The sequence below is a fragment of the Onychomys torridus genome, chromosome 17, assembly GCF_903995425.1.
Source record: "Onychomys torridus chromosome 17, mOncTor1.1, whole genome shotgun sequence".
NCBI classification, from domain to species: domain Eukaryota; kingdom Metazoa; phylum Chordata; class Mammalia; order Rodentia; family Cricetidae; genus Onychomys; species Onychomys torridus.
Genome location: NC_050459.1, coordinates 19,771,872 through 19,914,801, shown reverse-complemented (window position 1 = coordinate 19,914,801; position 142,930 = coordinate 19,771,872). Strand labels below are relative to the sequence as shown.

General features: G+C 47.1%; 1 protein-coding gene and 1 pseudogene across 6 annotated transcripts; one reads left to right on the top strand and one right to left on the bottom strand.

The window, feature by feature from the left end:
- Positions 1–41,573: 41,573 nt before the first annotated feature.
- On the top strand, positions 41,574–138,915 carry Tacc1 (transforming acidic coiled-coil containing protein 1). 6 transcript variants are annotated; one of them, XM_036209258.1, is made up of 14 exons: positions 41,574–41,680; positions 81,512–81,627; positions 105,320–106,385; positions 108,927–108,962; positions 110,260–110,320; positions 113,179–113,299; positions 116,609–116,661; positions 125,249–125,374; positions 126,048–126,124; positions 129,093–129,136; positions 131,323–131,483; positions 132,071–132,177; positions 134,539–134,659; positions 135,981–138,915. In XM_036209258.1, the coding sequence occupies exons 1-14, from the start codon at positions 41,607–41,609 to the stop codon at positions 136,047–136,049; spliced, it is 2,232 nt and encodes a 743-aa protein (XP_036065151.1). In that variant the 5' UTR covers positions 41,574–41,606; the 3' UTR covers positions 136,050–138,915. The 6 variants fall into 6 exon arrangements, with proteins under 6 accessions (XP_036065151.1, XP_036065154.1, XP_036065149.1 ...); XM_036209256.1 differs by lacking the exon at positions 41,574–41,680 and adding an exon at positions 80,111–80,479; XM_036209259.1 differs by lacking the exon at positions 41,574–41,680 and adding an exon at positions 80,493–80,849.
- Positions 126,182–127,144, bottom strand: LOC118569126 (annotated as a pseudogene).
- Positions 138,916–142,930: the final 4,015 nt, after the last annotated feature.

Sequence of the window (142,930 nt, the reverse complement as noted above, 5' to 3'; positions counted from 1 at the left end):
GAAAGGGAGCATAGTGAGGAAATAATGGACAAAAGCAAGACCAAAATCTAACAGCACAAACTCCAAATCCTGTAGCTCCATGTCTGATGTCAAAGGACTCTTCAGATCTCCACTCCTTCCAGCTTTATTGACTTCATTCTCTCTCTCTCTCTCTCTCTCTCTCTCTCCCTCCGTGTGTGTGTGTGTGTGTGTGTGTGTGTGTGTGTGTGTGTGTGTGTGTGTATGTGTGTGTGTCGGGCTGGTTCCACTCCCATCTGGCATCTCCAACTCTCCAACATCTTGGGGTCTCCAATGTCATCCAGGCTTCAACTTCACAGCTTCATGAAATGGCCTCTCCAGGCCTCCATACAGGGACGCCTCTGCCACATGCCTGGCTGGCATCATTGGCATTCCTTAACCTTGGAGAAAGATTCCACAACCTAGCCGGGCAGTGGTGGCACACGCCTTTAATCCCAGCACTCGGGAGGCAGAGGCAGGTGGATCTCTGTGAGTTCAAGGCCAGCCTGGGCTACAGAGTGAGTTCCAGGAAAAGTGCAAAGCTACACAGAGAAACCCTGTCTCACAAAAACAAAACAAAAAAGAGATTCCACAACCCCTTACTCCTTTGTCCTTCTTGACTGTCAAGCTGGAACTACATGGTGGATGTAACCAAGTACTTCTGCTTGCTTCTGCTGAAACCTGGCCCCCTCCCTGAATTACATTTGCATAAATTTTGATGTGTGGATGGTTTCTTTTTTGCAGGTTTCAGGATTACCTGGGGGATGGGGGTCACCCTGGGGTGGGGAGTTTGGCCTGAGGGTACAACTCAGGTCTTTCTTTATACTCCTGAAGCTGAGGACTTGGCTCCAACATTACATTCCCTCCTTTTCTCCTCAAACTGTCCACTGTGTGTTTCTCTTTGCCCTGCTTGCTCCTCTTCATTGTAGGTTTGTGTAAGAGCGACCACTAGCAACCACATGACACGGTCTATACTAGATTGCCTTGAAGTCTCTGCTGGGACATCCAAGTTTGACTCATAAAAATGGGGATTAATTTTTTTCCACTTGTACATCTTCTCTTTTTAAATTATAACCAGAAAATCATGCTTTGGGTTTTTTGTTTTGTTTTGTTTTGTTTTTGGTTATTGCTTTTTGAAGAGCATGGGGTTAAGAGTTAATTCATTTGAATATCACTGTAGCCTAGGAAAATTTAAACATATTAGTCCTAACTTACTCTACAATAGAGCTGTGATAGTTTGAATGGGAATGACCCCATAGGCTCATATGTTTGAAAACTTGGTCCCAGTTGGTAGAAGTGTTTGGGAAGGATTGAGAGGTGTAGTCTTGTTGGGGAAGCTGTGTCACTGGGGGTGGGATTTGAGGTGTCCAGAGACTCATGCTATTCCCAGAGTGCTCTCTGCCTCCTCTTTGTGGTTTGGGATATGAACTCTCAGCTATTTCTAACACCATGTCTTTGCTCTGCCATTGTTGACTCTAACCCTGCAGAATCATAAACTCATTTAAATGATTTCTTTTATAGGTTGCCTTGGTCATGGTGTCTCTTCCGAGCCATAGAAAAGTAACATTCATATATTGTTATCAGAAGTGGGCTACTGCTGTGATAGGCCTGAAAATGCTGGCTTTTTTTTTTTTTTTTTGGCTTTATTTTTTTATTTTGAGGAATGTGGGAAGACCTCAGGACTCTGAGGTAGAAAAGTGATTGAATGCTCTAAGCAGGACTTAATGGGCCATCCTAATAGAAGCCTAGAAAACAATGCAGAGTGTATGCAGAGTTTTTCTGTGTCCCACAAGCTGCTCCAAAATAACCACACTACAACTTATTAATTATATATAATCAGCCAATAGCTCAGGCTTGTTACTAGCTTACTCTTACATTTTTAAATTAACTCATATTTCTTATCTACACTCTGCCACATGGCTTGGTACCTTTTCTCAGTACGGCCAGTTCTCCTCCTTCTCTCCACGCCTCATCACAATTCTCTGACGCCTCCCCTTCTTCTTGCTTCCTCTTTGTCTGCAAGTCCCACCTAACCTTATCCTGTCCAGCTACTGGCCAGTCAGCTTCTTTATTAACCCAATCATGGTGACATATATTCACACAGTATAAAGGAATATCCCACAGCAGAGAGTGATGTAAACTGTCAAGGTTTCAGCTCAGGAGGTTTCAGAGGGGAATAATAATCGCAGCCGGGCTAGAGACCATTCTTGTGATATTTTGGCAAAGAACACGACTGCTTTCTGCCTTTGTCCTAAGAATTTGCCTGAGACTAAATTTAAAGTAATGGACTAGTTTCTTTGGTGGAGAAGATTTCAAGACAGCCTAATAATGGTGACCCTGTCAAGTGGTGATTAGTAATCACTTTTATTCAGGTCTGTAAGGAAAAAGAGCAAATAGGGCAAAAGGTAATATGAAATGTACAATTTATAGGGGGAAGACACTAGCAAGGCTAATTTTATAGCCAAATATGCCCAAGATTGTGTTGGAAAGGAGTTTGTAACGGGTAAGGAGAATAGTGTTTTTAAGGAGGGGGCCAAATCTACACTGGAATAAAGGGAAGGGAGCATTCACAATAAGACCTCACCCAGCATATAGGAGGGTTTAGAGGAAGGAAAGAAAAGGGAGAAATGTAATTAAATTACAGTCTCTAAATAAATAAGCAAGCAAGCAACAGTGGAAGAAAGCTGCTGTAAATGTGATTCCAGGAGCATTCCCAAGAGGGCAGCAGAACTTGACAGTGTCATCTGCATGGTTCTGGCTCTCAAGTGTCTTAACCCATGTTCTATTGCTGTGAGCAGACACCATGGTCAAGGCAATTCTTACAAAATGAAGCATGTAACTGGGGGCTGGCTTACAGCTTCAGAGGTCTAGTCCTTTATCATCATGGTGGAAAGCATGGCCGCAGGCATGGCAGGCATGGTGCTGGAGAAGTCGTCAGGGCAGAGGGAGACCCTGGGCTTTTCGAAGCCCACCCCAGGGCATACCTCCTAATCCTTTCAAGTAGGGGCACTCCCTGGTGACTAAGCATTCAAACCACCACAGGAAGGATGTGTGAGTAAAGGGGGTTGTGGAATCTTCCTCTACAGTTAAGGAGAGCTGCTGAGGCCAGGCCATGTGTGACGGGGCAGTCTCTCCATGCAGGTCCCTGGAGGGCAAGAGGCCCTGAGAGACCATTGTGTGAAACTATGAAAGTGAAGCCTGATGTAGATGTAACCGTCTTGTTAAATAAGAAACACAGATCCAATTGCAGAGTTAAAAGCCACAAGATCAGAGCAAGAGCTGAAAACCTTACCCTTCACTGCTTCTGCTGTCTTTCCTCTCTGCAAGAGAGTTACTTCTGTGTGTCTTTTCTTTTTATAGACTTTCTGTTCTGCTTTCTCATTGGTTGTAAACCCAGCCACATGACCTCCTCGTCACTGTCTGTCTGTACAGACCTCCAGGTCTTCTATGGTTGGTATTGAGATTAAAGGTATATGTCACCATGCTGGCTGTATCCTTGAACTCACAAGACATCTGCCTAGCTCTGCCTCCCAAGTGCTAGGATTAAAGGCATGCACCACCACCACCACCACTGCCCAGCTTCTGCTATGGCTTTCTCTGACCCCAAGGCAACTTTATTAATATACAAATAAAATCACATTTTACAAATATAGTACCACCACAGCCTGAAATTATCTTGGAGACTCCAAGATGATGGACATGCTTTGCTGTAGGACATCTTTCTGTATGCTGTGAATATGTGTTGCTATGATTGGTTGATAAATAAAACACTGATTGGCCAGTAGCCAGACAGAAAGTATAGGCAGGGCAAGCAGATGAGGAGAATTTTCTGGGAAGAGGAAGGCTGAGTCAGGAGTCACCAGCCAGATACAGAAGAAGCAAGAGGACAAGGCAGAACTGAGAAAAGATACCAAGCCACATGGCTAAACATAAATCAGAATTAAGGGTTAATTTAAGTGCAAGAGCTAGTCAGTCATAGGCCTGAGCTAATGGCCAAGCAGTTATAATTAATATAAGCCTCTGAGTGATTATTTTATAAGCGTGTCATGGAACTGCAGGGAGCCTGGTGGAACTGGAGAAAACTTCTGACTACAATGCTAGAGCCATGGGATGTCTGCAAAGGAGAGCTGAAAACAAAGAGTAGAACCAAGAGAGTTCAGAAATATGTTGTAGGCAGTAAAGCTGGAAACATTTAAGCCCTTTGACATTAGACATGGAGTTTGGAGTTTGCTCTGCCTGGTTTTGGTCTTACTTTGGTCCAGTGTTTCCTCACTGTGCCTGATTCTTCCCTTTTGGAAAGGTAAGGCATATTCTGTGCATTGTATGTTGGAAGGATGTCATTTGATTTTTTGTTTCATAGCAGGTTATAGTAAAAAGATTGCCTTGAGTCTCAAAAGAGGCTTTGAACTTTGGTCTGTTAAACTGTGTTGAGACTGAAAGACTAGGGAGACTTTTGAAGTCAGACTAAATGCATTTTATATAATGATGTGGTCACAAGCCTATGGGGGCCAGGGAGTGGAGTGTGGTGGTGTGAATGAGAACGGCCCATACTGGTTTGTATGTTTGAATACTTGACGTCCAGTTGGTGGAACTGTTTGGGAAGGATTAGGAGGTGTGGCCTTGTTGGAGGAGGTGTGCCATTGGGAGTGGGCTTTGACATTTCAAAAGAGTCATGCCATTTCCAATGTGCTCTCTTCTTCTTACAGGTCTGGTTTGAGATGTGAGCTCTCAGCTGTTGCTGCCATCATGCCTACCTCCACCGTCACGGACTCTAACCTTCCAGATGGTAAGCCCAATTAAATGCTTTCTTTCATAATTTGTCTTGGTCATGGTTTTTTATTATAGCAATATATGAGTAACTGATAAAATATCCATATTTCAGATTAATAAATAAAACCTCATATTATCATTTTTAACAAATTACATGTTGTTATAATGGGAGGGCATCATATTTTACTTCTATAACTTATCATTGACCATTCAGCCTGGATTCCAGTTTGGGGTTATAAGAATCATTCTTATTACGTACATCTTTATATATGTAATTATTTCCTTCAGATACATTCCTTAGAGCAGAATGGTTGGTTATAGACATGGAATATGAATCAGCATTGCCAAGCTTCTCCCCAGAAGTTTGCACAATTCATAATTTCTCTAACCATCTATTTCCCAGCACCCTCAACAACATTACTTTTGCCAATTCTATAAAAAGTTTGTGCTGCACATATACATCTGATATGCATTTTGTGTGTTAAAACTTACCCTTTGATTTTTGGCCTTTTGCCTCGTCTTATTTATTTTTGTAAGTGGCCCCTTTTATGTGGGAAAGAATAAAGCATTCTGCAAATAAGCAATTTTGGAGAGGTATTTCTTAATTCTGGGAGAGAGAAAAGTGGCAGTTTTATTAGCCATTAACTTCTTTCATTTTCAAGTATAAACACAACAGCAATTGTTTTGACAAAAATAAAATAAAATAAGAGGCAGATTTATATTGGGCCACTGAAGAACTTTAGGCACAGTTAGACTCCATGGGTTAAATAATAACTTCAGAATTCAACTCCATCTCCCAGCTCTGTTTTCCTCTATTTACCTTCAGTCACAGGAAGACACCTGCAAGGATCCAGGGAAAGAGAGAACATCTTTCCTAGACCTATATCAAAAAGCCCGGAAAAACTATGATTGGTATCTTAAATTATTGGTGAAATTATTAAGGCCACTCCACATAGTTAAAAAGGAGGTTTATTTTGTGGGGTAACTTACAAATTAAGGGATAGGTTGCAGAGTCTGGGAAAGGTATGGCACAGTCCAGCAGTGTTCTCTGGAGAGCTCTGCTCAGTCTACCTCCAGCATCCAGGGTCCAGGAACCAAGAGAGACAAGACCTCTCCTCTCAATCCGGGGTCTTCAGCTTCCTCCCTCAGCCCCGCCTTGTAGGCGTGAACATTACCGATGCCTCAATGGGGGTTGGAACTTCCAGGTCAAGGCTGGAATGGCTACCCACTACATTAAGTCATGTGCCCAAATGTGAACCAATCACTACGGCCAAGATAATGGAATGCTCTGATTGGCTAGACCTGGGGTCCTTCCCTTCAGTTAGGAACACAATGGGTTTCACCACAGCCAAACTAAAGAAGCCCTACATTACTGAAAATTGTAGAATTATGGGATCAAGTCTGGATGATCCTCAAGGAAATGTTACTGGATAGAATTTATAGATAGTCTAAAGTAGATTTGATAGGTTTTCACCAACCCTCTGGGACTTTTTTGTTTGTTTATTTTATTTGGTTTTTCGAGACAGGGTTTCTCTGTGTAGCCCTGGCTGTCCTGGATCTCACTTTGTAGCCCAGGCTGGCCTCGAACTCAGAGATCCAACTGCCTCTGCCTCCTAAGTGCTGGGATTAAAGGTATACACCACTATGTCCAGCAACCCTCTGGGTTTTTTTTTTTTTTAAGGTTTATTTATTTATTATGTATACAGTGTTCTGCCTGCATGTGTCCTTGCAGGCCAGAAGAGGGCGCCAGATCTCACTGCAAGTGGTTGTGAGCCACCATGTGGTTGCTGGTAATCAAACTCAGGACCTCTGGAAAAGCAGTCAGTGCTCTTAACCACTGAGCCATTTCTCCAGCCCCTCTCTGAGTTTTTAATGAAAGGTATTTGATGCAGTAGAAACAGACTCGAGAACTCTGTTACTTCAGTGCCTCTCTATATTTCAGTGAACCATCAAAGAGTCTACTTCCTCCAGACAGTGGTGGCGCACTCCTTTAATCCCAGCACTCAGGAGGCAGAGGCAGGCAGATCTCTGTGAGTTCGAGGCCAGCCTGGGCTACAGAGCGAGATCCAGGACAGGCACTAAAACTACATGGAGAAACCCTGTCTCAAAAAACAAAACAAACAAACATCAAACAAAGAGTCTACTTCAAATAATTCTGGTAAGCTACCAACACAATTACACAAAAGACTTTCCTAAACCAAAGAATCACAAAAATCTACACTGCATACATAATAAAACTCCATGGATGTCCAGTTGTCATATTGCATGAGCTCTTCCCCGAAAGGTGAACTAGAAGAAAATCAACGAATGTGGCTGTCAGTCCTGACCACCTCCACTGCACCCCAAACCAGTTCAATCTGCTGTGCTCAAATCATCCTGGACCACTGTCCTCAGGAAACAGGCAAGAAGAGCATCATATCGTGCTAGTTTCTTTCTAGGGACATGAGTAGCCTTTCTGTCTTTGCCTTCTGGATAATTAACAAGCTTATGATCTTCCTTAACTAGAGAGTGACGCACCATCCAGTGTGAACCAGCACACTTATGGGCAACCACAGAATTGCAACCCTGGTGAACCCAGTTCAGGGGTGGGCAAAGAAAAGAAACAGCTATTGGGGACTCTCTGAGCTCTTCTGGTTGGGAAATTTGTTTGGAAATAGCCACATGTAGGCAGGGATCAAGCACAGAGTCTGTTTTTATCCAGTTACCCAAGGAAAGCATGAATTAATTGTTCTTAGGCAATAACACAGAAAATTACACGCTCTGTACTGAATGGGAAAGCAAGGCTCTTGCCCAGGTGCCTGCTCACACCTGCAGGGATATGGCAGGGGATGAGAGGCCTGGAAGGCAAGTTTCAGCAGCTAGCCTCAAAGCAGGAGCAGCTTATGTGTCTGAAGAATGAGGATTTGGGAGGTACCGACTCCCCAAATACCGCGCCCCTACCACACAGATACACACCTGCCTGGCAGGCTGCTGCCTCCAACTCTCATCTGGGACACGATTCCTTTTGGAGCATTATTTTCAGAAAGCTCTGCCAGCCTGCAAAGACAGGGAGAGAGCAGGGCAGTGGTGGGAGAAGGCTAGCAGAACCATTAAATCATTATCTCCTACTGGATAGTTACCCCATTTGTTGGAGGCGTGATGGGAATGGAGCGTCTTAGAAGATAAATTCTGCCTGTCAGGTCCCGGAGAAGAGCCTTTCTCTGTGAAAACCTACTGAAGATGCATCACCACAGCTTTCCATGTACTTGGTCACGTCTGACCTTAGCCTCCTGTTTGAAATAAAGAGGAGGACAACATATTTCCCTGTCACTCACTGATGGCAGATCTTTCAGGTTGTTTATTTATCGGTGCCCTATTGGCGCCTTCTGACATTCAAGGCTGCCTGTCTGGAACTTGTTTTCCCTACCAATTTGTTAAAAAACAAAATCTTGAGTTTTCTTGACATCCAGATGGTGTTTGTTAATGGTAACAGTGTTGCTTCGGGACCATGTGCAAACTTATGTTCCCTCTGAAACAAAGAAGTTTCCCTGCGGGAGGAGGGCAGCTTCCTCCGGTTCAGGCTGCCCCGATTCTTAGCTGTCCCGACTGACTGTCTTTTGTTCTTTTTTGGGAATTGGTGACTGGGATAGCATTTGCTACAGAGTCACTGCTTCCATTAGCCATGGCACCTCCATCCACAGAACAGTATTGCCTCATGACATATGGCACTGTGCATGCTTTTGAAGGCAAGGAACCCAAAAGTTTCTCTTTGGCACTGTCCCTCTGCCCACCCACTCCCCCTCACTCTGGCAGTTTCCACACGCAACAGTTTCCGTTCTGTTTGAGCTCAGTTTGGAGAGTTTCAAACATTAGACCTCTCAAACAGTCATCTCTATCAGACGCCAAAACAACTGGTCGCTTCTAACCATCTCGCTGGCACGTCAGAATACTAAGGGGTTCTGGGGCTCGTGTCTTATTTTGTGGGCAGCCTCTACACTAGACTTTTTCCCAGTTAGAGGATGCAGTGATGGGATGGCCGGCTTCGTCAAGATCAGGGCTTCTGTGGCTAGAGGAGGAGGAGGAGGAGGAGGAGGAGGAGGAGGAGGAGGAGGAAGAGGAGGGTTACCCTCAGCTGTGGAGTGGAGTCTGCCCTGGGACCTCACCTCAGGCAGGCAGAGAAGGCACTGCAATGGCAACTCAGCTCCTTTGGGAGTGTGCTGAGGTCTGGCCAAGCCAAGGGAGTTTGGGTCACACATGAAACAGCATCCCCCTCATCCGAGAATGGCCATTAGGTCACCAGACAGACCCAGGAAAGCGCACCTGAGGCTGTCTCCAGTGTGGACCACACTCACCCTTCTCCTAGGTCCCTTCCTCAGTCTCTGGAGAGGTGAGGTGTAGGGTCTTAGGGTGAGAACCAGGAGGCTGGGAGGTGGAGCGCTGTTACCCATCGGAGACTGAACTCTACCAAAGCTGTTGAACCATGGAAGCTGCTGGGTATGGTGGCAGCTTCCGTGGTTCATAATCCTAGTATTCAGGAAGCTTAGTGAGGCAGGAGGATCACCTTGAACTTGAGGCTGTCCTGGCTCCATAAGTAAAATCCTATTCCAAAAATAAATAGGGGCTAGAGAGATGGCTCAGGGGATAAGAGCGCTTTCTAGTCTCATGGAGGATCAGAGTTCAGTTCCCAGCACCCACGTCAAATAGCTCACTACCATTTATAACTCTAGTTCTAGGAGATCACACTCCCTGTTCTGGCTTTCATGGGTACCCACACACACTTGGCATATACATGTGTGGGTACATACACATAAATAAAATCATAAAATAAGTCTTTAGAAATAAATGTCTTGGGCCAAGCAGTGGTGGCGCACACCTTTAATCCCAGCACTCGGAAGGCAGAGGCAGGCGGATCTCTGTGAGTTCGAGGCCAGCCTAGGCTACCAAGAGAGTTCCAGGAAAGGCGCAAAGCTACACAGAGAAACCCTGTCTTGAAAAACCAAAAAAAGAAAGAAAGAAAGAAAGAAAGAAAGAAAGAAAGAAAGAAAGAAAGAAAGAAAGGTCTTTAAGGTAGATTAGACAGTTGGCCATTTTCCCCTTCTGACCAGTGAATGGATGAATCATCAACAATGCCCAGTCTAAGCAAACTGCAGCTTCCACACATACCCCCAATAGTAGTTGGGGATGAGGGGGCCATTCGGGCTCCTTGCTACAGGTATCCCGGAACCTACCCCTGCTTCTTGGCTGACATTTTCCCCAGTTCTTGTCAGAACTGGGAAGTGACTGGAACTCTCTAGGGACAGGCTTTCGTTCCTGCCCAGATCCTCTGCTGATGGATTTCACTCACAGTACACTCCTGCACACTCAGGCTGCTTGGCTCCTCCACCATGCTCGCCCCGGCTGCCACTGACTTCTGCACTTGGTGTTTTCTTGTGTCTGCTTGCTCTTCCCCAATCTTGAACCCCTGGGGATTCTCCTGTGTTGTTTCCTGTGTTTGTGGCTGGAGGAGGAACCTGAAACTCAGACTGACTCAAATCCATGAAGAGACCCGCACAACAAAACCCCGTGAGAAGAGTCTCCCAGACATGCAGATGAGCCGCAGGCCCTGGTAGTGCATCTCCTGCAAAAGCAAAAAGCCCCGATCTAGAATCCAGTCCAGGAAAGATGAAATGGCCTAATGCACTTCTCGTTCCCTACCGACCCCAGGCCCTGGCTTCTCTCTTCCCGCTCTCCCTGAACCCACTCATAGATGTATGCTTTGGATATTTGCTTTTGTTTGTGTGTTTTGTCCCTAAGAACTATCAATTCATCCGATAACAATACAGATACTAGCCAGCCCTTACTGAGAACTTACTATGTGCCAGGCTCTGTGTTCAGTTCATAGTCTGTGAAGGCACATAACAGCCTCTGAAGCTTTAAAAAAAAAAAAAAGATTTGGGATTTAAAAAAATAAGCTGAGGAGATGTGGTCAGGGATGTGGAGAGGCAGAGAGAAGCTGCTGGGTTGGACACTGAACAAATGTCCTGTTCGTCTCCTTGGGAGCATCTCTTCCATTTGCTACCAAAAATCCTCTGTGTTGTGGGCACTCCATGCCTCCCTCTCCCGAATCCTAAACCACTGACTTCCATCCCCATAATTCTGTCAAAATGGCTCTCCGCTAGGTCACCATGACAATCTTCTGGCCAGAGACATGTTTTTTTTTCCCTTCCATCCTTATCTTCTCTGACCTCACGGCTGTATTGGACTTTGTTCGTTCGCCAGCCCCAGTTTTCCATTTGCCAAGCTCTCCACGGTGCATTCTGAACACAAGTGCTCTGCAGCGCACTGTCAAAAACACAGCCCCCTCTGCAGGAGGCAGGCCTGTCCATGCCGAACCTACCTGTACTACCCACCTCTGCCTCCTCATCCCTGTGCTTTATAAATATCCCACAGGCTGAGGTCCCAAACGAAGGCGTCTCATTCCTCCAATTAGTTTGTTCTTCCAAGACATCATCTTCCAAGTGTCTCTAAAAGGAATGGGCACCCAGGAGACTGCTCAGTTGGTTTTGCCACTTGCCTTGCATGCAGGAGGATTGGTTTAATGCCTAGCACCCACAATAAGAAGGCAAAAAAGCCAAGGATGCTCACATGCATTTGTAATCCCAGTGTAGAGGAGCCAGAGCCAGGTAGATCCCTGGGTCTTTGCTGGTCAGCTACACACACACACACACACACACACACACACACACACAGAGAGAGAGAGAGAGAGAGAGAGAGAGAGAGAGAGAGAGAGAGAGAAACAGGGAATATGGAAGGAGAAAGAAGACAAAGAGTCAGCTATGGGACCAACAAGATGGCTTAGCAGGTAAAGGTGCCTGCTTCCCAACAAGTCAAGCCTGACAATTAGAGTTCGAACCCAGGAACTACCTAAAGGTGGAGGAGAGAACCCACTCCACAAAGTTGTCCTCTGCCACCCAGACACTAAAACAATAAACAACAATTATTAAAAAGATTTTTTAAAGCCAGCCGGAAAGGTGAAGGAATGCCTCTCTTAACCTGTTCTCTTCCTGGCTCACGACAAGCCAGCATCTCCCCGCTCCCCCCCCCCCCCCCCCAGTTCTATTACAATTTTCCTCCCAGTGGTATTTGCGTGAGTCAGGAGAAACTGTGACAGCTTTGAAACGGAAGAGGGGATGGGAGCTTGTCTGGACTAGCTGCCCCGCCCTGCCTTCCTGGTCATTTAGTTCCTCTGAGCTGATTGTCAACCCTGTGAATTGCTGGTACCCGAGAGCGGCACAGATGGTTGTTTTCCGACCGCCAGTTCTGTCTAGTGGAGGGACACCCAGTCTTCCGACACCTGATGGGGCATCTATTGATAGAGATTCAATTCTTGACGGGCCTCGGGAGGTGTGCTCCTTTCAATTCTCCCCAGTCAGCCATCACTTCATACTGTTCTTCCCCTAAATTGATACATTAAATAAAACCTCTGGCAGATGTTGCCCACACATCTGTATGAGAATCATGAGTTACCTTTTTTAAAAAAAATATCCTGCGGGCTTAGGGTGTGTCCTGGTGACAGAATACTTCATTAGCATCAAGGAGGAGTTAGGTTCCACCCCTAACACTGAGACAAACCGACAGACAGACAGACGGGCCCTTTAACACATACCTGCATATTGTACTCTTTCTCTTCACCCATCTAACCCTGGTCATTCTTTAGGGCTCAGCTCTGACGTCACCCCCTTAGAGGCCATCTCAAATCTACAAGACCTTCATGATTCCCCCCTTACGGATCGATGCCTCCACAGCAAGTAGTAGACAGATTATAATGTATATTCTGCGTGCTTCTGGGAGTCAAACTGCCTGCTATCTGAGTTTCCTTCTTTGTATTTTTCTTCCTTCCTTCCTCTGTAGATGTTTGAAGACAGGGTCTTGGGCAGCCCAAGCTGGCTTCACATTCATGCTACGCCTGCCTCTCATTGGTGCTGCTGGCACGACAGGCCCCCTCCACCCTACTCTGAGTATAACAGTCTTTATTTTATACATTTTCTACAAGGAATATGTGTACTTTCAAAATGTTGAAGATGGTATCCTCAATCATTACTGCCGAAAGGAATAAGTGCAGCATTCTCATTGCGAACTAACTGCATCTTGCGTCTCCATGGAAGAAGCCCCCTCCCCCAGGACTCTAGCCCACCCGGATTGCTCCCGACAAACTCTGGAAATTGCAGTTATAGTCACATCTATGCAATCATCCTTACTGCGGCATTCAGTAACAGGGTAGTGTGTGTGTGTGTGTGTGTGTGTGTGTGTGTGTGTGTGTGTGTGACCATTCCTACTCAAAAAGAGTTTATGGTCTAGTGTGTAATAGATGAAGAAAAGGCAGAAGCAATGGGTGAAGCTCAGTGGTAGAAACTGTGGTTAGAATATATAAGGCTGGGGCTGGAGAGATGGCTCAGTGGTTAAGAGCACCGGCTGCTCTTCCAGAGGTCCTGAGTTCAATTCCCAGCAACCACACGGTGACTCACAACCATCTGTAATGAGATCTGGCGCCCTCTTCTGGCCTGCAGGTGTACATGCAGGCAGAATACATAGCAACTTGAGATACTATCAAACTGAGCGCCATAACTTTATACATAGAGTCTCAGGTTTGAGCTCCTGAGGAGCGGGATGGCTTTGTGCCCTCTGTTGTGACATTAGCCTTGCCTATTTGTACATCTTGTGAATCACACTGCAACAGGGTAACTACGTGATGCACTATGTCAATCGCAGCTGAGATAGATGTAAAAGTTCCCAGGGATGGGGGTCACTGACCACCCAGGTCAATGGACCGGGTCTGCTGGGAAGGACTTCGTTTATCTGGGACAGGGAGTTTGCCTGGGATGTTCTCCCACCTCGGCAGAATGTGTCCACTCCTGCTGTGTAAGTGTGCACACGGTCTAAAGCTTGGGTTTGAACTTCCGGGATGGCTTGTGGGAGAGGAAGGAACTACTTCAGAGGCTGAATAGAGGATGCCTGTGTCTAATCGAGAGCTCTTTTGCCACTGGAGAAGAGCAGTGAGTGAGTGGCTCCTTCCTGCAAGTTGTGTTGTTATGGGAACCCAGAGCACAGGCTGCAGGAGTGGGTCTTGGCTTAACTAGAAGCCTGAGGCCAGTTTCCTAGCCGGGGACACCACTGACTCCTTGTTCTGGTCACAAGAACGCCACCTGTTGGAAAACTTGGCATCTGCAGCATCTCTAGCTAAGGGCCAGTAGGTCAAGATGCCATTCATTCCTCTGTGGTGTTCTGCTCACGGGCACCGGTGCCCTCTCCCACACCTTCCTGAGGATGCTGCCGTTGTGCACAGTTGGGTACTTCTGCTGTGGAGACCTTTCTCGGCTGTCTCTATGTATAGGTTTGCGTGACAGTCTCACCAGTTACAAAATCAAGTGGACCAGAGGAATCTGGCTGGGAGAGGGAGTCAAGATGGATCACACTATTCTGTGGGTTACATTCCCAGGTGGCCTCAGGAACTGTTCTGAAAATGTCTTTCTGTCCTTCAGACTTGAAACTATTTGACTAGCATCCTGCATCCTTTTGTTTTTTGATTGTTTGAAAACTCCTGCCCAGTCTGAGTTTTTCTCGGGCACACCTTTCTCGGTCCTCTCCTAAGATGTCAAAGAACCATCTTACAGCCCCCACCCCCATTTCTTTCTCTATTTTCTCCCTACCTTCCTCTTTACTTTTTTTGTGCTGGGGGTAGAAACCAAGACCAGAGCATGCTAAGCATGTACCCTAACACCGAGCTGCACCCCCAAGCTCCTGCCCCCCTAGTTTTCTGTAATGCTGACTCCAGAAAGATTCCTGGGCAGGATGGGTCAGGGTCTAAACCCATGCAACTCCTCTTGGGGAGGAACCGTGCTGAGCCAGGTCCATACCCCCGGCTGGCAACGAAGGATATACAGTTTCCCAGACACTGGTATGGAGACCTAGTGGGAATCTCAGTACCACACTGTGAATGTCACAGCCCTGAATACAACAGGAGCAGCCAAGTGTAGGGCTGGAATGCCAGGCAACTGAGCTGCCTGCTCCCAGTGAGGCCTCTCAGCCCACTCTAGGACAATGTAAAAGATTGTCACGTGTTCTTTGCAACTTGGCTGCGATGGTTTTCACGCAGGCCTGGGGGCCATATTGTTCTTTCCTTCCTGGCAGATCTTTGGCACCCATTCGCTGGCTGCCCTCAGGCCTCCCTGCAGCTCTACCTTGGCCTGATTTATACAGTCCAGCATTCCCCAAGGGGCCTGGGAAGTGGGGGTTAAGTCATGCTAGAAGCCTAATTTGACTGATCACTTATTTATTTATTTATTTATTTATTTATTTATTTATTTATTTATTTGCGGTAGACTTCCTGTTTACTGTTCCATTCTATACAAAGCCAAGCAGACACATGATGTTTTAAGATTTTCTTCATTCAAGGATAGCCAAGAGACAAAACTGGAGTCTGCTCAGAAGACAAAAGAAACCCTGGCTCCAGAGCATCCCGGCTCTGGGAACCGGCTGGGTTCCCTTTGCGGGGGTGGCTGCCACCTCTATGCTCTATGTGATGGCTGCCAGTTATTAAGCCTGTCTGGCTGAGGGGAAGCCAACGAAGAAAACAACAATAAAAGGGAAATAAATGGCTCCCGAGGAATCAGAACTGTGCAGACCAGGGAAATTTAAAAAAAATAAAAATAATAATAAAAAAAAAAAACCTGCATTTTGGTTAGAGTTCAGAGCCGGGAGAATAAACACCACTTAATTCACAAACGATTACCATTTGGAGATGATTAAATAAATAAATATCCCTGGAAGAAAAGTTTGCAGGACAGAAAGCGTGAGATCCTGTGCAGAACATTCACGAATTCTGTCTTGGGTCTGGGGTGTGCTCAGAAATGGCCTCCTGGCTTGGCTGCAGAGATTGGGGGAGGCTACGGGGGTCTCATCCTTACAGCTCGGGGGCCCTGATTCCCCACACACCCCAGCACTAAAGAGGGGGCTGAGTCCCGGCACAGCCTCATAGGTGTCAGGGGCGAGCGAGGTTGTGGTGAGGAGACAGCACGCCCTCTTCATCTTTCGGGTCCCAAACGCCCACCGCGCGGAGGCTGAAAAGGTCTCCGCGTCTCCTCGGCGCTACAACTTCCTCAAAGAAGGCAAGCAAAAGGTTCCCGACTTTCCAGAAACATGGAGCTCATGGGATCTATGGAACTGGGATATTCCGATCTTGGTGTGGCTGGAATGTCACACCCAGTGCTCCTGAAGCCTGCTCTTGGGCACGGGGGTCAGGCGCATCTCCCCTGGAGGGAATTGCCAAACGCCCAGACGCAGGCAGCCGGCGCCCTCTAGAGGAAGAAATGCGTGCCTGCCCCGAGCTGGGGCGGTCCCCGGGTTCTCTGGGCCTCTTCCGCACCCCAGTGTGGCTAGGGAAAAACACAGGCTTTCCTTTATTAAGAGTCTGGTTTCAGGTCCAGCTGGTCCACCGGCTCCCAGTGACTAATGAGGCCCCTCTCACATCAGTGCTGCGCAGGAGTTCTCAGGGGAGTAGGCAGTGAGCAAGCACAATGGCATGGGTCAGTTGCAGCCCTGACATTTTACCGACCCAAGTGTCGGATTATGGCCAAATAGTCAGACGAATACGCGTGGTGAGGAAAGAGTGAGAGACAGCACATGACATATGTCATTTCTTCGGTAGCTCCTGCCTATGGTCTCAGCACTGGAGAGGTTGAGCCAGGAGGGTCCCTGGTTTGAGAGCTTGTAAACAAACCCCAAATGAGATACAATGTCATTTCAGGTAGGGTTAGCAGCTTTTAAAACAGAAAGCGACAGGATACAGATAATTGGAGAACGGGAGATGGGTATCACTTTCAGATGGTTAGAGCGGACAAGGAAGGTCTTGCTATGAAGTCCTAAATGAGGGCGTGGTGGTGAAGGCCTTTAAGCCCAGCAGTTGGGAGGGAGGCAGAGGCCGGAGGATTTCTATGAGTTCAAGGCCCGCTTAGCCTATAGAGTGAGTTCTAGGACAACCACAGTTGCACAAAGAAACACTGTCTCGCCGAGCGTTGGTGGCGCACACCTGTAACCCCAGCACTCGGGAGGCAGAGCCAGGTGGATCTCTGTGAGTTCGAGGCCAGCCTGGTCTCCAAATCGAGTTCCAGGGAAGGCGCAAAACTACACAGAAAAACCCTGTCTTGAAAAAACAAAAACAAAAACAAAAATGAAAGAGAGAGAGAGAGAGAGAGAGAGAGAGAGAGAGAAAAGAAAGAAAGAAAGAAAGAAAGAAAGAAAGAAAGAAAGAAAGAAAAAAAGAAGAAAGGAAGGAAGGAAGGAAGGAAGGAAGGAAGAAAAGAAACTCTGTCTCAAAGGGAATAAAAAAAGTCCTAAGTGAGAAAAGAGGCGTGACCTTACGAACGGAGCTACCTTTGGCCTCAGCAATAGAGGGCACACCCTGCGCCCTGGGATTTAGAGGCTCCCAGGCATCCGTGTTTACTCATCCTGTTCAGACTCCAGGCAGATGCTTCTCTACCACATCATCCACATGCGTCAGTGTCAGGGGTTGTGGTCTGCCAGAGCTGAGACAAACACAGGGTCACATGGCTGAAGAGCTTAGGTTACAGGATAATGAACTAATGATGCACTAACCGCTGCTTCTCAGACAACATCTGTGCAGTGGGCTGGACAAAGGATCGTGTCCTGGAGTTCTGCACACCCTCCCCTCGGCTTCCTGCTCTGTTGATGCTCACGGGTCCCAGCAATATCTGCACATAGAAAGAGGAATGTTTTGTAGTGTTAACGAAAAACAATTTGATAACTGCAAGACACTTGAAACGTGCCAATTCTTAACAGTCAGGTGGCTATTGGACACTAAGACTGAGACTATCTGAGGAACCGAGAATGTAGCTTAATGTAGAATGAGGCTCAGGTTCAATTCCTAGCAAAAAAATCAAACCAAACCAAACCAAAACAAATAAAAGGACTGTTTTATATAATTGAGTTGAATTCTCAAATAGTCTTTTCAATAATTACTTAATTATTGTAAAATTTCATACAACTCATTTAATATGCTTGTAATTATAAATAATTTTGAATACTTGAGAAAAGTAACTTTTTTGAAAGCATACATAAAAACATTTTAACTTCAAATTTATGTTTGTTTATATTTTAAGTGATACTATACTTAAATTCTGTACACATTGAGATAATAACATTCTTAAAACTTCTTTATAACTTACCTTAATAAACATAAATGATTTGATGGTGGTGGCTGGATTAGCGATTTCCCTTAAATGAAAGTACCTCTGCACAATAAACTTATTACTATGTTATAAATAATGCATGCCACCATTTTATTATTCAAGTTTCACTAACAAAAACCCAGAGCGCTCAGACATGCACAGTATAATTGAATTCAGTTGTTCTATTTACTAACATACATTTAGCACAGACTTTTCTGTTTTGTCATTAGGAAGAATTTGCCATGGTAGGAACAGAGAACATATCTTACGGAACAGTTTTTAGTGGGTTGTTTGTTTGTTTGTGTGTGTTAGTTCTTGGAGATATGGTATACATGACGGATTTGTAGCCTCGGTCAAGGTGGAGAGCTGAGAGAAGCAACAATATATATTTCGAGACAAGGTTTCTCTGTGTAACAGCCCTAGCTTTCCTGGAACTCGCTCTGTAGCCCAGGCTGGCCTCGAACTCACAGAGATCCGCCTGCCTCTGCCTCCGGAGTGCTGGGATTAAAGGCGTGCGCCACCACCGCCCGGTGCAATAATATATTTGAAGACACAGAAGTAGCAAGGGACTGGGTATGTTTGAGGGTCAGAAAGGGACCTGACGGGTGAGGCTGAAGGAGCTGGGCAGGTCAAGCCATCATGGGGAGTTTGGTTGATCCCACCCTAACACCGGGAAGCCATTTGGGGCTTAAACTGCAAGAAGGTGGTTCCGGCTACTGTGTGGAGGGAACATAGGAATCTCTTGTTGGGCGCTGACCAAATACAGGCACAGTGAGCTTCCTTTGAGTTTCATCAGTGGAGGGGATGAGGCGTGCGCAGGCTGGGACTACAGCTGAGGGCAGAGCTGACGGGACCCACCGATGGATTGAGTGTTCGTGATGGGGAGAGGGGAGACCCGCAGCGTCTGTGTTGTTGGTTCGGGCGTGGCTGAGTTTCCAGCATCTGCGGTATTGTTTCCAGGACTGGCCCCCTCCTCCTCCTCCCCAGACGCTCCAACTGCAGATGCCCAAACCAGGTTGGCATTGAGCTTGTGCTTATCCTCCCAATGTGCTTGGAACCATATCCACTTCAGATCCCTAACACAGTGCAAATGCTGGGTCTAATTGTTCCCCTGCGTTGTTTAGGAAGCGATGGCACACCCAGACTGCACAGGATCCATAGAGACGGAAGATGGTCTGTTCCGGACCTGTATACATGGAACCCAGAGATACGAGGGCCAGCTCTATGTGGAAATAGAAATTCTGCTTTGGAGAAGTGGCCGAGTTTCCGATAATGGTCGGGGAAGAAATTAACAGAGCAGGGGTGATTTTCCTATAATACCTGCTCCTTTCTAGCAGTTAGCAGTTAAGGGGTGTCTCACAAAATAGCTCTGCTCTGATGAGCTCCTGTTTGGCCTTGAAATCCCAGTCAATGGGTAACAATGGGACTCTGAGGTTCTAAATTTTCAAAATGAATCCCTCCCTCCCTCCCTCCCTCCTCCCCTTCCAAGCTGGAATTATGGGCATGCGTCAGCACACACTCGGTGCTGGGCATCCAACTCAAGAATTCTTTACCAACTGAGCTACGTGCCTAGCTGGCCCAATAGGGCTTCCTGGAGACTGAGCAAGAATCAGGCAGTAGACATGTTCTTCCTGACTGTCTTCCAGCTGCCCCAGATCACATGGCTGGTGTTATTATGTCATTACTCACAGAGTCCGTGTCTCTGCACAGGTCCTGTGTTAGGACTGAGCAAGGTTTTGTGGATGTCTCTGTGTGTTCAGTAGACCCCATAGCTCTGTACTCAAATGCATTTGATATCAGAACAAGGAGCCTCAGGGCTGGGGCTATGGCTTAGGGGTAGAGCCTTTACCCAGCACACACAAGGTCTGCAAGTTCCATCCCTAGTACTGTAAAAAGAAAAGGGGGGGGGGAGCATGTGAGTCCATCTGCTCGGCTTCTTTGTTGCCATAATGACTTTATTGTGACATGGGATGGCCACACAGCTGGCTGGTGACAGACAGGAGCTGGCTCCCAGGCTGGGACTTCAAGTGTGCTTCCTGTAAGTACAGCCTCTGCCCCAGGGTAAAGGGACCGGTCAGTTGCGCGAGCACGTGACAGTGAGTAGGTTTAAGTGTCTTCCTGGGGCAGTGGCAGACTTAGGTCATTGCCTAATGGGTAGAGTCTCACGGAGCCTCCCAGATCTGCTCTCCCCCAATCACCCAGCCCATGAACATTTGTTGAGAAACTTGTAGTGGCCTGGGGAGCTAAGGCTGTGAGGGGTGGGGGGCCTCGTGATCCTGTGGTGTGTGGGGGGGGGGGGGCGGTGGAAAAACTGACGTGACATATTCACAGGGTCACCTGGGATGAGTCAATGGAAACATCAGGAGAGGACAGGCATCTGATGCAAATCAGCCCCGGGCTATACAGAGGGACTGACAGGGACTAAACATGCCAGAGGCAATGGCAGTTCCAAGAACAGCTGGTCTTAAACAGTACGTATCCAAGGCTGGCCTTAAACCCTGGATCCTCTGTCTTTGTCCCTCAAATGCTGGGGTTACAGGTCTGATCCACTAAACCTAGCAGAATCAGGGTGTTCAGAACTGGTGGAGTCCCCTGTTTTTGGACCCCCATAGGTGAGGGGTCTGGAGAGATGGAATCTAAATTGTTTTGTTTATGGGAGATGCCTGGGTTATCACATGGCTATGTCAGAAGTTCATGCTTTGACCGCAAAATTCTGGCCTACGTGCCTGGAACCTGATGTAGACAGAAGACACAGTTGATGGTTGTGGTCCTCGGGTGAAGCACAGTAAAACTGGAAATTTCTTCCGAAACGGCAATGCCGCCATCTACTGGACACCTTGTGAATGACATGTCTACCGAGAAACAAGAATTCACTGTCCTAGAGAAGGGCTCTGAAGGGCAGCTGAATTGTCTTTCCTTTCATTACGATTGAAATTTCAGGGCCCAGGATGGAGCTACTGACTCACTCCTATAGAATCTGTGCTGCGAGGTGTTAGCAACAGTTGTATCACGTAAAACTTCAACACTGATAATGAGACCGCTGGCCACACACTCTATAAAGTGCATTTCCCCGTTTCCCAGTTAGCCAAGCTGACGAAGAGGAGTTGGGGGAGAGGAAAGGAGAAGACACAGATAACAAAATCAGAGGTCAAAGGGTGTCATTACAACTGACTCCAATGAAATACAGAACACCATTAGAAATTACCATGAAAACCTGTACTCTGAAAAGCTAGATAAATAAAAGGATTTCTGAATGTGCATCACTCACCAAAATAAAACCCATATTCATTATGATGCACTGATTTTTTTCAAGATTTATTTATTTATTATGTATACAGTGCTCTGTCTGCATGTGTCCCTGCAGGCCAGAAGAGAGCACCAGATCTCATTACAGATGGTTGTGAGCCACCTTGTGGTTGCTGGGAATTGAACTCAGGACTTCTGGAAGAGCAGTCGGTGCTCTTAACCACTGAGCCATCTCTCCAGCCTGATTTTTTAAAAAAATATTTATAATGTATATGTACGCCTTTATACAAGAAGAGGGCATCAGATCCCACTATAGATGGTCCTATAGATGGTCTGGGTGGGAATTGAACTCAGGTCCTCTGGAAGAGCAGCCAATGCTCTTACCCACGGAGCCATCTCTCCAGCCCACAGTGCAACAAATCTTAAGCAGATTTATTATGAGCAAAGTGTTGGGCTTTGCAACCAAAAGCCTCCTTCAAAGAAAAGCCCAGAGCCATTGGATTTGTCGCTTAATCCTGCCATGCCTTCACAGAAGACCTGAGACCAGTTCTTCCTAACCTATTCCACAGACTAGAAAGTGAAGGAACCTTACCGCAGTAGTAGTATTATTATGATAGCCAAACTGTGTTAAGACACAGAAAAAAAAAAGAGAAAACTATAGAGCAATTTGTTAGATGAACATAGTTGCAAAAATTCTCAACAAAATGCTTGCGAACTGAAGTCAGGGACACAGTAAGATCACACACACACTACGATGGAGCAGGCTTCATCCCAGAAAAGCAAGGGTGGTGTACCATATGTAAATCAGTAAATTCACCATATAAATAAATTTAAAGACAGAAACCACACAACCATTTCAATTGATGCTGTGAAAGGGGATTTGACAAAGTTCAACATGCCTTCATGATAAAAGTTCTGGAGACTTTAGGAATAGATGCAACACCCCTCAAAATAATAAAGGATCTATATGACAAATCCATAGCCTACATTGTATTAAATGGGGGCAGACAACGTTTTCTCTAAAAGTCAAGAATGAGACATGGATGCCCACTACCACCTCTCTGGCTTTATGTAGTGCTTGAAGTCTTAGCAATTATCAACTAGACAAGAGAAAGACACAGATTCATAACAATAAGAAGGGATGAAAACTACCCCTATATGCAGATGATTGATTCTTTCCTTAAAAGACACTATACCGTCTACTAGAAAACTCTTGAACCTAAGAAACACTTACAATAAAATCATAGAATACAAAATCAATATATTGGAAAAGTAGTCTTTCCCATTTCCCGATGTGCCGGCTAATTTTATGTCCACTCGACACAGGCTAGAGCCGTTGGAGAGGAGGAAGCCCCAAATGAGAAAGTGCCTCCATAAAAGCAGGCTGTGGGCAAGCCTGTAGGGCAGGAGGGCCCAGCTGATTGTGGGTGGGACCACACCTGGGCTGGTGGTCCTGGGTTCTAAAGAAAAGAGGCTGAGCAAGCCAGGAGGAGGAGCAAGCATGTAAGCAGCACCCCTCCATGACCTCTGCATCAGCTCCCGCCTCCAGGTTCCTACCCTGCTTGAGTTCCTGCCCTCACTGCTTTTGATGAACTGTTCTATAGATCTGTGAGTGAAATAAACCCTTTCCTCCCCAAGTGTGTGCATGTGTGTGCGTGAGCACATGTGTGCATCTGCTGTAGTACACATGTGGAGGTCAGAGGGTAATCTGTAGGCGTCAGCTCTCTCCTTCACCAGGTGAGTCCTGGGTGCCAGGTAGGCTCCGGGGATTAAACTCGGATTTGGCAGCAAGCACCTTTATCCTCTGAGCCATCTGACTGACCCCAGAATATAATAATTTATGGAGAGATGGCTCGGAGTTAAAGAGCATTGAAGGCTCTCTTCCAGACAACATAACGTTTGGTTTCCAAAACCCAGCTCCAGGGGATCTGATGCCCTCTTCCGGCCTCCACAGGCATGCACACATATGGAGTGTATTCATACCAACCCATGTATATCAGTAAATAAAATTTAAGTCTTTCAAAACACATGCTTTTTCTTGAAATGGTTTGACATTGAGTGGCCCCTGCATACCCCAGAGGCCCCTGTTCTCTGGCTGGCACATCTCGGTCTGCTTAGCTTTCCTGCTCTGTTTCACCTGCATATGCTAATGGAAAATTCTGCATCGCCTATGTCCCTGTTCACAAGCTGGCTCCTCTGCCGGTCTTAGCTCCTAAACCTCGCAGGGATCCTGGAATAAAGCAAGAGCTTGCTCGTGTCTAAGCAATAAAAATTAGAGTGGGTTTATTTGATTTGTTTAAGGCAACAAAACTTTGCCCCTTCCTTAAATACTAATCCAGTGATAATCAGGCTTCTAAGTCTCTGAGATTTTACTTTAAAATCCTTCAAAATGTATTATTAATTTATTTGCTTGTTTACTTATTTATACGATAGGTTCTCCTGTAGCCTAGGCTGGTCTGGAACTTACTCTATAGCCCAGGCTGGCCTTGAACTTTGATCTTCCTGGGTGCTGGGATCGCAGTGTGCGCCACCACACCTGGCTTGTGTGTATCTTTTAGTAGAGCAGAATGAAGTGAGCTTGGGAACCTCATTTCCTCAGAGAAGAAAGCTCTTCAGGGCATGTGAGCCCCCAGCCTGAGGAAGAGTCATTCCAAGAGCTGCTTCTTCCCATGAATCTCCTGTTTTCTCAGACAATGTCTCAAGTTTCTCAAAATAGACCTCAGAATGAGTCGGCTAAGAAAATAAGAAATTACACATGAAGACCCCGGAAGCTGGAGTAAGTCACAGGATGAACAGGTACGGTTCTGGTTTCAGGTATGGAGGGAGGTGTGGTTGGTTCATTTGTTTCTTTGTTTGAGACAGGATCTTGCTATACAGCCCAGGCTAGCCTCAAACACTCCATCTTCCTGCCTCAGCCTCCCAAATCCTGGGTTACAGGTGAAAACCATCATGCCTAACCCAATTTTTAAAAAAAATAGCTTTCCTTTTATGTAGTTCACAGAACATAAAGGCACCCATTATGATTATACAGTTTAATGGTTATTAGTATATTCAGACAGTTGTGCCATAAAAAGAAATAAAGTAGCCAGGAATGGTGGTGTGTGCCTTTAATGCCAGCACTCGGGAGGTAGAGGCGGGCTGGATGGCTGAGTTTGAGGCCAGCCTGGTCTACAGATTGAGTTCCAGGATAGCCAGGGCTACAACAGAAATGAAGTATTGATATACTGATATATGCTTAATCATAGATGAGCAACTGAGCTTGTAACGCTAAATGAAGAAAGCCAGCCATAAAAGAACACATGTAATTTTGTTAATATGAAATGTCCACGCCGGGCGGTGGTGGCAAACGCCTTTAATCCCAGCACTCGGGAGGCAGAGCCGGGTGGATCTCTGTGAGTTCGAGGCCAGCCTGGGCTACCAAGTGAGTTCCAGGAGAGGCGCAAAGCTACACAGAGAAACCCTGTCTCGAAAAACAAAACAAAACAAACAAACGAAAAGCAAACCTGTATAGAGACAGAAATTATATTAGTGGTTGCTGGCTCTCTCTCTCTCTCTCTCTCTCTCTCTCTCTCTCTCTCTCTCTCTCTCTGTGTGTGTGTGTGTGTGTGTGTGTGTGTGTGTGTGTGTTGAAGAGAAAAGTGTTTCAAAATTGATTGTGATACTGATGGCTGACAATTGGTTTCTCAGGTGTGTACAGCCAGGGGTGGAGCAGTTGGCTGAATGATACAAGTGTGTTTATTTCTCTGCCTACTAGATTACAAACATCTCTTGGGCATTCCTTCATCCCCTGGCCCAGTGCTATCTGCCCTGATATTCATAAATATTTATTAACTGGAATGAATGGATGGATGATATTTGCAATTCTAACACTGAACATCAGAGAGAGTTGCTGGACTAAACAGGTAGCATGAATAACATGAATTTAAAAAAAGAAATGCCTTAGCCAGATACAACAGGACTGATGCACATATGCATTCACAGAGACTGGCAGCACGCACAGGCTCAGGCCTGTCCAGGGGGCGTCCCAGCGCTGAGAAGGGGGAGTGGACATAGGCTCCCACCCCCAACCAAAAAACTATCTGCACTTGAAACCGGCCGATGAAGGGGAAGTTAGTCTTTCCCAGTGGAATCTCACTGGGTATATTAGCCACACTTTGGGGTAAACCACATGCCCAGGAGTAGTTAGCCAACACAAAACCATCTCAATGGTATTTCTGTAGACATTTTGTCTCATTTTGCTTTGTCTGGATGTCTTAATTAGGGTTTTTTGTTTGTTTGTTGTGTTTTTTTATTGCTGTGAAGAGACACCAAGACCATGGCAACTCTTATAAAGGAAAACATTTCATTGAGGTGGTGGCTTATAGTTTCAGAGGTTCAGTCCATTATCATCATGGCAGGGAGCATGGCAGCATGCAGGCAGACGTGGTGCTGGGGGAGTTGAGAGTCCTATGTCTTGCAGGCAACAGGAAGTCGACAGAGACACTGGGTGGTATCCTGAGCATAGGGAACTTCAAAGCCCACTCCCACAGTGACACACTTCCTCCAACAAGGCCACACCACTCCAACAAAGCCACACCTCCTAATAGTGCCACCCCCTATGGGATTATGGGGGCCAATTACATTCAAACCACCACACTGGGTATTTTTGTCTTATTGGTCTTTTGCTTGCATATTTTAGTTTTTGTTTTTGTGGGGGGAGGTGTAGCAGAAGTGTTAGAAGGTCTTATTAATAAAATCAAACCCAGAGCCAGGTATGGGGTTAAAGCTGGAAGATCAAGAAGCAGAACAAGCCACAGCTTCTTCACCTCGTCAGTTCCTCAGCTGATCCTGTGTCCTCAGACTGGAAGCCTCTGAGTCCTCATCCAAACAGATCTCAGCTGAACTGCCATTCAAAAGCCTAAAAGCTTAACCAGGCTCTAGTTCCTGGTCCTCACGCCTTATATACCTTTCTGCATTCCTGCCATGACTTCCTGGGATTAAAGGTGTGCGTCACCATGCTTAGCTGTTTCCAGTGTGGCTTTAAACTCACAGAGATCTAGATGATCTCTGCTTCCCAAGTGATAGAATTAAAGGTGTGTGTGACACCATTTTCTGTCCTCTGTATCTAGTGGCTGTTCTGTTCTCTGACCCCAGATAAGTTTATTAGGATGCACAATATTTGGGGGAACACAATACCACCATAGGGAGGCTTTGTGTGTGTTTCTTGTTTTTTGTTTGTTTATTTTTGTTTGGTTTTTAAAGAGACAGAAAAAGAATATGGAGCCAGGTGGGTGAGGAATGTGGGGAGGTGCTGGGGGAAAGGAAAAGCATGATCGTAATACATCGGTTGATTTTTTTTTTCAAAGGCCCAACAATCTTAACACCAAGTATCATTGCAAAATGTACTCAGCCACAGCTCATTTTCTGTAGACTGAGAGCACTCTGCTTGGAGCCGGAGAGATGGCTCCATGATTTGTAAGTGTGTCCTGCTCATGTGAAGGACCAGAGTTCAGTTTCCAGCACCTCAGGGAGCTCAGAAATGTCTGTAATGTCAGCCCCAGGGGCTCTGATACATTCTTCTGGCTTCTGAAGGCATTTGTACACAAATGCACATACCACCCCCCCAACAAATACACATATATGCATAATTAAAATAAAACTATACCTTAAAAAAACCAAAAAGTGGTCTGCTGGGTGGTGGTGGTGCACGCCTTTAATCCCAGCACTTGGGAGGCAGAGCCAGATGGATCTCTGTGAGTTCAAGGCCAGCCTGGTCTATAGAGCGAGATCCAGGAAAGGTGCAAAGCTACACAGAGAAACCCTGTCTCAAAAAACCAAAAACCAAAACAAACAAACAAACAAAACCCCAAAAAGTAGTAATACTTGATACAATTGTGGTGTTGAAATTGTTTTCTGACAAATTTTCAAACAGACCTGGCACACATAGTAGGTACTCAGTCAAGGCTGAGTCATGGGCCAGAAAAGGGTGTTGAATCCCCTGAAACTGGAAGTACAGACAGTTGTGAGCATCCTGATATAGGCGAGAGACAAATTCCAGTCCTCAACAAGAACAGCAGGTACTCCTAACTTCTGAGTAATCTCTCCAGCCCCATCGTTTTGTTTGTTTGTTTGGTTGGTTGGTTTTTCACGACAGGGTTTCTCTGTGTAACAGCCCTGGCTGTCCTGGAACTGGCTTTGTAAACCAGGCTGGCCTCGAACTCACAGAGATCTACCTGCTTCTACCTCCTGAGTGCTGGGATTGAAGGTGTGTGCCACCACCACCCGACTGAGTCTCATTGTTTTGACACTTACTGTATACTCCAGGTTGGCCTCAAACTTGAGAATCTGCTGTCTTTAGTTTTCTGGATTCCATTAACATGATGACCTCCAGTTCCATCCATTTTCCTGCAAATGACATAATTTCATTCTTTTTTTAATCACCGAATAAAGTTCTGTTGATGTATATATGGTTCTTTTGTTTGTTTGCTTTTTTGTTTTTTGTTTTTTTCCAGAGCTGAGGACCAAACCCAGGGCCTTGCGCTCTACCACTGAGCTAAATCCCCAACCCTATATATGTTACTATATATGTATGTTTTATATATATTGTATATATCTCACATATTCTGTATTCATTATGCTAGGCGTTTACGCTCTTCTGTGTGTTGCCTGTTGTGAATAACGCAGGAATAAACATGAATGCTGAAGTATCTCTGTGGTGTGCCGACTCCAGTTCCTGTGAGCATACACCCACAGAGTTGGGTCGGGTTGCGGCTTTAACCTCGGCTCTTTGCAGGACTCTAATCTGCACAGTGGCTGCACCAGTTTACAATCCTGCCGCCGCTGTAAGAGATGAGGGTCCTCCCTGCACCCTCCATTCTCATCGGTACTGGTTTTCTTTTCTAAAGGGTTCAGTTTTTCTTAAGTGTGTGTGTGTGTGTGTGTGTGTGTGTGTGTGTGTGTGTGTGTGTGCTTGTTTGCTTGCACACTTCCATGCAATTGCCTGAAATACCAGCACTGAGGGAGGCAGAGTGCCCAGAATGCCTACGGCTTGCTGGCCGGCCAGTCCAGCTGACTCAGTAGGGTTCAAGGAGAGACCCCCATCCCATAAAACAAGCTGGAGAGACCCGATAGACACCTGGGACAAACCTCTGGTCTGCGAATTCACATGCAGGCTTGTTGCGTGCACACACACACACACACACACACACACACACACACACACACACCTAGTTTAACAACTGAACAGAAGTGGCCAGTCTAGCAATTCTTGCCCTCAGAATGGGAACTGGAAATACCAACCACTCTAATTTGGCTTGCCATAGCCCCGTACCCTAACTCTAAAGGCTATAACCCACTGAGCTGCATATTTCTTTTATTCAACTCTTTTAAAAATTTGCTTCACATGCACTGGTGTTCTGCCTGCGTGTATGTATGAGGGTGTCAGGTCCCCTAGAACCAGAGTTACAGACAATTGTGATCTGCCATGTGGGTGCTGGGAATTGGACCTGGGACCTCTGGGAAACAACCCAGTACTCTTAACAGCTGAGCCAGCTCTCCAGTCCCAAGAGCTACATACTTTTAAGTCTATAGAATTAGGATTTTGCCCTCAAATTGGGGGCAGAAGCCATCTTCTTGTTTATTTATTTGTGTGTATGTGCTGGGAATTGGACTCGGGGTTGTGGATGTGCCAAGTTTATACCCTATCAGAGCTATACTTGGAAACTTAAAACTTGTCTTGTCTGGTATCAGATATCCACTAGTCTCTGTCTACTGCTCTTCAGAGTGTGGTTTTGAGATCATTTGAGGAAAAAAAAAAATAACATGAGCAAGTGTTCTGTGTTTATTTCAGTGCTGTGGTTCAATATATTAGAATATAGATTAGGTGCCTAATTCCTTAATTTTTCAAAGATTTACTTATTTACTTACTTATTTTTGTATGGATGTTTTGCCTGCATGTGTGTGCAGTGCCCGCAGAGGCCAGAAGAGGGCATTATATCCTCTAGAACTGGAGTTGCAGATAGATGGAAGCAAGCCATCATGTGGATGCTGGGAGCTAAACCAGAGCCCTCTGGAAGAGCAGCAGTGTTCTAAACTACTGAGCCATCTCTCCAGCTCCTAATTAAATAGTTTTAATAAGGGGTTAAATTTCATTACCACATACTACAATTTTTTTTTTTTTTTTTGAGCTGAGGATTGAACCCAGGGCCAAGTGCTCTACCACTGAGCTAAATCCCCAACCCCTCATACTACAATTTTATGGCTTTATGTGTCCGCTAAAATACATTTAACAAAATTTTCTCCTAAAGAAAATCTCTGACACTGGGGCTGGCCAGGAATGGTGGGATGTGCATGGTGGTGCCAGTTACTCTATAGAAGGAAGGTCACTTGAACCCAGGAGTTTGAGAACAGCCATAAGCAGACATCAGAAATGGTAGTGACCTTGCCTGGCATATTCAAGCTCTAAGTTTGATCTCTAACTCTTTGAGGGAAAACAAACAAACAAACAAACAACAATCAACAAGGACTTGAAGCTTAAAAAAAAAGATACCTAACTTCATTTCTCCCCCTTGAGAAGCCCACTGATGTCTTGGGATTGTGTATTCTCCTTTCCTATACATCTCTCTCTCTCTAAAACATGACTTCAGCTTGAAAAGTGGGCACTTATCACAATAAACGTGCTAACTTGCCTTATAAAAATAAATCTCGGGGCTGGAGAGATGGCTCAGAGGTTAAGAGCACTGACTGCTCTTCCAGAGGACCTGAGTTCAATTCCCAGCACCCACATGGTGGCTCACAACCATCTGTAATGAGATCTGGTGCCCCCTACTGGCCTGCAGGCAACATGCAAGCAGAATAGTGTATACATAATAAATCTTTAAAAAAAAAAAAGATGCTCCATTTCCTGACTGCAAGTGCACCTGTAGCCAGCGCTGTGGGAATTGCAGGTTTCCCTGCATAATCAAGTGTTCTAAATGTTTCCAGTTTGTGGCTGCACGTGACCATTCACAGAAAGGCTAAAGGTGTTTCCACCACCCGGATCTTCTGATGGGCTCCCGGTGCACCCCTGGCCCCATCCCTGGGGGCCAGAGGAAGGGTACCCAGTCCTGTCCCTAAAGACCCCCTCCCCCGAGGCACCCCACCTCTTTCCGCACTCCACACAGGTACAGGGTGGTCACACCAACAGGAGGAGGCTCAGCTGGAGGCCCAGAGTCAAAGCTGTCCGCTACCAGCTGTGGTTTTTTTCCACGGGAAAGAAGACTGGGACCAGTGAGAGGGATGTGGGCGTGCCTTTTCTTGGAATCCAAAGGGTCAGGGGGTAAAAAATCTATCAAAAAATGTTCCCAGTACAAAGTTCAGAGGCGGAAAAAAAAAAAAAGCTCTGGATTTTTTTTTTTTTTTTAAACTAAATTTTGTAACATGAGAAAGTCTCTCACAAGGAGAGTGTTCTGGAGCCAAGTTTACCCAGAGGAAAAATGTTTTCAGTACATGACAGAGGAGAGAGGGGCAGAGGGAAAGGAGGGGGGAGGGAGGGGAGAGGGATGGGGAGGGGGGAGGGAGGGGAGGGAAGAGGGAGAAGGGGAGGGAGAGGGAAATAAGCAAATTTCCGAAGCGCTTCTAGGAAGACAGATTACTCCTTGAGCTCCGTGTCCCAGAGGACATTTCCTGTTCGGCCTCTGGAAGCGCCAGCCAAAAGTTACAAAACATCCTCTTCCCTGGGCCCAAGTGCTGGTGGAGGAGGGCGACCCCGCCAGCCGCCAGTCCTCTCCGCAGGTGGGACAGCGGACAGGTAGGATGGTGGGCATTTCAGCCCTCCTCTGCCAAACCTGGCGTGGGTCCTTCGGGGATGTTGCCGTGAAGAGGGTGGCTGGGTGACCCGCCAAAGTCTAGGGAATTAGTTGTGTGAGCTGAGATTTTCTCCTCTGATTCCCGCCCCCACCCCCACCCACCCCCACACCCCTCACACCCCTACTCCCCAGCTTGGCCAAGAGCATCCATAAACAGGGTCAGCTACGGGGAGATTCAGAGAAGTGACTGGCTAGAAAGAGCCCTAATGAACCAGGGCCTGACTGTTCCCCCAGGGCCTGAGCCTTGGATGTTTCTGGCTCATTTTCCTCCCTCTCGTGGTCCTGGGTCAGCGTGCCACCCCCCCACCCCACCCCACCCCCGTGGCCCTTCCAGGTGTGGGGGTGTGGCACCAGGGCTGTGTTTGTGGATAGGTGCTATGTGAAGTCTCTATGGTTCAATCAGATGCCTGTGTAGCCTTGGCCTTGGTAGTGACAGTCAGCAGGCTGTGGCTGTCTATATACCTAGTCTTGGCCATAGCTGCTGATGCTGAACTGGCCCCCGAGAACTCAGGGTGTCTTCCCCCAAAGCTAATGAGGAAGGCAGGAAGTAGATGTGATGAGCCTTTCCAATGCCCTTCTCTGGAGTCCTGTGGCCTTTTATGATACGTTTGCCTTTTAGCTACATTTCAGCTGCCTTGTTCTCCCACAGGCTAACAAAAATGAGGAAGGGAACCAAACTAGACAGTCAGAACTTACCCATTGGTTGTCAAGAAGTACCAACTCGCTCTTGTTGGGCATTTGCCGTATGCCAGGAGATAGACTAAAGCTGGTAGACGCTGTTATCACCATTTCCGTTTGACAGATGACGATCAGGCTCCTGCATGGCTCAGTAAATGACAGAGGAAGGATGCGAGCCCCCCCCCCCCCATCTCATGCCCATGCTCCTGAGTTCAGAGGCTGGGGTTTGAATCCAGGTTCCAACCAGGTTTTACTATCAACAGGTGAACAAGGCAAATGTGTAGTGTGCAGGGTTACTGTGGAGGGGGTCCAGCCATCACTCCCAGTGCAGAAGCCTGAATTCCGTAGGAAGTGTCCCAAGCTCACTGACCCCAGTTCACTTACCAGCAGTGTAGGAATAGAGCTAGGCAATTTAATAGAGCCTCTGGGACAGGCTTCCTACCTCATACGAAGTTGCGTCTCTTAGAAAATGTCCTCCATTCTGATGCAAGGACACTGTTCTTTGGGATGATGGGGTCCCCTTTGGGGAGTGGTTCAACATGGAGACCCAGGCATCTAGTGCCCCAGTAACCTCCTCTTTTAAGTCCCAGCCCAGAAGTTGCACCTTGATGTGGCTTGAAGGTAAGGTTCTCAGTTGGAAGGCAGTTTTAACCCTTTGCAGTACTGTTGACCCCAGGCGCAGGGTGCTCTGCCTGGGCTGCAAAAGACTGCAGAGTTGCAATCACACAGTCAGTTTGGGCAGCTCTCACTGAAGCCCCCCGAGAGGCACATGCTGCCTCTGCTGGTGAGGAGCCTACAGGAACGGTAGACGTTATCTAACTGGTCCAAGCGCACTCAGCCTGTTTCTGGAACCGGAGCCCCATCCTGCTGAGTCTGAGCCTCAAAAGCATTCAAGGCCTGTTTGACAAGGGTAGGAAGGAGACTACAGTAGCCCCTGGCCCTTTGTGTTTTTGTAAAGGGTGGTTCTGAGAAGTGGCGGGGCTGAGCAGGGGCGGGCAAGACAGAATGTTCTGTGAAAGGAAGTGTGCTCTGTGCATGTGTGGGGTTGGGGGTTTGTTTTGGTTTTGTTTGTTTCTTTTTTAGTTGTGATCCTGTATGGTAGTCTTTGGAGTGCCAGGATTGTAGGGGCTAGCTGAATGCTGCATCCTGGTAAATATTTATCTACAAATGGTACAGAGGGCTCTCCCCCTCCTCCCCACCCATGTGCGTGTGCGTGTGTGTGTGTGTGTGTGTGTGTGTGTGTGTGTGTGTGTGTGTGTGTGTAGGATGGAACACAGGGCCTCACCCATGCTCAGTAAGTACTTAACCACTGAGCTCCAGGCCCAGCCCTAGACATTATTAACGCTAGCAGGCTGAGTCTTGCAGGGGGGTTGCTGGTTCACATTTCAGCTCCCACACAGCACAGCATATAACGGAATAATGTGGGGTTTATTGTTGTTTTGTTCTGTGTGTGTTTGCGTATTTGTTTTCTTTCCTTCTTTCCCCCCATTAGCAAAACCATTTGTATTTCTGGAAGAATGACTTTAGGATGTCAAGCTGAGATACAAAAATTCAAGAGCTCTATTTTATTTTAAAATAGCTTATTTTAAAGAAATGAGGCAGCTCATGGTTTGAAAAAGAATTTTGTTTTTGTTTTTCTCCCCCAAACCCAAATTGATCAGCATCTCCTACTTCGGAATTAAGTTTAGAATGATCTTGCAACTAGTAGTTCTCAATTTACCAACTTCCCCAGAAATATAAGTCAATGAAGAAGAAATCTACAACCAGCGTTTGCTAAGTACTTTGTGTAAGCCAAGCCTGTGTGAGGTGCTTCTGTGCACAGTCCCAGGGGACAGGTCGGGGGTGGGAGGGTGTATATTTCCTCAGATGAGGACAGCAAGGTTCTGAGAAAGAAATGAGGTACACGAAGACACATAGCATGTAGGTGCTGAAGTTGGGGTTTGAACTCCGTGCTAGTGTGTGGTTGCTTTTGTTAGACGGCAGAGTTCTGCTAAGTTCCATATCATCACTGTCTTGAACCCATTTATTTCCATCCATCTGAGGCATATTGGACATGAAGGCTGAGGGAGAAAGTGCCAGGGGCTAGAGGGTGCCAAGGGCACCTCACAGGAGACTCATGGGGTCATTGTACCTGAACAAGAAAACTACCAGGAGCGCTGGTCTGGGTGTAACTGTGAGGTGCGTGGCCGAGGCTACTTCTTCTTCTTCTTCTTCTTCTTCTTCTTCTTCTTCTTCTTCTTCTTCTTCTTCTTCTTCTCCTTCCTCTTCCTCTTCTTCCTCTTCTTCCTCTTCTTCCTCTTCTCCCTCCCCCTCCTCCTCCTGTTTTTCAAGACAAGGCTTCTCTGGATAGCCTTGGCTATCCTGGAACTAGCTCTGTAGACCAGGCTGGCCTCAAACTCATAGAGATTCACCTGCCTCTGCCTCCGCCTCCTGAGTGCTGACATTAAAGGTGTGCACCACCACCACATGTGGCCTTCTTAATGGTGTCTGTGAATTCCCAGGGGTTCTATATCTCCATGGCCTCTCCCTCCTTTTTCCCTCCAGGGATCCTGGTTCCTATATGTGGTGGTTTGAGTGTCCCTCATCGGCTCAGGCATTTGAAGGGCTGGTCTCCAGTTGGTGGCGTTTGGAGAGGCCATGGGGAGACAGCCTTGCTGGAGAAAGTTTGTCACTAAGGGTTGACCTTTAGGGTTTAAAGGCTTGCTGCACTTCTGGTTTGCTTGCTCTCTGCTTCATGCCTGCTGTGGAAGATGTCATCTCCCAGCTTCCCACACCCGTCACCATGGCTGCTGCCTGCTGCCATGCCTCCCACCATGACGGGCTTTTGTCCTTCTGGAAACAGAAGCTCAAACAAACACTTTCTTCTACAGGCTGCCTCGGTGGTTGTGTTTTGTCACAGCAACAGAAAAGTAACTAATGTCCTATGTCACAAACTAGCCAGGTGGCGGCGGCACCGAACGCCTTTAATCCCAGCACTTGGGAGGCAGAGGCAGGCGGATCTCTTGAGTTCGAGGCCAGCCTGGTCTACAGAGTGAGTTCCAGGAAAGGCACAAAGCTACACAGAGAAACCCTGTCTCGAAAAACGAAAAAAAGAAAGAAAGAAAGAAAGAAAGAAAGAGGTTCCAGCTGAGCCCTGCCCTATATCTTGCACCCTCAGAATCCCAAATCTCAAATTAGTCCTCTTTCAGAACCCTCCTTTGAGTCTGGAGAGATGGTTCAGTGGTTAAGAGCACTGGCTGCTCTTCCAGAGGTCCTGAGTTCAATTCCCAGCACCCACATGGTGGCTCACAACCATCTGTAGTGAGATCTGGCGCCCTCTTCTGGTGGGCAGAGACACATGCAGCCAGAACACTGCATATGTAATAAATAAATAATCTTAAAAAAAAAAAAGAAAAAGAACTCTCCCTTTTCTTTCCTTCCTTCCCTCCCATGCCAGGGGGTGTTTATAGCAAGAACTTTGTTGTTGTTGTTGTTGCTAGAAATATCATGCCAATAGAATTGAGGAATCAGCAATACAGGAAGTGTTGTTGTTTGTTTTTAATCATTGTATTTTGCTGTTGTCATCATTTTACAAATGTTTTTATTTGTTTGTTTTTATATGTATGGATGATTTGCCTGCACGTAATCCGTGCACCACGGTCAAGAGTGCCGGATCCCCTGGAGCTGGAGTTACAGATGGTTGTGAGCCTCCATGTGGGTGCTGGAACAGCCCATGCTCTTATCACTGAGCCACCTCTCCAGCCTGGGAAGAGTTTTTAAGGATTTGGGGAATATAACTCTCTTCGGCTTCCCTCCCTCTTCTAAATCACACACGATAAAGGAGTGCACATTTGGGACTCATCAGTAATTAGGGGAGGGCCTGGTTTGAGGACTGAGTGTGGGTGGATGGACGAGAGGAATTCTATTGTTTATTCCAGTCTACTAGAGACACACAAGATGGGAACTGGGGGAAACACCACCTTTATGTTTCTTCATCCTCAGCCCTGAAAACACCAAGGAAGAGACTTTCTTCCTTAGCCTGGTCCTCTAGTCTTGGAGGCCCCAGAGAAACATAAGCAGACAGAAACCGTTAAAACCAATACCAAAGAGAATGGAAGATTCAGTATGTTGTTTGCTGTCAGCAGAGGGCGCCTGGAATTTTCCATAGTTTGACTTTCTGGCTAACCATTACCCGTCTTCATAATTGCTGGCAGCTGACCCTTTGCTGAGCTGCTGGGCTTGCCAGCCACCTGCCCCCCAGCCTGAGGACTGTACCAGCTGTTGCCAGATGCTGAGGCCTTCTCAGTCATCTTTAGGGAGAAGTAAGCATGCTGGTTGTCTGCCTGCCCAGCTGCCAGATGAATGATCGCCTCATTCTGTTTCCTGGGCCTTTAGAATGAGCTCTCCAGAGCCTGCATAACTCACATGAGCACAGCCTGCTCATGGCCTAGAATGGCTCAAGAGCTAGCTAGCCACTACTGCCCTGCTAGGGCAGACACCAGACGTCACAGGAAGGAAGGCCTGGGTATATTTAGCAAGCAAGCAGCTGTCATCTCTCAAGGCTCACAGCAGCCTAGTCTGGGAAGGCCTTTCGTGGCTTCTGGAGTCACAAGCACCAGAGCTAAAAGGGGTCTGAAGGGATTCTCCACTTCTCATGAGAGCTGGGAACTGAGCAGGAGGTCTGGTTAAGACCACAGAGTAAGGTCCAGAGCTCCTCTGTGTCTACAAGCCAAGCGGATATACATGAACTATCTTGAGAAGAGCTTGACCCTACATCCTTCATCTTCCCCACTGTCCAGCCTCCCCCACTGTGCTCTGAACTCAGGATGCTGGCCTCCATGGCTGCCTTGCATCTACTATGCACTCAGACTTAGCTGACGAAGTAGCTATAGGAAGTCAGAAAGAGAAAAGGGTAGTAGAGGGAACATATTCCCTTGGCTCTTCTGCTGAGATGCCATGGGATGGTCATGTCCCCTAGCTGACAGTTGAGTTATGTTATGGTTACTGTTGCTGTGACAAAAAACCATAACTATGGAAACTCTTTTTCTGGTTTTTTGAGACAGGGTTTCTCTGTGTAACAGCCCCGGCTGTCCTGGAACTCACTCTGTAGACCAGGCTGGCCTCAAACTCACTGAGATCCACCTGCCTCTGCCTCCCAAGTGCTGGGAGTAAAGGAGTGTGCCACCAATGCCCAGCAACCATGGAAACTCTTATAAAGGAAAGCATTTAGCTAGGGTTTGCTTACAGTTTCACAGATTAGTCCATTACCATCATGGTGGGAGCATGGCAGCATGCAGGCAGACATGGTGCTGGAGAAGGAACTGGGAGTTCTACATCCAGATCTGCAGGCAGCAGGAAGAAAGAGCCACTGGGCCTGGCTTGGGCTTTTGAAACCTCAAAACCCACCCTCAGCGACATACTTCCTCTAACAAGGCCACACCTCCTGATCCTTCTCAAGTGGCTCTACTCCCTAATGACCAAGCATTCAACCATCAAACATCTCAACCAATGGGGGCCATTCCTATTCAAACCACCATATCCTCTGTGGTGGTTTCAAAGAAAATGGCCCCCAAGGGGAGAGGCACTATTAGGAGGTGTGGCCTTGTTGGAGTAGGTGTGATCTTGCTGGAGGACGTGTGTCACTGTGGAGGTGGGCTTGGAGGTCTCCTATGTGCTCAAAGTCCATCTGCAGGTGAGTCACCCTGCAGTCTGGAAATGTGTAGACACCGGCGGGGTTGGTGTGTGGGTTGCCTCAGCAGATGCTTCCACGGGTGTTATCAGTCAAGTCACCTTTGAGTGTCTCAGCCCACCTGAGACTTTTGGGTCATTAACTGTTTCACGGTATCACTTTTATCATCATCTCAGTGAGTTTGTGACCAAAATACCTGATGCAAACAGCTTAACGCCCAGAGTTTCAGAAGAAGTGGTTCGCATCAGGGCAAGGAGGATGCCGAGAGCAGGGTGGGAAGCGGGTGAGGATAAGCCCCCAAGAACCTGGCTTTGGGTGAACTTCCTCCAGCTAAGCCCGCCTTCTGGTTTCACAATCTAGCCTCTCACAGTACAGTCACTGGATGGGAGACAGTATTCAAAACACACACCTGTGGGGAACCCTGATGGCTTGGGAGGTTTATAGAGAGTTTCAGCTGGAGCTGGTGTCAAAGGTCCACAGCCCTTTATCTATGGAGCAGGGTAGGGTGGTTGCTGGCCGGGCTGTAAGGTAATAGTTATTCAAGGTCCTGGGTTTTTTGGCTGTATAATAATGGAACTCTTGTCACCAAATGAACGATCAATATCTTGAATGACTTGCCCAAATCTTACAGACATGCAAAATGACAATGGCTAAATGATACATATATTTCTTTTTCTGTGCACATAGAGGAAATCTGTTAGTGGGCAAGCTAGGGGTTTCGTGGTATCAGAGATTCTGGTTGCTTCCCCTCAGCGCATGCTTCTACCTCCAGATTAAACATGGATGCTTGCATTCAGCTATTCCATTCCAAGCAGCAGGGGGAAGAAGAGGAAAACACGACACTCTCATCTCCCCATCTTCATTGTGAGACAGACGGGAAATTGAACTTGATACTTTCATCCTACTTGATATTTTCATCCTACAGACTAAGGTAAATGATGCTATCAAGCCTGCGGAATACAACACACACACACACACACACACACACACACACACACACACACACACACACAATCCATTGTATCTTGCTAGCGACTATCACTTTTAGAATCTAAAATGATAAAAGAACTCCATCTCTAATGGAACAAAATACTTCGGAGAAATCTTCCAAATGATGTGCAAGACCTGGAGAGAGGAGTTAAGAGTGTCTGCTGCTCTTCCAGAGGCCCAGAGTGTGGTTTCCAGTGCCCACATCAGGTGGCTCACAACCACCTATCCCTCCAGTTCCAGGAGATCCAGCACCCTCTTTTTGGCATCCGTGGGTACTCATATGCACATTTGCAGACAGACACACAGATACACAAGCACACACAAATAAAATAAATCCCATAGGCTGAAAAATTTAAAGCATGACAGTGTGACAGGACATTACAGAAGGCAGACAAAATGGATAGTCGTGCACTGTGTTCCCACCTCGGTGTTTGCCACTGTCAGCTCTTGGGATAATCAACGGTTTAAAGCACTTGACAAGCTTATTTTAAATCTCATATGGGAAGAGCAAGCAACTTCAATAGACCAATTGTTTTGAGTGGAGGATGACGATATTGGAGCACTCACACTGCTTGATTTCAAGAATAATCCGTGGATCTAAAAATATGAAGCTGTTTTATCTTTCACAAATTGACATGTGAGGGGCTGGAGCCACAGCTCAGCAGTTAAGAGCACTGGCTGCTCTTCTAGAGGACCTGGGCTAGATTCCCAGCACCTGCATGGTGGCTCACAGCCACGTGTAACTTCAATTCCAGGGATGCCCTCTTAGGGCCTCCTCTGGTACCAGGCATGAATATGATGCACAGCATACACACAGGCGAAATATTCATACACATAAAATAATAAAAATTTGAATATATGTTTAAAAAAAGCAACATGGAAATTATATCCAAACCAGGTGAAATGGTGCCTCTCTGAGATCACCTTGTACTTCTCAGGGTGACTTCCTCTGAAAGCAGATACTCACTTGGTGTAATTTCTGGGGGCAGGAGGGGTGTCCTGTTGAAGGTAAGCTTTGTTAGAGAGACAGGGTTGGGCTTGCACACTGTGTCTGCATTGGGGGTGCTGATGTTTCTTAGTTTCGTTTTTAACTGGAGCATAAAAAGCAGAGGACTTTGAACAAAGGCCCATTAAACAGAGAGGTTGCAGATAATTCCACAGTGTGTTTCTGATCTGAAAATCCGTATCTATGTCAAACAGAAAAAACCATGAGAACACAAATTGCATATCTTGGGGGTTGAGGGGCATTGGGGATCTCAATCTGCCGTGGGCATGCTTCCTGAGGAGCTCACAGATAAGTGTCCTTCCCAAGGACAAGATGTCCCTTCACTATTGTCACGGCCATGACTCTGGAGATCTACCCACAAGCCTTTCCTGGAACTGCCAGGGCAGCCAGACACACAACAGCAAGGCACCACCATGGACGCCCAGCATCCGGGTGGGCCTCAGTCTTCCACTTTGTTTTGTAGAGTCGGTTCCCCCAGCTGGCTGTCTCAATGTCTCTGCAACACAGCAGATTCCCTCTTGCTATTTGTCTGTCATCATCCTGCTCCGCCTCCCCCTCCTCCTCCTCCCTCCCCCTCCTCCCTCCCCCTCCTCCTCTTCCTCCCCCTCCCGCAGTCAAGGTCAGCTTCACACACACTAGTCAAGTCTTCTAATACTGAGCTCCACTTTCAGGGCCATCTTTTCCTTTCAAACCATTTCAGTGACACTATCCCGTGCCTTTCAGCGCTGACAGAAACGAGAAACGTCCCACAGTCCCCCGTCTTATCTACCCAGGGAAGGAAGCTTTCTGGTGCCTGCTCTCCGCCTGTTCTAGCCCTCCTATTTCCCTGGGAAGACCTTCCCAGGAGGAGGAGGGGCTGAGCCCTCCTCCCTAAGGACCCAGACTCTGAGTAGGGCTTGTGTTATTAGTGGTGGTCCAGCTCCACCCCACTGCTCCAGACAACCCGGGAAGAATCGGAACTTTTTTTTTGTTGTTTGTTTGTTTGTTTCGAGACAGGGTTTCTCTGTAGCTTTGGAGGCTGTCCTGGACTACCTCTGTAGACCAGGCTGGTCTGGAACTCGCAGAGATCCACCTGCCTCTGCCTCCCGAGTGCTGGAATTAAAGATGTGCGCCGCCACCATCTGACGAATCAGAACTTCTTATAAGAGGGGCTTCTGCCTGCAGAGTCCGCTTCTCTAGCTATTTGAAGTCCTTCCTACAGAAATCCCAGTTCCAGCGTCATTATGCTTTCCTTAATTAATCTTTATCTTCCCGCTCCACGTCCTTAGGTCTTCAGTGTGTCAGCACTGTGGACCTTAGGGACTCTGCCTGAGCAGTGACTCTAATCAACAGGTCGTCAGAACTTGGACACACAGGAGTGACCTTGTAAATGTTAGGATCGGGGCCATCTTATTCTTTGTAGAAAAATAAAAGCGTAGCCACACACATCTTTATTTTCTTATAGCTTCCAGTCAAGGGAAAGTTAATGTTGGGCCCAGGTCTGTGCGTCCAGCAACTAACTCTTTTGTTCAACTAGTGCGTATTCATCGCTGGTAAACCAGGAAACAAACACTAAGCTGGGAGACTGGGATGTGAGAATCTTCTAGTCATTATGAAAGTTACATTCTAAACGTAGCGAGGGCTACTGAAAATCTGAAGCCACAGTTCCAGGGCAGCCTTTGCAATCTTTGCAAAACTTTTTTCTGAGAGAGAGAGAGAGAGAGAGAGAGAGAGAGAGAGAGAGAGAGAGAGAGAGACCTATAAAATATCTGCACTTGGAGAAGGAAGATTAGGAATTCAAGATCATTCCGAGCCTGCAGGCACTATAAGAAACAAACAGGGTCTCAGTATGTAGCCTTGGCTGTCCTGGAACTCACAGAGATGCACCTGCCTCTGTCTCCTGAGCTCTGGGATTTAAAGGGGTGTGCCACTACGCCCTTCTGTCTACTTTTTTTTTTTTTTCCCTTATGAGTTTGGAAAAGATTTCATTCTTCGGTCGGCAGAGGCAACGTGCACCTTTAGCGGTGAACACACTCCCTTATCTCTAAGCAAGACTCAGAAAGGGTGCACTACCCCGTCCCGAGTCACCCAGCTAGTTGGGGGTGAACGTGGTGGCAGGAGTTGAGTTCGCCCAGCTTCGCTTGCAGCCGGGGCGGGCGGGCGGGAGGTGGCTGCGGCCCCGCCCCGCGGGTGTCAGGCCCTTCCTCCCGGCGCCTGCCGCCGAGGTCACCCGTGGGCTGGCTGGGATGGGCGGCTCGCACTCCCAGGGTCGCGGCCCGGGGCCCGCGTGGGAGACGCCCCCGACAGCCGCGGACGCCGCGTGAGTCAGCGCAGGGCGCGGGGCGCGGGGCGCGGGGCGGGGGGACCCGGGGCAGGGCCGGACACCGGGCAGGCAGGGCCGGGGGGTGCTCGACGAGACCCGCGCCGGCCTGCGGGGTCCAGGGGTTGGGGATGTGGCGCTTGTGGCTCCCAAGAATTCCCTCTTGTTTGCGGCGCTGTTCACGATGACCTCATTGTAGCTGCAGGAAGCGAGCTTTGTTCCGGGACAGCGACAGCTGGGGACGCCAAGCACCGTCCGAGGGAACTCGGTGCGGGACGTGGTGAAAGTTGGGGAGAATGTGGGGAGAGGGGGAGTGCCGAGGAAGACTTGAGAGACTGGTCGGAGCCGTCCCAACTGTGTTAGGGAGTTAGTTGTGTGTGTGCTGGAGGTGACTCTTCAGGGGGATGGACGCTGTGGCATGGCAAGGCTTTTTTTTTCTTTCCTTTTTAAAATAATCTTTTCAATGCAAAACAGCCTCCTGATATCCAAATACTAAATACGTTAATTTTTTTTTTACCTCCTATTACTTAAAAAACTTTATTATTATTATTGCTTGTTTGCTGTTTATTTGTGTCAGGGCACACGTGTGGAGGCCAGCTCTCTTTCCTCTACCTGGGTCCCAGGAGTGGAACTCAAGGTCGTCATGTTTGGTAACAAATTTACCTGTTGAACCACCTGTCACCAGCTCTGTACCTCCATTTACATATGCGTACAAAGCTAAACGTATCTTGAGCAACTTGTGAATAAAAAGGATAGCTGAGATTTACCGAGCGTGTGGGATTTGGTTAAAAACCAATTTAATAATTGCTTTGTGCAATTTAATCTCCAAGAACACTGAATTGGTTTCTTGTACTGCCATTCTACGTAAATAAACCAAAGCACAGAGAAATCGAGTTAGTTGTCTAAGGTCACCTAGCTACAACGTATCGGACCCCAGGGTCTCTAACTTGAGAGTTCAAACCGCAGCTGCCTCTCACCTAAGAAAAGTGGGAAGAAACAGTCAGATTTTGAGTTCACTTAACAGAACACACACACCCCTTTTCATTTTCCTCGAATAAGGGAATCTGAATTGGCATTGCTTAATACAAAAGTATAAAATGTAAAGTTGACGTAACTTTTAAGAAACAAACATTCGGGGCTGTGGAGGTGGCTTAGCAGTTTAGAGCACTTGCTCTTACCAAGGACCTGAGTTCAGTTCCCAACACCACATGGTGGCTCAGACCATCCCACAACTCCAGTTCCGGGGGATCTGGCATCCTCTTCCGACTTCTCTGGGCACCAGGCACAAATGTGGCGCACATACATGCATACTGACAAAACAATCCTACACATAGAATAAAAATAATTAGCTGGGTGGTGGCGCACGCCTTTAATCCCAGCACTCGGGAGGCAGAGGCAGGTGGATCTCTGTGAGTTCAATGCCAGCCTGGTCCACAGAGGGAGTTCCAGGACAGCCAGGGTTACACAGAGAAACTCTGTCTTGAAAAAACAAATAAAAATAAAATAATTAAGTCAGGGCTGGGGAGGCTAGGGGTCTTTTTGTTATTTCTTAACTTTTCTATATCTCTTATCGTTTTTTAACCAAATGGTAGGAACAGCTTCATGGGCTATTCTGAGGTCGATAGAAGGTTGTCTGTATGTGAATCACAACCATTTTATCTGTGAACACACATCATTGATTCTTTCAGCCAAGGATGAAAACGAACTGATCTTTGTGGGTTGTGATTGATTGTAAAGGTTTACTGCATAGTTTGAAGGTAGAGGGTAGATTATTCACTGGCAGCATTTGGAAAAGTTAAGGTGCATGTGAGTTCAATTGCTGGGGTATTAAGTCATCAATTGTTCAATTGTCTAGTGTTTTGATTATCTATTTATCATATATATATAATCTCCTCCCCTGGAGGTTCTTCACTCTGTTTGGCAAAGCTTGCCTAAAATCAACCAATACAGACATCCTTGGTCTTTGCTTAGGTAGCACATGGGTTGTCATTCAGTGGTGGAATGCCTGCCTAGGCTCTGGGCTTCGTTCTCAGGACTGCGATTTTGATCTCATCAGGCTGTGCTCAGTGAGGCAGCCTCAGTGGATACACGGGATGCCAGTTAAAGACCTTAAGAAGCAGGGTGTGGTGGTACATGCCTTTAGTATCAGAGCTCAGAGGGAGGCAGATCTCTGAGTTGGAGGCCAGCCTGGTCTACAGAGCAAGTTCCAGGATAGCCAGGGCTACTCAGAAAAACCGTGTGTGTGTGTGTGTGTGTGTGTGTGTGTGTGTGTGTGTGTGTGTGTGTCTGTGTCTGTGTCTCTGTGTCTGTGTCTGTGTCTGTGTGTCTGTGTGTGTCTGTGTGTATGTAACGACTTTAGAAAGATGAAATTCCATTCCTGTAAAAGCAAAAAAATTTTTGCTTTTTACCCAAGCGCTACTAATCGGAGGCACATACCACAAGTCACTCCAGGGTCTAAGAGAGCGAGGACTCATTGTTCACATGGGTCCCTGCAGACTTCCTGCTGGGACATGTGGCTGCCCTGGATAACGTTGGCCTCAAGGAAGTGCCCCCTTGGACAGTGGCATTTTTGAAGTCTATTGTTCCTTTGGAAAAAAAAAATATATATATATATATGAAAGTCACATGGCTAATGCACTCACGGGCATTTTCTTTTGAGGGAGACATTGTCTTTGAGAATGTTCACAGTCTATTTCAGGAGAACTTAACTAGATACTCAAAGGAGCCGGAGAAAGCTTTTACAAGAACTCTGCTGAGGAATACAAAGCGGCGTCCAAGTGCATGGAAATAAATGTGTGATTTAAGTCCAACTCATCGGTGTTTAAAGGTTTAACCTTCTCTGAGCCCGGGGAAACAAATGGTTGACTTAAGTAAAAGTAGTTTCTTTCATTCATTCATTCATTCATTCATTCATTCATTCATTCCAGGAGGCTTTGAGGATTAAGAAAGCACAGCTGTGGGGCAGGCAGACTTGTGTTAGAATTACTCTTATGCTGCCCCCCACCCCATCCTCACCAGTGCTGGCATTACAGATGTTCACTGCCATGTCTGGTTTCACACAGTGCTGGAGATTGAACACGGAGCCTTGCGTTTGCGGCTCAGGCACTCTGTCAACTGAGCTGTATCACCAGTCCAGCAACCTCTTCACTTGTTCTTCAGCTCATTTCCAAGTTTTTCAGGAAGCAACGCTACCAAGAAGACAGGCCCACCTTGGGTATGTGGTAGTTCGGTGCACTGTTTGAAATCACTGTTTTCCTGGTCGATTGCTTTTGGTAATACAACTGACACCACCCCCACCCCCACCCCCCGACCGACCTACAGTTTCTAGGAACGTGGGTGATTTGGGGGAGTTTCAGAGAATGAGATAAAGCAGAGCCCATGATTTATAAATAATCACCTCGTTCTTATTTAGCTTGTCTGTCTGAAATATATGATACGCACAGGTTAAATTTCTGGACCAACCTTTGCATTCTGGATTTAGTGAATAATGGACTGGGTTAGCGGCCAATTGTGTGTGTGTGTGTGTGTGTGTGTGTGTCTGTGTGTGTGTGTGTGTGTGTGTGTAGACAGTGCTCAGAGGTCTTGAGTGATTTTGCCTATATCTTTCTGATCATATCAGCAAGATGCAGTACGTTTAATATTCTCTTGACTGTAAAGTCTCCAACAGTTAAGCTGAAGGGCGACCTCCTCCCGCCCTTCTCATCCTCCTCTTTTTTTTGTGGTGGTTCCGGGAATTAAATTTAGAGCCCTGTGCATGACAGGCAATCACTCTGACTGAGCCTCATCCCCAGTCCCCCTTTCTCTCCCTCCATTTCTCTCTCTCTCCCTCCATTTCTCTCTCTCTCCCTCCATTTCTCTCTCTCTCCCTCCCTCCATATTTCTCTCTCTCTCTCTCTCTCTCTCTCTCTCTCTCTCTCTCTCTCTCTCTCCACTTTGACACAAGCTCTTACACTGCTGACCAGGTTGGCCTTGAATATGTGATCGTTCTGCTCCAGCCTTCCAAGTACCTGGGATTTTAGGAGCGTGCTCAAGGCCAATGTCTGAAGTATCTCTTGATAGAAAAGTCATTGTGGAGCAGGTAGATGTCCCTGACAGAAAGAGGGGGTGTTGGCCTTGAACTTTGGAACTCAGAAACTTGGTTCACAATATGCACACTTATTCTGAATCCCACTGGTTTCAGACTCTTAGTGTTGTTCATCATCTTCTCGCTAGATACTTTGTATTGACAAAAACATGCTGGTTCAGCCATGGGGCAGTGGCGCACACCTTTGATCCCAGCACTCAGGAGGGAGAGGCCGGTGGATCTCTGTGAGGTCTAGGCCAGTCTGGCTTACATAGCAATTCCAGGCCAGCCAGACCTATGCGATGGGAGCCTGTCTCAAATCACAAACAAAAAACAACTATAATTAAAAACATGTTAATTCCAAGCCAGGCATGGTGTGCACACTATAATCCTAACACTTGGAAGGAAAGACTGGAATTCGAATGAGGTCTTGTCTCAAAATGAATAAATAAATAAAAGCCTCATCAGTTTTCAATTACTACAGAAGTTTTAAAAATGCCTATGTAAAGTTTAGTGTAGAATTAAAGAGAGATTTAGAGAAAGTTGTAGGAAAAGGCACAGAAAAATTAGCTGCATAAAGACAAGTTAATGAGTTCAAGGCCAGCCTGGACTACAGAATGAGTTCCAGGAAAGGCGCAAAGCTACACAGAGAAACCCTGTTTTGAAAAACAAACAAACAAGCAAAAAGACAAGTTAAAAGAATTATAATATTTAACTTGGAGAAATGGCCTGAGAAATGTAGAAATATATAATTTTAGGAGATGGCTTGTTCTGTCTCTAGCAAAGCTCACTGAAAGGGAAATGGACTGAAGTTCAGGACAAGGGAATTACTGGTGTGTGTGTGTGTGTGTGTGCATGTAGTGTAAGTGTGTGTGTGTATATGTGTGTGTGTGTGTGTAGTGGAGATATCTCTTCTGTGTGTGTGTGAGTGTGTGTGAGTGTGTGTGGTGGGGATATCTCTTCTGTGTGAGTGTGTGTGTGAGAGAGACTGTGAGTGTGTGTGTGAAAGTGTGTGTGTGTATGAGAGTGTGTGTGTGAGTGTGTGTGTGTGTGAGTGTGTGTGTGTGGTGGGGATATCTCTTCTGTGTGTGTGTGTGAGTGTGTGTGTGTGTGGTGGGGATATCTATTCTGTGTGAGTGTGTGTGTGTGTGGGGGGGGGGGGGATACCTCTTCTGTGTGTGAGGGATGGAAGTAGTCCTATTCAGTGAGGAAGAAGGCGCTGTCTCTGCTAGTCTTTACAGGATAAGATACACACCCTCAGGACAGCTCCTGAGAAGGTGTGCAGGTAAAGCTTAGTCCCACTAACTTCCCCTTTGGGGCTGGTGGACAGCACCCCATCTTGCCCATCCCACGGCAGCAGCACCCCATTTTCCCCATTCCACTACAGCACCCCATCTTCCCCATCCCATGACAGCAGCACCCCATCTTCCCCATCCCACGACAGCACCCCATCTTCCCCATCCCACAGCAGCACCCCATCTTCCCTCATCCCACAGCAGCACCCCATCTTCCCTCATCCCACAGCAGCACCCCATCTTCCCCATCCCATGACAGCTGCACCCCATATTCCCCTCATCCCACGACAGCAGCACCCCATCTTCCCCATCCCACGCCCTTTCCTAGCTGCCACATACTTTAAGGTTAAACACCCAGAAACACAAGGAAGAAGATGGTAATAAAAAGGGCCCAGCTGCCGGATTGTCCCTAGTCTGAGCTGGTGAGGTGCTGGCATGGGCTGTGGCGTGAGAAAGTCGTTAACTGAGGCTGGACATGTACTGTACCCTTTGTGTGGGTCTGCCTTGTGAGGAAGCTCCCTCCAGCCATGGGGTGGGGTATGCTTTTTTTATTTTTCTGGTTTTCACACTACGATCAGGATTGATACTAAAATTCACAATTTTAACCATTCATGTGTGTGTGGGGGTGTGTGTGGTGTACATATGTGCGCATGATGGTATATACACATGGACACTTTTACTGCACTTACTGAATGATGATTCCCCATTGTTTCTCCCCTAGCTCCTGGTAACCTTTGGCCTGTTTTGTTTGTTTTGTTTCGTTTTTGGTTTATATCTGCCTGTCCTGGGTCCATCATACAAATAGATCATGTAGTATTATTCCTGTGTCTGGCTTGTTTCACTTAGCATAATATTTTCAGAGCTATTCATGTTGTAGTTTGTATCAGAATGAATAAAATGTGGCTCAGTGTGTACTCTGTGCACCGTGTGTGTGTGTGTGTGTGTGTGTGTGTGTGTGTGTGTGTGTGAGAGAGAGAGAGAGAACGAGAACTTTTTTGGGGGGGTTTTCGAGACACGGTTTCTCTGTGTAGTTTTGAGCCTTTCCTGGAACTTGCTCTGGAGACCAGGCTGGTCTTGAACTCATAGAGATCAGCCTGCCTCTGCCTCCCGAGTGCTGGGATTAAAGACGTGCACCACCACTGCCCAGCTAGTTTGTGACATTTTGTTCTTCATTCATCTGTGGGTGGACATGTGAGTTGACTCCTCATTTTAACTACTGTGATGATTCTGCTTTGAGCATCAGAACACAAGTGAGCCCCTGCTTTAGACTGTTTGGGCTCTGTACTTAGGAGAAGAGTGACTGAGTGATTCTGTTTGATTTTCTTGAAGGTTCCCAAAGTGGCCACACCGTTATACACTCTCACCAACAAGGCATGGGGGTTCCAGTCTCTCCTTGTCCTTACCATTTGGTTATGAGTTTATTTTTCATTTCTTTCTTTTTTTTTTTCCCCAGGAGACAGGGTTTCTCTATAGCTTTGGAGCCTGTCCTGGACTAGCTCTGTAGACTAGGCTGGCCTCGAACTCACAGAGATCCACCTGCCTCTGCCTCCCGAGTGCTGGGATTACAGGCATGCGCCACCACCGTCCGGCTTCATTCCTTTTTTTAAAAGTATGTAAGTATCCTGCTTGCCTGTACGTGTCTGCATGTGTGTGCGAGGTAGTCAGATCCCTTGGCGCTGAAGTTACAGGTGGTTGTGAGTCACGTGGGTGCTAGAAATTGAACCTGGGTCCTCTGTGTGGACGGCAAATGTTCTTAACTACCGGGCCATTTGTAATGGCCATCCTAATAGGTGTGAAGGAGTATTGAATTTGATTTCTGTTTGCATTTCCTTGGTATGACTAATAATGGCATTAGTTATCTAATTATTAGTTACCATGGTAACCTGACAAAAGCAACCTAGAGAAGGAGGTTCTGGCTCAGAGGGTGATGCTACAGTCCGTCATGGCAGGGAAGGCTTGGTAATAGAGGTGTGAGGCTGCTGGTCCCACGGCATCCGCAGTCAGGAAGTCAGAGCAGTGACTGCTTCTGCTCAACTCAGTTTCTCCTTTTTCTTCAATCCAGGACCGCCCCCAAGGGTTGGTCATCACACTCAACCTAATCTAGATAATATCTCACAGATGTGACTAGAGATTTGTTCCTGTGGTGCTTCTAAATGCCACCAAATTAATAATAACCAGGATTACCGACCACAGGGACCACAGAGCTGGCTCAGCAGTTCAGAGCATGCTTGCTCTTCCAGAGGTCCTGGGTTCGATTCCCAGGCACCAAATGATGGCTCACAACTGCCTGTCATTCCAATTCTGGGAGATCTCACACACTCTCCTACCCATGTGGGCACCAGATGTCATACTTGCAAGTATAACGCTCATACACATAAAACTTAATTAAAATAAATCTAAAAAAAATATTACCCTGGGGGCTAGAGAGATGGCTCAAAGCTTAAGGACACCGGCTGCTCCTCCAGAGGTCCTGAGTTCAATTCCCAGCAACCACATGGTGGCTCACAACCATCTGTAATGAGATCTGGCGCCCTCTTCTGGTATGCAGGCACACATTCAGACAGAACACTGTACATAATAAATACATCTTTTAAAAAAAATTACCCATTACAGTCCTGATCCAAAACCCTTGTGCTTAGTTAAGGTATGTGGTTAGTCAAGTCTGTAAACTGCTTTCTACTGCCTACATTTGTTAAGCTTTGAAGGAAGGTCTTTCCTCCCTTCCTCCCTCCCTTCCTCCCTCCCTCCCTCCCTCCCTTCTTTCCTTCCTTCCTTCCTTCCTCTCTTTCTTTCTTCCTTCCTTCCTTCCTTCCTTCCTTCCTTCCTTCCTTCCTTCCTTCCTTTTTTTTTTAAAGACAGAATTTCTCTGTGTAACAGCTCTGGCTGTCCTGGAACTTGCTTTGTAGCCAGACTAGCCTCGAGCTCACAGAGATCCTCTTGCCTCTGGAATTAAAGACATGTGCCACCACCGCCTGGAGGTGACATATTTCTTAAAGTATACTTTGTGTTGCTTTACAGAAAAGTTGATATAGAGAGCTGGAGCTCCCTGTTTGCCACATGGCTTTCCCTGTTAGTAATGTACACATAATATGTGTTTTAGTATGGTCCATTTGTGACACTAATGAGTCAATATTGATACATTATAATTAACCCAAACCCATACTTTAGGCAGATTTCCATAATTTTTACTATCCAGAATACCACAATATAAATTCAGTAGTCATGATTATTTATTTATTTATGAGTGCTAGAGAGATAGCTCAGCGGTTAAGAGCACTGGCTGCTCTTCCAGAGGACCCGGGTTCAATACCCAGCACCCACATTGGCGGCTCACACCTGTCTGTAACTCCAGTTCCAGGGGATCTGACACCCTCACACAGACATACATGTAGGCAAAACACAAATGCACATAAAATAAAAATGAAATATTTATTTATTTATTCACCTATCTATTATATTAGACAGTGTCTCGTTATGTAGCTGTTTATGGCCTGGAACTAGCTGTGTAGACCAAGCTAACCTCAAACTCACAGAGATCTACCTCCTTCTGCCTAGAGAGTGCTGGGATTAAAGGCGTCCACCACTTACAGCTATGATTATTACTTTTTAAAATGTGCATTGGTGTTTCGCCTGCATGTATGCCTGTGTGAGGGTGTTGGATCTTGGAGTTACAGACAGTAGTGAGCTGCCATGTGGGTGCTGGGAACTGAACCCAGGTCCTTTAGAAGAGCAGCCAGGGCTCCTAACTTCTGAAACATCTCTCCAGCCTAGCAATGATTATTTTTAATATAAATCAACCTGTGATGTTGTCTTTTATAATGCTTTCTTCAGCTTTTCTGTCCTTTGCTATAGGATGAGATAGCTTGTTTTTCTTCTCATTGTTGTATGGCTCCCTCTTCCTCATAATGAACCATTTATTCTATCTGAGACTCCTGAGTCAATGGGAAATAAGGCTCTTACAATCCCCGCCCCCCCAGATAGCTAATCAGGTCCAGTGTGGTGACTATGATCCCAACACTTGAGAAATGGAGGCAGGCACTGAGGGTGGTATCACATACTGTTAATTCCAGTGCTGGGAAGGCAGAGGCAGGCAGAATTCCAGGACAGTTAAAGCTACATAGTGAGACCCTATGTTTAAAAAAAAAACAACGACCCACCCCCCCAAAAAAAGAAAAAGAAAAAAATAGAGTTAGGGGGATATCAAGATAGCCTAGGCTTGATGAAATCATTTCTGTGTGTCTAACTATTGAGGTGGTTTGAAAGAAAACGGCCCCCTTAGGCCCATAGGGAGTGGCACTATTAGGAAGTATATATGTAGCCTTGTTAGAGGAAGTGTGTCACTGGGGGTGAGCTTTAAGGTTTCAAATGCTCAAGCCAAGCCCAGTCTCTCTCTCTCTCTCTCTCTCTCTCTCTCTCTCTCTCTCTCTCTCTCTCTCTCTTCCTGCTGCCTGAGGATCCAGATGTAGAACTCTCAGCTCCTTCTCCAGCACCATGTCTACCTGCATGACCCCATGCTTCCCACCATGCTGATAATGGACTGAACCTCTGAACTGTAAGCCAGCCCCAATTAAATGCTTTCCTTTATAAGAGTTGCTGTGGTCATGGTGTCTCTTCACAGCAATAGAAACCCTAAGAGAAGTATAAAGTGTTGAATGACCCTTTCTTGTCCCACTTTCCACCTCCCCCCTTTTTTAATTTTCAGACAGTGTCTTGCTACACAACCTGGGTTAGTTTTGAACTCAGGATCCTCTTGCATCCATCTCCCATGTGCTGGCGATCACAGGTGTGTGCCACCATACCCAGCCTATAACACCATTATAAAGTTCATTGATATAGCCGGTCTTTCCTTTTCTTTTTCCCTTTATGGGCTTTTTCTTCCTGCCTCCTACACTGAGGATGAGAACACATTCATTGTTTCGTCTTTGGTCAGCAGATGTTAATTGGCTGCTCTCTTTTTGGCCGAGCACTGTGAACATTATGTTCCTCATGTGAAATCACACACACCCAGGGAAGCCTTTCTCAATATAGAGTCTGACTGTTCCTCTGCGCTATTGAGGTGGGAGTGAGAACGGGGGAGGTAACCTTGAGGATGGGAGAGGACAGGGCACCTCAAAGAGACGGACGTTCACCGTGGGACCTTTCTTGTGGATACTACACCAACCGGATCCATCTCAACGATGTAGCTTCCTCTTCAGCAATAGTCACGGTGCTTTTGCTGCTCTTTGCTCACCCACGGGCTTGTCGACCCGTGCCTTTTCCACAGACTTGGCTTGCTTTTTCAGATACAAGGTGCAGCAGGTCCCCATAAGGAAAGGCAAACAGTAAATCATCATGCCCTCTCCCTTTATCTTCTTCTCTTTTGCACACAAGACTTGGTATCTATGGAGACTTCTACCAATGGGAGTCCTAGCCTTTGACATTTACTCAGAAGTCTCGCTGGTAACGGTACCGTGAATATAATTTTTAAAGGTGTTTTTGGTTTATCTATAGTACAGTTTCCCCTTGATCGGTCTTATGTTAGCTCTGCTGCAAAGTGTTACCAATAACGATTGTAGACAAAGACTTTTAGCTTGCTTAAACTTGGGAATTGTCTTAGTCTGTTTTCTGTTATCATAACACAATATCTGAGACTGGCGAATTGCCGGGGGTGGGGAGGGTGGGGCAGAACATATTCAGCTCACAGTTCTAAAGAGTGGGAAGTTCAAGATTAAGCTGTGTCCGCTCAGGTCTTTCTTAGGCACTCTGCGGAGTCCCAGTGAGCACAGGAAAGCTGACATCACACCACACAAGGAGTGTGGACCAGAGACAGACCCACACCAGCTCTGGTAATAGGCTCGTTCCCAAGAAGACTCAGTTACTAGTGCATGGATCCAGGAATGGCTCTGTCCTCGTGACCCAGTCCCACCATCCATCACCCCCACCTCGTACTGCTTCACAGTAAAGATTAAACGTCAACACGTGTTCTGCTGGGAGCAGCCAAACCATAGCAGGAGTGTTTTGGAGAACCCATAGAGTTGTGTCTATTTTCTGAGTGCAGGATGGTCCTGTGTCTGAAGAGACTCATCCATCCATTTTTCTACTGCACATTTCTGGAAAAGTCTGATGGTGCCTCCTAGCACGGGTCAAGGTGAGAGCTCCCAGGACTCTGGCAAAGGCTCTGTCATATACAACAATAGCTCTGAAGCAAGTACAATCGTCTCCATTTTACACATAAAGAAACTGAGGCCTGGAGAAAGTTCATCAACTAGGTCCCAGAGTCGTCAGCGGGGAACCTGGGATTCAGGTGTGGAGAACCTGACTGAACCGGAAGCTGAACCGGAAACAAAGGACCAGGTGTCTGTAGTGGTGGCTCATTTAACCAGCTGAGGGCCTGGCTATCTCCTAGGAAGATGTGTTTATGGCTTTTCCCCTACTGCTAATGTAGTGTCGGGAAAGGAAATCTTTGAGAAAATGTTGTCCAACCTGTTCTCTAGATACATCCCTAATTGCCTCACATTTACACAGCAGAAGAAATGCCTCTTGTGGGTTTCTTTGAAAAAAAATTTTTTTTTGTTTGTTTGTGGGTCTTGCTTTTCTAACAAGTGCAAAACGTTTTATGTTTCGATGACTACGTGAAAACTGTTCTTAAACAGAGGTTTGAGGAAGCCAAGTGAGAGAGGTCTGGGCAAGATAGGAAAGTGAGAGGCGGTTGCAGTCTTTCTAAGATACCCTGTCCACTGACCACAGAAGACTCGAGTCCCTCCAACTGCCATTTATTTTGAGACACGCTGACTGCATAGTTCCTGGCTGTCCTGGAACTCACTCTGTAGACCAGGCTGGCTTCATACTCACAGAGATCCTCCTGCCTCTGCCTCCCGAGTGCTGGGACTAAAGGTGTGCGTGGTGATGACTGACAGTGAGCCCTTCTTTTTCATCAAATTCAACCGTTTACTGAAACTGGCCGTGATGGTGCATTCCTTTAATCCCAGCACCTGGGAACCAGAGACAGGTGAGTCTCTGTGAGTTTGAGGCCAGCCTGGTCTACACAGCAAAGGCCAGCCAGGGGTAAATAAACTAATAACAAAAAATAGTTTACTTAGCATGCACAGGCTTCGGAGTAGATCCCCAACAACACACCAAAACCAAAACAAATACATATTTTTTTCCTGAAGTTTTCTACTTCATGTATGCAAAGCCATGTACGTTAGCCTCTGTCACTATAACAAAATTACTTGAGACAATCCATTCATAAAGAGAAAAGGCTTATTCTCACAGTTCTGGAGGTTCTAGCCCATAGCTCTGGGCTGGTAGAGAGGTATAGCATCATGGCGCCAGTGTGTGGCTGGGATTTACATTCCACAAACTCCCACCAAGCCCTGCCCAATAAAGACTCCAGGACTTTCCAGGGGTGTCTTCTTGTTGGCCAAGCCTGTAGCCCACTGACCTTTTAGGGGACAGTCAGCATCCAAGCTTAGTAGTATAGCACCTAAGAAATGTCCAGTGGCCCAGAGCAATAACACCAGGGAACACAAATTCTAATTGTCAGGGGTCACGTGGACAAGTTGATACCGGAAATGGAGGCTGGTGTGTTCTCTTGAGGACAAGCTTAGAACTAGGAGATGTGCCCACATTTTGGGAACATATAGCAGTAATAGGGAAGAGAGTGGGCATGTCTGAGTGTGGGCTGTGAGACCCTGTGCAGCAGCCTGGAGTGGGTCCCTCATCCTGTCTAACGCTTTCCTACCTCTTGCCAGAGAAGGCGCTGTTCTCCAGACCTGCCACCAGGGGGAGCCAGCCACCGTTCACTTAGTGTTTCCTATAGGTTGGCCTGGGGTGAGCAGACTGGACCGCTGTCTGCGCCCATGGGTGAGACAACAGGGATACGCATTCAGACACTAAGATGTAGTCCACGAAAGACAAAAGAAAACAGGACGAGGAACTGAAGATTTTGATGCTTCCTTTCCTTCTGACCAGGATCCTGCCTCTCTTTTCTTTAGCCCCGGATCTCACGGTTCAGAGAGATTTTGTTGCTGTTGTTGTTTCTGGAAGTCAGGAATCTTTCTTTGTGTCCCTCACGACGTGTGCAAGTGGTATTCTGTTCATTCACTGCCGGAAGTGCAGTGTGAACACCTTTGTCGGAGGCAGAAGGGATTCGTGGAGGCTTGTGTGTATTTATAGATGTGCACATTTAAAGATGTTCTCGTGGAAAGTGGATTGACTGTCTGACAGCAGTTTGGGGTGCCCCCTGTTCTCAGCAACTCGGTCTAGCCTGTGAAGGTTTCATTCACAGAGGTGGAGAGAGTGTTGCATCCCCAGTCTTCACCAAGAAGGAGGAGTGTGTTCCCAGAGTCCCAGGTACCCAGGGTTGAAGAAGGAGGATAGTCTAGGCATTCAAGACCAGCACAGGCAACATACTAAGACCCCACCTAAAAGAAAGAGATTGTTGATTTTCAGATCTGTGACATCCTCTTGGCTGGCTCATCCAACATTTTAAAAATACATTTTTTAGTTTATCCTTTTTTGGGGGGGTACATTTCCTCTGTGTAGCCCTGGCTGTCCTGGAACCCTCTGTGTAAACCACACTGACTTCGAACTCAGAGATCTGCCTGCCTCTCTGCCTCCTGAATGCTGGTTAAAAGTGTACGCCACTACCACTGCCCACCCAACTTGAGCTTTTCTTTTGGCCTGGTTTATAGTTGTTTGTTTTTTTCTTTTCTTTCTTTCTTTCTTTTTTCTTTTTTTTTTTTTTTTTTTTGGTTTTTCGAGACAGTTTTTCTCTGTGTATCTCTGGCTATCCTGGAACTCACTCTGTAGACCAGGCTGGCCTCGAACTCACAAAGATCTGCCCACCTCTGCCTCCTGAGTGCTGGGATTGTTTTTTTTCTTTTAAGTAAATGTTATTTTCTTGCCCTTGGTAATTGTCTACTTTCATTCCATGCTCCTACACCAACCAGGTCCAGTGTGCTTGAGGAGTGTGTTTATGGTGTGTGTGTGAGTGGTACTTGGGGTGTTGGAGAGTGTCCTGTGTGTGACTTTGTGGGGATGTTTATTTGTGTAAGAGCTTGGAAAACATGTGACTCTATGGTGTGTGTGTGTGTGTGTGTGTGTGTGTGTGTGTGTGTGTGTGTGTTGTGACTGAATGAGAGAGATATGTGTGTATGTATGACTGTGTGTAACTCTGTGGTGTTATGTGTACATGAGACTGTTCATGTATATGTATGCAGTGTGTTTAAGGCATATTGTGTATCTGTGATTCTGTGATACTATGTGAGGAGTGTGTGTGTGTGTGTGTGTGTGTGTTCACATGCCCTGTACTGCCAGCCCTGACTTTCTCATAAAGCCTCCAGAGAGCAGTGACAGTTTCACGTGTAGAGATGTCAGACCTGTCAAGCTGCAGAGCCCTGTTGGGCCTGTCTGGTTGCTGTATGAATATTCTAGGTGACGGTATCCGCGAGTACTTTACAGTCAGAGAGGAATTTTCTGAAGTCCCTCCCCAAGGGCAAAAGCTTCCCTGTCTTCTGAAGGTGGTAAGGATTTCAGCTCACATTTCTCCTGCTGCGCCACTGGACATCCCCCCCACCCCCCCTGTGTGCCCCCCCTTCCTCCCTCTCAGCTAGTCTCAGCTAGGCTGTTCCCCCTCACACACTGGCAAACCCCCTGTGGAAGCTGAATCACGGTGCTTCCTTTTTTGGTCATAGCCGAGTTTCTTCTACTTTTGGAGCCTTGAGTTATGTGAAATGAATCAGTCCTTCGCTGTCTAAATGTCTGCCTCCCACTTCAGCTTCGGAACAAATAAGCAGCTCCCCCGGGGTGCCCTGTCCACCCCGAAAGCCGCTTGATGGGAGATTTTGAATGGTTGACTTGTTAATTATAAAGTGTGAGTGCAGATGATAAAATGATTCTGCATATCTTGCTCGTGGGGGATAAAAATCAGCATTTTAATGACAGCAAAGAAAAACTCCAGCAAAGAAGAAAGAATTAGGAGAATTCTTTAAGTTTGGTCCTTTTATTGATTGGTAGGGAGAGTTAATTCTGGGAACCACTGAGGCGGCATTTGGTCACACAGATGTACCAGGAGCTGTGGAATGAGGCTGAGGAATGGTTCACACCATCTGCGTATGTATTTCTGGCACCCACCAACCTGGGAAATGTCTCTACCAGTGGTTATTATAGAGGTTTAATTCAACATCTAACATAAAGGGATTAAAGAAATTCAGAGCCCAGGGACTGATGGAAACCCCACTTTGTGGGCTAATTCAGCGCGGAGTCGGGGTTCTGCATATAAAGCCCCAAAGACAGCTCTTTCCGTGGGATCCTTGCTGGGTAGGTACCCTGCCTCCATCTCAGTGAGGCCATTTCTCCTATGAGGGTACAGGTGGGCAGCTTTTAGCACATTTCCCATGCTGGGAATGCTGATTTGCTCTTGAATCCTGCCACAGAGCCCTGGATTGGGTCTACTGAACAAATGTGGGAAGGCTGCTGAGGGGCCGGCGTTGGGTAGGTTTGGGTCCCACATGCTTGCTGGGTCAAATACTCTTTTGGGGCATAGGACTAAAGAGATGTGGTAGGGAAGAATTATGACTCAAGTCTGAATCACTTGAATTACTTTTACACACGGAGCTGGAGCTGGGGTTGGACCCGGGGCAGGCAAGCCATAAGCCGCGAGTTCCAGAGCCAATGTGGATTGTGGATGGAGGAAATGGTGTCATGGAGACAGAATCAGAGCTGCCTCTCATAGCTGGCCTCTGTCTGCTGAGCCTTTGGGGGTCTGTGATGCTGTGGACTTGTGAGTTTTACTGAGGTGATAAAATGCTGTGGGTGAAAGGAAGTAGCCAACGATGTGGTATCTGTAAACACCAGGCTGAGCACCAAAGTATTGAACTTGGTGTGATACAGCTTTAGGCTCTGGTTTAGACGTAGGAGACACGTGTCTCGGTGAGAGTACAGCTTTCCAGATGGTGCCAGGGACAGGGACAAAACACAGAAAAGAGGTGGGCGGTGGTGGCGCACGACTGTAATCCCAGCACTCCGGAGGCAGAGGCAGGTGGATCTCTGTGAGTTCGAGGCCAGCCTGGTCTACAAAGCAAGTTCCAGGAAAGGTGCAAAGCTACACAGAGAAACCCTGTCTTGAAAAACAAAAAACAACAACAACAAACACACACACACACACACAGAGAGAGAGAGAGAGAGAGAGAGAGAGAGAGAGAGAGAGAGAGAGAGAGAGAGGAGGAAAGGAGATTCAGATCTATTGTCCCAAACAAAAATAAACTCAAAATGTGTCAGAAGCCTTCATGTATGTGAAAGGCTAAAACAGGAAACTGGAGGAAACTTGAAACTCTTTGGGATAGAGGCCTGAGCAAAGACTTTCTGAAAAGGAGATTTCAGCCCCCAGGAAATGACCCCCAAGAGTTGAGAAATGAAATACGTGAGTGTAGAGGCGTCTACACAGCAGTCATTGAACAGATAACAAATTGGGAGGAACTCTTTACTAATTACAGGCCAGATAGGAGATTAATATGTAAAAGCTATGAAGAACACCCTCCCCAAATTAAATACAAACCCTAAATCATCTAATCCATAAATAGCCAGTGAACGGAGGCAGTTCTCAAAGGAAGAAAACACAAATGGCCAATAAACATTTGAAAAACTGTTCAGCCTCCTTAGCTTTCAGGGAGATGGGAATTAGACTACACTGACATCCCATCCCTTTAAAATCAGAATGGCTGTCATCAGGTAAACAAGTGTCAGGGCTGGTGAGGATGAGGGGGGAGGAAAGATCTTACTCCCTGCAGGAGTTGACTTGTGCAGCTGCTATGGAAATTAGTCGGCCCTCGAGAAAAAGACAACAGAACTACTGGACAGCTACCATGTGACTTGCCGCTGGGTATGTCCCTGAAGGAGTCTAAGTCAGCATTCTACAGAGATGCTTGCACACCTGTATTTGTTGCTGGAGCCAGCCTTTCCATCCACAGAGGAATGGTTGAAAAAGGCACAGTATGTACATATGCACAACAGAACTTTATTCAGTGGTAAAGAAGAATGAATTATGAAAGGCGGGAAAGTGTATGTTATTACGTTAAGTGAAATAAAGTAGACTCAGACATGTGCCATCTTCTCTGACATGTGGAATCTAGACCTAAATATATATATGTATAAGTACGTCTATATTTATATGGGAAAGTAAAAGGGAAGCTGAGCGAAGTGGTGCATTCCTGTAATCCTAGCACTCGAGAGACAGAGGCAGGAAGAGGGTTGCAAGTTCCAGGACAGCCAGGGCTACACAATGAGACATTGTCTCAAAACAACAAGGAGTGGGGTGTAGCAAGGGAACTGTGAGAAGGGAGAGAAACATCCAAAAGAGAGGGGAGGGGAACAGGGAGGTAGTGGAAAGAACGGATCCAGGAAGCAGTGGGGGGCACTGGTGTAGAAAGAGGATCAGGAAGTGGAGTCCAAGAAGGAAAGTTGAGGTATAAATAAAAGTGAAAGACATATAATGATATCATGTATGAAAAATGTCATGACGAAAGCCATTTCTTTGTATGTGGAAAAAATATAAAATAAAGAAGAATGTCACTTTGCAGTTACCCAGAGAAAACATGGAATCCTCACTTTCAAATGGGAGCATTCCTTTGCCAGTGGGTCCAAACTACACCCAAAAAGGAGAGAGGAAAAGGGGGAGGGAGGGCGAGAGGTGGGGTGTGTGTGGGGGAATGAATAACATAACAGAGAAAACCAAAAGGTAGTTCTGAATAAGCAAACACCTCTCCTGAGGGCTTGTCAGAGCTCAGATGGTGGGGCCACCCCAGGCTTACCGCTCCAGAGTGACATTTGCATTTCTAACGTCCTGGGGGCCGCTGATCCAAAGATCACAACTTAGCACCACAGATTTAAGGCGAAGGAGTTATTTATACCCTCCATTTTCAAAAACAGGAGAAAGTAGGCAAGAAGGAGAGAGGTGACAGGGAAGACAGGCAGAGGGAGGGGAGAAAGGAAGACAGGGTGGTCCAGTAAGTGCATCACAATGCTCAGCTGTATAAATAATTGTATTCATGTTTGGGCAGTGGTGGCGCTCTGTGAGTTCGAGGCCAGCCACAGCTGTTACACAGAGAAACCCTGCCTCGGAAAACCACAAATAAATAAATAAATGAATCAAATAAGAGCATTTGTATGGGCAAATCATCTCTACACATTTGCAAAGATTTAAAAGATTAATGGATCTCTGGCTAAAGTGTGAGGAAAAGACTATCTCATATACTGCCACTTAAAAATGTGCATTAGTATTGTTACTGGAGTCCTTGGCCATACAGCACCTCTCTTCAGAGAGTCCCAATAGTTGGATCCAGCTATTTACCCAGAAATGGAAAGAGTAACGTCAAAAGACAGAAGACTTTAATCTCCATGGCTGTGTCTTACTTTCCTGTTGTTGTGATAAGACATCATGCCCAAGACAACTTATAGAAAAGAGTTCATCAGGGACTGTCTTAGTTAACGGCCTGTTGCTGTGAAGAAACACTATGACCACAGCAATTCTTTTTAAAATAGTTCACTTATTTTTATTTTATTTGTATTGATGCTTTGTCTGCATGTATGTCTATGTGAGGGTGTCAGATCTTAAAATTACAGACAGTTGTGAGCTGCCATGTGGGTGCTAGGAATTAAATCTGGGTCCTCAGGAAGAGCAGTCAGTGCTCTTAACCACTGAGCCATCTCTCCAGCCCCAACCACAGCAATTCCTATAAAAGAATGCATTTAATTGGGCCTTGCTTACAGTTTCAGGGGTTTAGTCCATTAATATCATGGCAGGAAGCATGGGGACACACAGGTAGACATGGTGCTGGAGGAGTAGCTTAGAGTTTTACATCTGGATCTGCAGGTAGCAGGGAGAGAGAGAGAGACAGACGGAGACAGAGAGAGACAGAAAGAGAGATACTAGGCTTGGCTTGGGCTTTTGAAACCTCAAAGCCCACCCCTCAGTGACACATTTCCTCCAACAAGGCCACATGTGTAACTGGACTTCTTTGGATCTCCAGCTCCCAAATAATGACACAGACTTATTAAGTATGAAAGCTTAGTCTTAGGTTAGGTTTGTTCCCAACTAGCTCTTTTTTGTTTGTTTGTTTGTTTGTTTTGTTTTGTTTTTTGTTTTTTGTTTTTTGAGGCAGGGTTTCTCTGTGTAGTTTTGGTGTCTGTCCTGGCTCTTGCTCTGTAGACCAGGCTGGCCTTGAGTTCACAGAGATCCACCTGGCTCTGCCTCCCAATTGCTAGGATTAAAGGTGTGTGCCACTGCTGCCCCAGCCCCAACTAGCTCTTAAAACTTAAATCAACCATATATATTCATCTACGTTTATATTCATCTGTGTTCTGCCACTTTACTCCCAACTTGCTCCATGTCTTGCTGGCAAATCTCTGCAGAGTCTCTCTCTCTCTCTCTCCTGGGAAGTCCCGCCTATTCTCTCCTGCCTAACTATTGGCCATTCAACTCTTTATTAAGCCAATCAGAAGGTGCCTTAGGCAGGTAAGGTAAACAGAAACATCTTCACACAGTGTGATCAAGTATCCTGCAACACATGTCCTAATCCTTCTCAAGTAGTGCCATTCCCCGATGACTGAGTATCCAAATATATGAGCCGATGGGAGCCACTTTTATTCAAAGCATCTCAGGAGCTTGCGGTTTCAGAGGGTGAGTTCATGGCCATCATGGCAGGGAGTATGGGAGCAGGAAGGTAGGCATGGTGCTGGAGCAGTATGTGGTGATATTGTGTTCCCCAATATATCGTGCACCCTAATAAACTTATCTGGGGTCAGAGAACAGAACAGCCACTAGATATAGAGACCAGAGAATGGTGGCACATACACCTTTAATCCTATCATTCTGGAGGCAGAGATCCCTCTGGATATCTGTGAATTCAAAGCCACACTGGAAATAGCCAGGCATGGTGACATACGCCTTTAATCCCAGGAAGTGATGGGAGGAAGCAGAAAGGTATATAAGGCATGAGGACCAGGAACTTTTAAGCTTTTAGGCTTTTAACAGCAGTTCAGCTGAGATCCATTTGGATGAGGACTCAGAGGCTTCCAGTCTGAGGAAACAGGATCAGCTGAGGAGTTGGTGAGGTGAGATTAGCTGTGGCCTGTTCTGCTTCTCTGATCTTTCAGCATTCACCCCAATACCTGGCTCTGGGTTTGTTTTTATTAATAAGACCCTTTAAGATTCGTGTTACAGCAGATGCTGAGAGCATACATCTTATCTGCAAGTAGGAAGCAGAGGAACACTGGAACTGTCTTGAGTCTTTTGAAACCTTAAAGCCTCCCTCAGTGACACATCTTCAACAAGACCACACCTCCTAATCCTTCCCAAATCGTTCCACCAGCTGGGGACCAAGTATTCAAATACATGAGCGTATAGGGACCATTCTCCCTTAACCACCAGAGGTTCTATTAGCAAGACTGGGGGATTTGGCATCTTAGCATTGTCTTGGAGTAGAACATAAGTCTCAGGTGCAGGAGTAGGAGCTGAGGCAGGGATGAGAGTGTGCACTCTTAAACAGTCTGGGTCAAACAACGGTCTGCCTGCGTGTTACCTTGTTCTGGGTTGCTAATTGGTTCTAGGGAAGGGGGCAATCTGGTTCCCACTGTGGGATGATTGTTCCTGCTTGGGCAAGCATCCTCAGTTCCCATTCTGAAATAATTGCTCCCCACTGGGTTTGGGGGTAACCTTGTTGTGGGATGATCTGCCTACAAGGCTTTGCTGCTCCTGGAAGGTCACAGCAATGACTGGTGGTGACATCTAGGCATCACTGCACGGGTCTGGAGCAAGATGTGTGTGCTGGCTTGTCTGGAACAAGCAAGAAGCCTGCCATGGCCATACAGTTTGTAAGCAATATAAATCTCTGTGTGTTTACTTGGTTGGGTCTGAGTGGCTGTGGGCCTGGCGGGTGAGAGAGATTTGTCCTGACTGTGGGCCAGGCAGGAAAACTCTAACTACAAAGAGAAAACGCTAGCCACAGGCGGTTGACAGTCTCTCAGAAATATGTTAGCTATTCTTTAGTCTTTGAAGGGAGGTGAGATGAGAAGTTTAGGATTGCTCAGCCTTGAGTTACCAGTTTTTAGACAGATACTCCTAAAATGGTTAGCATATCTATGTGTGGAGCTGAGCAGGAATCTGACCCAAAGTTTAAGGTAGTAAAGAAGACAGAGACAGAAGCCAAACTTTGTCCTGCTTCTAAATACCCACCGGGCAACTATAGGCCCCACTGGAGAGTCGGTGCTTTTTAATAAGACCTGCCTCTTAGTCCTTGTTACACTACAACCTTGCTTAAGGGCTGTTGACTATGTATATCCAATGTAAAATGTGTGTGATTTGATACTCTGGTTCCACTTCTGGTAGCTTGTGCTAAGAAATCATGTATCTGTTAAAAAACAAAACAAAACAACAATAACAACAACAACAAAAAAACCCGTACATGTAAAAAGATGTATTTGCACCAGTTTGTTCACCAGAGTTTCATTTATAACAGAGAATCCATTAATACCTCCTGCCCCCCATGAGGAGTGAGCTGGGCACATCAGGAATGTTACACAGAAGGAAACACATTTAGCTCTGCAGGGAGGCATGGAACATCCCGGTTCCCTCTTCCTCATCTGAAAACAGAAGGTGTAGAGAATAGTTGCTGTCTTGCCGGAGACAATATGTGTATTCAAATCCTATTTCTGTAAAAGTTTGTTCGAGTGTGTGCATGCGTGTATGTATATGCATGCATGTATGCATTGTATATCCTTCCACATAAACACATGCTTGTGAACAAGAGAAGGATTTGTACTCTTGTGTATTCATTCCAGTGCCAACATGGTTAAGCAGATGGGCACCACTGGTGAGACTCTGTGGTCAGAGCTGACGTCTGTTGGAAGTGCAGATTATAAATAAAACAACAACAACAAACTCTTCAGATAAGTTTATTCCAGATGTCAAACGTATTTTGAAAAAGATAAGAGCGGAGCCGGTCACTGTCAAGTTAAAGTAACATTATCAACGGCAAGACGCGCCATCTCTTTCCTTTCTTACTTTGTATTTCCCTATGTTACGCCCAGATCACAGGGACCCCCAAAAGACCACCATGGAGAAGGCATCCTGCATGTAAAATCAAAGAGCCTTTATTTTTCAAGCTCCAGGACTTGGTCTGTTTGTCCCACACATCCGTGAGAGCAGAGAGCCCCGAGCCCAGGTGGGGTAGGGTTTTTTAATCATAGCAGAGGTTGGGGTGAGGGGATTTCCAGGGTTCAGGACCCTGATTGGCTGACATTTGTCTAGGGGTATCTGTAAAACAAACATAGGTGTGTGCTAGACTCAGGGACATCTGGCCACCTTATTAAATGGCTGGAATGTTTGGGATGTCAGATACTTCCTCATTCCTGAGTGGATCCGTGGGTGGTATCAGCTTAAGGCTTTTCCTGCATCTGGATGTCACCTGCCAGTAAGCCTGTCACAGAAGCTGTGTCTACGCCCCTAAGCCTATCATGGCTGCTGTGTGGTCAAGCTATTTTGGGGCCCCTCCCTAACAGACAGCTCATAAGTTATGTTTGTATTTGTTTGCCGATAGAATTGGGGTCTGTTTCAGTCCACAGTGCATGGCACAGATGGCAGAGTTCTGTCATTTGTAAAGCTTGTGGAATAAATGAATGACTGGATGAGCCTGTGGATTTTGACTTATGCAGTGAAGTCATTTAAAAACACTTGAGCTGGGCAGTGGTGGTGCACGCCTTTGATCTCACCACTGTTGGTTAAATTGGCGCTGCTCGTGGCTGGCCACCGCCGGTGGTGGCCATGCTGGCAGAGGAGCGTGCTGGCGGAAGAATCATGAGCCATGGTTACCTTTCTAGAGCTTTATTGGGGGAGAGGTGGAGAGAGAGGGAGAGAGGGGGAGAGAGGAGGAGAGAGGGAGAGAGGTAGAGAGAGAGAGAGAGACAGAGAGAGACAGAGACAGAGAAACAGGAAGAGAGAAACAGAGAGAGGAAGAGAGACAGAGAGAGACAGAGAGACCGCGCAGAGGACAGAAAGGGGGGGGGGGCACAGAGGGCCCACCTGCTTTTTAGGCAGGCCCACATCCCAGGATGATAGCGTAATTAAGGACAAAACCCTTACAACCCTGCAGAGGCGGGCAGATCTCTGTGAGTTCAAGGCCAGCCTGATCTACACAGTGAGTTTCAGGACAGGCACCAAAACTACACTGAGAAACCCTGTCTCGGAAAAAAACAAACAAACAAACAAAAAACAAAAACAAAAAATTAAAAACAAAACAAAAAAATGTTGACCCCCATGTGTGGGTGGTGCAGGCCCACAATCCTAGCACTCAGAAAAAACGGTAGTAGAAAGACAGAATTTGAGGCTAGCCTGGGATGGGGTTGTGGCCAAGAGTGCTTGCTGAGTATGCACAAGGTTTTGGGTTTGCTATACAGCCTGGGGTGGGGCAGAGGACAGGAGAAGGGCATTAACTTTTGGAACAAAGAACATTTTTTGTATACAAACACTTTTAATCACAGCAAAAACAACAACAAAACAAACCCCAAAAACCGAAAAGCAAAAAAAAAATTAATTTTAAGTTCTTAAGCAAACTGTTTCTAAGGAAGCATTGTACTTTGAAGAGAGTCCTGAAAAATTGTTATAAAGATGCTGACGTGCAGCTCTTGACAACTGATGGCTCTGACGGGGTGGGGGTGGGGAAGGACTCAGTTCTCCTGAAGGTGCTGGCCACTGGGAGCTTGACTGTGCTCCAATGAGTGTATGGGCAACCCAAATTGGACTTGGTGTTTTGTTTTTCTTGTTTTAGGGAGGGCACAAGGATGGGAGGGTGGGCCTTTGGAAGTGAGGACTTGGAACAGAAGAGCTGACCTCCTGGCATGCTTAACTCTTCAATCCTTGACAGTGTAAAAAAAAAAAACGAACAAGATGTTTTCGGAGCTGAATGCTGGTATTTGTTACTAACATTAGCCAGTATTAAATCCAAACAGCAGCAATTGATTTATAGGATGTGGGTTAGTTATCTTTTATTCTTGGAATTGAGCAAAGGCTCGTATTTATTATTTAGTATTGCTTAGACTTATAAAGTTATATTGTTTCAAGGGCATCTCCCTAAAGACATTAATATTGATTGATCAGGATCCAAATCCATTCTGTCTGTACATCTTGGCCTTTGATGGAACCTAAATATTGACTCCTTGCCCTTCAGAGCTGCACCTGGCCTCCGAAGTGGTCCTCACCTCAGTCATTTACAGCTGACAAAAGGAACAGCTCTCTCCTCAAAGGAATAAAGGCCTGGTTTGTTCTGATGTATGTATGAGTGACCATGGGCCAAGGGACACAGCTTTGGGCTACCCCAAATTCCATGTTCTCACGTGGAAACAGTTCCATGAAATTTTACAGTTTTACAGAACAAAGTAGTAAGTCTAACTTTGGTGAGTATATTAGAGAGGTAGATGCAGCCGAATGGGAAGGAGCTTTTATACAGACCCAAGATGCAGTCTTAGCTTTTGGGTTGGTGGAAGCTAGTGGTCTGCTAACTTAATAGATCCCAAAAAGGCTTTTTTTTAAAAAAAATCTCTTTGTCACAAGATGTTAGTTCTGACACAGAGGTGGGCAAGGAATTTAGCCCCGGATAAGGTAATTAGGACCCTGCACCTCAACATTCCAGTCTCTCCAGAGCATTGAAGTTCTGCTCAGTCCATCTTGTAGACACAGCCCCTTTGTATCAGTCAGGCTGTCTCTGCGGACACAGCTTCCTCCCAGGAAATTTCCTTTATGCAGGAGAGGCAGAAGGGAGCCTCCCAGTCTTGTTTGGGGGTGGTCAGGGTCCAGGTGGCAGATTTGAGTCTCTTGTTTGAGATGGGATCTTAGACCCTGGCATGTCTCAGAGGAAAGGGGCTGTACTGCTGAAATGAGACGTGTCCCCAACAGTCCCCAAGGGCCTCGGGCTGCTCCGTTTCAGGGAGTTGGCCTGGCTTTGGTTTTCACGCGTCTTGTTAGTTAGCATCTCTCTCTCTCTACCTGCTATCCTCACCCACACGGGTCTGCTCACCATCTGAAGAAAGCAGCCAGAGAAGAATTTCTTCCTTCCTTTTTTTATTTTTATTTATTTACTTATTATTTATTTATTTATTTGTGGGGGTGGGGCAGTGTTTGCTTTGTTTTTTCAAGATAGGGTTTCTCTGAAATTCACTCTGTATAGACCAGGCTGGCCTCGAACTCAGAGAGCCGCTTGTCTCTGCCTCCTGCATGCTAGGATTAAATGTGTGCACCACCAAGCCCGGCAGAGAGATTTCCTTTTTTAAATGCTATATGTATTAAGTTTCTGTTGCTGTGACTGTTGTACCTGTTTCTCGAAACCCCCAGAGACCACCAAGGAGCCGGTTTCTGATGCAAGCACATACGGGTCCCTTTATTGTCAGGTTCAACCTGGGCCATCGCATGGCAGATGGAGGGAAACACAGCAGTGGCGGTGGTGGGCCCAGGGGTAGAGAATTTTTATAGCGAAAAACCACAAGCCGGGAATTGGCAACTTGGGATTGGGTAGAGGGGATATGGGGCAAGGTGATTTTTTGAAACTATTGGTCTAGACTTTGGGTGTGAAACCACATTTGAAACCATTGGGCTAGACTTTGGCAGGGATTGTTTAGATATCTTCAAGGGCCATGAACCGCAGACAGAATTTCTACAGAAGCATACTGCCCTGTATCTGTTCGCGTTGTCATCATGGCGCATTCCTGAGGTCCTTCCTGGAACTGAGTATGGCAGGTGGTCTGAGATGGTAGCCCTTCCCTAAGATGGGGTCTGCATTGCCTTCGCAGTGATAAGAGGCTCACTAAAACCAACTTGGAGAGTAAAGGGTTAATCTGGTTTACAAGCCACAGTCCATCAGGGAGGGAAGCCAGGCCAGGAGCTTAAAGCAGGATCCAGGAGGCGGGACTGGGACAGAAGCCACGGAGGAATGCTGCTTACTGGCTTGCTCCCTATGGCTTGCTCAATTTGTTTTAATATACAACCCAGGACCCCCTGCCATAGTGGGCTCGGCCTCCCACATCAGTCATCAGGCAAGAACATGCCCCAGAGACTTGTCTACAGGCCGACCTGATGGAAGCGGTTTCCAGTTGGCTTCCTTCTTCCTAGATGGCTCTCAATTGTGTCAAGTTGACAAAATACTACCGGGTGCAGAGGCATTGTCCCACTAGTCAGAGCTGAGTCACAGGCCCCACTCAGCTGCTGTGGAAAACTGTGTCGAGCTGTACGGGGTGGGGGGTGGGGGGGGGGGGGGGTTATTCCTGAGGTGGGGGCTGAGGCATGGTGGTTTTCCGGAAACGCCAAGTGTGAGCAGGTTCAAGGCACGCACGTTGGAGAAGCATCCTAGACTTCCCTTTTGTCATAATAATGAAAATTGTATGTGCATGTTTACAGTTGGGACAGAAGGAAGGGGGTCAGGGTTTGTGTTTCACGGTCTGTGTAGGAGATATCTTTTGACAGTTTTATCGAGTTTCCAGAAGTTAACATTTTTCATTTCCTCCGAGAAGGCGGAGGAGGCCAGCACCATCCCCTTCCCTCAGTAAATCAATATTTTCACTTACCCAGTCGAAGCCAGCTGGCCCGCTCGGGAGCCGCAGGTATCTCCTTTTTGCAAGATGACTTGAATTCCCTGTGAAGCTAAAACTTCTCCAGCTCCAGGCTCCTTGCTGGTGTGAATCCCTTTCTAAGTCCTCGGTGGGGTCCTGGCACAGTGCCCATGGGTACCTTCTCATTTTTCTTTATCTCTGTTCTTTGAAGCAGTCTTGCTCCGAAGCTTATGCCGGCCTCTAATGAGGTACCTCTGGCCCCTCGTCCTGGGGTTGAGATGATAGGCCTGTGCTAAGGGCCTTCTCTTTGTTTTCCTCTCAAGTCGATTGAAAGAGAAAGCACCCATTGAGAGCGTGTGAAAACGGACCCTTTTGCATCTCCACGTGAAGCACGTCTCTTACATGCTGGCCTGAGTTTTTTGTGTTTGGGGGCGAGCCTTTGCATCCGTAGAAGAGCCTGGGGGCAATCTTTTCATGGCGTCTTGGGTCATGAGGCAAACGCCTCCTTGGAATGAAGGCTCACACCAGCCCCTTGATCACATCAGACCATCATAGGCTGCCTCCTCCATTGGCCCCACAGGGTACCAGAGGAGTCCAGAGTGGTTGGTGAGCTCTGTAAATGCCCACTCTTGCCTTTCCATCCTCTGCATGCCATCAAAGCTTTCTTTTCTTCCATTTCAGGGCTACACCTCAGGTATGCTAGGCATGTGCTCCTCTACTGAGATACACCTTCTTCCAGACTTGAAAACGAAACTCTCTCATGTTTATTTACCAGGATTCACACTGTAGCTCCGGCTGTCTTGGAATTCACTATGGAGCCCAGGCGGACCTCAAGCTCATGGGAATCCTCCAGCTTCAGCCTTCCAAGTGCTGGGATTACAGCTAGGAACCACCAGGCTCGGTTGAAAAATTAGACTTTAACCAGCCTAACATACTATTCCTGGATTGGAGCTTGGCTGCATATGGAGGAGAGAGAGAGAGACAGATTTTAACGTTCCTTTGAAGTCTCTGCTGGGGTTGGGGGGTGGGTTGAAAATGTAGCTGATTTAACTTGTCTCTCTGTTCTTTACCTTTTCTTTTTACAAAAGCCATAATAATGCTTAAATATAACTGGAATACTGGAGCTCCTTGCTCCCGTTCAGGTGCTGAGATGCCAGGGAGCAGAGATAGGAACTGATTTTTCAAAGATTTATTTTATGTGGACGAATGATTTGCTTGCATGTATGTGTGTGCACTGTGTGGGTGCCTGGTGCCCGTAAAAGCCAGAAGAATGTGCCAGATCCCCTAGGAACTGGAGTCACAGATGGGTGTGAGCTGTCATGTGGGTGCTGGGACCCGAACCCAGACCCTCTGCAAGAGCAACAAGTGCTCTTAATCACTGAGCCATCTCCAGCCCCAGAATCGGTTTTGAAAGCTGCACTTTATTCAGCAGGGCCAAATTTGAGAAGACAGTGGATTGACATCCTAACGCCTTTAATCCCAGCACTCGGGAGGCAGAGGCAGGTGGAGCTCTGTGAGTTCGAGGCCAGCCTGGTCTACAGAGTGAGATCCAGGACAGGCTCCAAACCCTATCTCAAAAAAAAAAAAAAAGACCTGTCTGCCTCTCATCTCCAGGTAGATAGCCTATAAGGGGAAGCGGGCGGGGACAAAGGCAGTAGTCAGGCTCACCCTTCCGGTCCACTTCTCAAGAACCCTTTGCCCCATTTTGTCTGTTTCCCATTATCATCCCTTGTACCTTCCCTCTTCTGTGGATGTTTGCTTGGTCGCATCAGTTTGTGCTGGTACCAACCTTGTATTCTTTTTCTTTTCTTTTTTTTTTTTTTTCATTTTTTTTCTATTATCAGCTTTATACAGTACAAATTCTTATCCTAATAGTGAAATGTTTCACTGAGGCTTGCCCAGTGATTTAGTAAAACCAAAACTTATTATAAACCACAGTCATCCTAGGGTCCCCCCTGCTATACAGCCTCCCTGGTTCTGTGGGTTGCAGTCTGATTGTTCTTTGCTTTATATCTAGAATCCACTTCTGAGTGAATACATACCATGTTTGTCCTTCTGGGTTTGGGTGACCTCACTCAGGATGATATTTTCTAGTTCCATCCATTTGCCTGCAAATTTCATGCTGTCATTGTTTTTCTTTTTACTTTACTTTTCTTTCTTTTTTCTTTCTTTCTTTCTTTTTTTTATTTTTGGTTTTTCGAGACAGGGTTTCTCTGTGTGGCTTTGCGCCTTTCCTGGAACTCTCTTGGTAGACCAGGCTGGCCTCGAACTCACAGAGATCCGACTGGCTCTGCCTCCCGAGTGCTGGGATTAAAGGCATGCGCCACCACCGCCTGGCATCACTGTTTTTCTTTGCTGAGTACTGCCATTGTGTATATGCATCACCCAACCTTGTATTCTTGCAGGGGCATCTGGGCTGGCAGTTTAACTCAGAACAATGTGTTCAAAGTGAGTAATAACATGAACATTCTGATTCCCTTTTCCAGTATGGAGTACCAGTGTGTCTGTGATACAGAACAGGAAAGTTCCCCAATCATAAGGTTGTAGATAATATTCACTCTCAAGCACTGACTAGCCAGCCAACCTAAAAGACCCATAGTAAGCCCCTCCCATACCCCCCCCCCCCCCAGACTGTGGGATTCAAGGCAGGGACTGGATCTCATAGTTCAGGTCAAGTGCTTGGCAGTTGTGTGATACCTAGAAAGCGTGACAGGTGTGTGATTTGTTGCCACTGTCAGGTTCCCGGTTGAGATTGGTGTGAACTCCAGGTTTTCACAAGTTTATAAGATAACAGGAACTTCCTTTGTTTTCCCCAGCCCCTGTTTGCCTTTTAATTTGAAGACGCACATCTACCAGTCTTACTTTCCATATGTAGCCCAATAAGTCTGGGATTTGATTTTGTGTGTGGTTTCATTAATTACTGCTGAGTTGGACTGGCATCCTTCTTACAGAGCACTGACAGATTCTGTTGTTTCTAGACTGCTTTCTCCCCATGGCTTGATTTTTAGTATTTAGCCATCGGATCCATCTGGAATGTCTTTAGATATGTACTCTGAGGTAAGGGTTTATGCCGATCATTTTTTCCATTGTTAACCAATATTCTTCACACATCTATTAGGCAACCATTCTTTTTTTTTTTTTTTTTTTTTCCCCTGAGACAGGGTTTCTCTGTGTAGCTTTTTGCGCCTTTCCTTCCTGGAACTCACTTTGGAGACCAGGCTGGCCTCGAACTCACAGAGATCCACCTGGCTTTGCCTCCCAAGTGCTGGGATTAAAGGCATGTGCCACCACGGCCTGGACCATCCTTTATTTTTTAAGGTTGTAACACCTTTGTCATATAATAAATGCTTAATTCCGGCTCCTTTCCTGAGCTTTCTGCTGGTTTAAAGAGTAAAGATCTTCCTGTTTTTGCATAAATGAATTGTGCTGGCTAATTATGTGTCAACTTGACACAAACTTGAGTCATCAGAGAGGAAGGGCCTCAACTGAGAGGATGCTTCCATAAGACCTGACTGTAGGCAAGACTGTAGGGCATTTTCTTAATTAGTGAGTGATGGGAGAGGGCCCATTGTGAGTGATGCCATCCCTGGGCTGGTGGTCCTGGGTTCTATAAGAAAGCAGAGCCGGGCGGTAGTGGCGCACGACTTTAATCCCAGCACTCGGGAGGCAGAGCCAGGCGGATCTCTGTGAGTTCAAGGCCATCCTGGTCTACAGAGCGAGTTCCAGGAAAGGCGCAAAGCTACACAGAGAAACCCTGTCTCGAAAAAACCAACAACAACAACAACAACAAAAAAAAAAAAAAAAAAAAAAAAAAAAAGAAAGAAAGAAAGAAAAAGAAAGCAGACTGAGCAAATCATGGGGAGCAAGCCAGTAAGCAGCTCCCCTCCATGACCTCTGACATCAATCAGCTCCTGCCTCCAGGTTCCTGTCCTGCTTGAGTTGCTGCCCTGACTTTCTTCTTTTTCTTTCTTTCTTTTTTTTTTTTTTTGAGTTGAGGATCAAACTCCAAAAAATTATTTATACTCACCATGTATACAGCATGTATGTCTGCAGGCCAGAAGAGGGCACTAGATCTCATTACAGATGGTTGCTGGGAATTGAACTCAGGACCTTTGAAGAGCAGGCAGTGCTCTTAACCTCTGAGCCATCTCTCCAGCCCACAGCCCAAACCATAGAAAGTTGTTTTTTTTTGTTGTTGTTTTGTTTTGTTTTGTTTTTAGACAGAGTTTCTCTGTGTAGCTTTGCTCTCTTCCTGGAACTCACTCCAGGCTGGCCTCGAACTCACAGAAACCCACCTGGCTCTGCCTCCCGAGTGCTAGGATCACAGTCGTGCGCCACCACCGCCTGGCTCACACCTGGTTCTTTAAGGACACTCTTTACAGGTAGAGTCGTCCCCAGAGTCTCCGAAAACTAGCAGCACACGCAGACAATTCCAGCACTCGGAAGACAGAGGCAGGGGAATAAGTTCGTACCAATTAGGACTAAATGGTGAGACCGGAAAACAGACAGATTTAAGAAGGAGTTTCTCTGATGTAATTTTCAGGGTAGATGGGGAGTACACATTCGTTGATTTGGGTGTGGCTGGATAGTGAAGAGAACATTGTAATCCCTTAGTGATGACAGTTACAGGCTCTAGGATAACATCCCTCCCCCAAGACCTAAGTCACAACCCTCTAGATAAGACTGTGTTAACATAGTTACAAGCTGTCCAATGCTCAAGTAGACAGTGCTGTACAGGCATTAGCAGAACCTTTGCACTGGGACTGTGGGAGGACCGAAAAGCATGTGGGGTGGCCACTGGCCTCCTGCCAGAAATGGCACTCACTCTGTAGACCAGGCTGGCCTTGAACTCAGGGACCCGCCTGCCTCTTCCTCCCCTTGTCCCTCCCTCTGAGTGCTGGGAGTAAAGGTACATGCCACCACCGTCTGGCACAATGGTAGTTCTTCATAACAGCAACATTTTCCCAGCGGTGGCTCAGTAAGCTATCCAGGGAAGGAGGGAGCAGGCAGAAGAACCCTTGCTGAGATGGACTACAGTGGAGTTGGGGGGTGAGTCCGCTTCCACCTAGGGTAGAGGGCAAGGAAGAGCAAGTTCTGAGAGCGGAGTTAGCGTTGCAGACTGGTGCTTCCCTGCCCTGTCTGTGACTTCAGGCTGGCAGGTTGCCTTTTCTGCTTCAGTTACCTTATCCCCACATGAGAATAAATCTCGCCCAGCCCGTCTACCTGAGGGGAGGGATTATGAGGACCGATGAAATCACCTGATTAGAAGAGCCTTATTGATAGAAGACCCTACCATTACACCCTAGGGACATTCTGTGCTTTGAGTAGGCAAGGAGGAAGAGACTGAGGGTGTTGAGCTTAGCCAGCGTGGGGAGAGCCGTCAGTAGTCAGGTTGTTGTAATGCCCACCAAGGAAATTCCTCCATCTCTTGGAACTCGTATCCATGGAGACTAGAGATGCTCTGCCGGGGTCCCACTGAGGCCCAACACATCATTGCTAGCTGCGATTTCAATTTGTAGAGGTCTGTACCTTTCTTCAGGGGTTTTGAGAAGCCTAGCAATTTTGCTTGCATCATCAATCTGGAATTTATTTATTTATTTTTATTTATTTGTTGCAGGACTAGGTATTTATTGAACTCAGGACCTTGAGCATACCGGGCAAGTGCCCTACCACTGAGCCACATTCCCAGCTCTCATTCTGGCATTTAATCTTGGTTGAGTTAGGCACATATTTTGCTCATCAAAAAAAAATTTTTTTGTAAGATATTTATTTTTACTTATCTGTATGTGCATGTGTGTGTGTGAATGTGTGCCACATATAAAAGTGCCCAGAGAGGCCCAGAGAGGGCGTCAGATCCTCTGGAGCTGGAGTTACACGAGGTTGCAGTTAGGGTTTCTATTTCTGGGATGAAACACTGTGACCAAAAAACAAGTCGGGGAAGGGAGGGTTTGTTTGGCTTACACTGTACATTGTAGTCTATCATTGAAGGAAGGCAGGATCCTGGAGGCAAGAGCTGATGCAGAGGCCATGCAGGGATGCTGCTTACTGGCTTGCTCAGCCTGCTTTCTTATAGAACCTAGGTCCACTAGCCCAGGGATGGAACCACCCACCATAGGCTGGGCCCTCTCTAATCAATCTTTACTGGCCTACAGCCAGATCTTACAAAGGCCGGGTTTTCTCAATTGACTTTCCTCATTTCAGATGACTGTAGAATTAGGGTTAGGGTCAGGTTATGTCATGTTGACATAAAACTAGCCAGCACAGCTCCCAACATGGGTGGCTAGGAACCAGATTTACATCTTCTGGAAGACCAGAAAGTGCTCTTAACTGCTGAGCTGTCTTGCGAACCACTAATCAAATCCTTAAACTGTAGTTAGACATGGTGGTGGACTTTTGTCGTCCCAACAGTCTGGAGGCTGACCCCGGAAGATTATCTAGAGTTCAGGTTTAACCAAATGAAAATTTCATTTGGATGTCAGACAATAGTCATGAAGCTGGGGACGGTGGCACATGTCTTTAATCCTAGCACTCGAGAGACAGAGGCAGGAAGATCTCTGGGAGTTCGAGGCCAGCCTGGTCTACATAGCAAGTTCCAGGGCAGTCAGGTTTAGGTAGTGAGACCCTATCTCAAAAAAGAAAGACAGAAAACAGGCAGTTTCTTGGGATGCCCGAGTGTGACTCTGGCCCTGCCCTCTCTCCTTGCCTCTTCACATTCATACAGTCTTATGTAAATGCTGCCTTGTGTCCATGGCTGGTCAATGATTGTTTTTGTTTGTTTTTAAAGCAGCCTGGGCTTTCTGTCCCCCCCCCCCCCCCCCAATAGCTGGGGTTGTTTACATTCTCCTAACTTACTGACCAAAAGGACCCCTAATTTGAATCTTGCTACTGTGACAGGAGCTATTATCTACACATTTTTGGGGCAGACAATATGCAATTTCTTGGATCTCCTCAGTCCTGAACCCTTTAGTCCAGGCTTCCCAAGTTGCTTCCAGAATGATCTACGGTCTTTCTAAACGGAGCCATGACTTCCTTGCTTTAAAGCATGACTACTTCCTCTTTGAGTGGCCCAAGAAGGTGCACACGGAGGTGGCTTTGGTTGGTCCTTCAGCTGCACCAGATTTCAACGGTTTACATGAGCAAGAACAATTATGATATTAAAAGATATCCTTTAACAGCCAAGATTTGGGTGTTGTATGGAAGATGGGTAACAGGCCCTGCCGGAGCTCTCAGCTATGAGATAAGCCAGGTGGGCTCTTGTGTTTGTTCCCCCTATTCCAGCAAGTTCTACACTCCTTAACAGGCCTGTTATGTAGAAGTGATCACAGTGAGGCCTCACCCGACCTGCCTCTCCCATCCAACCCTGTCCTCACAGCCCTTCTCACAGTGGTTATGCTACGAAATAATGGCTTGCTTGTTAACGGGAGGTCTGCTGTGACTCTTGTTAAATATGGAAGACTTCATTTAAGGGACGGCTCTGCTAGGGTTTTGTAAAATAGAGATCTGGTTTAAGCCCAAACACAAGGACAAGTGAGTATTTATAGGCAGGGACCTGTATTGAGTGAGGTTGTGTCACTGACTGAAAAGTTACTAAGAGGAAGTTCTGGGGGGGCACAGGATGATTCTGGCTAAACCTACTTGACAGGATTCTTACAGAAGGCAGGCCGGTGTGAGAGAAGGAGGGTGGGGATTTTCACTAAACCGAACCTGCAGGATTCCAGATAAAACTAGATTCTAGGAGAACAAAGATAGCTCAGGCAGGAGGCACGCTGAGGCTTAGTGGAGGCTGACAAGAATTCGGGCCAGCAGAGTCGGAGGCAGTCAGAATTTGTTTACTCGGTTTATTTGTAGATTTACTTATTTATGTGTATGTGTACTTTGCCTGCATGTATTTATGTATACCACTGGTGCATGCCTGGTGTCCCTGAAAGCCAGAAGAGGATGTCAAGCACCTAGAACTAGAGTTAAAGATGGGTGTAAGTAGCCTTGTAGGTGGTGGGAACTGAACCTGGGTCCTGTGCAATGGTAGTTAGTGCTTTCAACCACTGAGCCATCTCTCAGCCCCTACTCTATTTAACTTTTACCGAAGATACCCATTTTGCAGACCGCTCTGTAGCATTGGTGGCTACATCTTGCTTGACCTGGCCATCATTTGTACAATGCTTTGAAGGAGTTATTTTTGTTAGTGGGAATTGAACCCAGAGCCCCATTCATGCTAAGCACCTGCTATACCCTGGAGCTACATCTCCAGCCCCAGGGAATTATAGACTTTCTTGTTGTATCGTTCCATAGCTTCCGGGAAGGGCAAGAAGCCATGGAAAAGAATAAAAGGCTCTTTCTCAGCTTAAGGTCATTCCCAAAACAAGTAGGTTTCTTGGCTGCTTGGTTATGTATTTGCAGAAGACATTCTTCTCGGTGGGGCTGAGAGCGGCAGCTAGGCCATGGTCTGCCTTTCCCAGGATTATAGGGGAACGGACACGTCAGACTGACTCAGCTTCTGTAACGTACAACCCATGAAGGCTATAGAGCGTTGACTCGGAGTCCTAGACGGAGAACAAGATGGGTGTTTCGGAAACTTGGGTGTCTGCTTCCGTCATCTCAAGCTGCTGCTGTACAGAGCTGCCCTTCATCCCCTGGAGGAGCTGCTTCTGTTCTCTGCTCCTTCAAGATGTAGCTTCCTGCCGGGCAGTGGTGGCTCATGCCTTTAATCCCAGCACTCAGGAGGCAGAGGCAGACGGATCTCTGTGAGTTCGAGGCCAGCCTGGTCTATAGAGTGAGATCCAGGAAAGGCACAAAGCTACATGGAGGAACCTTGTCTTGAAAAACCAAACCAAACCAAAACATGTAGCTTCCCTGGGAGCTTAGTCAAACTTGGAAAGACAAATGGAAACTAGTATGTTTGTTTATATAATTTATTGAACATTGAGTGTGTGCTCTTGTCCTTAGGTTCTGGAGAGACAAAAACATATCATAAGTATGACATGGTCTCTGGCCTTTGGAATTTTATGGTTCAAAAGTAGAATGAGTACATGTAAACAAACATGTTGCGTACGCTGTGATAAGTGTCAGGTGACCTTGCATCCTGAGACAGGCTTGGCTTATACCTGTTGTCCCCATGTCATCACAAGGAATGCTCCTTTTCCGACAGTGGTGGCGCACGCCTTTAACCCCAGCACTCGGGAGGCAGAGGCAGGCGGATCTCTGTGAGTTCGAGGCCAGCCTGGGCTACAGAGCGAGTTCCAGGACAGCCTCCAAAACTACACAGTGAAACCCTGTCTCAAAAGAACCAAAAAAAAAAAAAAAAAAAAAAAAAAGCAGCAGCTCCTTTTCACTCTTACAACGAAGGGCCACAGTCACGATTTCCACGAACGTTCCGGTATAAGGAGGATACACAACATAGAGTTGCTTTCCCATAGGGCCATTGAGCTGGGAGAGAAGTTTGGGTAGCCAAGGCCAGGGATCTTGGGGGGAACTTGGGGTTCAGGTGGGAGAAGAGGCGTATTTCAGGAATGCAGAGACCTCTGCAGGCAAAGAGAAAGTGTTCTGGAAGTTAGTTTAGATATTGTTTGCCCACATCTTAAGCCAGATATTGGCTTAACTTAGATACTGTTTGCCAAGATTACCCTTTGACAATTCAAGGACATTATAATACACATACGACTGTCTAGACACCACTGCCCCCTCACCCCCTCACCCCCTCACCCCCTCACCTCCTCACCCCTTTCTTTCCGGCTAGGAATGGAATTCAGGGCCTTGTGCGTGCTAGACAAGCTGCTCCCTCTGAGCTACATCGCAGGGTGAATTTGTGTTTTGACGATCTCCTAGGTGTTCTTGGGCATATAAAGGTTAGATCTAGGTCCCCGCTGAGGGGCCCAGGGAAGCATGATCAGCTAGGCAGAGGAAAGCCAGTTAGAGACTGACATTCTAAGGGGTTAGGGAACTATGTAAGTCACACCAAGGATGGAGAGAAGGGTAAAAGATCCTAGCACTATTGAGGAAGAATGATCAAGACCCGGGTGCAGCCTTATGTTATTTTCAGGCCACAGGATACTTGTACCAAACGGAGGAACCGAAGGGATTTCTAATCTGAAGATTTACTTGGTGAAGATTTACTTGGATAGTGTTGGCGTAGTTCATGTAGACCTAAAGCAAAATAACGTCTGCATACTTTTTTTTTTTTTTCAAGTCTTATGACATGCTTGACAGTCTTGTTTATCTCTGGCAAGAAGCAGCAATGGATTCCAAAGCATCGTTCTGCCTTTTCATTATGGCGGGATACCTGCCAAGCCTTATCTCCTATGTTTGCTTTGTTACCGAGTATGTAAGACCTTTGTGATTCATCAGTAGTCTACACAGTGCCAACTCCTCTCAGGGGAGATCCTCTGTGTCCTGCAAGTTGCGGCGTGACCTTGGCCTGGATTTTGGAGGCGCGCACTCTGTGGGAATTGCGGCCACATCTCAGATTCTCTGAGACTGAGAAACGACAGCAGCACAAGAAACACATCATTGACGCACCAGGCGTCTCAAGAAGTAGAGACAGCGGGTTCACCAGGAGAGAGGGCCTGGGGCAGTCCCTTTGCTGAATCCTTCAAAGATGAAGGAAAAAAAAAAACCTCTTCCCTTCGCCTCCAAAGATAAAACGGTTTTATCCTGCAGGCTGCGGTCACCAGGCCTGCTGGCTTTGTACTGAAGCGGCAAATGATGACATCAGTAACCAAAGCCCTAGAAATTATCTGAAGAAAGCCTTAAAGTTATGAAAAGAAAGGCCAACGGGAAACCGCTCGGGCTGTCTTGTCGTGGGGATGGGGGGGCGGGATTTTGTAGCCTCTATCCTAGGTCTGGCCGCTCCAGAGCCCCCGTGAGTGTGGTTTGGTCCAGGCAAGGCATCTCCAGTTCTTGTCTTGGTTGGGGGAACCTTCCAAATGATGGGTGTAAAGGGGATGAAGATGACTTGTGTCAGGGAGCGGGTACAACAGTCTCCCTGGGTTCCCAGTTGTGTGTGTGTGTGTGTCTTAAATAAAGGGCTTAACTTCTGTGCGGTCCAGCGTCCGCCACGCCATAAAGTCCTAACGGCAGGAAGAGCAGATGAAAGGGGAAGAGGAAAGGCGCAGCGGCGCGCACACGCTCGCTCGGAAACGGACGTCGGCGCCGCGCCGCGCCGCCAGCAGCCAGGCGCGGGTCCCCGCGGGGAGGGCGAGCGCGCTCGGGTAGCCCCTGCCCCTGCCTGCCCGAACCAGGCCGGGCGGGACCAGCGCAGCGACGGGGGGTGGTGCTGGTGGTGGTGGTGGTGGAAGCGCGCTTCCGAGCAGCGGTCGCCCCCGCGCGCCGCGCCAGTAGTTCGGTCCGAGGGGGCGGCTCCAGGGGCGCGGCTCCGCGGCGGCCGGGGCTGCTGGAAGCTGGAGGCGGGCGCGGACCCCAGAGCCAAGCCGCGCAGAGAGGGAGAGAGAGACAGAGGGAGAGAGTGGGAGAGAGGGAGGGAGGGAGGGGAAGGAGAGGCGGGCGCGCGCGGGTGGCGAGCCGGTGGCGCGGCGCGGGGGCGAGCGGCGCTGCGGGCCGTGGGAGGAAGCGCTGCGCCCGGCCCGACGGCGCTCGTTGAGCCACATCCGCGGGTCGCCGGCGACGCTGCCGGCGCCTGTCACGCACGGCCCCTCCATCTTGAAGGAAGGAGGCCGCCGTTTCCCCACCGCCGGGGCGGGCAGCCGCGCTCATGGCGTTCAGTCCCTGGCAGATCCTGTCGCCGGTGCAGTGGGCCAAGTGGACGTGGTCTGCGGTCCGCGGCGCGGGCGCGGGCGAGGAAGAAGCCGGCGGCCCCGAGGGCGACCCCGAGGAGGAGGAGGACTCGCAAGCCGAGACCAAATCCCTGAGTTTCAGGCAAGTACACCGCGTCCCAGCCGAGATGCCTGGCGCGCGCCGCCCTCCCCACCCCGCGGTCATGCTGCTGCTGCTGCTGCTGCTGCTGTGCGCGCGCGCCGCCCGTGTGTTCCCGGCTCCGCTGCGTCTTGTCCCCGCAGCCGCCGGGTCCCCCGTCCCGTCTCCCCGGCCCCCCCCTTGTCCCCCCGCCCCGCGCGCTGTGCCACCCCGAAAGTTCGGGCGCGTTGTGTCTGCCCAGTGTGCTTTCGTCCCCTGTCTTGCCTTGTGAGCTTTCTGAACCCAGCCCCGCATCCGCAGTCTCCGCATCCCGGTTTGCCGGGGTCGCTTTCTTTAAGCGCCGACACCCGGGCTCCCGACACAGTCACACCGGGTTAGTGTCAGTGGATGAGGCCAGGAGGGATTTGTAGCTTTTTTTCCCCCTACACGGTGGGCAGGAAATCGCTTCCCCCCGCCCTGCTCGGCCCCGCCAGTGTCCTAAAATGCAGCCGTGATAAAATAAGAGGAATCGCGTGATGACAGGCCCCGGGCAGCTGGTGAGAAATGGTGGTCTCTGCTGAGCTGTCACACGTGTGATTGTGGAAGGCAGGTGACGGCGTTTTCAGCCTCGAGTGACTTTCAGACAGGTAGAGGCCTACCAAGGAACAGGGCATGGCTAGAATTGGCTTAGTCTGGGGGTGGGGCGGTATTAATTTTTTAAGCCTCTGGAAAAGGGGTCTATTACGAGGAGAGGAGTTGATTGGAAAACCGCCCCCCCCCCAACCCCTTTCGGGTGTGAAAAGCAAAGATGACCTCAAAAATAAGTGGTCCCGGTGAGAAGCTCCAGAGGACGGAAGAGATTTCGGGGAGCTAGGATGCTGGGCATCCGCTGAAAAACTGCTGCATCCTCTCTCAGCCGGGTTGAGGATTGATTGGTTGGTTTGGTTGGAAAGTTAGACCGAGGTGCTGGACTTGCACCCTTGTGAATAAGTGCATTTTAAAGGCAGTTGGAAATACCTTTGACTGTGGTAATGCCTCATTTTTCCCCCTTGGCAGCTCGGATTCTGAAGGTAATTTTGAGACCCCTGAAGCTGAAACTCCAATCAGATCGCCTCTCAAGGAGTCTTGTGATTCACCACTAGGATCGACAGAACCTGAGGCCAAAACCCAAGGTAATACAACTTTAATTTTCTACCTCTTTGGTTTTAACTTAAAAAAAAAAAAAGTGTGTGTACCTCAAGCGCCACTTGAGAGAAGTTAGGTGGTCCCCTTGCTGATTTGGAAGGCCCTTTGCCTTTTGTCTTGTGAAATAAAACACTTTGGGCATTTGATGATTCAATGATTTCTTCATTCTCTGAAGAGAGATTGTGAACTTGGAGTATGAGATTATTGATGTTCTCAACCAGTTAGAAATTCCTTCTCAACCCTGAATAAGCAAAAACTGAGTGCAGCGGTAACTGGTCGAGTTATGTTTAGGTCTGGCTTCACCGATCCCACAGTCTAGTTGTTTTTTCTACAAGGGTGTGGCTAGACACAAAATTATAGGTAAGAGTTGATTGTTGAGTTAGGAATCTTAAGCAGTTTCAAAATTCCTTGCCTTGCCTTTCCACCAAGGACCGGTGGGGAGCCCAAGAAAATCTGGTACACATAACTCTTTTCTGGCCCCCTAGAGCCCAACCTCAGACATGGCCTTTAATTCTAGATGCTTCTGGCCCGCTAAATTAATGGCAATCTTTTTTTGTTGATTTTTTTTTTTTTTTTGATAGCTCAGGCTGGCCTTGAAACTCACTGTGTAGTTGAATATAACCTTGAACTGGTCCTGCTGTCTTCAACTGCTGGAATGGTAGGCCCGCACCACCATGCTTGGTTTATTGTTACATAGTTTTGAATAAAATTTCACTTGTTCTGATAGGAATTAATTGTTCCTTCAGTAAACAGAGGCACTGTGATACAGAAGTCGAATTCCTGTAACATTTTGGAGGGAGGTGAACCTTTTAAGGGTCAAAAGCAAGATGTCTGTCTGTTGGGATGTGTTAAGTTCTGTGGAGAACAGGGGGTGGGTGGGTAGGGGGCATGGCCTATGGGCCTGGTTAGTAAATGCTGGTCGTTAGTTTAGGGGAAATTGGTGGAGAAGGTAACTTGAACAGACTCCTAAAAGGGGGGAATTGAGGAGACAAAACTTGTATATTTTTTGGGGAGAAGAACCCTTTCTGCAAAGGGAGGAGGATTTGCAAAAGAAGAGCCCATAAGCAGTGAGGCCTCAGGGTTCGGAGGAGAAGCATGCTTTCTGGAGGAGCAGGCACAGAGGCCAGTGTTGCCCAAGTGGATTGACTGGTAATAGGAGCTGAGGTCAGCAAGGTGAGAGGGAGGCCAAGCAGTGTTAATGATGATTAGGTCTTCTGAGTGAGATAGAAAACGGGCTTGTAGGTCATCTGAACAAAATGCCCTAAGCCGAGTGCCTCAAAACAAGTTTCTTCTCAAAGTTCCCGAGAATTGCGCTTGCTAGGTAAGTGCTCTACCACTGAGCTAAATCCTCAACCCCCATATTTCTTAATTTTAAAAAATGTGTTTTTTGCATTTATTATTTGGTGGTAGGGGCATGTGCCACTGTGGTGTTTGGAGGACAACTCGGGAATTGGCTCCGTTCTTCCACTGTGTTGTGTTGGTTGTAGGGACTGAACTCAGGTCTCTCGTCAGGCGGAACAGTGAACACTCCCGGGGCCATCTTGCTGACCCAAGATGTCGTTTATGACATAAATAAGAGTCTCCTGGTGTAGCCCAGGCTGGCCTGGAACTTGTGCCCTGCCTCTCAAGTGCTGCTGGGCCTGACTTCCTTTTGGCAAGGCTGTTTGGCTGCTTTGTGGAGGAGGGGCTCCGGGGTGGCTGTCCTCTGTAGGTGGCATCTCCACCCCACTGTCTTACCAACCTGATCACCATAAAGTGGGGGTTCTATGGGACGACTCTCAGTTCCTCCGATCTTGGAATTGATCATGACTTCTTGGGCTCCCAGGTGATGTAGCTTAGTGCTTACTTCCTAGGTTGCCTGGGGAAGTAAGTCACTGGACTTTGTAGAGGAGGTAGAGTTCCTGGTGTATGGACACCCCTTTTCTGCAGTTTGTTTTTTGACTAGAAATTGGGATCTCCATGCTGTGTGTCTCCTGCTGAGTCTCCAACAGCCCCTTGAGCCGGCCCTGGGCTGGTTCTGCTCCGGGTCAGGACTCCTCGTTCTCACGGACTGATAGGGTGCAGAGGGGCGTGGGCAGTACTTTGTGTAAAGGAGATACTGCTGGCCTCCATAGGTTCCTTCTCTCAGAATTCTCGAAGATTAGGAGGGAGGACTGGATGCCTGAAAGAGCTGTGTTGTGGGCCTTCTCGTCACATTTAAATAAAGACCACAGGACATATGTTAATAGCTGTTTGAAAGCCTCTTGGAATTGTCCTCAGCTTGGGCAGCCTTTCCTCGGTCTACCAGTCTGCTGTTCTGAATAATCTGCCGCGTTCTTTGGTAAATGAATAGAGGCTGGGATCGGCCCCCGCTCCTCTATAACCCCCCAGCCACAGACCCACAATTGTTTGGGCCTTCCTGTTCCAGCGGCTCTCACATTCTTTCATTCTGTGTAAATGTTTTCTTCTTAGAGAGTCTGGGATTAGCAAAGTTCCCGGGGTAGTTCGTTGCTTTGGAATGTGACTGTAGGGGGCGGAGAGTGGTGGTGTGTAGTCTGGGATCTGACCCTGCCTGTTATAAAATCCCCCAGTTTAAAGTCTTTAAACAGTGGGGCAACTCCTCAGACTGGTTAGTGTCTGGCCTCTTTTTTTTTTTTTTTGGTTTTTTGAGACAGGGTTTCTCTGTGTAGCTTTGCGCCTTTCCTGGAACTCACTTGGTAGACCAGGCTGGCCTCGAACTCGCAGAGATCCACCTTCCTCTGCCTCCCGAGTGCTGGGATTAAAGGCGTGCACCACCACCGCCCGGCTAGTGTCTGGCCTCTTAAGGACCTCTTGGAGTTAGTCCAGTATGCGGATTGCCTTGGCACACATACAAAGTTGTCCCCAGAATACAACGGAAGTATGGGTCTTGCTGAAGATGGTTTCACTGAGCAAAAGTTGTTCTTTTTTTTTTTTTTTTTAAGATTTATTTATTTATTATGTATACAGTGTTCTGCCTACATGCATGCATGCTTGCAGGCCAGGAGAAGGCACCAGCTCTCATTATAGATGGTTGTGAGCCACCATGTGATTGCTGAGAATTGAACTCAGGACCTCTGGAAGAACAGCCAGTGTTGTTAACCGCGGAGCCATCTCTCCAGCCCCAGTTGTTCTTTCTTTTAATGATTTTTTTATTTTATGTGTGTTGGTGTTTTGCCTGCGTGTATGTCCATGTGAGGGTGTTGGAGTTTCCTGGATCTGGATTAACAGACAGTTGTGACTGCCAAGTGGGTACCGGGAATTGAACCCGGGTCCTGTGGAAGAGCAGTCAGTGCTCTTAACCACTGGGCCATCTCTCCGTCCCCAAAGAATTTTTGTTTGTTTTTGTTTTTCGAGACGTGGTCTCTTTGTGTAGCCCTGGCTGTCCTGGAACTTGCTCTGTAGACCAGGCTGGCCTCGAACTCGAAGATCTGCCTGCCTCTGCCTGAGCACAAATTCTTAAGTCAGTTAGTTCATGGTGAAGTTTTAATTTCTTAGACTGGCTGTTTCACTTTCATCTATAATAGTCAGTTTTATTTGAATTTCTGCGGCTCCAAACCATGGTTGGCCAGCACGTACAAAGTGGGTGGGGCTGTCTTCTCAGACTTGCAGTGAGCTAGGCTTCCTGTCACTCTCGTGTATCACTCATGCTCTGTCACCTGTTTCCTGATCCTTTACATTCAGAGAGAAAGACAGTTTTGCTTTTTATTGGAAACTGTTTTAAGAACGTATACAAATTTTGTAATGAGTCCTCCTAAGGACAGTTTTATGCTAGCAATTAAATAGTAGGTCAGGTTGTGTTGTTTTTTTTTTTTTTAAAGACAGAAAGAAAGTTGGCTTCTGAATATGTAATAAACTCAAACTAACCGAAAGTATTTCTTGGAAATACCACCCTGGCAGCCGAAAAGTTTCCACTGGTAGTTCTGTATTTGCAGTTTGCTTTTCCCAACAAAAGGTGCTTGAGCTGGGTTCAGCTTGTTTTGTTTGGAGACAGGGTCTCACTGGATTAGCCTGAACTCCATAGGTAGCCATGCTTGACCTCAGACTTAGAGATCCTCACGCTTCTGCCAAAATGTGTGAGCCACCATACCCAGCCATTTTAGCTGCTTCAAAAAATTATTATCATTATCGTGGGGAGAGGCACACATGCCAGAGAGAGAGGTGTGTGTGTGTGTGTGTGTGTGTGCACGCGCGCATGCATGCATGTGTATGCATGTGTGTAGAGGTCCCTACGTGGGTTCTAGGGATTGAATTGAACTCAGATCCCCAGACTCATGGCTGAGCCATCTCACTAGCCAGTGAGCTACTTTAGTTCTCTTTTTCTTTTTTTGAGCTGAGGATCGAACCCAGGGCCTTGTGCTTGCTAGGCAAGTGCTCTACCACTGAGCTAAATCCCCAACCCGCTACTTTAGTTCTTTATTGCTGGTGTTGATTAAGAAATGCATTTTTTTTTTTTTTTTTTGAGACAGGGTTTCCTCTGTGTAGCCCTGGCTGATCTGGAATTCACTCTGTAGGTCAGGCTAGCCTTGAGCTCACAGAGATCCTTCTGCCTCTGCCTCCCAAGGGCTGGGATTAAAGGCGTGCACACCACCACTGTCCCAGTGAGAAGTGCAAAATTATTCATTGACATAATTTTGGTATGTAGATCAGAAACATCAAGCCATGCTCAAGGCCAAATTGGGTCACCTACTTTTTTGGGGCCCTCTAGGGATAGAAAGGATTTAAAATTTTTAAATGATTGAGCCAGAAGTGGGGGCGCACACCTTTAATCCCAGCACTGGGAGGCAGAGGCAGGCAGATCCTTGAGTTCAAGTCCAGCCTGGTGCACAAAGTGAGTTCCAGGACAGAAAAAAAAAACAAAACCAAAAGCAAAACCAAAACAAAAAATTCCTCTCAAAAATGAAATGTTTGAAAAAAATTGTAGTGATGCTCTTTGGGAATATAGCCAGGCTCAAGTGGCTGGTTTTGTATCTTGGTAGCAGTTGAGTACTTGGGCCTGGAGAGAGGCTTGGTAACCTCTATCCATACTTCCGCCGGTTTCAGAGAAGTGACCGGTGATGCCGTGAAGATTAATAAAGAAGGTGGCTGTACTCAAATAACAAGTGAACAGTGTGTATCAGTTTCCACCCATGTGGGCCCATTTGTTCGGGAAAGGCTTCCTTAAGGGAGAAAGGTGGCCTGACCCTTTGTCTCCTTTGGAAACAGTACACTTGACTTGTCACTAAGGGATTCAGAGAGTTAAAAAATAATACGTATTTGGAAAAGAAAATCAAGCATGGGAGAAATCATTTTGGAATCATCTAGCAATACAAGTACCAACCAACATAGACTTTTAAAATCCGATCTTATTTTAGTTTTTGATTATATGTCAGTGTGTGGGTTTGAACATGCACGGCAGTGGCCCGTGGATGCCAGATCTTTGGAGCTGGAGTTACATGTGGTTGTGAGCCAAACACGGTTCTCTGCAAGAACATTACAGGTTCTTTTTTTGGTTTTTCGAGACAGGGTTTCTCTGCATAGCTTTGCAGCCTTTCCTGGAATTCACTCTGTAGCCCAGGCTGGCCTCGAACTCACAGAGATCCGCCTGGCTCTGCCTCCCGAGTGCTGGGATTAAAGGCGTGTGCCACCACCGCCCAGGTGCACATTACAGATTCTTAACCACTGAGACATCTCTCTGTCATCACCAACATAGACTTTGCATATTCAGTATTTCTAATGTAATATTGGGTGCTGTGTATGAGTCTATCAATATATGGTATATTTATTGGATGTTTAAGATCTAGAATACAGTCTTGCTAAAATCTGAGCCCTAGATTTTTTATTCTAAAGCTTTGAGCATATTTATAGGCAGATATTATGCCAATATTTTTATTAGGTACATATTGAAGTGGTCCATACAAATCTACAAGTATGTTTTCTTCAGGATTTAGTTGAATATTTTTTTAACCACAACAAAATATGGGTTTATTAGAATGTCCTAGAAATAATGAGACTAATAAGGACATTAAACATGACCTAGTCTGACAGTTTAACATATGTGGCCCATCTACCATGCCCCAGTTTAACGCTTTGATTTTTTTTGGTATGATTGGCTTTTTCACAGCTTAATTTAGTTTTTTTCTGTGATTCTAGCCTAAGATGTTTAACGCTTGAAGACCTTAGCCTTAGCGGCATCCTGCATTTCTGTTTTTTCTCCAGTGGAGTGGGGAATGTTGGTTTCTTTGTTACAGTGTAGTGAGGTAGGGAGGGAGAACTTCCGTATGGCACTCCACCCAAGACACTGTTTTGTGTTAAGAAAGCTGTTTTCTCAGAACACAGAGCAGTGTCTGCTAAAGAGCACCAGGGCAGAAGAACTCTCACGCCTGCCCGAAGTGAAGATTTTAGTGACTTTCAAATCACTTACTCCTTTTAGATGCAGCAAAGTCAAGGCCTTTCTTTGTTTCAGTTTTTGGTTTTTCCAGACAGGGTTTCTCTGTGTAGCCCTGACTGTCCTGAAACTCACTCTGTAGATCTGGGCTGGCCTCGAACTTACACAGATCTGCCTGGCTCTGCCTCCCAAGTACTAGGACTAAAGGGGTGCGCCACCACACCCGGCTACAAGGCCTTCTTAAGTATTCTAAGGATTAAACTCCTTCCTGAGTTGCATCCCTCCCTTATCACCGGCATATTTACTGATAATTTCTGTGGTAGAGGCATTTTCTACCTGTGGGGTTGGGAGTAGTCCTAAATGCCCCCACGGGAACAATGGGTATGGCCTAAAGGCAAGCTCCAGTGTAGTACGAATCTTAGAGAGTCTTATTTATAATAAGATCAAACCCGAGGCCTGTTATTGGGGTGAATGATGGAAGATCTGAGAAGCAGAACAAGCCACAGCTACCTCACCTCGCCAGTTCCTCAGCTGGTCCTCTTTCCTCCGACTGCCAGCTTCTGTGGCTCTCAGCTGAACTGTGCTGCTCCAAAGCCCGAATGCTAAACCAGCCAAATGCTTGACTAACTTAGTTCCTAGTCCTCAGGTCTTATATACCTTTCTGCTTTCTGCTATCACTCCCTGGGATTAAAGGCGTGTGTCACCGTGCCTGGCTGTTTCTAAAGTGGCCTTGAACTCACAGAGATCCACCTGGCTCTGCCTCCCAAGTGCTGGGATTAAAGGCGTGCACCACCACTACTACCACCACCACCACCACCACCACCATCGCCCAACTTCTGCTATGGCTTGCTCTGACCCATTTTCTAGCCACCATTTTTGGCTTTGTTCTTGTGGCTGTCTGTTCTCTGACCCCAGATAAATTTATTAGGATGCACAATATTGTGGGGTAAAGTTTAAATCAGGCATTGTGGTAAACCGACAGTTCTCTCAGTGCTCAGGAGCTGGAGGCAGGAGAGGCGGGAGTCCACGGTCGTCTTTGGCCGCCCAATAAGTTCAAGACCAGACTGGGTTATATGAAACACCTTTCTCAAAGAAAACCAGAAACCAACCAAGCAGTGATGGCGCACGCCTTTAATCCCAGCATTCAGGAGGCAGAGGTGGGAGGATCTCTGAGTTCGAGGCCAGCCTGGTCTACAGAGCAAGCTCCAGGACATCCAGAGCTACATAGTGAGACCCTGTCTCAAAAGTCAGGAAAACAAAACCAAAAAGCCAGAAAAGCCATTGTAGTCCTTCTCCGAAGCAGCAGTCTTATCTACAGGCAGTCCTGGGGTGTGGCTGTTTTCTCATAATCTCCAAAACCCGCCCTAGTGTGGGGGAGTCCGTCATTTGTCCATTGAACAACCATCTTCCTGGAGCTTTGATAACCAAGGTTGCTAACCATACCTGTGACTGTAGGGGTTGGCTGTAGAAGGCCCCGGTGCTTTTGAGTTGAGGATCTCTGCCTCCATCCACTTTGAGCACCAGCCTAGTCCTGACCATTCTTAGGGTTTGCTCTTGCTGGCAAACTCACTGGGGATTGCTGATGTCATGGGTCTCTTGCTGCTTCTCAAGGGCAAGTGTGCCTGGCTGCCCCAGATACTCCTGACAGCTCTGCTACTCAACTGCATCCTTGGCCCCTGCGTTCCCTCCTCTTCATTCCTTTTGCTTTTGAGGCTGAGTCACCGTGGAGCCCAGGCTAGCTCCTGGTTCTCCCGCTCAGCCTTCTCCTGCTGCAGTTGAAGGGTATGCATCACAACAGCTGGTCCAGCAGCCTCTTCTCTGGAGCACCGCTGGGAAAGGAACAGTGCATGCTTCCCAGTTCCCGTTACGGGATGCTCACCTAACCCGCTTTCTAGTTCAGCTGCATATTGGGTATTTTAGGTGCAGGTGGTTTTTGTTTAGAGCATTTCCATTTTAGCAGTGATGCTGAGGCAGGATATGATTTCTGTTTCAAAAAGTGAGACATCAGGACCAGAGCCTTGACTGCGCTTACTTGGCATCAAGTCTCATGGCTTGACTGATCACACGCTTGCACATAGTAAATTGGTGTAAAGTTTTGTTTGTTTGGTTTTTGTTTTGTTTTGTTTTGTTTTTAGAAATATGTAAAATCCTGCAGGGGTGGTGGTGCTGGTGGTGGTGGTGGTGGTGGTGGTAGTAGTAGTAGTAGTAGTGGTGCATACCTTTAATCCCAGCACTAGGAGGCAGAGGCAAGCGGATCTCTGAGTTCAAGGCCAGCCTGGTCTACAGAGTGAGTTTCAGGACAGGCTCCAAAAGCTACATAGAGAAACCCTGTCTCGAAAAACCAAAAAGAAAAAAATATGTAAAATCCACTAATAGTTTAACTCTTGGGGTTGAGACAGGAGGGTCAGCACAACTTTGAGACCAACCTGACCTACATAGCACCAGACCCTGAGTTCAGTCTCCATTCCTACAGGGCAGGAGGGGGGCGGGCTTGCACATCCAGAGCTCCGTGAAATGTGTTTCACAGTTTTCCCCTCCTGGGAATTTGTGGCTCCCCCGTGCAGGGTTTGAGAAGGCTAAGAAGAAATGAAAGGCCTTCAAATGCTGCCAGAACAGGGTGTGTGCTGGGGAAAGATCCTCCCGAGCGACAGCTAAAAAGTCCCTAGTAGATGGGTCTTCCTGTGCCTGTGAACTTGGCGTGCGTGCACGTCCATATGCGTGTGTCTATACACTGTAGTTTGGGTTTCAAACAGCAGACGTTTGCTGCACATGTAGACACAACCAGCAGGAGCAAAAGTCGTCTTTGGGTAAGCACGACAGTTGTACAGGAAACATTTTATTTTCTTGATAATCAGCCTCAGCTCCTGTGTGGGTAGCAAACGCCTTTAGTCCTGGTGCAAGGGAGACAGAGGCAGGCGGATCTCTTGAGTTCCAGGCCAGCCCGGTCTACAGAGTGAGTTCCAGGACAGCCAGGGATACATAGAGAGACCTTGTCTCTCCACAAATAAGTAAAAGTAACCACAGTATCAGCCCTTCAATGAGGAAAACGTAGGAAGGGATCGGTTTCTCTTCTCCCCGAGTCTTGTCTGGTGAGGAAAGGGGGTGTGGAGAGGCACACAGCCCCCTGGGACTCTGCCTATTCTGAGGTAGAGAGACAAGGGTTGTTATGGTTTGTTTGTTTTGTTTTTGTTAGTAGTGTTTGAGATTGGACCATGGCCTCACCCCCAGGTAGACGAGTGCATTTCTCTGAGCCATGTTCCTCGTTCCCATTGCAGTCCTGTATTGTTTGGTGGAGGTCCACTGATTGCTTCTTAGCAAATTATTTCAAAACTTAGCTTGAAGCAGTTTTGGAAAGTGGGGCAGCTTAGCCAGGCAGTAAGTTGGCTCAGGTCACTCTTGAGAACAAGGCCCTTGGGAGACGTAACCTCCCAGGTTAAGGGTCTTTTACTCTGGCCTGCTCCTTTTCACCGGTTAGTGCTGGAGTGAGGTTCAGGTGAGAAGCCCTGGTATAGTGTTGTTTCAATGTCCTCACAGAACGGCAGCTGGCTTCACTTCCCCAGACTGACTGGGCCACTAGCGAGCAAGTCAGAGGCCTCAGAAGTCACAGTTACTTCCACAGAACCCTTTCGGTGACACAGGTTAGCCCAGTGGTATGCCAGGAGGTGAAGGCTCATTGGGAGCACCGTTGCTGGAGCTGGTCGCCACAGCTTCGTAGATGGCCAAAGGGTGTGATTTCCGGATCCATCAACTTCCCCCAGCTTCCTTCCCTTAAGGTCTCTTGAGCAGCTTTCCTGGGCACAGACAGGATGACCGTCCTGCTCTGGGAGTGTCTCATGCGCTCACTGTCTGGGGGCTCCTCTTGCTAAGCATTCCTTTCTCTTTTTATCATGAGCCTCAGCTGCTTCCCAGCGGTGTGGGTGGTTACTGCTTTCCGAGAGAAGCAGTTGGTATTTTGAGTTCTGCAGTGATTATTTCTGAAGAGATTGCACATTATGGCTGTTTGGCAGCAATGGCTTGAAGCTCCACAATTTCAGGTCTCTGCACTGCAAACCCATCTGTCAGCACGTGTCTTCCTGCTGGAGTAGTGCAGCCCTGTGCCGAGGGCTTTCTGACTTCTGTCTGTGGTAGAGGGTTTCTGCGCCACTTGAAATGTGGCCTCAGATAGATCCAGATGGCTTCCAGAACCGATAGGCACCACATTATCGAGAGGATCAAAGAGTCAATTGTTGGTCTTGGCTTCTCTGGAGAAGGCTTTGCCTTGTTGGTAGACGGACGCTTCCTGGTTAGCCCTCTTCTTTGGTTCCTTAGAGTATGGCCTTCAGAGGGTAGAATTTGGATCTCTTGATTTGAGTGGATTGTGCTTGAAATGGAACCCAGGGACTCAATGCATACTAAATGATCTTCCACTGAATCCTACCCCACCCCACCACTGCTCCCACCCCTGTTCTCTTGGGTCTCTTTTTCTTTTTCTTTAAAGATTTATTTATTTATTATGTATACAGCATGTATGACTGCAGGCCAGAAGAGGGCACCAGATCACATTACAGATGGTTGTGAGCCACTATGTGGTTACTGGAAATTGAACTCAGGACCTCTGGAAGAGCAGCCAGTGCTCTTAACCTCTGAGCCATCTCTCCAGTTGGATCTCTTTTTCAATGAAATAGCACAAAATGCTGTTTTGCAAACTTGAAATGAGTTCTTTAACATTGAAAATGCACCAGTTTTGTTTATTTTTTACATGTAAAACTTTAGTCTGTGCGTGTACACTGAGGGTGTGTGTGTGTGTGTGTGTGTGTGTGTGTGTGTGTGTGTGTGTGTTACCCAGGCTGTTTTCAGACTTGGGATCATTCCCACCTGAGCCTCCCGAGTGCTGGGGTCCTCCTCAGCAGGTGCTACCACGCTGCCTCTGTTAGAATTTAAAAGTTACCTCAGAATGGTATGGTAGCAGGGGCCCTGTCTCCAAACGAAAATAAAACACCAAAGAGCTGAACTTGCCCTCCCTGAGCTCCTTGGTAGTAAATACTTTTCAGTTTCAGAGGTGACAGGGAAGGGTTAGTACAGTTGGCCTGCTCTGGATAGGTGAGTTAGTGTTGGTGTTCCGCCTTAGACATCCTCATGGTACGGTGACCCTAAGGAGACATTCTGCCTTGACGGAACAATCCCTCCCCATGCTTCCATGTGGCCTGGGGCCCAAGGGCTGTCAGAAGAATGTGAACTGCATAGTCCACCCCCGGGAAAAGACCTTCAGGGTCCTTTAGTCCCTGGACAACTGGCTTTTCATTCTCCACTTGAAGGCCCATGACCTTGGCTTTTGTGATAGTTTTTGTTTGTTTGTTTTGGTTTTTCAAGACAGGGTTTCTCTGTAGCTTTGCGCCTTTCCTGGAACTCACTCTGTAGCCCAGGCTGGCCTTGAACTCACAGAGATCCACCTGCCTCTGCCTCCCGAGTGCTGGGATTAAAGGTGTGCCCCACCACCGCCTGGCTGTTTTTTTTTTTTTTTTTGTTTTTTTTAAATTTGACAAAAGCCACGGTTATCTTGGAAGAGGAGCTGTCAATTGAAAACATACATAGGATAGATTGCAACTTAGAAACATCAGCCACTAGAAACCCAGACACGAAGTTCGAGGTACCCCTCCCTCTCTCAAGTTTTGGACGCTCGTCAGAAATGCTAATGTGGGCCTCATTACCATTCTCCTCAGGTTAGAAAGGGGTGCTGCCTATTGGAGCCAGTTTTTCTCCTGACACCCTGGATTTCTGCCCCGGAGGGGAGGGCAGGATACAAGGCTAGTGCAGAGTGGGGCCCTGCGGGGCCTCCAGAAGGAAAGGGGGCAAAGGAAGATGAAATGTTAGCCCCGAAACAGCTGTCAGTGTGCAGCTGAGCGGCCTCACGGCGTACTGTGTAAATATTCCTTTCTCATGCGAAAAAAGATCCCCTGGGCCGGGCAGTGGGCACTGGGCATCAGCTCTGTTGGAGCACTGGGTTCTTAGATGGGTAGGGTAAGGGGCTCTTTAGGGAGTGAAGGCCCCTGTGGAGGGCAGTCTGGGGACAAATTAGTTGGCTCATTTCCCAGATCCCTTGGCCTTGGCTTGACAAATCATCTAGGAGGAGAGGACTGAGCTGAGGGAATGCCGCACCCATCAGCTCAGCCTGTAGACAGGCATTTTCTTGATGGATGATTGATGTAGAAAGTGCTGGGATTAAAGACCCGGCTCACTGTGGGTGGCGCCATCCCTGGGCAGGTGGTTCACCTCAGTATAGGAAAAGCAGGTGGAGGCAGCAAGCCCGGAAGAGCAGACCGGAAAGCCATGCTCCTCGTGACCTCTGCTGCTTCAGTTCCTGCCCTGAGTTCTGCCTTCTGCCTCGACTTCCTTCTGTGATGAACTATAACTGTAAGCTTAAGGATCCCTTTCCACCTCAGTTGCTTTTTTTTAAAAAATTAATTCATTTATTTATTATGTATACAATATCCTCCCTGCATGTCTGACTGCAGGTCAGAAGAGGGCGCCAGATCTCATTACAGATGGTTGTGAGCCACCATGTGGTTGCTGGGAATTGAACTCAGGACCTCTAGAAGAGCAGCCAGTGCTCTTAACCTCTGAGCCATCTCTCCAGCCTCCCACCTCGGTGGCTCTTGGTCATGGTGTTTTATCACAGCAACAGCAAGTAAAGAAACACAGTTTCCCAGAGTTTCTTTTTCTTTTTCTTGGGTGGGGTGGGGGGAGGTGTTTCAAGACAGGGTTTCTCTGTGTAGTTTTGGTACTTGTCCTGGATCTTGCTCTGTAGACCAGGCTGGCATTGAACTCACAGAGATACGCCCGCCTGCCTCTGCCTCCTGAGTGCTGGGATTAAAGGCGTGCGCCACCGCCGCTGCCGCCCGGCAGTTTGTTTTTCTTAAAGGAAGGGTCTTACACTATAACCAGCCTGGGGTACACGCGAGCCACTTGGCTTCTCAAGGAGCTGTAGGGGATGTGTGAGGGAGGGTGTGGAGGAAGTGAAGTTAGAATTCGGAAGGACAGTGACTTGCCTGGGTGTCTCATTCTTCTCCAGCTCCCCTCTTTGCATGTCTTAGCCTTCATGCCCACAGTCTGTGTTTACCTTTTAATAAACTTCAGCGCACAGGGAAGCCCAGGCCCGTGCCCCGTGGTGTGGATCTTAATTCTGCGGCACCCTTTTCTCTTAACCCTTGTGCTTAATTAAATGTATACTGACATATTTATTAAACTCCAACTCAGCTTTACAAAATAGAATTACAAACCGTAGCCAAAGTTAGGCAAAGCTAGAGGCGGCAGGGTTGTGAGTTTGAGGCCAGGGTGGGCTGTGTAGTGTAAATACTCTACGTTATGTTCTGTATCGTCCCCAGAAAGCCCAGCCAAGCCCCTGGAATGCCAGCCGCTATGTTTCTAGGCTGTTTCATATGCATGGTTTTTCCTGTTGGCGAGGGAAGGAGTGGCGTCATCTTCACGTCTCTGTAAATAGAACTCAACTAGCACATGTGGGCTTCCTCAAGAAGGACTTACGATCCAAAAGTGGCAGTGCGATCTGCCACCTCCAGTGTGGGTCCCTGGGAGTGACACACGAGAGATCATTGAGGACATTTTTCTGAACCGTGAATCTGCTGTACAGTTGTCCCCCTTTCCTGTAGGACGGGAGCCATTTTATCTTTGTTGAGCGGTTTCGATGGTGCTCAGAGTATGATGCCCTGTCAGCAAAGCTCGTGTGAAGATCCGAGTTCAGTCCCCACACCACGCTGGGCAATGTGGTGTGCACCTCTGGGAGGGTTCAGAGACCAAAGGGCTCCTCGATGGTTGCCCTGTGGTCAGTCTAGCCTGACGTGAGCTCCAGGCCAATGAGAGAGCCTGTCTCAAAGGAAGGAGATGGCATTCCTGAGGGTGATACCCAAGGCTGCCCTCCTCCAGCCTCTGCAGATAGACACACCTGAACATGTGCACACACACATACAGGCATTTCTAAAGTGTGTGCAACTAAATGGTCTTAAAAAAAAGATGTCTTTTTATTTTATTAGGTTTTATTTGTTTGTTTGTTTTGTTGTGGAGGCAGGGTCTCACCCTAGCTGGCCTGGAACTCAATATTTAAAGGAGTTGGCCTTGAACTCACAGAGACCCCCCTGCCTCTGCCTCCTGAGTGCTGGGATTAAAGTTGTACACCACCACGTTCAGCTTTATTTTTATTTTATGTGTGAGAGTGTTGGCCTACGTGTACATATGTGCACGATGTGCATGCCGTATGCTTTGGAGGTCAGTAGAGGGCGTCAGATGCCCTGGAACTGGAGCTACAGACCAGTCTTCTATAAGGTCTCACCAGTTAAGAGTTCTCTTAACCATTGAGAGCGCTCTCTCTACCCCCTGCCATACTGCTGTCAAAGTTCAACAGCTATCCTAGCAAATACCAGTACTTCGATACCTTGTAGGTGAGGCTAGCCTCGAACTCCTGATTCTCCTGCCCCTGCCTCCCAAGGGCTGGGGTTACCTGTATAAGCCACTGAGCCGGCTTTACTTCTGTGTTTTCTTTGGACAGTTTGAGCTCATCTGTTTAGGTCTGTGGTCTATTTTCAGTTAATTTTTGAGTTTGGATAGGGAAGTGGTCCGGCAGCTTCATTGTTTGACTCATTGTTTGACTCGAGGCCCTCAGTTGTTTCCTGAGGCTGTCTTTGTCCCCGTGCAGACACAGGTGCTGCACCCTGGGGTCAGTGCCTCGCTAGGTCTTTTTAGTCTCTGACTGTTTGTAGCTGCACCCAGGCAGGGCTTGACTTCCTTTCATCTCTGAAATGCTGAACTTGGTCCCATCCCTGAAAGTCTGTTATCTTGGAGACCACGCCTCCTAAGGGAACCACGCCTCCTAAGGGAACGCCCACCTTTGCCCAGCTTGTTCTTCTGGTTTTGTTTTTAATTGTGGTCTGATTGAAGCAAGAGCCTTACCACTGAACTACCCTATGTCTGTGATATAAAGGATCTTTAAAATCCACACATCAGGCTGGCAGGATGGCTCAGTGCATAAAGTGACCAGAGTCCCAGCCCCGGAAACCAGCGACGTGCAGTGGTATGTGCCTCCACTCAAACTAAATCAGTACATACGTAAGTGTGTGTGTGTGTGTGTGTGTGTGTGTGTGTGTGTGTGTGTGTGTGTGTTTAAAGAAATTTCTTTCAAACACAGATTTCTATAATGCTTCTAGATATGTCTTTGTTTTTGCTGGGTGTGAAAATTAAAAAAGGAAGTAGTTTGTTCAGAAAAGGAAGTTGGTACTTCAGGAAGCCTAGCAGTCCAGTGAGGGTCATGATTTATATGTAAAAACATGAGGACTCTGAGGTGGTGGCCAGAAGAGGTGGTTGACATTTTCCTCACAATTGCAAAGAACTTTGAGGTGGGATCGTGTCCTCACCTGGACCATAGCCTTGGCTCTGTGCCTATGTCTAGTAGACTGTGCTGTAGATTATAGGGCTCTGTGGTGGGTGGGTGGGTGCACCATGTCAGGAACACATCCAGTAATTTGATTTTGCACTTTGAACTAGTAATAGAGTGCTGGGTGGGATCATGGGAGTGGCCTTAGAACTCCTTACCTGCAATGTAGGAAGCAGAGAGAGCTGACTGGGCCTGGAGCGAGAACAAGGCCACACCTCCTAATCCTTCCCAAACAGTTCCACTAACTGGCAACCTAGCATTCAACTGTATAAGCCTATGGGGGCCCCTTCTCATTCAAACCACCATACCACCCTTGGCCTTGGGGTCAGTGTAGGGTGAAGTAAGGGTTACTTTACTACAAAATAGCCTGTTAATTGAGATAGCTAGAGAGATCATAGCTTTCATTAAAAAGTGGTGTCCTTCAGTTCCAGTACCGTAGGTGCTCACTCCTTTGTATAAAATGAAATGTGCTGCCTCTGCATATCCTCCCATGTGCTTGTAAGCCACCTCTTGATTACACAAGATACCTAACGCAGTGTAAATGTTACGTCAGAAGTTGTTATTGTTGGAGGATCATTTCAAGTCTGGACAGATGTAATTTTTTTTCTGAATATTTTTGTTCTGTAGTTTATTAAATCCACAGTTGTGGAACTCACGAATTTTTATTAAATCCACAGTTGTGGAACTCACGAATGTTTCTGGCTAGTTTATTGATGTTATTCTCTTGGTGTGCTGACTTAAAATCAGACTTTATCATCTCTATCTATGTAGAGATGCCATCTGTACGAGGTTAGGTACTTGGAGTGGTGTCAGGAATGAGCTCGGAGCTTTGGAGGATAAGGGAAGGGCAGGTGCATTGGTTTTTTACCCTTGCTGTGATAAAACCCTCACCAAAGCAGCTTAAGGGAGGAAGGGCTTAGCTGGGCTCATAGTTCTGGGGGAAATAGCCTGGGGTGTCAGGAAGGCCTGTGGCAGAGCGGGATTGTGGCTGGACACATTGCACCCCAGGAAGTGGAGGGGGCGGGAGGAGGGAGAGAGCGAGTGCCATTTCCTCAAGGTTTTACAACAATCCTGAGCAGTCTCACCAGCTGGGAACCAAGGATTTGAACACAGGAGCCTGTGGGGGACACTTCACATTCAGACCACCACAGCAGCTATATAAAATTGGGGAATAATTTAATTCTTATCTAGAGTTATTGCACAGTAAAAGGCCTGAGAGTAGCTCGTTCTAGAAGAAAGCACAAAGTGTTGGCCTCGGTGTTCTGTAGACGTTGGTTTTTCCAACAGCAAATAGAAGATACCTTGCATGCCAATAATTACTTCAAGAATTGTGTGTGTGTGTGTGTGTGTGTGTGTGTGTGTGTGTGTGTGTGTGTGTTTTGAGACAGGGGGTCTCAGTATGTAGCTCATCTGACCTCAGACTTGGAATCTTCTTGCCTCTGCCCTCTGAGTGCTGGGATTGCAGGCCCCTGGTATTCCTCTGGGCTCCGTATTGGGCTCTGAATCACTGACCTGCATTCAGACCACTAGCGATGAGAAGTAAGCTGTGGCTAAACTTGGCTCTTGTTTTTTTCTGGGACCCTGTGTTCGAGAAGTCTGTATTCCTAGAGCTTGCTGAGTTTTCCTTGTGAGGATGACCCTCCCTGTCAGTCATGAGCAGGCTGCTTTTTTTTTTTTTTTTCCACGTGGAAATAGTACCTTTCTTCCTGTTACTGATGGATCTCTTTGCTCCACTTACCCGAGTACAGCCAACAGTTTATAGGATGTGGCTTACCACATCAGTCCTGCTCGTATACCAGCCACCTTCAGTTAACGTCAGTCCAGAGGGCTCATGGCTTAGTCCTAGGCTGGCACCTCTTCACAAGAGATCTTGGTCTCTGTGCTCCCCCAAACCTGGCTTGCCTGCAAATTCTAGGGTTCCCACAAGTGTGATACTTCATTAGAACTGACTCTGGTACTCCCCAGTCCCAGTGTCTACCCTAGTAGATCGTATGATTGAGGGAATCATAGATAAAGGGAGTGAGGAATGTTATGTGTTCATGGTGTTTCTTTTTTCCTTTGTGTGGTCCTGGCCATCCTGGAACTTCCCTTGTAGGCCAGGCTAGACTGGAACTCGCAGAGATCCACCTGCCTCTGCCTCCCAAGGGCTGGGATTAAAGGCATAGGCCCCCATGCCCAGCTCTGTTTTTGACTTGTCATCAAGGCCCCGTGTGTTTGCTGTGGTGGCCAAACCCGGTCCTGTAGACACTGGACGAGAGATGGTCCGTCAGAGCCAGTGTGTATGCCTGAAGTACGGGAGGGAGGCCCCTTTTCTCGGGGTAATGTTAGATATTTAGAAACAGAAGAGAAGGGTCATCTGTCTGGAGCCAAGGAGAGGAAGTGGCAGATTGCCTAGATCTCCAGCATCTTGCCTCAAGGCTCAGGTCTGAGCTCCAATGCCTTTGTGATCACACCGGACCCCGGGCACTAGTTAGTGTGCACGTGTGCCGTGTTCCAATGGCTTGCACTTGCCTTTTGCATTTGCATGCACATTTGTTTAGTGTGTGCTTGTTAGTGCGGGGTGTGCATTTGCAGGCGGAGGCCAGAGGTTGATGCAGCTGTCTCTCCTGGGTCACCTTCTCCTTATCTTCTGAGACAAGGCCTTCAGGAATCCCACCCCCTCCCTCCCCATTCTAGGGCCACAGGGGGCCCACCCTATACCTGCTTTTTGCCTGGGGCTGGTGATCTGAACCCAGGTCCTGTGTGTGTGTGACAAGAGTGGCCTCCCCAGCCCTTTTCAGGTGAGGCTGAGTTACAGAAACACCTGTGAGGCCGGTATGGCGGCTCATTCCTGTAATTCCAGCATTGAGAGGCTGAGGCAGGAGGACTGCCACAAGTTGGAGGCTATCCTGGGCTACAGAGTGAAACCTTTCTCCAAAAACAAGTCAGGAGAGGTGGCTCGGTAATAATGGATTTTCCCCGCCGAGCCTGACAGTCTGAGTTCAGTCGGCAGGACCTGCATGAAGGAGAAAACCGGCTCCCTTAGATTGTCCGCAGGCTATACAGGCAGGCTGTAGTCTGGACCCCCGCCCCCCATGTAATTCAAAACAAAACAAAAACAGGTTCAGCGGGTGAGGGAGTTTGTCTTGTAAGCCTGTTCACCAAGGCCGGTCCTGGAACCCATGTAAAAGTGGAAGGAGAGGATTCACCCCCACAAAGTTGTCCTCAGACTTTCACATTGGGTGTGTAGCACACATCCATGCCCACTCCTGCACATCATGCACACACATACATACACAATACAATTTTTTTTTTTTGAGCTGAGAATTGAACCCAGGGCCTTGCGTTTGCTAGGCAAGTGCTCTACCACTGAGCTAAATCCCCAACCTTTTTTTTTTTCCTAAGGCGTGTGCCACCACCGCCCGACATCACTGTTTTTTTTTTAATTATGTACACAGAAGAGGGCGCCAGATCTCATTACAAGTGGTTGTGAGCCACCATGTGGTTGCTGGGAATTGAACTCAGGACCTCTCATCTCTCCAGCCCCCGACATTTGCTTTTCTCTAAGGTTTTAAAAAGGCTTTTGTGAGCTCGTATTTGAACCCAGAATATTCTTAGCATACAATCTAGAATAGTGCCTTAGTTATCTTAATCCTTAATATTCTAGCATTCCATGCCCTTCCTTTTGCTAATATTTTAAGGAGGGAGGGAAGAAGTCTCCCATACTAGTCTTTGTGTTGAGTCGGTGTCCAGAGCGTCTAATGCTGAAAAGTGAGGGTTGGCAGCCCTCTTGTCTTGAAGGAGTTCTGTTAGCAGCAAATGTGGCAGGGTTGGCGTTCGCCTTGGTTCTGGATTTCCTCTGTGCTTGCTGTGAGTTTATCGCCTGATCCATTCCCAGTGACTGAGTTCTCCCAGCCTCTGGCAGAGCCCAGCTTGTCAGAATCAAGCTCGTCACTCACGCTGGCTCTGGCTAAGGAGCCTCCCGCCCTCGGCAAGGAAAGCCGAGTTTCTGTGTGAGCAGAAGGCAGGAAGGCATGGACGGTACATTGGCTGTTATGTAACGGCGCTTTCAGAGGAGAAGCAAAGCCGAATCTCGGGCTAAAACTGGCCTGAGATGGGATAGCACATGTTTTATTCATCCCTCACTGGGGTGTGGTGTTAGACTTGAAGTTTCTGTCCTAGGGCAGAGGTAGGTATGCTGGGCAGCTGCTGTTGGGATACTTGCTGATTGGTGGTATAAATGCAAATAATACTTCAATAAATACTCCTTTTCTTCCTTCCTTCCTTCCTTCCTTCCTTCCTTCCTTCCTTCCTTCCTTCCTTCCTTTCTTTCTTTCTTTTAGTTTTTTGAGACAGGGTTTCTCTGTGTGGCTTTGCGCCTGTCCTGGAACTCACTTGGTAGCCCAGGCTGGCCTGGAACGCAGAGATCCGCCTGGCTCTGCACCAGAGTCCCGGGATTAGAGGCCATGGGCTACCACGCCTAGCTGCTAATTTTTTTATATTTTTATATTTGCACAGCTTCACAAACTGGTTAGTTGGAAATTAATACTCTGACTACCCAGTCAGGATGTTTTTTTTTTTAGTGGTGCTGAGATGTGCTGTTGAAAGTGGGGTCCACAGTACCTAGATGAAGGAATGGGTGGATTCATTTACTTGGCCCATGTCCTGAGGAGGTCGCCAAGAAATGATCACGGAGGAGAATGTCCCTTGGCAGGGTTTCTTCAGCTGTCTGCAGGCTGGAGGCTGAGGCTGGATCAGGGTGCCCTGTCCTGATTTTTTTCCTTTCCTCATCCCCTGCTGCTGTGGTACCCAAACATTGCTTAACATTTTCAGTTCCTTACCATCATGACTGCTGATCTGGACGTGGGCGACAGTACAAAGCAGCTCATGGGGTCAGCTGTCTCGCACCCAGCCCTTTGGTCCCTTACCTTGTGTGGTCCCACAGTTTAGCTGTAGGATGAGGAAGGAGAGTAGGGAAAAGGGAAAATTACAAAGTTAGGTGACCTCTCTGAGATGAGGGATTGATAGCGAAGGCCTCTGGGTAACAAAGGGAGAAAACTCCAGAAGTTGATGAGTGTGGGAGTCACAGGCTAAAGGGGAGAGGGCCTCTCAGCCCCTGGCTCCTTCCTTCCCTGGTGACATTTTGTCCTAAACCACAAGTTTCCCCAGGCCTACAGAGGAGCTTGGAGGACTGGAGTGTTAGGGCCCGGTGCCCTGTAAGGGAATGGAGATGGGAGGATGGCAGATAACATAGATGTACAATTACATGACTAAAGTAACGACAGAGACCACTTCATTTTCTTTCCATTTCTGTTTCTTCCAGTCGTCATGCTGGAGATTGAACCCAGGGCCTTGTGAATTATAAATGAGTGTGTTCTGTGGGTGAACTGCAGCCCTAACACCCCAAACTTGTAATTACAATGACCAGGGCCTGGAGAGACGGATCAGTTGTTAAGAGCACTGGCTGCCCTTCCAGAGGACTTGGGTTCAATTCCCGGCACCCACGTGGCAGCTCACAACTGTCTGACTCCACCACGCCCTCACACAGACATACGTGCAGTCAAAACACCAATGCATGTAGAATAAAAGGAAATAATCATTAAAAAGTTGTGATCACCTCGTGAAGCACACGTGTTAGAGTGTGTGTTCTCCTCATCCATGTTAAACTCCATGCTCTCCCCACACCCGTATCCATGTTAAAAGAGCTGAAGATTTTGCTCCATACTCTCCCAACACCGTTTTTTATTTTATTTGTTGCTCAGATATTTTTAAGATAAATTCTAGAGATCATTATTAGTTCAGTATTCTTTTTTAAGATGTTTGGGCATTTTCCTGTGTGTCAAGGATGCTGTTATATCAACACTATCACTACTTTAAAAAAGATAAAGTTTACGTTTTAAATTGGTAACCTTTTAAGGTATACTTTAAAAATTGACATCATCTATTTTAACAATTTGGATTTAAAGATGTCAGGGCTCAAGGTAAAAGTGTAGGCTGGCGACCACTTGTACTTCAGTAGTAGTCAGTGATTTTTTTCTTTTTCTTTTTTTAAGAATAGTCACATCTGTAGCCATGACTTCAGTTAGCAAAACAGTTCCAGCCCCTTAATTCTTGAATTTTTAGCCCTGCAGCATCTCTTCCTCAGACTCCCCCAAATAGCTATCCACCTCCCTGGCTTTAGTAGGCAACCTCTTTCTTTGGTATTTCCCAAACTCACCGGGAGTGGTACCCTCGGCCCATATCCGGCCCGCCGCCGCCAAGCCCGCCAAGCCCACCTCCTTAGTTCTCCCCAGTGTTGCCTAGGGTTTTTCCTTCCGGTGATTAGCAGCCCTCTCAGGAAAGCCCCAGAGTAACTCACAGCTTTGTTCATCTCAGCCCCTTCCAGAGCATCCCCTCACCGCAGCTGGGGGAGCTGCTTCAGATACAACCTGGCTGTATCTCAAGGCTGAGCCAGACTTCGCCAGGGCTCTGCAGGAAGAAGCTCTTCTCTTCTCGGCTGCTTTCCTCTGCCCACTCACCGAGCAATCATTTAATCAGTATCCGTCTGTCCGTCTGCCTCACTGGAGGGACACCCCATCCAGAAGTCTGAAGGGATAGGGGGGTGTGTTGTAAAGTTGAATTGCTGAAGATTTCAAGCACTTCATCTACTTTTTAAAAACAACTTTTTATATATATATATATATATATATATATATATATATATATATATAGGGTGTTTTTGCCTGCAACTATGTCTCTGGGAGGGTGTCAGGTCCCCTGGAACTGGAGTTGCCGACAGTTGTCAGCTGCCGTGGGGGTGCTGGGAATCGAACCCTGGTCCTCTGCAAGAGCAGCAGCCAGTGCTCTTACTTGCTGAGACTTCTCTCTCATTTTTAAAATTTTGAAAATGTAAATTTTCAAAAATGGTCATGAAGTGATTCCACACGGGTTTAAGTCTTTTTGGCGAAAAGCCTGTTGAAGTATTTAAAAGTATCGTTTTAAAATAAAAAAAAAAATCTCGGCTATTTTAGTGGCTAATGTTGGCATTTAGGCACCTGTGCTGGCCTGCCCTTAGGGTTCTGACAGGACAGACCTCAGCTGCAGCCACTAAGCACCCACTGTGTGCATTCACTATGTTTCCTTATAAAAGGCGGGCCTTGCCCACCTCCCGTCTCCTTTCCCTTCCCCTTTCTCGGTCCTCAGGGACCCGTCTCTGCCCCCTTCTCTGCCCCTTCCCTCAGTAAACCTCCTACACGGGCCCCGTTGTATGGTGACTCCTTCCGCCACTTTTAAAATACAGCAGCTGGGTCTGTTAAATATCCACTGTGCCAGGGCAAGTCTATGAGTTACAGTTCTCTTGCTGGGAAGAGACACCATGACTGAGGCAGTTCTTAGGAATGAGAACATTTAGTTGCGGCCGGCCCACAGTTTTAGAGCGTGAGTCCATTAACCTCATGGTGGGCAGCAGACGGCTGTGGCTCTGGAGCAGCAGCTGAGAACTTCACATACTGAACCTTGGGCCTCGAGTGGGCTCTTGAAACCCCAGCCCCACCCCAGTGGCACACCTCTTCTAGCAAGGCCACACCTCCCTCATCCTTCCTAAGCAGTTCACAAACCAGGTGTGAGCCTCGGAGGCCATTATCGTTCAAACCACCACAGTGCTTCTTAACTTATGTAATCTTAGATTCTCTTAACGTCACCTGAGTTTGTGTCCCGTGATTCAGGCCCATCTGACACCGTCCGTGGTTAGTCTAGACTCTGTGAGTGGGGAACTCTGCCACCGCCTGGCCAGGGAGGGTATAGAGAAACTGAAGTCGTGGCTGAGCTAAGGGCAGGAGGAGCTTGCTGCTTGTTGAGGTAAAGCCGCACAGTACAGACTCTTTCCCAGTGGTGGGAAGAATTCTTTAATAGAGTTTTCTTCTTTCTTTTCTCCCCCTAGAACCACACGAAGCCGATGAACAGTTTGTAGCAGAAGTAATTGAAAAATGTCCATCTGATCCGTGTTCTAGACCTCCAGAAAATGAAGTGCCCACTGATCCTCACTCTGTCAAGGATGTCAAAGGAGAAACCCACCATGATGTTAGTAAGATCTCGGTAGTGAGGCCATTTTCAATAGGCACCAGGAGTTCCACAGAGGAGCCAAAAGCATCCCATGGCTGTGTGCCTGCACTCACGGGCAAGGCTTTGCCCTCTGCTGCCTCAGAAGCCGCTCAGGACAAGCCAGTGACAGAGGGGGGCATGGGGGTCACATCAGAGGCTTTTACAGAAGCCGGTCTGAAGACTGGAGAGCCCATGGCCAGCAGGAGCAAGCTGAGGAAACCCAAACCTGTCTCCCTGAGGAAGAAGACAGCTAGAGGCGACAGCTGGGAAGCCGAAATGACCACGGAGGGTTTGCCTCTCCCTGAGGTTTCCTCCCTGGCGATTCCTGATGAATTCGATAAGAACACACATCCTCGGGTGCTGAGGGTTGCCAGGGCCCAGAAGTCTTCCCTTGACCTTAAAGAAGCTGCCAGCGCTCTCCGTAACGGCACCAGTGGCTCAGGGGTTGAGCTGCAGGAGGAGCCCAGGAACTCACCTCTCAGGCTTGAGTATGAGTTTATAGAAGATAGGGAAAATGTCGAGACCAGGGATGCCCTTCCAAGGAAACCTGCTAACAAACTGACGCCCGACATACGGAAAGATGTCGTCAGTCAGCCAGTACATGTCGAACAGCCTGCAGACCCAAGAGTCCAAGATGCCTCTCTCTCCCAAACGTCTCCTAAGCCAGATCCTAGCAAACGGGGTCACCCCAACTTGAATTCCTCCGGGAGCTGCCCCATCCTGCAGAGCTCCCCACCCCTCTCCTGCAAAGGCTCCTACCACTTTGACCCAGATAACTTGGATGAGTCCATGGATCCCTTCAAGCCAGCCACAGCGTCGACAAGCAGCACCCTTTGTTCTGCCACTGGTAATCATGTTAATGAAATCTTAGACTCACCCAAGAAGGCAAAGTCGCGTTTAATAACGTGAGTGACAGCGGGCGCTGGGTGTGGTGCTCTGGTGTGTTCTCTGGGAGTTTGGCGGCTCCTTTTGGTTTCTGTGAATTGCACTCAGAAATGGTTGAGGTGCAGTGGGGTCACTTTCCTCCGTAGTCCTTGCCTAAATCTTGGGTGCGTTTGGAAGCATCAGAAGTTCGCTTACTGATCTCTGCCTTGTTTCTGGACCCTTGACTTGTTTAGGTCATTTCCCCCTACCCTGGATACTTTAAAAAAAAAAATGTTTAAAAGAAATCAAGTAAAGGTTTGAGGTTTTCAGGAATCACATTGTATATAGAATTCAAGTGCCAGTGTTAGCCACCATCTTTACATTTCAAAATTACTGTCTACGGTCAGCGATGTCGGAAATGACCCAGAACAGTCTTAGAGAGAGAACAGGAAGTTGTGACTTTCGGTGGTGGTAGTGAAGAGAATTCTTGCTTCCTCGTGTGTTTCTAGTTTGTTAGCAAATTTCCGTGATAAGAATGGAGAGTATTCTGGATTAAATCTGGGTAAGTTTGCTGTGTGTTCTCTCTACCTTCCACTTCTCCTAGGAAACAGGAAGGGACTTTTACTTTGGGAGTTCCCGAAGTAAACCCCTCAGGCCATATTCCGTGTCAGGTTTTTAATTTTGATACAGGATTACATTATCAGGGAACTCAAGTTGAATAAAAGATAGTCTACCTGTTTGTGACCCTGTGACATCTTGTGATAAATTTGATGCCAGGGGCCAGTGACACGGAGGATAAAATGCTGAAAAGAAGTGTGTTTGTGGTGGTGGTTAGATTGGCTAGGGAAATTTGAGTGTTTTGCCTGCATGTATGTCTGTGTACATACAACTTTCATGCCTGGTACCTGCAGAGGGCAGAGGAGGGCATCAGGTCCCCTAGAACTGGAGTTACAGACCATTGTAAATCTCCATGTGGGTGCTGGGAACCAAACCAGGGTCCTCTGGAAGAGCAGCCAGTGCTCTTAACCGCTGGGCCATCTCTCCAGCCGCAGGAAATACTCTTCAACATTACTGTGCCTTTAAAAACACCCGATTGTCAATTCCATTGGAAAGAAAACTATCCAGAGGGGTGAAGAGTAGAAATACTAATTTCAGGACCAAGAAAGTTGGGCCGTACGGCAGTCAGCTCTCCTGTTGAAGGGGACCAGAGGGACAGGTGTCGTTCTAAAGCTGCTCTTGGATGCCACATGAGCAGTGAGATGGGCTTTGAAGACAGTTACTGGTGCCTTGCCCAGACCTCTCTGGGCTTTATGGTTGGTTAGCTTTTCTGGACAGCGCTTGGGGGCATCCTGGGTGTCCAGCTGCCTTGGTGCTTGGCCCCTGGATGCCTGCCAGAGTTGCAGTCCTTCAGTGCCTGCTCTCCAGCTGCAGACGGCCGGTGCATTTCCCTAAGCTGGGATCTGGGCTCAGGAAGGAGACCCCAACTCTGTCCCTTGCAGTTAGATCCAAGAAATGCCCTCTTGAGTCCCACTGTCTTCACCCGGTGGCGTTCTCCACTGTTCCGTTTTTTGTGGAATAAATTGATCGCTCTAATAGATCACGCACATTTAATTAAAAAAGTCTGTGCCCAATCAGAATTCCTTTCTTGTAAGAAAAGAGAGCTTGAGCTCCTGGGCAGTGTTGGGACTTGGAGAGCAGGGTCCCTTCACTTTTGCGGAGACGGAGCGTAGTGGGGTTAACATCCATAGTGGATAGTTAGTTTTTGAAAGATGTGTTTAGCAAGTGCAAGGCCCGGGGTTCGATCCTCAGCTTAAAAAAAAAAAAAATGTGCTTAAATAGGGACAGTATGGGATGGTTAGGATTCTGCAGAGTACATGATATACATGACTGAAATCATTCTAAACTTCCTTGGAAAGCAGAGTCTCACTGTGTCAAATTCAGGCTAGCTTGTAACTTTTGGCCTCCTGCCTTAGCCTAAGTGCCAAATGGCAGACATACTGCCCCATGCCTGGCTCGCCTTAAGTTTCTTAGTGACCCTGATGGGGGAGTGAGCCGGGTGTCTTTACATCTGTGCCTCTGACCTGGTCCTGCACAGTTCCAGTGAATGTGCTCAGTGCTGAAGCACCGTCTCTGTGTGCTGTACCTTCATACGCATGGAGGTCTTTACTTCCCATCTATAAATCTGAACATAAAATGTTTCTCGGTGTTTGTATCTCTCTCTACTTCATTAAAGCTAAGGTCTTGTTACCATTCATTTGCCAGGGCTGACCTTCATGAATATGACTTCTTATATATTTTTTTTTTTCCATTTTGTTTGTTTTGAAGCAAGGTCTCCTGGCTGGCTGGGAATTAACTGACTTTGTAGATTAGGTTGGATTTGAACTCCCAGAGAGCTGCCTGCTTAGTGCTGGACTTAGAGGCATGCACCACCATGCCAGGCTTGAATATGGTGTTTTAAATTTGTATCTCACATGATATCGAGTACTATGCAACTTTTACATCTGGCAGGCAAAAGATAAATGTTCTAGTTTTCACGTGGTTCTTCTCCATCTGTGTGTCTCTTCGTTTTGTTGATGCATCAGGACTACTGAGCAAGTGAAATTTCTCTGTTTTCTGTTGTAAGTACTTCTGCCGTAGGTTCTGTTTGTCCCGGGACTCCTTCCTTCTGCCCGATTGTCTCTTCCCTGCATGTCAGCTTCTGTTTGACCCTCTGATAACGGTTTTGCATTTCATCTGCCACATCTTAGTCAGCTTAGCCTTGCGATTGTCTGTACCTAAAGGAGCAGATATTGCTTTTTCCACCTTGGGGTGCAAAAAGCGTGCCCCCCCTCCCTGGCTTACTCAGCATGTGTCATGTGGCACTTTGGACCGAAAGCTGGCTTGGCCCCGATCATACTGCAGTGATGTGATGGACTGCCCTGCTATTCACTGTTGGGGATAATTAGTTTTCTGTTTTTTGGTAGGATGAGGCTGCTGTCTTAGAGCAAGGAATAAATTTTACCAAGTAAACTTCAGTTTGGTAACACTTAGAATAGCAGGTAAAGAAGATCATGAACCAGTAACCTTGTGCACTGATAATTTACATGCTTGTCTATGTTTTCGGTTTTTTTCCGTGAAAGGAAAACAAATTGGAAATACTTTTTTTTCCTTTTATTAGTCAGAATGGTGGTTTTTTTTTTCCTGAATATTTTAAGTTTATTAAAACATAGGAGTATCTATAATAGTCCCATGATCACAAACTGTGTACTAGTCTAAAAATAACAGGTGGCCACATTTTCCTCAGTTCTGGGCATTGTACATGGTACTTTTTTTTTTTTTTTCTCTCCACTTTACTACTAAGAATGGTAACAATTTGTTTAGGTTTTTTCCTTCGATGCTTTCTCTTGGCTATAGTTCCCTTCTGTAAGCACCCAAGTCTGGACTGGAGCTGTCTTTGGAGATTCCTGTGGTTTTTAGTGCAATAAAGAATTTTCAAAGAATCTGGTCCAGCGTGGTAATTTTTCTGGTGAACGTCAAAATCAAACCTGTAAAGATCATAACCAAATATGTCTAGCTGCTGAGGCTGTTCTTAGAGGGACTGAGAGTCTCGCTCGGAAAGGGTTTTTGTGTGTGTGTGTGTGTGTGTGTGTGTGTGTGTGTGTGTGTGTGTGTGTGGTGTGTGTAATTAAACACGTGGGGGTTCAGAGTTCTGGTGTCTGGCAATCCGTAGAACTGAGTGAGGTGGTCTTGCCAGAGAATGAGCCTGGCTGTGGGTCTCTGGGTGTGCATCGTCTCCACAGCTCTACCATGCAAGCGTCTGATCATGTGGTGCTATGCGCTTTGGCTTCTGTCTACACCCTGTGCTCTGCTCCATCTCTCTCCTGGAGAGTTGTCATTGGGGTTCCAAACTGGCTTGTCTGTTCCTCTCATTTCTAGGAGTGGCTGCAAGGTGAAGAAATATGAAACTCAGGCTCTTGATTTGGACACATGTTCTCAGGTAAGTCGGTGCTGGTCGCCAGAATGGGTCCCGTGGGGGTGTTTGAGGGCTCAGACTTAAGGAAACCAATTATTAGAGCCTTAGTGTCCCAAACTCATCCAGAAAGGCCCTGAAGAGAAAGACAGCTCGGGGGGCCTTAGAGAGATGGCTCAGTGGTTAAGAGCACAGGCTGCTCTTCCAGAGGACCCAGGTTTAATTCCCAGCACTCACATGGCAGCTCACAACTGTCTGTAACTCTAGTTCCAGGGGGATCTGATACCCTCACACAGACATACATGCAAGCAAAACACCAATGCACATAAAATAAAAATAAATCATTAAGAAAAAAGAAAGAAAAGAGAACTCTCACAATGACCTTCAGTGGAGGATTTCAGTGCAGTGTGCGACTCTCCAGGTCACCAGAGGTATAGTATTGGTTCTATAAAGGGTGTTGACTCGTAACTGGATAGATTTTTATTTTTAGTAAGGCTCAGGTGGCTTTCCAATTTGTTGCCTTCCAGCAAAATGGAGGGCCCAAAAATGAGTCTGAAGAAAGACTGGGTGGGCATCAAACCTGGAAAAGGGTTCAGAGAGTTGAGAGATGTGTCGATTATAAAACTTCCTCCTCTTCATCTTGTTAATAATCAGTAATAGGTCTTATCATGGCTTTGAATGCTTCTGCTGGTTATAATTATAAAGGTGGAATACAGAAATTAATACTGATTCTTATTTTACCCTAGTGATTTATGATATACATATATGAATATATGGAGTAATTAAGAAACAAAAACCCGGGGTTGGGGATTTAGCTCAGTGGTAGAGCGCTTGCCTAGCAAGCACAAGGCCCTGGGTTCGGTCCTCAGCTCCAAAAAACAAAGCAAAACAAAACAAAACAAAACTCTAAAACCAAAGCACACAGATCTGTGATGCTACCTTTTAATTTTTTTAGACCTTACTTTAGTGGAACTATAATTGTAGAAACACATGTGTTGGTCAATAGAATGCGGTTAAGTTTAATTAATTTATTTTGTGCACTTTGTACCAACAACTGATGAAGTATAAGATGCTTTCTTTCTTACCTTTTTTTTGGATTTTTCGAGACAGGGTTTCTGTGTAGCTCTGTGTAGCTTTGCGCCATTCCTGGATCTCGCTCTGTAGACCAGGCTGGCCTTGAACTCACAGAGATCCATCTGGCTCTGCCTCCCGAGTGCTGGGATTAAAGGCGTGCGCCACCACCGCCCTGGTGTGAGATGCTTTCAAAAGAGTGGGGAGAGTTTGCAATTGGAATTCTTGTTTGACTGTTACAAATATATGGAAAAAAAAAATCCTTCCTCAAATTTTGCCAAAGCAGGTAACACAAACTGAAATTTCTCTTCCGTTTTCTCAAAAATAAAATCCAGCTAGGTGTGGTGACGCCTGGCTTGAATCCTGGCACTTGGGAGTTTGAGGCCAGCCTGGCCTACATAATGAGTTCCAGGCTATCCTGGGCTACATAGTGAGACCCTGTCTCAAAAAACAAAACAAAAGCCTTACATATTGTATTGTAAAAGCTTTAGTGATGAGTTAGTTCAACAGAATCCGCTTTTGTGAGGCATTTTCAAAATCGTCTTCATTACATTTATTTACTTAGTGTACTTGAGTAGAGATGTGTAGAAAGAGTTATCTGGCCATCTCCTGTCTTTGGTAATTCTTACAACTCTTAGAGTATTTTAAGGATAATTTGTGCATCAGTAATTATAGCCATAAGTGGACAGAATAAAGCAATCTAACACTCAGCATACAGTGGAAGAGAAAGTGGCTTTTTTTTTTTTAAGCTGAGAAGATTAAAGGAGCCGGGCAGTGGTGGCACACATGCCTTTATTCCCAGCACTTCGGGAGGCAGAGCCAGGCGGATCTCTGTGAGTTCGAGGCCAGCCTGGGCTACAGAGTGAGATCCAGGAGAGGCACCAAAACTACACAGAGAAACCCTGTCTCGACTCCCCCCCCCCCCCCAAAAAAAAGGATGATTAAAGGGCCGAGGCTCAGTTGGTAAATTGTTAGCTGTGCAAGCTTGAGGACCTGGGTTCAGTTCCCAGCACTTCTGAGAAAAGCCAGGAGCGGCAGCGATGCCTGCCACCCTAGTGCTGGGGAGGAGGGGGAGGCAGGGACAGCCCTGGGCCTTGCTGGCCAGCCAGCCTTGCTGAGTGGGTGAGTTCTGGCAGATAACTTTAAAAAAAAAATATTTTATCTGTTCTTGACAATGTCTACACATGCACACAGTGTATTTTGTGCTTATCATTCCCTGACTCCTTCCTCCATGGGGTAAGTTCTTCATAGAAGTGGAGTAGAAATCCAGATTCTGAGGGAGAAAATACTGTAAATGGATGACTGTTAACTTGAGTAGTTTTGAAATAGCCCCTAGGATACCGAATCACTAGAGTAACAATAAGTTCAATATTCAGAGTATGCCAGGTATTGATGATGTCATTTGTGAGTATTCCAGTATGGTCCCAAAATTGGTCGTTATTATAAATACTTGTTCTGAAAGTTTCTGGTTGTGACTAAGAACTTTATACTGCACAGTGAGGCGAGTGTTCTTGAACTAAGGAGGGGAATATATGCAAGGAAAATTGAACTCTTACCTCGGAGCTCTTGAAGCCCTTAATCTTGCGTATTTGGGTTAGAAAAGCACACCTTTTAAAAATTTCAGGCCCAAGCCACAGAAATGAAGTTCTAGAACAACATGTCAGGTTTGAAAGACTAGCTTCCTCCTAGTTTTGTAGCTGGACCTGTGGCAAACCCTGAAATACCCTCACGCAGTCACAGCTACATGCTCCACCCTAGACATGTCACTGGTCGCCGTGACCGAAGGACAACATCCTCTCTGTTGCATTTCCCAGGATGAAGGAGCTGTGATCTCGCAGATCTCGGACATTTCTAATAGGGACGGCCACGCTACTGATGAGGAGAAACTGGCGTCCACATCCTGTGGTCAGAAGTCAGCCGGGGCAGAGGTGAAAGGTGAGCCGGGGGAAGACCTGGGGTACTACTGTGAGTGTTCCGATGTTCCCGTGTCTATCATCTGCATTTTCATCCTCAGAAGCGGGTACAGAAGCATAGGCATGCTGGAAGGCCTGTTCACCTGAGGGACAGTTAGGGCACAGATCTGTACTCGCTTCTTGCCTGTAAGAGACACAGAAGTGCTCTTAGCACAGTCCTGGGTGTGTGTGGAGGGTGCCCAGGAGATGTCAACTCAGTTTCTCTCTCGTTTGGCATCTGTACCGTCAGTCTTAGAATGGCCTGTAAATACGTCCTCATGTGCCATTTGGGGGTTGTCGTGCGCGTTGTTTAGGTCGTGGTACTTGCCTGTGGCGGCCTCACTGTAGCGCTCTGTCTGGGCTTGCTCTTCCTCTGCGGTTTGCTCCAGAGAGGCGATGTTGCTAAGCATGTTGACCAGGTCACCCGACTGGCCCAGGAGAGCATCTTGGTCCCTTTTTTTGCAAGGTTGATGGCTGAGAGAGACCTGTGTAGCAAAAATGAGAGCCATAGAAAAACACCAGTTTATATTCCGAGGGTCTGTTTGATGGTTTTCTGTCTCTGCACTGCTGGGGATTGAACCCAGGGCTCAGTGTGTGCCAGGCAAGCCCTCTGCCACTGAGCTGTATCGTAACCCTTGGTTTTGTTGAGTCAGACTTGCTGTGTAGCCCAAGCTGGCCTTCAATTCAGGACCCTCCTGCCTCTCTCAATTGAGAATTGGAATTATAGGTGTATATATATCAGCAGGCCCGCATTAAAGTAAGTTTTACGAAGTAGAAGAACCTTCTAAAATGAAGGCCAAACAAAGGGGAAAGTATAGGGTTTGGTCTTGGTGTTTGTTTTCCTTTTTTTTGCACACCAACTGAAACTTACTCATTCATTCATTCATTCATTCATTCATTTTTGAGACAGGGTCTAGCTCTACAGCCCTGGCTGGCCTTGAACACTCACGTGGATCAGACTGGCCTCACCTGTGGAGCGACCTCCACCCTGCGCTTCCCAGGGACTGAGATGACAGGCTCTTATGCCTGCCACCATGCCGTGTCTTAGGTCCTTTTCTGTTGCCAGGACAAAACACCACAACCAAGGCAACTTACAAAAGAAAGCGTTTGGTTTGGGGGCCTCGTGGTTCCAGAGGGTCAGAGTCCATGACCGTCACGGCAGCAGGCATGCTTGGCGCTGGAGAAGTAGCCGAGAGCTCACGTATTGAGACAGCAACCACCAGGCACGGGGAGGTGGGGGGACTAACTAGGAAACCTCCAGGCCCACCCCTAGGGACACACTTCCTCCAACAAGGCCACGCCCGCTAATCCTTCCCACGAGAACACGTTGGCCCCCATAGGCTTGCAGCTGTATCATTATGCAAAAATGGATTTAGTTCAACTTCAGGAAAGTCCCTGTAGTCTCCCAGTCTCAAGACTTTAAAGTCCAAAGTCTCATCTGAGACTCAAGGCAGTCTCTTAATTGTAACACCCTGTAGAATCAAAAAGCAGATTACATACTTGAATATACAATGCACAGAATATACATTACCAATCCGAAAGGGAGGAGCAGGGACCCAGCGAGGAAACGGCAAACTTGGAATCCTGTACTTCTGTCCGTCGCCAGAGGGTTTTGCGGGTCCTCTCCCCTGGCAGCATACTTCTCCTGGGCTGGTTCCACTCCCCGTCTGCAGCGCTCCTTGGCAGGTAGCCCATGCCTGAGGCATCTCCAGCACCTCCAAGTCTCCAACGCACCCAGGCTTTGCTTTCACAGCTTCACAGAGGCCTCTGGGAGCCTCCAGGCAGGGACTGTCGTGCCTCACAGCTGACCTCATGGCTTTCCTTAACCTTGGAGTTAAGATTACACAACCCCGGGGTTGGGGATTTAGCGCAAGGCCTTGGGTTCGGTCCTCAGCTCCGACAAAAAAAAAAAAAATTACACAACCCCTTACTCCCGTATCCTTCATGACTCCAGAACCATGCGCCTGTTGATGCCAAATTCTGCTGCTTGCTTAGAAAGGCACCTGGCCCCTCTTCGAATTACATCAGCAGAAGTTTTATTTATTGGTGCCTTTCAGGAACACCTAATTCCTTCCTTAGACTTTTTCTTCTCACAGGTTGTGGGATTAGCTGGCTGGGGTCTCACCTTGAGGACACCATTCGCTTTATCTCATTTCTCCTCTCTCTGGGCACAGACCATGGCTCCAGCATTGCATTTCCTGGGGCTAAAATGTGAAATGACTCTTCACACCTGATTAGGCTGCTGTGGTAGGCGGAGACGGACCAGCACCTGTGAAATCCTTAAGAACCGAGACTCACCTGACCCAGCCAGCGCCTCTCACCGTAGATAGGACTTACATCACTCCAGAAGAAAGCCCCTCGTTAATGTCGTCCATGTCACAGTGTGCTCTTAAACTTTGTTCACTGAAAGTTTAGAACTGTGGTCTTGACAAAAAACATCATTAAAGTGTAGTTTGTGAGACTATATTTAGAGATTTAAAGGTCATGACCTGTCGTTAACCCTGGAAAGCTGGTAGAAAGTAAAAACTGAACACACACACACACACACACACACACACACACACACACACACACACACACGCCACAGTTTGCATTTGTGGTAATCTCCGTGCCGTGTCTGATGCCTGAGATGGTCAGCTTGCAGAGAGGAGAGGTTTACATTAGATTGTGGTTTAGAAGTGAAACAGATTAGCCGAACTGTTGTGACATCCCATCAGTGTTGTAAGTTGACTGAAACAGTAAATATTGCAACAAGGAGATTTTTAGCTTTGTTTTTTGTGTGCCTGTCTGTCCAGCCCCTGATCCCCCACCATGTCACCTGAGAGCAGAAAAATAGGCCTGATGGATGACAAGGAGACCAGTTAGATGATCATCATGAACTGGGTTTTCAGGCTTGGATTTAAGGCCATTTTATCTGCTACATGAGCTGAGAGTGTCCGCCTGAGCCAGAATTTAAATGTGCTCAGACTGGGGAATAAAGTAGGATTCAGGGTTTCTTTCCGGTTTCTGAAATTGGTTGTTTAGTACCCCTCTGCTAAGTTTCCAGTGGACACAAGGGGGCAGACGTCCCATTCCTTCTGCCTGAGGGCTGATAGCTGTGCCTGACTCTGCAAGCCTGTCTGGTTGAGGACTTTTAACACGAATTCAAGAAAGAGAATGCCAGTGTACCTCTTAGAAATCTTGAAGTCTGTGTTCTGTTGTTCTAAGCCTGCGCTGGAGTTGCCTGGCCTTCACCAGGAACAGAGGCACCCGTTCCTTGAGATAAGTATAAAAGTGACTTTCTCTCTTTCAGGCATAGAGAAGGAGACATGCCAGAAGACGGAGAAAGAGGAGTCGACTGTGCATGTAAGTTCCCAAACTCGGAGGGGTGGGAGTAGCCTTTGTTTCTTTGGGTGTTCGTTTAGGAGCCCACACTAACAGAAGTAAATTCTAGTTACTACTACTAGGTGATGAGGGGGAAGACATGTCTGGCTGGCTAGATGCCTTAGCAGGTAAAAGTGTTTGCTGCCCAAGCCTGACCACCCACCTAGAGGTGGGGGCAGGAGAGAATGGACTCCAGAGTTGCCCTTTGACCTCTGTCTGCACACTACAGTGCCCATGCTCACATTCACACTCATACTTGCATATGTATTATATATACATATACAGTTTTTCATCCGCAGAACTTAGTGTTTGTGCATAATGTTCTGTACACCAACCACTCGCCCCATGTGACTGTGTGGACAACTTGAACTGTGAGTCTGAATTGAAATGTCTTACATACTGTGAAATACAATCAGCCTTTGAAGACTGAGTACACAAAGGGGGATGTTTAGTCAATGTCTCAGTGACTCCTAATAAGGTAACAATTTGCATATGTTAAGTGTGCTATTGAAATCAAAGCCCGGCTGCTAGCTCACACTTCACTAACATCCTGGTACGTGGGAGGGAGGCTAAGGTGGGAAGATGGCCCCAAGTTCTAGACCATCCTAGATTACTTACACAGCAAGTAAATTGGTTACTTTTCCATCACTGTCATGAAACACCATGAACGAGGCACCCTGTGGAAGAAAAGGTTTCTTTGGGGCTTACGGTTCTAGAGCCCATGATGGCGGAGCAGAGTGAAGGTAGCAGGAGGCAGGCAGCTGGAGCTCACAAGCTGGAAACAGTCCGCTGGGGATGGCAGGAGACTTGAAGCCTCGAGCCCTCCCCTGGGGACACACCCCTGCACCAAGGCTATCCCTCCTAAACCTTCCCAAACAGCCAAATGGAAACCTCATTGAGTTTTAGCATTGCTCCACTAACCTCCTTCTTCTGGTATCAGCTCCAGCTGAGTCTTTAATGCTCAGTGCTGGGGTTAAAGGTGTGTGCCATCATGCTTGGCTGACCTCAACAGTTTTTGAGAATGATGTCCACTTACTTTTGTGTGTATGCATGTGTGTTTACATGTGTGTGGGTACACATTCATGTGTATGCATATGCCTGCAAAGACCTAAAGCTGATTTTCTTTTGTTGTTGTTGTTTTTTGATTTTTTTAAAAGATTTATTTATTTTGTAGGTAGTATTCTGTCTGCACACCAGAAGAGGGTGCAGATCTCATTACAGATGGTTGTGAGCCACCATGTGGTTGCTGGGAATTGAACTCAGGACCTCTGGAAGAGCAGTCAGTGCTCTTAACTTCTGAGCCATCTCTCCAGCCCGTTTTTTGATTTTTGAAACAGGGTTTCTCTGTGTAGCCCTGGCTATCCTGAAACTTGCTTTGTAGACCAAGCTGTCCTCGAACTCACAGAGATCCGCCTGCCTCTGCCTCCCACCCAAGTGCTGGGATTAAAGGCCTGCGCCACCACCGCCTAGCTGATATGAGGAGTTTTCATCCATCATTTTACCACCTTATTCTTTTGAGACAGGCTCCACCAGTTAAACTCTGAACTCACAGATGTGGTTAGTCTGGCTAGCCAGCTTGCTCTGAGAATTCCCCGTCTCCACCTCCCAAGTCTAGGGTCACAGTCCTGAGCTGCCCTGCCTACCTGGCTTTTCCTTGGGCTCTGGTCGGCCAGACTCCAGTCTTCTTGCTTACGTATCGACAAGCACTTGCCGGCTGAGCCCTCTCCCCAGCTCCAGGCCGTTATTTATAGAACAGTTTCAGTGTGCGGTCCTCTAGTGTTTCTTCATGATTAAGCTAAGTTCATCTGCTTTTTGTACAGAGAGAACAGAAGCGACAGTGTGTCCATGTCTCCCTTTGTTGGTGGAGTGTTTGTTTTGTTTTGTTTTTTTTTCTCTTTTGGGGGGCCTGCCACCCAGCTCCCAAATAAATCACACATGGAGACTTATTATTACTTATAAATGTTCAGCCTTAGCTTGGCTTTTTTCTTCCAGCTTTCCTTAAATTACCCCATCTACCTTTTGACTCAGAGCATCTCCATTCTCTTCTGTAAATCTTACTCTTACTCTTGGCTTGCTGTGTAGCTGAGTGGCTGACCCCAGGACTCCTCCTCCTTCTCTGCCCCCCCCCATTTCTCTTTCTATTAATTCTCTCTGCCTGCCAGCCCGCCTGTCCTTTCTCCTGCCTCGCTATTGGCCGTTCAGCTCTTTATTAGACCATCAGGTGTTTTAGACAGGCACAGTACCACAGCTTCACGGAGTTAAACAAATGCAACATAAACAAAAGTAACACCCCTTACAACAATATACTCCAACAGTGGAGTTAGTCATGGCCACTTGGTTAAGATGGCATCTGTCAGGTTTCTCCATCTGAGTAAGTGTTAGAGAAGGGAAGATTCTTGGCAGATGAGGTCATCTGCCATCCCGGTAGGACAGTTGGTTTGTGCAAAGGAAGAGGAAGTGAGAAAAAGCATACATTTTACAACAATTGTGAGTAATCTCATGCAGTTGCAGGATAGTATGCATATGGCCAGCAAGGATTAGCCCACCAGGGGCCACAGACACCCTGCTAGGAGGTTTGGAGTTCCTGCAGGATGAGTGGGGAGCAGCCTTCAGGGGATGGGAGGGGAGTGGGGAGAAATCACCCAGCGGTGCTGTTTCGACTTCAGTGACAAGCATGGTGACTGCGATGTGGATTATAACCAGAACGACATCAGTGAGGTCAACTCCAAGTTCTGCTCCGGCAGCAGCAGCTGTCAGAGCGACCAGAGGAGCCTCCTCACCAAATGACGCCGCTGTCCACCGCGTTGTCTGAGCCCCACACCTGCGTTGGTCCCTCCTCTCTCTCACAGGCGGGCTGGTCTCTGTGTTCAGAATTCGGGGAAAAGTTACCTTCTCTTCTTGAGCCCGTAGCCCTACCAGTCTTTTAAAAGATGACAGATTTTTAACTAGTCTTCCAGCTTCTAGACTTGGTGCTGTACCATAGCTTTAAAGGTGTCTAATAAAAGTATGATACATATTTGTGCATGTGCATATCTCTACTTGTGCTTTTAGAGACCAGGTCTCTCTAGGTAGCCCAGGCTGGCTGAAACTAGCAATGCTTGCGTCTTCGCCTGAATGTGTCGTTGCTGGGGTGCACTGTCATGCCTAGCGTTCAGGGTAATGCATTTCTGTATTTTAAGCCCCCAGCTGGCCTTGTTTCTCCTTGCTTGGAAGTGTCTTTCCTTCTCTTAGGATAGGTTCGGATTCGCTGTGGTAGACACGAAAGGGTGCAGTTTCTTCCCTTCCTCCCATGCTCGGCCCTTGCCTGTCCATGTGGCGTTTCTTTGATCTCTGTGAACCTGTCTTTGAATCACGTGTTTGTCCCCTTGCCTTCTCTGTAACACTGTAAGATTGGTGAAGGGAGGGACCCTGGCTTTCCTGTGGGCTGCTGTACCCCGTACTTATTCCTGTGACATTGTCGAGTGGAGGAATTACTCAGGATCCAGGCAGAGGGAAGAGGGGAGCTGTGGAGTTTTTATAGATCTGTGGCTCTGAGGAACCCAGCTCTCAATCCATGTGTCCTGTGGGCAGTTGTATCAAACATGAGCTCACGGAAACTCGGGGTTAGGCTATGAGGGTCCTTATGATACAGGTGGTGGTGATGAGTTGGCAAATGTGAATGAACTACTGTAGTTTAAAGTAGATGAGAGCACACGAGAGTAGTAGAAGGCATACTAGTATAGTATACTTTCATCTATTTTAAACTTAACGTGTGAAACATGCCTGTAATCCCAGCACTCAGAGGCTGAAACAGGAGGATCAGGAGAATTAAAGGCTAGCCCAAGCAACTTTGTAGATGTATCCTGCTTGTTAAATAAGAAACACAGAGCCAGTTGCAGAGTTAAAAACCACGAGGTCAGAGCCAAAGCAGAAAACCTTACCCTTCACTGCTTCTGCGGTTCCTCCTCTCCGCAAGAGACCTACTTCTCTGCGTCCTGTCTATTTAAAGACTTTCTGTTCTCCTCCCTCATTGGTTGTAAACCCAGCCACATGACCTCCTTGTCACTGCCTGTTTGTACAGACTTCCAGGTCTTCTATGGTTGGTATTGAAATTAAAGGCGTGTGTCTGCTATGCTGGCTATGTCCTTGAACACACAGAGATCCGCCTAGCTCTGCCTCCCAAGTGCTGGGATTAAGGGCGTGCCCCACTACTGCTCGGCTTCTGCTCTGGCTTGCTCTGACCTCAAGGCAACTTTATTGACATACAAATAAAATCACATTTCAATACAAATGAAATATCACTATACAACTTAGTAAGACCCTGCCCCAAATGGACTTCAAAAGGACTCAGGATGTAGCTCAAAATTAGAGGCCACTCTCCAAACATGAGAACATTTCAAGTCTTGGCTGATGAACAATATGGTATAACGCGTGTGTTTTGTGTATTCAGAAAGCGATGCACAATTGTCTGTCTTCATGTGGTTCCCTTCCCCCTGATAATTCCTGGAGCTTTTTGTATGTGTACAGACTTTCTCAGTACTCAGGACTGAGCCACGGCCCACGGTATCTCCCTAGAGAACAGAGCTGCCTACCCTCTTGCACTGTTGGAGGAAGAGCTTCTGCATGGCAGGAAGTGGGAAGGCAGAGAGCACAGGAGCGCAGGAGGAACGAGAACCATAGCCTCTCACTCATTAGCGACTGGTTTCCAGACAGAAACCGTCTTTGCTTAGAAACCGATGGCGTCCTTGGCTTCATCGAGCCCAAAGCAACCCCAGCTGGGGCGGGGCTGAAGCCTCCGTTTCCCCGTTCCTGCTGTCCATACCCGTGAGAGGAAGAGAGTTTCAGAACAGCTCGGTCGGATAGCTTAGGAAAGCAGTTCCTTTTTAAAAAAGCACGGCAGGAGCACTTCTTCAGTCTGCAGGGCCTCCATCTGTACGATGTACATACCGTCAGGTGCCTCACTCGGCCCTTGAAGTGACGGGCTGAGACTCCCAGCTTCCCACTCGTTCATCCGTAGACAGAGCAGGGCCTGGCTGCCTCGGGAAGAGTGGTGAGGGACAAAAGCCGTGATAGTGTGAGGGTCCCAAGGGATCAGGCGGTGTTCTGATAGGAAAGGGTGGGAAAAACGGATGGAGAGAAGCCAGCTGGGGAAGACTGGTGTGTTTGTCGGGACCTCTTCAAAGCAAGGCAGTATAGACTTAGTGTAAACTAGTCCCCACTCCTGTGAGGTTAACCTTATGCAGAGAACTCTGAGTTGAAGACTGAGGGCATAACTTAGGGGTAGAAGACTGCCTAGCCTGGGCAAAGCCTTGTGTCCGTCCCCAGCACTACAGGAAGGAAAGGATTCGCAAATGTGTGATCTGTGTTTATCGCTGAGCCCGTCTGTGTTGAGTGTCTGGTGTAGACCCTTGCCTGGTACCAAGTGGTGACCAAGGCTATCTGTCATTCATTACATGTTGTGAGGATTAAGTCTGTCACTCAGCAGCGTTTTCCACTTAGGACTCAGATTTTTTTTTTTTTTTTTTTTTTTTTAAGAAGTTAAAACTTGTTAAAAGTTGAATTCTTGCCAGGCAGTGGTGGCGCACACCTTTAATCCCAGCACTCGGGAGGCAGAGCCAGGTGGATCTCTGTGAGTTCGAGGCCAGCCTGGGCTACCTCCAGGAAAGGCGCAAAGCTTCACAGAGAAACCCTGTCTCGAAAAAACAAAAACAAAAACAAACAAACAAATAAAGTTGAATTCTTTGGGCTTTTCTGAGCATTCCTCTAGTAGAGCAGTGGCAGGGACTTGGGGACAACTGGGACAAGCAGTCAGCGTGGCACAGACTGGTTACTGCTGGTGCTCCCATACAAGGGCCTTCTCTTCCATGGCGTCCCTGCTGACTGCCGATTGTGACCGGAACCATAGATAGATCTTTGCTGCTCCTCAAGGTGTTGGAAGAAGTGTAGTGCAGTTTAATAAAGCTGGACCCTTTATAGAAAGATGTGATTGGTTGGTTGAGGACTTTGTGCATGTGTCTTCATGTGTGTGGAGTTGTGTGTGTCTGTTTTGAGCATGTGTCTTCATGTGTGTGGAGCTGTGTGTATATATTTTGTGCATGTGTCTTCATGTGTGTGGAGTTGTGTGTGTCTGTTTTGAGCATGTGTCTTTATGTGTGTAGAGCTGTGTGTATATATTTTGTGCATGTGTGTTCGTGTGTGTAGAGTTGTGTGTATATATTTTGTGCATGTGTCTTCATGTGTGTGGAGTTGTGTGTGTCTGTTTTGAGCATGTGTCTTTATGTGTGTAGAGCTGTGTGTATATATTTTGTGCATGTGTGTTCGTGTGTGTGGAGCTGTGTGTATATATTTTGTGCATGTGTCTTCATGTGTGTGGAGTTGTGTGTGTCTGTTTTGAGCATGTGTCTTTATGTGTGTAGAGCTGTGTGTATATATTGTGCATGTGTGTTCGTGTGTGTAGAGTTGTGTGTATATATTTTGTGCATGTGTCTTTATGTGTGGAGCTGTGTGTATATATTTTGTGCATGTGTTTTCGTGTGTGCAGAGTTGTGTGTATATATTTTGTGCATGTGTCTTCCTGTGTGTTTGTGGGGTCTGTATATGTGGGGAGGGTTGGTGTAGAGGCCAGAAGGATACTGTATGTGCCACTCATAGGCGCTGAAGCACCTTGTTTTTGAGACAGGCTCTTTCTGTGGCCTGCTGCTTGCTGGATAAGCTCAGCTGGTTGGCCCGTGGGTCCCAGAGCTGCTCCTGTTTGGACAAGCGTGTACCACTACAACCAGCGTTCTTACATGGGTTCTGGGTCCTCGTGCTGAGGAGGCAGACACTTGACTGACTGAACTATCATCTCTCTGGCTGAATTCGAGCATTTTATTAGACGTATATCTAGATTCTGGTCCAGGCCTAAGAGACCGGCCAGTCCTCTCTGAGCAGATCTGAAGGCCACTGGTCATTAGTAACGAGGGCGAAGTGCTGTCAAACTTAAGTCCTAGAGGACAAGAAACAGTAACTAAAATGGGTCACGGAGTGAATTCCTGCCCTGATCACCTCAGAATTGTATTTGAATAGTTACACTCACACACTCTTAGAGGTTGAGAGTGTTTCCAGGTTACTTTGGCTGCCATTTTGGTTGTTAGGTCACACATACACAAAAACAGCACTTTCCTGGGTTTGAGGAAATTGCTTTGAAAAAAAAAAATGCTTTTGGGAACATCAACATACCAACCAAGCATGGCTCTTTAGAACTTCAGCTGTCTTGGAAGTGAGCTAGTGTACCAGGCCAGAGGCCGCTGAGAAGGAACTCCGGACTTCGCTGCTCATCAACTCTTCTGTTCTCAGAATCTACCTACGCACAGGTTTTATGTTGTATCTGGCCTCTTTGTGCAAGGGTTAATATGGGTGTGTGCTTGAGGTCATCACCGAAGCTGAGGTCCTTAGCGATCCACAGTCAGACGAAGGTCAAAGGTCAAAGGTCAGATTCACCACGTCTGCCCGCCTAGGCATGGAAGTTGGTAATAGGTAGTAGAATATTTTAAGGTGTCTTACTTATGCTTATGTTGTGTTGCATTTGTTTACCTCTGTGTTACAGGTGTCTAAAACACCTAATGGTCTAATAAAGAGCTGAACAGCCAATAGCAAGGCAGGAGAAAGGATAGGCGGGGCTGGCGGGCAGAGAGGATAAATAGGAGGAGAAATCTGGGAGAAGGGGATCTAGATCTAGCAGCCAGAGGAGGAGGAGGACTCCAGGGGCCAGCCACCCTGCTACACAGCCAGCAAGCCACAGAGTAAAAGTAAGATTTACAGAAGAAGGGAACGGGAAAAGCCCAGAGGCAAAAGGTAGATGGGATCATTTAAGACAAGGAAAGCTGGCGAGAAACTAAGCCAAGCTAAGGCTGGGCATTCATAAATAAGAATAAGCCTCCGTGAGTGGTTTATTTGGGAGCTGAGCAAAAACCTCCAACAACAGTAATACATGTTAGAAACCTTGCCAAGATGGTTAAACAGACATACAAAGCATCCATATATGATTGGAAGGGTTCTCACTGTTGTTGAAAAATTATTTGCATAGGACATGGCCCCAGAAAATACCACAAAAATGAGATACTGAGATGTTTCTTTTCTCTGGTAACTGCCCACATGGCAGTTACACTCTTCCTTCTCATAAGAAGAAAGCTTTCTTAGGTTTTCTGTCCCGCCAATATAAGCCAACCCCAGTAGTCATTAGCACCTCTTCCTTTAGTTAGGACTGTAACTAGATTGCTTGATATATATATATTTATTTATTGGCTTTTCGAGACAGGCTTTGCGCCTTTCCTGGAACTCACTCTGTAGACCAGGCTGGCCTTGAACTCACAGAGATCCGCCTGCCTCTGCCTCCCGAGTGCTGGGATTAAAGGCATGCGCCACCACCACCCAGCGAGATGTTATATATATATTTGGCTTTCTAGATTGCTTGTTTAAAGCTACCCTTTCCTCCTGGTTCTTCTGCAAGCACATTTTTAAAGAGTTTGATCTGTTCTGTGGTGAGGAAGTTGAGGGACGTTCAGGGTTAAGCTAGAGACAGGCCGTGTTAAATGCAACCCCTGTCCCGCAGGGAACGCTGGAGTCCTCTTCAGAAAAGGCCCCGGTGTCTGTGGCCTGCGGGAGTGAGAGCCCCCTGGATGGGATCTGCCTCAGCGAAGCAGACAAGACTGCCGTGCTCACGCTGATCAGAGAAGAGGTAAAGGTCTCTTTCTGTGTGTAGAAGGCCCCATCTCTGCTGACTTACCTCACCTTAGCCTGCAGGTTCCTGTTCTCTGTAGCTCGTGTGGCTCCCATAAAGGGGGTTTTCTGTAGACTTCAGTATTGGTGCTGGTGTTCAGTGAGCCGATGCACTGAGGATCTTCCTGTTCTGATGGGTCACACAGTGGGATGCACCCTGAGCCCCTTCATTCTGAGTCCTGAGACACCCTACAGAAAGGAATGTGCATCTGAGTGTGGTGGTGCATTATCTCAGCACTTGGGTGGCTGAGGCAGGACGGTCACAAGTTCAGAGCTGACATGGGTGCACTCCCTCTCAAAATAAAGGCCAAAAAATTCAGAAGAGTTGCAAGTACCATTTAAATGTGAGGGAGCTGTGCTGGTCCCCTCACCTGGTGCTGGCTGGGCACTGTGCTGGTCCCTCACCTGGTAGCTGGACATTATGTTGGTTAACCGACCTGGTGTGGCTGTATCCCAGCACCCTGTGTAGCTGAGAATGCGCTTTCCCAGATGTTTGTGAACATTATATACAATCATTGCAGTGGACTATATTCCTGAATGTTAGTTGATCATCTTGTGTCAGACTCGGTCACGTGTTATGTTTCAGTTTCCAATAGATTGATGAAGTAAAACAAAGCTTTCTTATAATCTAGATAATCACTAAAGAGATTGAAGCCAATGAATGGAAGAAGAAATATGAAGAGACCCGAGAAGAAGTCTTGGAGATGAGGTTAGCCCGGTGCCGGGGTGGAACATGGATGCCTTTGTGTATTTACTACTGGTTCAGTCAGCAATGTTTTCTTGCCACAAAGTCGGTGGCTGACGACGTGAAGGCAAGAATGTCACTGCAGCCTGGGCATGGTGGCACACACCTTCAATCCAGTGCTCTAGAGGCTGAGGCGGAGGCAGGTGGATCTCCGGGTTTGAGGCCAGCTTAGGATGGCCAGGGCTACGTAGAAAGGCCCCCGTCTCAAAAAGAAGGAAGTCAGAGCTAGTATTAACTAGTTATCTTTTTAAATACCATGGCTTCTTTGAGTTATTTACAATGTCACATGCAGATAGAACTCGTAATTCATAACTTTGTTTGACTGTTTAACTGATTTTAATAATATGACATAGTGTCCCCAAAATTGATATAGTCATTATGCAAGATACATACATGAATACTGTCTTTTTTCAAAAATATAAAATAAATAAGCAAGACATGTGAAAATAGGCAAGTTTCCATTAATTAAATGAAAACTTAAAAAAAAAAGAAAGTTTTTCTTTTGATTCATTTGAAGGAGGGAAATTATCATTTAACACAGTATTCAAGTTTATTAAACAAGGTAAAAGAAAAGTGTTAGAAAATATTTCGATTTCATCTGCCTCAAGGTTTATGTTGCTGCCAAATTTTGCATATAACTGTACTTTCAAGTTGGGTGATACCCACTGGACGGACGCCACTCTGGATTCTAAGGCATCGATCTCTTCTTAGGAAGTTTTCTTTGCTTCTAACATTTCCTGGGTTTCTTCTTGAGAGTGGCCAATGACGGTGTCTCGGGACTGGAAGGGGATCATTTAGTAGTCATCATCTGCTAGAGTGATGTGGCAAGTGTCTTCTAAGTTCTAGAGGTGTTTCTGCTCTATTTCTGTTCCTCTTTTAGCTCTGTGATTCGACTCATATTTCGAGCAAATTTGTTTATGTTTGCTGATCTTCGAAAGTAACATTGACACCTTCTGTAGCCGCCTTCTTCATGGTGGCCGCCATCTTGGACTGGCGATTTTTAACTTTTTCGAAGAACGACAGAAGTCTATTTAAAAATATCCATTTGCAAGCCAGGCGGTGGTGGCGCACGCCTTTAATCCCAGCACTCGGGAGGCAGAGCCAGGCGGATCTCTGTGAGTTCGAGGCCAGCCTGAGTCCCAGGAAAGGCGCAAAGCTACACAGAGAAACCCTGTCTCGAACCCCCCCCCAAAAAAAATCCATTTGCAATAAAGAGTAATACAATTTATGGATACATTTGATGATGGAAGTGTTGAGATTAGTAAAAGCAAAATGAGTGGGCTTTAAATAGAAATCTTTTAGCCATGATGGTGGTGATGGTGGGGGTTTTAATCCCAGCACTCTGGAGACTGGGGCAAGAGGACTACCACGAGTTTGAGACCAGCCTGGGCCCCACAACAAGGTCCAGACCAGTCAGGGCTACACATTTGTCTCAGATTTGTCCCCCCCCCCAAGAAACATTTTTGTCTTTTTCCTGTCCAGTCTAGAAACTTATATGAGTCATTACGTTACTAAAGATAAGCTCAAAGAAGAGGAGAAAGCATAATCCTCACCAGTGAGCACCAGAGTGCAGATGAGATATTTTAAACATGGCCACTGTGATTGGTGGCTCCTGTATTATGTGGTTTTGGAGGACTTCCTGGTTGGAGGCCTGGCCCTGGGCTTGGGACAGCCTTGCCGTTAATGAGCTTACAGTAGCCACCCTAAGGACCTCGAGTGCAGAGTCCAGCCTGGTGGACGCACCATGAAGGGGCAGCTGTAGGGAGGATCACCCAGCCCTGGGTCGCTCAGAATAACCACGCTTCACTGAGAGAAGCCAGCTCGAGGGCGCGATCGTCAGAACCTCCAAAAAGTGAAATATTTATGGGAGGAGGGCACAAAGTCAAACTTGTAACTGAACCAGTGGAGAACAGTACTTGGGAAGGTAGATGGCCAGGAAAGACGGAAGTCCGAGTGGATCTCATAGGAAGGCTCTGAAGGACATCTTTAATTTAGAAAGGTTGTCTTACAGTGTTTAAATAGAAAGAAGTGAAGACAGTTTTATTTTGTTGTTTGTTTGTTATTTCAAGACAGGGTTTCTCTGTGTAGCTTTGTGCCTTTCCTGGAACTCACTTGGTAGCCCAGGCTGGCCTCGAACTCACTGAGATCCGCCTGGCTCTGCCTCCCAAGTGCTGGGATTAAAAGCGTGCGCCACCACTGCCCGGCAAATGTGTTTATTGGGATGGTTGGTTCCTGCTCATCCTTTTTTTTTTTCTTTCTTTTCAGAGCTGAGGATCGAACCCAGGGCCTTGCACTTGCTAGGCAAGCGCTCTACCACTGAGCTAAATCCCCAACCCCAAAGACAGTTGTTTTTACAAAAGGCTTATGTTCTAACAGGCCTTTGGTGGCTGTGAAAAACACCATGGCCAGAAGCAACTTGGGCGAGCGAATGGCTTCAGTTTACACCCTCAGGTCTTGGCCATGATCAGGGGAAAGTCAGAGGAGGAACTAAATCAGGAACCGAGGAGGCATGCTCCTTACTGGCCTGCTCAGCTAGCTTTCTTATAGAGCCAGAAAGCACCTGCTGAGGGACTGTACGGGGCTGCTCAGTGGGCTGGGCAAAAGCTTTTGGAGTTCAGGACATAGCCCAGGGGTAGAGCGCATACTTACTTAGCTTGTGGGAGTCTGGCACCAAAGACATACGCCTTCTTCATTTAATTTCTTTTCTTCCTTTTTAGCTTGTGCTAAGAACATTTAGCCTTTCAGAACTTTATTAACCTTACGTATATAAGAAAAACCAAAGAAGGGAGACAGAGCAAGGATGTGGTTTATGTATGTATTATTATCTGGTCATGAATTTGTTTCAGACAGTAGTTCTCTGACTTCAATTGCTTTCTTCTGATAACAAGTTTTAGTGTTACGATTATAATACATTACTTTTTTTTCTTTTTAGGAAAATTGTGGCTGAATATGAAAAGACCATTGCCCAAATGATTGGTAAGGAGAAAGATTTTTTGTTTGTTCTGTTTTGTGAGCATGGGCCATAGAACCTATCTGAGCCTGTTTGGATTGTCATAACAATAGACACTTATTTTTACTGTTTTGGAATCTGTGGCGTCTAAGCCGAGACTCTGGCAGATTCTGTGTCTGGAAGGGCCCATTACCCCTGGTGCCTTCCCACTTAATCATTCCATCCTTCCTGGAGGAGATGGCTAGCTTTCTGAAGCCTATGTGCCTGCACTGCCTGAGTTTACATGCACCAGGTGCCCATGGAAACCGTAGGAAGATTTCAGGTCATCCGGAACTGGAGTTACAGGTGATTGTGAGCTGCCTAATGTGGGTACTAGGAACTGAACCCAGGTACTCCCCAAAAAACAATACATGCTCTTAACTGCTCAGCCATCTCCCCAGACCCTTTCTGGCCTTTTAAAAGTGACACGTAAAATTGTACATATTGTGGGGAACAGTGTGGTACTCTGTATGTGAATACAGTGGCCAGTGATTAAGCTGTTACAGCTACCATTTCCATTTCCTTAACCCTTTGTCATTTCAAGGCAGGTGAATAGCACCCCTGCACTCAGGAGGCAGAGGCAGGCAGATGTCTGTGAGTTCAAGGCCAGTCTGGTTTACACAGCAAGTTCTAGGCCAGCCAGGGCTACATAGAGAGACCTGTCTTTAAAAAAAAGACACTTGTCATTTCTTTGGGAACATTTGAATTTCTATGTACTGTCTAATTCTTTATAAAGTATATAACAAATTCTGGTGGGTGGAAGTCATCGTACTTCATTACAGGACACTCAGACTTACTCTTCTGCCTTCTGATACTCATTCCCCAGCCGTCTTCTGTCCATCTCCCAACCTACCTTTCCAAGCCGCTCGGGACCACCATTCTGCCCTCCACACCTATAGGATCAGCTCATTTAGCCTCTGGGAACGTTTAGTATTTGTCCTCCTGTGTCTGGCTTATTTAATTCAGTGTTCTCTGGGCTGGGCTCTCCTTTCTATAGGTTCTGATTCTGTCTGTTCTCATGACTTGTTTCCATGTGTTTTCTCACCACTCTGACCAAAATACATGATTACAAACGGAAGAGAGATGGCATATTTTAGCTCACAGTTTCCGAGAGTCCATTCTAGAGTCACTAGGTCCCATATGTATGCTTGGACAGAACATGGTGTTGGTGGGAGTATGTAACCAACCAGAGAACAGAGAGAAGCAAGATAATGCCCTTCAAAGACACCCTAGGGTAGCATTGAGCCTCACTATCTAGTCCACGCAGGCTTTGAACTCATAGTTTCTAGCTCAGTTTCCCAAGGCCTGGCATGGCAGGTCTGTGCGCTGCACTTAGTGGGTCTTTGTCTGGTGTGATGTGTTAGCTCACTGCAGGTGCTGATACCCCTCCTTCAGACCCAGCACAGAGCGTGTAGACAGAGTAACAGTGACCGATTCTCAGTACTGAACTTCCAGCCTTGTTTAGTTGCCGTGCTAAGGCTTGGCTCTTACATGACTCTGTTCTGGCCTTGCAGCATTTAAGTACTGAAAAGATTTCCCCACTGTCCACTGATAGCAGATGATAAAAGATACTTTATCGTTTATTATCAAGCAAAATCGGTTCAGAAATATCATAAGATAAATGGGAAATCTGAACTGAGTCACCAGCCTCTGCTTACATTCCCCTGCGTCTTGTTCCTGACCAAAGCCCCCCCTACACACACACACACACACACACACACACACACACACACACACACACACACACTCCTCTGCTCTGCCTTTTTCTTTCCATCACTGTTCATCCCCGCCTCTTGAACCAAAAAAACCAAAAAAACAAAACAAACAAACAAAAAACGCTCCACTCAATTGGCTAGCTGGCTGCTGACAGAATCCCTGTAACAGTCTGCACCACCAGCCTTCCCACCCAGCCTGGCCTTGGCCCTGGCTGTCTGCTCTGTGTGGCTCCCATCCCCAGTCCCTTCTGGGTACCTGCACCAGCCTCTGCTCTGAGAGGCCACTCTGTGGACACCAGCTCTGTCCCCACCCCGCGCATCCTGCACACTACCCCATCACTTGTCACGGTGTGTATCATCCCACTAGACTATGAGTTCCCGAGAGTGGGGACACCTAGGCCACGTCCCCTTTTCCAGAGTTGGCACTCACTTTGCCCCCTTTGGCTTGTGGTTCTCAGAAGATGAGCAGAGGACAAGCATGACCTCTCAGAAGAGTTTCCAGCAGCTGACGATGGAGAAGGAGCAGGCCCTGGCTGACCTGAACTCTGTCGAAAGGTCCCTTTCCGATCTCTTCAGGAGATACGAAAACCTGAAAGGCGTGCTGGAAGGGTTCAAGAAGGTAGGCTGGCCTTGCGCCACGTCTCCTGGGTGGTGGGGCGGTTTCTTGCCAACAGGCAGTCAACTCTTGTCAGAGTGACGGGCACCCTTATATGTGGGGCCGAGGCTAGCCCAGCTCCTTCCTCTTGATCGTTCACCTTTTGATATTAGTAAAAATAGAAGAGATCTTAGCTCACTGAACAGGGCCAAGCTGTGTACTACGGGAGATATGAGTGGGATCATTCAGTTGTACTGTCAGAAGGATCGTGGAATTCTTTCTTTTCTTGGTAGGTCTAATGTTAGACCTTTAAAAAAAAAGATGGGGCTGGCCAATTATCTAATATAGGGATTGAGAAAGAAGCTGCTTTAGGAAGTTGAAGCCCTGGGTAGCAGTGCAGATTAGGACATGGAGAAACTCCGTAGGCTTTCTTTGTTTGTGGGGGCAGCACAAGCCTTTTGAGGTTGCTGTGGACTTTGAATTAAACACATTTCCATTAAGCAGGCTTTCCCGCAAAACAAAACAAAAACCCCTAAAACAACCCTTGGGGTACACTGTGCAAGAGAAACAAAGAGACTACATGTTTGTTTTGAATTTTCACTTTGGAATAGAATGAAGAAGCCTTGAAAAAATGCGCTCAGGATTACTTAGCTAGAGTTAAGCAGGAAGAGCAGCGGTACCAGGCCCTGAAGATTCACGCCGAGGAAAAACTGGACCGGTAAGAGCTTGTAAATGTGCGCTGTACCTGTTTACTGCTGCAGGTGGAGGCGGACACTGTTTTGTCTGCAAAATGACACGCTTGCACCCTTGTTATCTGCATTCTTGTTTGTGACTTCAGGGTGCGTGCATGCGTGTGTGTGTGTGTGTGTGTGTGTGTGTGTGTGTGTGTGTGTGTGTGTGTTTTATTTCTCTACATGGTTAAAACAGAGTATAAAAAGATGTGTATATGCACACACAGCATCCCTCTGTTTCTCACCTCTTTGGCTCATTAGTGTTGATATTCTGTGTTTTTTTTTTTCCTCAGACACACATGCTAACCCCCTTGGTTTATCTTTCCCAAGGCTGGGAAACTCTCAACCTCTCAGATCCAGCTGCCTTTTCGGGGAGTACGAGGCGTGTACCACCATGGTCAGCTCCCATCCTTTTCTCTTTTTTTTAAGCTACAGAGCAATACCGTATGTGTGTTTTGTGAAAATGGGAGATTCTCTCCTTCCCACTCCTTTCTGGCTTCTCATCAAGGATTTGCTGCGTGTCCTTGTGTTGTCCTTGTGCTTTTAGAAACTGCCTGAGATGGTTTGGTGTCTCTTTGTCATTGCTTTGAGATCTGTATCAAAGCAGCCTGCAGATTCCCCTTTTTACTCACTAGCATATTAGAGCCATTTTCCAAGTCAGAACTCACAGCTCAGTCTGGTTCCTTTATTAGACGGCAGGATCTTTTTTAAAAGCTTCACTTATGTTTATTGTATGTGCATGAGTGTTTTGCCTTGCATGCATGTCTGTGCATCACTTGCGTGCCTGATGAGGCCCATGGAGACCAGAAGAGTGTTGGGTCCCTTGGAACTGAAGTGACTGCTGGTTGTGAGCTGCCATGTGGGTGCTGGGGATGGAACCCGGGTCCTCTGCCAGAGCAGCTGGTGCTCTTGACCCCTGGGCCATCTCTCCAGCACCGTAATGTTTCTTTACGGGTGGACGTTTGCATTGGTTCACTCTCCCTGTTGAAAACAGCTACATTAGCAGAAGTGAGCTAAAAATGGAGCTGCTGTGGCCTAAGGCATGTGTATTTGTTTTCTTCCTCCCCACAGGATGGCCTCCATCTTCCCCAGGGCTCGTGATCTTGTCTTTTTGCATTCTTAGGACAGGACCGTAAACGGCACTGTTTGACCGTGAATCAGTGATAGAACACCCACTTACCATGCCGGAGATTCTGGCTTTAGTCCTCCACACCCGCCCCATAAAAAGCTTATCATTTTAATTTGTATGTCTTTTATTGCTGGTGGAGTTTTAGCATCAATTATTAACGGGATGTTTACTAAGTGACACGCATCTCATTGATAAAGACACTCCTGAGGGCTGTAACTCACAGACATCAGTATCCCTACTCTGTGTTTAGGGCAAACAGTGTTGACAGTGGGAAAAACTGGAACCATTACCTAGCAGAGCCTGTCAGCAAGGCAGTGTTTAGCCCCGTAGTCTAATAAAAACATTAGACTGGGGGCTGGAGAGATGGCTCAGAGGTTAAGAGAACTGACTGCTCTTCCAGAGGACCAGAGTTCAATTCCCAGCAACCACATCTGATGGATGCTCACAACCATCTGTAATGAGATCTGGTGCCCTCTTCTGGCCTGCAGTCATACATGCTGTATACATAATAAATAAATAAATCTTAAAAACAAACAAACAACAAAAAAACCAGACTGACATGGACGCTTGTGGAGTTGCCTTTATACACCATTTCAGTGGGAAGGACGTTTGTTGAATGACTCCAATATGATCTGATCGTTGTGCAGAATAACCCAGCCACCATTGTACCAGACCCTTTAAAGTTAGTCATAAAAAATTCAGTCCTGTCATTTTCCCATGAAATACAAATTTTGAAGGACATTGCCGTCTTTGAGTTTGATCCTGCTGTCGGGATTGTACCTTGGAACTGTGTTTATTAGCAGTTTCATAGAAATTTCATTTTTAAGACTTTGGAGCCGGGCGGTGGTGGTGCATGCCTTTAATCCCAGCACTCTGGAGGCAGAGGCAGGCGGATCTCTGTGAGTTTGAGGCCAGCCTGGTCTCCAAAGCGAGTTCCAGGAAAGGCGCAAAGCTACACAGAGAAACCCTGTCTAGAAAAACCAAAAAAAAAAAAACAAAACAAAAACAAAAAAAAAAAAAAAAAAACCAACCAACCAACCAAACAAACAAACAACAACAACAACAAAAAAGACTTTGGTCCTTGGCTTTCCTCTCAGTTCTTTGGAGTCTGGGTCTTGTGGAAGTCGGTAGTCAGTCCCCTGAGTCTGTTCGTTCCTTGTGGCTGACCGCGTGTTTCTTCTTTCTTCTGCAAACAAACCCAACCCTCCCTTCATCACAGAGCCAACGAAGAGATTGCTCAGGTTCGCTCCAAGGCCAAGGCTGAGAGCGCGGCTCTCCATGCTGGGCTCCGGAAAGAGCAGATGAGGGTGGAGTCCCTGGAACGGGCCCTTCAGCAGAAGGTATGCGAGGTTCTGTCATGGAGGGTTCCTCTGGCTGACACAGAGACATGGGCTGCTCTCCTCCTCTGTGGTGCACTTAGCTTGTCATGGACCTGGAGGAAAGTGGCCTTGCCCTTTTTACACAGACACTCCAGGCCAGCTCCTTTGTGAGCCGATTCGGGAGACACTCGTCACATTGTTAACCAAGGCTGAGGGGAGCCCTCAGCATAGGCAGGATTCGGGGGGGGGGGGGGGGGTTGGGTTTTAGCTGGAGTTCAGGGGCTTGGACACTTAGTCACAAGCTTGCCTTTCATCCCCTCTGGTTTTGTACAGTATGTGAATCACCTTCTCTTCCGATGCTATAAGTCATCAGTTTTCAGGGCTGATGTGCCCTCCGGGGACACGAGGCCATGTCTAGAGACTAATTTGGCTGTTGTGACTGGGAGATGCTAGTAGCCCTGAAGTGGGTAGAGGCCAGAAATGCTGCCAGGCATCCTATAATGGACAGGATGGCCCAACTCAAATCTCGGCCCAACATAATGGATGCTGAAAACCTGTGGCAGAGAAATTGAAAGCAGAGATAATGTCACCAGGCTCGGGACTGGCTGCTTGCCATGGGACATGCCAGTGACGGCAGAGAGACGAGGCGTTGAGGTAACCTTGGAGGGCGCATGCCCGTGCTGAGTTAGGAGTGCTTTATGGAGGCAGTACCATACTGAAGCCTGCCTGGCTCCCACCCGCCTGACTGGGCTTGGTGGTGCATACTTGATCCTGTTCCTAATCCCCCCTCTCGGGATGCTTTTCCCTTCTACATACCACTTCCTCAGGGTATCTGTGTCCACGCTTGCCCCCTTGGAGTTACATCTACATCCTGGGTGGCTTGACAGGGCAGCCGCTCCAGGGCCTCTCCTGATCCCTCACTGTCGTGGGAGAAGCCCTCCTTAATTAATGCCCAGTCTCCATGACACCAGTTGGATTTCTCGCTGCTCAGCGGGGTTCGGCCTTTCTCCTTGGACTTAGGGCTCTGTGTCTGGTGGCCCTGACTCAGACTCTGGAATCCCAGGCCCTGGAGCTGTTGGTAGATGAAATGAAATCCATGAACTTGTGTGTTAGTTCAAGAGAACCCAGATGCCAAGGTTTATGGGCGGGCTTCGAGAGGGCTGATGGCTCCCGATTCCCTCAGCTCAGTGCCGTGAGCACATGTTGATGGATGGCAGGCATTTGGTCATCTGCCTCTGGAGACTGTGGTGCAGGGAAGGGGGAGACACAAGGAATGGTCCGTCCACTGCCTTTTCTCTCAGAATGCAAGGCGGCCCGCAAAATCATCTCCTCTGTCTTTCAGAATCAAGAGATTGAAGAACTGACAAAAATCTGTGATGAGCTGATTGCAAAACTGGGGAAGACGGACTGAGATTCCTCCCGCGGGCCGTGCAGACCGGAGCCTGGCTGCTTGTGTCGTGACCCCAGTTATCTTGCCTTATCCAGAAATAATCCCCTCCTTCGCAGAGAAAAGCAACTTTTTAAAAAGCACATGCCTGCTGCTCCCTCTTCCGCTTCACTGCCCCTGCCGCAGCTGGAGCCTGGCTGCTGGGGAAGGAGTGACATGCGTGCGGCATTGGCCTGTGCGGCCAGGCCAGGCTGTCGCTTCTGTTAGATGACGGACGGGCTGCTGGGTCCAGGGTGTGCTGCTCCGTCTCCAGCTGTCTTCACTTTTCCCGAGTTTGTGAAATTTCTAATTTCGTGGCGACTGTGGGGGATTATCTCCCCAGCCCATGTTTGATATTTTTATGACCTGGTTAATCTTTTAAAATTTCAATATCAGCAGTTTTATTGAAGGAGACAGTTTGGCCTATTGCTCCTAACAGTGAGACTCTGAGTTCCCTTTTATTTCCAGACTTTTACTCATGCGTGTATCTCTCTACATGCTGCTTTTTCCCTGAAACATATTCAGATAAGAATTTCTAGGAAGGAGCATAGTCACATACATAAATACAGATGCTTCTTTCGAAAGAGAGCCCTAGGTCTAAAAGCCAGCTTCAGGCTCTGGAGGGCCTGATGACATAGCCCTGTTGCTAGAGTGCTTCCTATACACAAAGGCCCTGGGTTTGATCCCCAGAACTATAAAAACTGGATACTGCAGTGCATGCCTGTTATCCTAACACTCCAGAAGTGGAGGCAGGAGGATCAGAAGTTCAGGGTCATCCTCAACTACATAGCCACTTGGAGGCCAGCCTGGGCTATATGAGACCATGTTTAAAAAGGGGTGAATGGAAGCATGGGGACATCTTAGCTTTTGGGAGATGAGGGCAGGAAAATCACTCGAACCTGGGATTTAAAGATAGCACTGCACTAGGCAATGTAGACCTTTTCTCAGAAATCCAACATCCAAACCAAAACTTGAGTCAGGGTGGGGAGGTTGGGGATATGAAGATCAGGGACTTAGGTTCTGTGTCCAAGGAAGACTTTGCTGTGCCGTTTGCTGCCCAGTACTGGACACCACCACCACCACCACCACCACCCAGGCCCCAGCATGGTCCTTTGTGTTCACAATGAAAGTAGCCTCTCAAGTCCACGAACAGCAGCGTGGGCCTCCCCCAGAGCTGGCATTTGGTGGATGCGTCCACCTGGGGGCGGTCTCTAAGACAAAATCAGCTGTTGTTATCTATTTGAAATACACACAAAAGGGACTTGGGAAAGGCTCAGCTGATCTTGTTCACAGATAAGGGCATCCTAAGGACCAGTGAGAGGGTAAAGGACTGTGATTTTCTGTGTTTACAAGCACGGTACACTTCCGAGACTTAAAAACAGCAACAAATGTTTTCATACTTGAGGTGGACTTTTAAACAAAACAGGAAGTAAAAAGTCACATGACTCATGCCCCAAATCAGTTGAATGCTGGGGAGGGCAGTGCAGGAGGAGGTCCACCCAGACAGAATGAAGTTCTGTTAACTCATACTGGGGGACATTAATCCCCGAATAGAAAACCCCCACATTGATGCCAGTGAGTTCCTTTCCATTTGATAGGCAAAACCAAATCCATTCAAGTTTTTGTGCATTTTTTGCCTTAATCTTCTACCCTGAGTTGTCGTGGTAAAAATGCATTATTCAGTACACCTATATTTTCCTCCTTGTAAAACTGTTGCATGAGCCAACTCCAGAAATGAGCTGTGCCTCGTGGAGAACCTCTGTAGATCTTAGAAACAATATTCCTTCAGCAGTGCGTTACCATGTGGGCGCAAAGCTTTTAGCTCTAGGGAGTGAGTAATGTCTTCTCAAGCTAGAAATCACATTTTTGTCAATATGCATTTATGATAATTGGTGCTTAGGTTAGGCTGTATTTTGAGGCCTACTGTCTTAACATTTTGTACAAAAACACAAACAGAAGTTATCTGCGGTTGGAGAAATGGCTTTGACAATCATTGGGGCTCTGAATTTAGTCACAGTGGCTTAATGTGAAGGCTGTAACTGTGGACAGACACACTGTCAGGTTCAAGTGTCTTCAAGGGGCGTAGCCAGCGTCTGCTTAGCTCTCTTCCACAAGAGGAGTTAATTTTGCATTTTGAGAAACAACACAGATGTTTTGGCTGCAGTGTTATGGTGGTATCTATGTGTGTGGTTTGTAATGACTTTTTTTTTTCAGTCTGAAAGGCCTAGAGTGGTCTCCATCATTAATCTATAGTCCTTGTTTCCTGAATTTTTTTATTTTATTTTAATTTTTTTTTTGTAGTACTGGGGATTGTACCCAGGGTCTTGAACATGCTAGGCAAGTACTTTACTGTGGAGCTACATCCCTGGCCCCAGCCCTCTTTTTAAGCTTGTTCCTTCCTCTGCTGTATGTTACAAAGCCTAGAAGAGGCGTGGTGACCGCCCTTCCCTGCCACACTGGCGGAAGAGACTCCTTGAAAAACAGACCCTGCTATATGAAGTAGCTGTGCAGGGGACATAAAATAGTCCTGTAAGCAGTATTTGCCAGTGGCCTCTTAGTCATCACCATTACCAGGAAATGCCCACAACTTCTGGCTTATGGAGAGTCTCCAACAAGAATAAAAATGTAGCTTGCACAGCTGGCAAATTAAGAAAATATCCTAGGCAGAGTAAAGTCTATTTATTTTTCTTTTAATTAAATGAGCCCGAAGAAGCTCTTAGCACTCGAGAGAGTAAAAATATAAAGTTTCCTTCAACACACGCTGGGGGCCAAATACTTGTTTGTTAGGCAATTAAAAGGGGGGGGTGTCCTCAGTGGTAGAGCACTTGCCTAGCAAGCGCAAAGCCCTGGGTTCGAGCCTCAGTTCAAAAAAAAAAAGGGTGGGGTGGGGTATCAGGCATGGTGGCACACTTCTATAATCTTAGCATTCTGGAGGCACAGGCAGGGACCAAAAGTTCAGGCCTGACTGGGCTTTACAATGAGACCCTGTCTATAAAGACTTAAGAGCTGAGGGTGTGACCCAGTGGTTGCCTTTGTACAAGGCATTGGTGTCAAGCCCCAGCTTTGTAAAAATAAATAACAAAAAAACTTAAAAACACAAGGGTCATGGATGCTACAGGCTCAGAAGGTGATGTGGGAACATTAGGTGGTCTTGTTGAGACTCTCAGCATAGGCCTAAAATGAGTTCTACTTTGCCAAAGTGTAGACAGCTTTTACCTGGCAGTATCACAACTTACTGTGTGGTTACTCTATTTGGAGACTGGTCACTTCCCTAAATTTTGTATTCTGTGTGCTTGGCACGCCAGTGTGGAGTCAGGCATCTTCAGAACCAGACCAAATTAGGAAGCGCAGAAGCCCACGGTGTGGAGCTCTGCCCCGGCAGGGGATTCCTGTCCTTGAGGATTATAGTTCAAGCTCAACTTTCTTTCCAGCCAGGGCCCCCTTCCTAACTCCCTGTGCAGACTTGCCACTGCCTGTGCACAAATGCTCACTCACTGGGCAGCCCTGCATTGGCCACAGTAGACGGGAGCCCCTCGGCAGCTCCCAGGCATCGGGAACGGTGGCAGAGTTCAGGGCACACGGGATTGAAAGTGACGCGGACCTTCTGCGTTCCCTCCCCTAGTTCTTAGTCTCATGTCTGTTGTGATCCGTGACTCGGTCGTTCCTGCTGTCCCTTTGTAGGTCTGTGACCCTCTGAGCTTGCTCTCAGGTTCCTTTTCTTCTTGGGAAGAGAGAATGTAGGTGTTGAAAGAGTCAATGATTCAGGCAAGGGATTTAAGGATGTATATATTGTGAAGACTTTTAAGGATAGGAGATTACTATTTACTGACTGAAGAACAGATAAAGTCTGGGAATCCCAGGACACCAAGCCAAAGGTCTTAAGAAATCATCTTTCAAAAAGTTTTAATGATGGAGTTATTTAAAGGAAACTGATGTTCACAAAGGTTTGACTGGCCTCCAGATTCCAGGTACTTTAAAAAAAACCCATTTCCCAGGGCTGGGGATGTAGCTCTGTTGGTGGCACACTTGCCTGGCACGCTCGAGTCCCCGGACTCCATCCCCAGTGCTGGGGAGGGTCAAGCATTTGCTACTAAATTCTTCAGGGTCCCATATGGATAGTAAAGGGAAATACATGTATAGAAACGGCATTTCTCCTTCTCAGTTCCCTTCTGAAGCAGAGTCCAGAGCACAGGCAAGCACTTGGCATTGCAGAGACTAAAGATCGCACTTCTAGTAGTTTCTACCCAGATGCAGCACCCCCCTGTGCCTGTCAGCATGCAGATAGATCTGGACAAATAAGATTCCCGAGGAATGACTTTCTTAACTCTTCTATGGTTTCAGCTTTATGTAAACACATATATTCTGGTTCTAGTTCCATTACTAAGATGCCGCTGCAAGGCTGGCCTTAGGTAGTCTGTATGATGCTTTAACTGCTCAGAGGAGCCAGGCATGGAGCTGTGGTGTGGCCTGAACCTTCCCTGTATGGAGTCTCCAATACCGACTGTCCAGATGCCTCTCTGTCCCTCTGCCTTTTGGTGGTATCTGAACATGCTCAACAAAAAATACTTCCTCTTCATGTAAGGAACTGACTATATTTGTGAATCATTGCCAAACGGGCACAGAAATTTGAACTCTGAAACCACATCCGATCCAGATACAGGGCAGCGTCTAGGTCACACCTGCAACCTCAGCTTGGTCCTTTGCAACCCTGGGGACAGGATTTGGGCATTCTGGTAAGTCCCCAAGGCAGCAGTCAGCTTTCCAGTATTTGCCAGTAGATACCCACTGTACTAACGTGCCAAGTGTTTATTGCACATTTGCTTCCACTGTGTTCTCCAGTGCCCTGAAGTGTGTGAGGAGCCCTTCACCGGGTGGGGGGTACACGCCACATTGACTCCTGTTGTCAGGGCTGTGTTGTGTGGAATAATCATCCTCATAGATTTTATACACATAGTAATTTCCCTTTTTATATGTCAGGTAAATATTTGTAAAAGTTATACTCACAAAAGAATTATTATGATAATTACTAATATATTTTTTCCATGTTTCATTGCCTGAATAAAAACTGTTTACCACTGTTAAATCTGGGCTGTGTTTTCCTGGTCGTCAGATGTTCTATCCTTGAGTATTTATGATAGGGTGGCCTCTCATGAGTTCCATATTTCTGCCTGAAAATAGAAAACATGACATTTTCCTACCCCCGTTTTCTGAGGCTTCATGCATTTTCATTGGGCATGTAATTGAAAACAAAACAAACTCTGGAATTCAGACCTCGCCATAGAAACCACCATGACGGCATCTGTGCAAACAGAATTTTTGCTGAGTGCTCCTCCGTGTCACTTAGAGACTAGTCCACCCTGGCATTTCAAGTCCTCAGCAGCCAAGTTACTCCAAGCTTTCCGCCTTGCCGAAGGGCCTGGAGTGAGCTGGATCTGTGTAGCTGATGGGCTATGTGTTTTCTAGACTAGTACCAGGAAAACTTTAAATGCTGGCTGGACCAGCTCTCCATCTAGGGTGGGCCAGGGTAAAGCTGGAAGAGGAGTGGAGAGTCACAACCTCATTTTACAGTTTAGCTGAGGTATGAAGAAATCAGGATACTTGTTTATTATGAGACTCTGTGCCCCCAATGGTCCTGGTTTGCATGCCAATGTGTGCAGAGGGCACCCCACAACAGATCTCATTTCCTTAGCATTATTGGGGAAATAAGATGAAAATTTATCTCCTTAGATGAAACTATCCAAGATAAGACTGTCTTGATTACAATCAACAACAGGAGCCAGGCAGTGGTGCCGCATGCCTTAGATGCAGAGGCAGGTGGATCTCTGTGAGTTCAAAGGCCAGCCTGGTCTACATACAAAGTTTCAGGGCTGCATAGAGAAGCTGTCTCAAAGACAGCTTTGCCTAGTATAAAGCTTTGGCATGGAAGGTTAATGTAGAAATTGTAGCTTTGCTTAGGTGAACAGGAAGGCTCCTAGTGCCTTCATTTAGATGGAGAGTACTAGAAGGGAACCGAGGTATGACTTCACACATTTTCCTTTTTTTTGTTGTTTTGTTTTGTTTTGTTTTTCGAGACAGGGTTTCTCTGTAGCTTTGGAGCCTGTCCTGGACTAACTCTGTAGCCCAGGCTGCCCTCGAACTCCCAGAGATCCACCTGGCTCTGCCTCCTGAGTGCTAGGATTACAGGCGTGTGCCACACACATTTTCCTTATAGAAGCACTGCGTCTGAGGCAGGAGAGTCCTGTTTCATGAGGCTGGCCTGGAACCTGTGACCTTCTACGTCTGCTTTCCGAGTGTTGGATTACAGGCTCCAGTTTATTTTAAAGTGTTCACAAACCTGCTTGAGATGTGTATACTAAAGCAGTTGTCTAGAACCAGTGAATCCACATTGCCTTTGACTTACACAATTAGACAGGTGATGTTGCTAGCTAGCCCATGCCACGGTGAGGGAAGAATCTAGCCTTCGATCCCAAACCCACATCCAAGTCTAGGCTAGATGCCCTGCTTTACTTTCTTAAAATGTTTTATTTCTATGTATGGGTGTGTGGTGGTTTCAATAAGGATGGCGCCCACAGGCTTATATATATTTTAATGCTTACTCACCAGAGTGGCACTATTGGAAAGGATTAAGAGATGTGGCCTTGTTGGAGGAAGTGTGTCACTGGAGGTGGGAGGTGGGCTTTGAGGTTTCAAAAGCTCCTGCCAAGAACAGAGTGTCTCCACCTACGGATCAGGATGGAGCTCTCAGCTACCTGTCTACCTGCTGCCATGCTTGATGATAATGGACTAAATCTCTGGAACTGTAAGCCAGTCTCCAATTAAATGCCTTCTCTTATAATAGTTACCTTGGTCATAGTGTCAGTAATAGA

Bases quoted from the DNA above. Each gene is read 5' to 3' on its own strand.
- Tacc1 (XM_036209256.1), top strand. From the start codon at position 80,316: ATGGCGTTCAGTCCCTGGCAGATCCTGTCGCCGGTGCAGTGGGCCAAG. The intron at 116,662-125,248 runs GTAAGTTCCCAA...CCTGTCCCGCAG, and splicing joins AAGAGGAGTCGACTGTGCAT to GGAACGCTGGAGTCCTCTTC. The intron at 125,375-126,047 runs GTAAAGGTCTCT...CTTATAATCTAG, and splicing joins TCACGCTGATCAGAGAAGAG to ATAATCACTAAAGAGATTGA.